General features: G+C 38.5%; 1 long non-coding RNA gene across 1 annotated transcript; it reads right to left on the bottom strand.

Moving 5' to 3' along the window:
• Positions 1-59,521: 59,521 nt before the first annotated feature.
• Positions 59,522-130,638, bottom strand: LOC132346724 (uncharacterized). The gene is made up of 4 exons (XR_009496640.1): positions 130,392-130,638; positions 117,501-117,562; positions 112,432-112,477; positions 59,522-59,695 (listed from the first exon to the last, which is right to left on the bottom strand). It is a non-coding gene; the product is annotated as an uncharacterized lncRNA (long non-coding RNA).
• Between the last annotated feature and the right edge of the window lie 13,541 nt (positions 130,639-144,179).

The following is a 144,179-nucleotide window of genomic DNA, read 5'->3' as shown; positions in this document are numbered from 1 at the left end:
TGATTTCTGGGTTGCAAACAGTACACATGAAAACTGTAATTTTCACAATAATATTCATTAAATATTAGAAAAATGGGGGCATCAATTGGAGATTTTTAATATGATACTAAAAGTACGTATTGATTTCTTAGCTTCAGGTTTTATTCCTTCACCATCTTCAGCAAAGAATTGCTGAAGTCAATTGTTAAAGTGTAGTTTGTTTGACTACATGTGAAAATTAGATAAGATTTAGTTCAATTTGGTCAAGAAAAGCTCATGAAATAGTTAATTCATAATAAAATGAATTTGTCTTCAGATCCTCATTGAACATTTCACTAGAGGCACTGTAGGCATAGACATATAATGAGTAGAAATCCAAATTACCATAGGGAAATGTTCCAGTAAGGCTAGGGCTTTTAAAAGGAAAATTTTGAGCAATATATATTGAACTTGATTTCAATAACTGCTTGAACTTAGAATATAAAAGGCAAATCACTGGGCACTTTTCCTTATTTTGTGACCTCAAAAATTTTCCTATAATCATAACAATGTTTTAATTAAGAGGAACATAATTTATGTGATGATATTGGGTGCAGTTGCTCTCAAAAATGTATTTCTAAAAAGTTAAAAAGTGTATTAAATAAACATTTTTATTGTTTTAATTGTCCCGTTTTCTCACAGTCAAGAGGATTTCTTTCATCTGGATCATTATCTCACAGCATAGAAGGGCACAGGCAAGAATCCATTACCCGGAGCATTCTAGTAACTGAAGACCATCAAGAACCATCACCATATTTGAGGAGAATTAGACAATAAAATGGAAATTCTAGAAAGGATATATGTTTAGGCTTCAATATTAACACTGCTGTTACATGGTAATTTGAGTAAGCATGGATTATATCGGTTATGTTTATTGACTTAAAGAGATGAGGCTCTTTTATTTCTTGTACAAATCATTGGTTCCTCGATAGTAGAGAAATGTAATGTTATTAAGTAATGGCCATGTCTATAATACTGTCATTTCCTAGTATTGACAATTTGTGTCAAAATTATCATTTTTGTCTTTTCTAATCTCCTATGCTAATATGTTTTATTTTTAAAGTGAGTCAAGTACTATTCCTAAATTCTTTCAAACATTTATTAATTCACTGATTCACTTACTTATTTCAAGAAAGCTTTATTCTATTCTGTGCAATTATTATTTGGTAGTGCCAAATGAATTTCCAGCTTTTCTAAAAGTAGGTGTTTAAGGTAGAATACATGGTCGCTGCTAGGAAATCAAAACTGAAAAACCTACTTATTGAAAATACATAATTCTAGTTCCCCTAGCTTGAAACCTACCATTAATAGTCTCAAAAAGGGTTCTATAGTGCAAGATTTAAAAAAATAAAACCGTCAAATGAAAACTCATCACCGTCTATAAATCACGCTACATACAGCCTACTGATGACTAATCTAAGTCCTCACACTCCTTCTTTAAGCTCCAGTTAACACACAGTCATTTCTAGAGTGTGATTCTAGGATTAATCACCAATGCCATCACACTTGTAGACCAGGGAAGTACTAGCTAGGATGATAAGTGACATATCTGTCCTTATCCTATTCACTTCATTCATTTTTGAAGTCTTCTTTTTACTTGTGTAATCCTTCAATGGTCTGTACCCCTGTGCCTTGCTCAGAAGATTCTTTTTTATTTATTCAAAACTCAGCCCGTATGGAACAGGCTTTCTGCCTTTGATATATAATGTATATATTATATATACCTGTTTTTCTTATTTCTACTTCTATCCTAACTGCTGTTAAACAACTCACATAATACACAGGAAGTCAAGTCTCAAGAGGGACTTTCTTCAAGGGTCCTAGAATGCCTGCAAATATCTCTGAAAGCTTGTGCAGTTCCCTTGGAGCATTTTTTTTTTTTTTTTTAAGAACACCCTACTGTTAGACAGGAAAAAGCAGTTATCTTCCAGGCTAAGTAACTCTTCCACTACTCGAATGCTTTTTCTTTCTTTTATGGCTGTTCCCTGACTGTCTGCAGTTGTAATGGATGGGGAGAAAATTCAAAGTTAAGCTTATGGCTTGAGGGCTGATGTTTAACTCTTTTATATCCACTAGGATTAGGTTACAAGAGGAAGTAATTCTATTCTATAAGAGCAGAGAGGAAATCAAGAAAAAAAAATGATCTGAACTAACAAATTCATCCAGTTTAACATCCAAGTTATATTTTTTAGTGAACATTTGGCACATAGCATTTATAGTATCTTCTGAATGCATACATGAATGATATAATTATTCACCCAGTTCTGTGTTCTCTGACCTGTTACCATTTGGAGTAGGTCTGATCTAAAGACATATTTTTATAATAGTTTCAGGTCATTGGAGAGAAATGTCACGGATTACCTCTATTAGCAGCACTAGTACAACTACCATCCCCACCGCCACTACTGATTTTAATCATTACTATCTTAAAACTTTTACATATGTTCTTGTTTATTTTCACAACAACTCTTAACAGAATAGGGAGACAATATTATTATCTTACTTTTACAGATGAAGAAAGAGAAATTTGGACAATGTCAGGCAATGGTAGTAAAAGAAACAGTTTTCTAACTGAGAAAGTCTGGCTTCCAAAGTCTGTGCTCTACCACTCCACTATACATTTTTTCTGAATTCACTCAACATTCTGTAAAAGCACGTGTATTAACCATCAACACAGATACACAGACACTCAATTATAAAAATGAGTAAGGGATATCTCCAAGGCACCTTGAAGAATGATGGGTACAAAAGACAGTAAATGCAGCAAAATTAGTTTGATAACGTATCCACAGTATACCATGAGAACATAAAGAGCAGATAACCTATTTAGCTTTCACATTAGAGTATAGACCAGAAAAACCTTCATAGAGGGCATGGGTTTGTGAACTGTTTTAAATGTAGGTTAGTGTTCGTCAGGAAGGCAGGAGAGAGGAATGATACAAATGGAGCTGCCACTTGAAATGAAGCCCAAATAAACCACAAGAGGTTTCTTACGGCTGTAGAGTTGAGGATAAGTGCGAAGGGCAGAAAGAAATGACTCCATGGAGTGATTAAGGAGCTGGTCTTGGAGGACTATGCACAGCCATAGGAAACAGTTTGATTCTTTTTTTTGTGAAAATTGGATGTTCAGCAGGGGGTTTAAGTCAAAAAAGATCTGGGTTTGAACGCTGGACCCAATAACATGTGTGATTATGTTCAAGACCTTGCATTTAAGTCTCTGTTCTCTCACTTGAGAAGTGCACATTGTTAATAGTCAACCTTATAACCTGTTGTGAGCAGTGAGACAATTATATAACATACATCTGATCCCTTATCCCCCAGTCAAGAGAGAAAGAAGATGCAGAAAGAGTGTGTGTGTGTCTGTCATGTAGAGTGTGGAGTGCTGGTGGCTGTACTGGTTGTGGGGGTTCTTGGGTCTGGCAGTTAATAGGGCTGTCCACAAAGTTTGAACTTTCCTCCTCATTATGGGTTATGACAAAAAGATTACACTGCCTCTCAAAAACTAGGACTCAGCCATTGGCAGGCTTGTCTACTGAGATGTTTACAGAAGCAATGTGTGTAGTTATAAAAGGGAGTATTTTAATTATCAGTTTAAGACCTGCAGCACTCTCTCCCTGTGCTCTGCTGTTTATGGAAGCTTCTATGGAGGTAGAATTTCCATATCCTGCTGGGTTCTGCATGGTTATCAGCCCCACTGTCAACTCCTGCTGGGCCTGTACTGTGCCAGAGAAAACAACTCTTGTTGAGAGAAACCACTGAGACTTTGAAAGCTGTTACTAAAGCATAATCTATCCAACTCAACTGATGATTGAGTCAAACAGGATGTAGGCTGTTGATGGGTTTTCATGGAATTGGGGTTGGGTAGAAAGTTTTTCTTGTGGGGTTACAGGAAAGGTGGGCTAGATGTCACTGAAAGGTGAGTGACAACTTGACATTCAATAGCCCCCAAACTCACTGGACACAGAACCAGGAATTCTTATTCCAAAAGAAAAGTCACGACAACATGAGGCTGGCCTAAACCTGGGCCAGAAACACTGGAAATCTGTATGGCCCCCCAGGTATGACTGATGCATGCATCTGAGGACCATTGGGTATAATTATCTCATTTTAAGATTCAGGGATGGGATTAGCAAGTGTCTGGGATATAACGTAGGCTCGACAATTGTTACCTGCCTTGTGTGTATGTTAGTCACTCAGTTGTGTCTGACTCTTTGTGACCCCATGAACTGTAGCCCATCAGGCTTCTCTGTCCATGGAAATCTCCAAGCAAGGGTACTCGAGTGGATTGCCATTCCCTTCTCCAGAGGATCTTCCCGACCCAGGGATTTAACTCTGGTCTTCTGCATCCCAGGCAGATTCTATGCCATTTGAGCTATAGGGAAGTCCTGTTACCTGCCTTCAGATCAGATCAGATCAGTCACTCAGTCGTGTCCGACTCTTTGCGACTTCATGAATCGCAGCACGCCAGGCCTCCCTGTCTGTCACCAACTCCCGGAGTTCACTGAGAGTCATGTCCATGGAGTCAGTGATGCCATCCAGCCATCTCATCCTCTGTCGTCCCCTTCTCTCTTGCCCCCAATCCCTCCCAGCATCAGGGTCTTTTCCAATGAGTCAACTCTTCACATGAGGTGGCCAAAGTACTGGAGTTTCAGCTTCAGCATCATTACTTCCAAAGAAATCCCAGGGCTGATCTCCTTCAGAATGGACTGGTTGGATCTCCTTGCAGTCCAAGGGACTCTCAAGAGTCTTCTCCAACACCACACTTCAAAAGCATCAATTCTTCAGCACTCAGCCTTCTTCACAGTCCAACTCTCACATCCATACATGACCACGGGAAAAACCATAGCCTTGATTAGACTAACCTTTGTTGGCAAAGTAATGTCTCCGCTTTTGAATATGCTATCTAGGTTGGCCATAACTTTCCTTCCAAGGAGTAAGTGTCTTTTAATTTCATGGCTGCAGTCACCATCTGTAGTGATTTTGGAGCCCAGAAAAATAAAGTCTGACACTGTTTCCACTGTTTCCCCATCTATTTCCCATGAAGTGATGGGACCGGATGCCACGATCTTCGTTTTCTGAATGTTGAGCTTTAAGCCAACTTTTTCACTCTCCACTTTCATTTTCATCAAGAGGCTTTTGAGTTCCTCTTCACTTTCTGCCATAAGGGTGATGTCATCTGCATATCTGAGGTTATTGGTATTTCTCCCAACAATCTTGATTCCAGCTTGTGTTTCTTCCAGCCCAGCGTTTCTCATGATGTACTCTGCATAGAAGTTAAATAAGCAGGGTGACAATATACAGCCTTGACGAACTCGTTTTCCTATTTGGAACCAGTCTGTTGTTCCATGTCCAGTTCTAACTGTTGCTTCCTGACCTGCATACACATTTCTCAAGAGGCAGATCAGGTGGTCTGGTATTCCCATCTCTTTCAGAATTTTCCACAGTTTATTGTGATCCACACAGTCAAAGGCTTTGGCATAGTCAATAAAGCAGAAATAGATGTTTTTCTGGAACTCTCTTGCTTTTTCCATGATCCAGCGGATGTTGGCAATTTGATCTCTGGTTCCTCTGCCTTTTCTAAAACCAGCTTGAACATCAGGAAGTTCACGGTTCACATATTGCTGAAGCCTGGCTTGGAGAATTTTGAGCATTACTTTACTAGCGTGTGAGATGAGTGCAATTGTGCGGTAGTTTGAGCATTCTTTGGCATTGCCTCTCTTTGGAATTGGAATGAAAACTGACCTTTTCCAGTCCTGTGGCCACTGCTGAGTTTTCCAATTTGCTGGCATATTGAGTGCAGCACTTTCACGACATCATCTTTCAGGATTTGGAATAGCTCAACTGGAATTCCATCACCTCCACTAGCTTTGTTTGTAGTAATGCTTTCTAAGGCCCACTTGACTTCACATTCCAGGATGTCTAGCTCTAGGTCAGTGATCACACCATCGTGATTATCTGGGTCATGAAGATCTTTTTTGTACAGTTCTTCTGTGTATTCTTGTCAACTCTTCTTAATATCTTCTGCTTCTGTTATGTCCATACCATTTCTGTCCTTTATCGAGCCCATCTTTGCATGAAATGTTCCTTTGGTATCTCTGATTTTCTTGAAGAGATCCCTAGTCTTTCCCATTCTGTTGTTTTCCTCTATTTCTTTGCATTGATTGCTGAAGAAGGCTTTCTTATCTCTTCTTGCTATTCTGTGAAACTCTGCATTCAGATGTTTATATCTTTCCTTTTCTCCTTTGCTTTTCACTTCTCTTCTTTTCACAGCTTTTTGTAAGGCCTCCCCAGACAGTCATTTTGCTTTTTTGCATTTCTTTTCCATGGGAATGGTCTTGATCCCTGTCTCCTGTACAATGTCATGAACCTCATTCCATAGTTCATCAGGCACTCTGTCTATCAGATCTAGGCCCTTAAATCTATTTCTCACTTCCACTGTATAATCATAAGGGATTTGATTTAGGTCATACCTGAATGGTCCAGTGGTTTTCTCTACTTTCTTCCATTTAAGTCTGAATTTGGCAATAAGGAGTTCATGGTCTGAGCCATAGTCAGCTCCTGGTCTTGTTTTTGCTGACTGTATAGAGCTTCTCCATCTTTGGCTGCAAAGAATATAATCAGTCTGATTTTGGTGTTGACCATCTGGTGATGTCCATGTGTAGAGACTTCTCTTGTGTTGTTGGAAGAGGGTGTTTGTTATGACCAGTGCATTTTCTTGGCAAAACTCTATTAGTCTTTGTCCTGCTTCATTCTGTATTCCAAGGCCAAATTTGTCTGTTACTCCAGATGTTTCTTGACTTCCTACTTTTGCATTCCAGTCCCCCATAATGAAAAGGACATCTTTTTTGGGTGTTAGTTCTAAAACGTCTTGTAGGTGTTCATAGAACCGTTCAACTTCAGCTTCTTCAGCATTACTGGTTGGGGCATAGACTTGGATTACTGTGATATTGAATGGTTTGCCTTGGAAACGAACAGAGGCAATTTATTAACCTAAAGAAAATTTCCTCTTCTATTTAGCAATCTTCTTTCTGATACAAAGAAGGTTTTAGATACCTGATTTACATTATTTGAAGTCACACTAAAAAGAAATATTTGTTAATATTAATAAGCTGAATTCATTTAATGTTTACATGTAAAAATGACAAATAAGAGCTAAAGTCAAAATTGAATTAGATATTTCACTACCCGCCCCCTGCCCCCCCAGAAATTAATTTGACAGAAGTACAGGATAAGAAGACCAATGTATGACTAAAGGCTTTTTGTAACAGTAGTAGATTTGTATAGACTTTATGCTTAGAGTATAAAGTTAGAGCATTAGTATTGTAAGCCTGTTCTAAACTTGTACTTGGAAGTCTAGATGTCCTAGATATCAACCATGAAGCTTTTTAACACAATACATTGGAAAATAAAGTCTTGGTTGTCTGACTTGTTTATGTGCAGATTTGGGGACTTTCAGTCCAATGCTGATTCTAACATACATGAGCTGATCAAAGAGAAAAGCCATAATTTACTCTATTTTACTTTTAACCATTAAGCATAATTTGTTGGTATCTCAGTATACAACATGCAATCTCTGCATCTTAGTGTTTTTGAAAAAAAATAATTATCTCTTAGATTGACCACTAATTGTTCTCAGTTCAGTTCAGTCAGTCAGTCATGTACGACTCTGCGACTCCATGAATTGCAGCTGGCCAGGCCTTCCTGTCCATCACCAACTCCCGGAATTCACTCAAACTCATGTCCATCGAATAGGTGATGCCATCCAGCCATCTCATCCTCTGTCGTCCCCTTCTCCTCTTGCCCCCAATACCTCCCAGCATCAGGGTCTTTCCCAATGAGTCAACTCTTCGCATGAGGTGGCCAAAGTACTGGAGTTTCAGCTTTAGCATCATTCCTTCCAATGAACACCCAGGGCTGATCTCCTCTAGAATGGACTGGTTGGATCTTCTTGCAGTCCAAGGGACTGTCAGGAGTCTTCTCCAACACCACAGTTCAAAAGCATCAATTCTTCAGCTCTCAGCTTTCTTCACAGTCCACTCTCATATCCATACATGACCACTAGAAAAACCATAGCCTTGACTAGACAGACCTTTGTTGGCAAAGTAATATCTCTGCTTTTTAATATGCTCTCTAGGTTGGTCATAACTTTCCTTCCAAGGAGTAAGCGTTTTAATTTCATGGCTGCAATCACCATCTGCAGTGATTTTGGAGCCCTGAAAAATAAAGTCTGACACCGTTTCCACCGTTTCCCCATCTATTTCCCATGAAGTGATGGGACCAGATGCCATGATCTTCGTTTTCTGAATGTTGAGCTTTAAGCCAACTTTTTCACTCTCCTCTTTCACTTTCATCAAGAGGCTTTTTAGTTCCTCTTCACTTTCTGCCATAAGGGTGGTGTCATCTGCATATCTGAGGTTATTGATATTTCTCCCGGCAATCTTGATTCCAACTTGTGCTTCTTCCAGCCCAGCATTTCTCATGATGTACTCTGCATATAAGTTAAATAAACAGGATGACCATGTACAGCCTTGATGTACTCCTTTTCCTATTTGGAAGTAGTCTGTTGTTCCATGTCCAGTTCTAATTATTGCTTCTTGACCTGCATACAGGTTTCTCAAGAGGCAGGTCATGTGGTCTGGTATTCCCATCTCTTTCAGAATTTTCCACAGTATATTGTGATCCACACAGTCAAAGGCTTTGGCATAGTCAATAAAGCAGAAATAGATGTTTTTCTGGAACTCTCTTGCTTTTTCAATGATCCAGCAGATGTTGGCAATTCGATCTCTGGTTCCTCTGCCTTTTCTAAAACCAGCTTGAACATCTGGAAGTTCACAGTTCACGTATTGCTGAAGCCTGGCTTGGAGAATTTGAGTATTACTTTACTAGCGTGTGAGATGAGTGCAATTGTGCGGTAGTTTGAACATTCTTTGGCATTGCCTCTCTTTGGAATTGGAATGAAAACTGACCTTTTCCAGTCCTGTGGCCACTGCTGAGTTTTCCAATTTGCTGGCATATTGAGTGCAGCACTTTCACAGCATCATTTTCAGGATTTGAAATAGCTCAACTGAAATTCTATCACCTCCACTAGCTTTGTTCGTGTGATGCTTCCTAAGGCCCACTTGACTTCACATTCCAGAATGTCTGGCTCTAGGTCAGTAATCACACCATCGTAATTATCTGGGTCATGAAGATCTTTTTTGTAGAGTTCTTCTGTGTATTCTTGTCAACTCTTCTTAATATCTTCTGATTCTGTTAGGTCCATACCATTTCTGTTTTATCGAGCCCATCTTTGCATGAAATGTTCCTTTGGTATCTCTAATTTTCTTGAAGAGATCCCTAGTCTTCCCCATTCTGTTGTTTTCCTCTATTTCTTTCCATAGATAGTTGAGGAAGGCTTTCTTATCGCTCCTTGCTATTCTTGGGACCTCTGCATTCAGATGTTTATATCTTTCCTTTTCTCCTTTGCTTTTCACTTCTCTTCTTTTCACAGCTTTTTTTAAGGCCTCCCCAGACAGTCATTTTGCTTTTTTGCATTTCTTTTCCATGGGGGTGGTCCTGATCCCTGTCTCCTGTACAGTGTCATGAACCTCCATCCATAGTTCAGCAGACACTCTATGTATCAGATCTAGTCCCTTAAATCTATTTCTCACTTCCACCGTATAATCATAAGGGATTTGATTTAGGTCATACCTGAATGGTCTAGTGGTTTTCCCTACTTTCTTCCATTTAAGTCTGAATTTGGCAATAAGGAGTTCATGATCTGAGCCACAGTCAGCTCCCGGTTGTGTTTTTACTGACTGTATACAGCGTCTCCATCTTTGGCTGCAAATAATACAATCAATCTGATTGTGGTGTTGACCATCTGGTGATGTCCATGTGTAGAGTCTTCTCTTGTGTTGTTGGAAGAGGGTGTTTGCTATGACCAGTGCGTTCTCTTGGCAAAACTCTATTAGCCTTTGCCCTGCTACATTCCTATGGGCTGCGCAGAAGCATGGCCGAGAGGAGCTACCCTTCGCCCAAGGTCAGGGGCTGCAGCCGAGAGGAGCCACCACACGTTCGAGGTCAGGGGCAGCGGCTGAGAGGAGTAACCCCCACATCCAAGGAGTGGCCCCTGTGTGGGCGCAGGAGGGCCAAGAGTAGCTGCTCCACATTCTAGGTCAGGAGGGGCGGCCATGAGGAGATACCCCTCATCCAAGGTAAGGGGCATTGGCTGTGCTTTGCTGGAGCAGCCATGAAGAGATACCCCACGTCCAAGGTAAGAGTAACCCAAGTAAGATGGTAGGTGTTGTGAGAGGGCATCAGAGGGAAGACACAGTGAAATCATAATCATAGAAAACTAGTCGATCTGATCACATGGACCACAGCCTTGTCTAACTCAATGAAACTAAGCCATGCCAGGTGGGGCCACCCAAGACGGATGGGTCACGATGGAGAGGTCTGACAGAATGTGGTCCACTGGAGAAGGGAATGGCAAACCACTTCAGTATTCTTGCCTTGAGATCCCCATGAACAGTTTGAAAAGGCAAAATGACAGGATACTGAAAGATGAACTCCCCAGGTCAGTAGGTGCCCAATATGCTAGTGGAGATCAGTGGAGAAATAACTCCAGAAAAAATGAAGGGATGGAGCCAAAGCAAAAACAATACCCAGTTGTGGATGTGACTGATGATTGAAGCAAGGTCCAATGTTGTAAAGAGCAATATTGCATAGGAACCTGGAATGCTAGGTCCATGAATCAAGGCAAATTGGAAGTGTTCAAACAGGAGATTGCAAGAGTGAACATTGACATTCTAGGAATCAGCAAACTAAAATGGACTGGAATGGGTGAATTTAACTCAGATGACCATTATATCTACTACTGTGGGCAAGAATCCCTTAGAAGAAATGGAGTTGCCATCATGGTCAACAAAAGAGTCCAAAATGCAGTACTTGGATGCAGTCTCAAAAATGACAGAATGATCTCTATTCGTTTCCATTCAATATCACAGTAATCCAAGCCTATGCCCCAACCAGTAATGCTGAAGAAGCTGAAGTTGAACGGTTTTATGAAGACCTACAAGACCTTTTATTATAGGGGACTAGAATGCCAAAGTAGGAAGTCAAGAAACACCTGGGGTAACAGGAAAATTTGGCCTTGGAATTGTACTAGAAATGCAATTAAATTACAGCCATGGAAACAATTTAAGGACAAAATAAGGAAGATTGCCAAGAGCTGTTAACTACTGGGACAGGTGACATATACCTGTCTATACCTCGAAGTCTTTTTGATAAGACAGACAAGTGACAATTCAGATTATTCAGTAGTGCACAAGCAGTGAAGTGGAATCCTTCCTCAGTTTACGTGAGGGATTGGTTCCAGGACCCTTCCTCACACACACCAAAAGCTATGTATGCTTAAGTCCCTTATATAAAATGATGCAGTATTTGCATATGACTTATGCATATCCTCTCAAATACTCTAAATCATCTTTAGATGACTTGTAATACTTAATACAATGTAAATGCTATGTAAATAGTTTTAAATACAATGTAAATGACATGTAAATAGCTGCTGGAGCATAGCAAATTCAAGTTTTGCTTGTCGAAAGCTGGATTTTTTTTTCAAATATCTTTCATTTGCGGTTGGTTGAACCTAAGGGTGCAGAACCCAAAGATGGGGAGGGTTGGCTGTTATGTCTAAAAATGTGAGGGTGTTTATGAATTTTAATGAAACTTGAAAATGGGTTCTGCATTTACAGTGAGTCACTAATCTCAATAAGACAGTTGACAGGTTTGTATAAAGGCACAATGTGTCAGAAGGCACAATGATTTGTGTAGATTCAGTAATGCTACTTAAAGATCAGGTTATTTAACATAGGAATGTATAAAGTTTGATTGTATTCCTATAAATAATATAATAAACTTACCCAGTAAAATGTTTTCCAAAGAAGTCACTTTTTGAAGATGATTAAAATGTAGATTTTTACTTTTAATTTCAAACTTTTAACTTCAAAATTGCCATCACAGTCAGTTTAAAATATATTTGAGGGAAAATAAGTATCAATACTGGATAGTTACATCTTGTTGACATCTGAGCTCTTTCTAAAGAAACACATTTATTGTCAAAGGATAAAGCTTTGCCACCACTGACGTTATTAAAAAGAAAATGCTGCTGGTTCAGAGGGAAGATGAAAGAGAACCTAATAAAATGCTTTGAGCAATGACAGCATCGGTGAAAAAAACGGACATCTTTCCAAGGAAATTCTGTGTAGCTGACAATGTTCATTTGTTCAGGGAAGCAGTGTCTGGTGGGTGCAAAAAGAAAAAAAAAAAAAAAAGCTTCCATACATTTCATTCTCTTTCACAGCAGCTTTCTTCTCTTGCCAGATTCTTAAATATGGGTGTTATCTAAGGTTTTGCTATTTGCTCTCTTTTTTTTTCTCATTTGAAGTCTCTTGTATCATTTCAGTTCTGTTGCTGGCTACAATTATCACTGTTATAACTACCTAATGCATGCTGCCATGGTACATTTTTCTTACTGATTTTGCAATAAGTACATCCAGCTTCTTGTTGGACTTCTCCAACAAATACCTCAAGTTCAACATGACTGGAATGAAACTCATCATTTACCTTCCTACAAGACCCTCAATCTGTTTCTGTCCCAGTTCAGTGAAGAGAATCACCATCTGGCCGTTCATCCAAGCCAAATGCATATGCTTACCCTAGATTCTTCTTTCTATCTCATTCTCTGCATCAACGGGCCATCAAATCCTTTCTTAAAATATCTCATTATTCCCTCCTCTCCATTCCTGCTACCACTTCTTTTTTAAAATTAATTAATTCATGAATTTGGCAGCACCGGGTCTTTGTTGCAGTATGCAGATCTTCATCATCTTCACTGTGACATGGGGGACTTGGTTGTGGCCTGTAGGATCTACTTCCCCAACCAAGAATTAAACCTGGCACTTCTCTGCATTGGGAGCATGGAGGCTTAGCCACTGGACCACCGGGGAAGTCCCTCACTATCATTTCTTTATTCAGGTTCTTAGTTCTGCTTAGAATGGAAGGGGTGTGGAATAGGTTTCATTGGCTTCTGTTTCTTTCTTACAACCCATTTTCAATTGTTGCGCAGGTAACTCTGCTAAGATGAAAATAATATCATGCCACTCAGCCCATTACTCTAGAACAAAATGCTAATGCATTTCTTCGCGCTTCGGAAGAAAATTTGTGTTTCTTTTCCTCTGTCTGAAACACTCTTCCTACACAGCCATCGTGTGCTAGTGTAGGAGTGAGGAGCCAGGGAGCACGCTGTGAGGAGCAATGCGAACAGCAGTGAGGAGCCAGAGAGACACTGGGTCAACTTTTCTCTGATTTTGTTTCCAGCTTTGTTGATACTCAAGTTAAAACCACCTCAAGAGTAACGAGGATGAGTCCGAGTTAGGTGACCTTCTGTGCATGGGACTTACTTCATTTCTCTAGCAAACTGGGTTTTTCTTGGGGACAAAGTTGTTGTTGGTTTCCTTTTTGAAATCTCTCTGTAGCAGACAGACTTAGGGTGTTCATTGACTAAATGAATCAAAAAGGCTGTCGCATATTCTAGGAAGTATACAACCGAAAAGATGAAAGACAAGCCCTTTAGAAAAAGATTATTCACACCCTGCTGTGAGTGGTCTAATTACACATTTATTTCAACTGGAGAAGATAGAGTAGAAATTAAAATTCTGTTGTGGTGAAATAGTCTATTATTTTAAATACAGAGGGGATTAAATAGCTTAATTCATTTAAATAATCTACTAGGTAGAATTTAACTGTCAGGGTATTTAAAAATTGTGGATGGATTTAGGGAGCCTATTAAATTTAAAAATACAGTATTTGACCAAAGCATGGAGAAAATCTACATTTTATTATTTTTAAAGTTTAAAAGGATAAACAGGGCTTATATGTGAACAATAGCATAGCTCAGTATTATTATCTGCCACTGACTATTGCCTATAATAAAACATATTTTAAGAGAATATTTTATTAGCACAGATCATAGAGACTTATGAAAATGAAAATATAATGGAAACTGATAAATAGTAGGAAAGGAAAATTCCAGATTCACACTCCCCTGTTCCTTCTCAAGTGTTTTCATAATAGCATCAAGGTTAACTCAACTCTGAAAACCTGAAGAAAAAAGTTAACTTTTCTTTTAAAGATACATGGATTTCAGACATGCCTGTATGTTACATTTGTAAATGTATTTACATAGGTATTTTAATAATTTTTCTCCAAAGTTTAGACAATGAAAAAAAATGATTTCAATCGAGTAATTCAGTTTATAAACCCATACAAACCAAACATCTTAATCAACAGAGTAGTCCTAAAATTTTACCAAAAGAAAAAAAGATCTTTAGGAGTATTTTGTTTTGGAAAGAAACATGTTTACACTGTAACCTTTACATTTTTACATTAAATTATGAAATCCATAGTGAACTAATAAAACTGGAAACCTTAAAACTGTCAGAGAATTTAAAAATTAATGGATTTTTAAATAGAAATTGGATGGATGGATGGATGGATTTAGGGAGCTTATTAACATTTAAAATACAATGTTTCAGGATGTCTGAAAGTAAATATTAAGATAATATCTCTCACCTATAGATACTTCATTTTTATGGAGTATCAATAGTGAAACTGGGGAAGATGAAAGCTTTAATGTATATTTTAAAATTGTTTTACATTAAATATTTTTTATTTATCTAAATACAGAATGGTATGAAATTTTAGATAAATTTTAAGACTTCACAGAAATATTCTGCTTCCTGGGTCTCTTGGGGTTCCATTTACTAAGTCTTATATGAATAAATAAGTGCCCAGCCTCCTCTGCCAATAAAGGTACTTATATGTAGTAGTCAGCTTAAGCTGAATTGCACATTGCAAATATATCCAAGGCTATTTCGCTATTATTCATGAGAACAAGGAAGCAGGTGCACAAATTCTCTATTCTTCCTTTCCAAGGTGATTTTACATGGAAGTGATTGGTGGCAACTCTGCTTACTTTTTGACACAGAGATTCTTACTATGTTTCTCCAGCTTCAAGTACCTTGTCTAAGACGAGCAACATAATAAGATTCATTAACAGCATGTGTTCCCTGAGTGACAATCACCTGCTTATAGATGATTATCGCTGACTCTTTGAGGCCCCATAGACTGTAGCCCTCCAGCTCCATCTGTCCTTGTGATTTCCTAGGCAAGAATACTGGAGTGGGCTTTCATTTCCTTCTCCAGGGATCACAATAGTAGTGTATCAGTAATATACTTTATAGCTTCTTCTTCCTGAGATTTCAAAATCTTAACGTTCACGTTAAGTTTCTATTTTTTCCTTGCATGCGTGCTAGGTCTCTTCAGTCGTGTCCGACTCTGTGCAACTCTATAGCTATAGCCTGCTAGGCGCCTCTGTTCATGGGATTCTCCAGGCAAGAATACTGGAGTGGGTTGCCATGCCCTCCTCCAGGGGATCTTCCCAACCCAGGGATCAAATCACATCTGCTGCATTGGCAAGCAGGTTCTTTACCACTAGCGCCACCTGGAAAAATTACCACTGATATTGCTGATGATACCAAATCTAGATTTGATTTTACAGCATGACAATATCTTCAACTAAATCAATATTATACCCTGTTCATAGTATATCGAACAACAATTAATAAATTCGACCATTTAAAAATACATATGCAATTTCTGCACATATTAGGAAGGATGTGTTGAAGTTTAGAACTAAATACCCAATAGGTTTTTATAATTCCTAAAATTTATATTAATTATATATCTGCAGATATGTGTAGATACACATATGTAATGTTATTTATGTTGTATTTATAATGCCTTTTTAAGACATTCAAATTATATTTTATTGTATACATTTTCTTTTTTTTTAATTTTATTTTACTTAACTTTACAATATTGTATTGGTTTTGCCATATATCAAAATGAATCTGCCACAGGTATACATGTGTTCCCCATCCTGAGCCCTCCTCCCTCCTCCCTCCCCATACCATCCCTCTGGGTCATTCCAGTGCATCAGCCCCAAGCATCCAGTAAGAAAATATTAATAATTCACTATTTCATAGAAAATCTTAGGGCCAATTGAGTTATTTTATAATGTAAATATTCTCCTAAAAATACATAGTAAGCATTAAATAATATTTACATTAATTTTACTTATTATTCTATATTAATACTTCCAGTATATTAAAAAGTGATATGATTAGAAATAGCAATACATTTCTTTCAGTCGGTTCCTATGAAAGGTAGAAGTTACTTTTGTAAAACACATAACAAAATCTTTGTGATGTGGATCTTCAGCTCAGCTATAGACCTATATGAACTATTATACCTACACTCAGACAGTAAAGAATCTGTCTGCAATGCAGGAGACCCGGGTTCAATCCAGGGGTTGGGAAGACCCCCTGGAGAAGGAAATGGCAACTCACTCCAGTATTCTTGCCTGGAGAATTCCATGGACAGAGGAGCCTGGTGGGCTACAGTCCATGAGGTCTCAAAAAGTTGGACATAACTGAGTGACTAGCACTTTCACTTTATCTATCTGAGTACACATGCCCACATCTATTTGTAGAAGGAACCTAAGACCATGCCCATAATTTTAAAGCTAAGACAAATGGATATAACCAGTAAAAAGATGCATGATGAAAGAAGCTGGGTTTGAATATAGAAAATTTCACATTCTAATTTCGCCCTGTGGCACTTATTCATTAGGGTGTTTTGAGGGTGTCCACATAAGCCATCCAAGTCTCATTCTGCTCATTTATAAACTAGGGCTATTATGTGGACTCAATGAAATCAATGGAATTAAAGCTTGTCCTGAGATCACAGTTGCAGTAACTCAGCAAATTATTATAATTGTTATAATAATCATGAAGTGCTTAAAATTTTTAAATAACTTTCTATTCATGATTTTTTTCCATCTGTGGAAGAGGCAACAATTATTTTCATCTAACTGTCTCAACTGTAGAAAATTTTACAACCTGACATTTTTATCTTTTTGTGATGATTCTAAAACTACTTCAAGCTGAAACAAAGACAGTAACAAAAATTATTAGATGAAATATATATGAAAATGTCTTCATATTGTGCCTTACATGATCTCAGTGTTTCCTGGAAATTACGTCTTGTATCAAACAGGCTAGCTTTAAAGAGGAAGATCAAAATTTAGCAATTTGTAAGAGGAAATTAATTTTAAAGACTCCAAAGTGCCATTTGATAACTGCAATCAAATTTTGTGAGTTTTATATTCCCTTTGGTCTTGTTTTAAATTTGTTTTTGCGTTTTGAGCTACAAATATTAATTACATTTTTTAGGATGCTCTCCCAAGGACACAAGAATGTTTAGTTTAGGTTCACTTTGGGAGTGGGCAATTTTTGTAAATGCTGTGAATCTGGACAACAACAAATTACTGAAAGCTTGTTTTACCAAGGCTAATGGAACTAATCATTGAGCAGCTGGCTCTAATGACTTTAGAAGTTGAGGAGGTGGGGGTTCCGTTGGGGGGCAGAAAGAAAAAAAAAACAAAAAGCAAAGACATTATGGAATTCTGTTCAGGAGAAAGGCAGTAGAAAATGTGTTTTACATTACTGATATTTGTTTTCACATGTTTGTGGTTTAAATTGTCCTTGTGAAAATTGATGATGCTGCCTTCAGATATAAAAGCTGGTGGAAAAGAATACACTTTAAATTTTACTCACTGATGTTACAAGTTATTGGATGCTATTAGGAGCTCTTTTAGAAAGATTTATGGTAATAAGTATTCATCACAAAGCACATCATTCTGAAGAACAAAAAGTGATGCTGCATTCATTTTGTATGATTAACGATTCAGGCGTAATGAGGAAGAAACGCTCAGGACTAATCTACAATTGTAAATGAAAATGAACTTTATAAAGAGATTTTTCTTGTGAATGTCAACAAAAGAAAGAAATCCTGCATATGTACGATATTTGCAAGTATTTACATCAGCTAACAACAAACATTATATCAAGTAATAAGACAATCTGTTAATTTGTATCCTAATTAAAAATTCACATTCTGTAGTATCTCAGGACTCAAAGCATGTTTAATAAAATTAAGGTGGTGTATTTATTTTGCTACCTCAGATATGATATTAATGAACTGGTGGATTCAAGCCTAATTTGCATAGTAAGTGAATATAATTAAAATCCATTTTTCATTAAAAGCTCACAAGAAATATTTAGTTTGTAGCATATTTGCAGGATGGCATGTAGCAGAGATAATTTTCAGTTCTAGAACATTCCACAAGATCAGCTGTACAAGGAGACAAATTAGGCATATTGTTTGACTGTTTCCTTGCCACTGTGCTTTGGCATCAGAATCATGTATTTTAGGGGGGAGTGTGATTTAAACTTTATTATCGCTTAAAAACCCTGTAAAACATAAAATGGGAGATGATTGCTTTTACTGCTCCTGTAGACATTTCTTTTCCTTTTCGACCTCTGTGAATGAATTTGCTTGTTTGAATGGCACACTTGAGATGGGAAAGCATAGCTTACTACTAAATACAGAGCATACCTAAAATATTAGATTCTCATTGAGAAAATCAACCTGTCTATTGAAAGATTATAGTACACTTATTTTTGTTATATAGAACAAAATAATAATAATTATTTTATTTGAAATAATAGATGGCACAAATTCATCAGAAAATACAAAAAAAGCTATACGTTTTTCCCAATAAAATCATTTTATTTTTCTGACTTCTTTCTGATAATGGATCAACTCTGGTTGCTTTAACCTTCTCTGAATATAGCTGGATGATTTTCAGTATGCTGTTTAACTGGGCTGGGTTAAAACAGGGTCATTGATCATCATCTTTCTCTGATTAATGTTTAAAAGTTGTCTTGCTTTGGGTCTCAGGATGAAATCCATATCCTTCATTTATCCAATGTCAAAATATCATCTTTGCTTTATTTTTTTCCTTTCCCCCCTATTTCTACCTTTTGTGGCTCTGTTCTCCAAGGTTTTGCTTTCTTTCCCTTGAAAACCCCTTTCGTCTTGTTTCATATTGACTTCTAGTAGACTTGCAACCCTATATAGATTAAATACCTTGGAGTACTCAATAGCTTCATTGATTGTCTGACTCCAAATGCTTCTCCAGTTACATTTTAACCCTTGATTTCTCTTGATCCAGTCTCTGAAACACGTATTCAATATCTAATTCTTTGCAACCTGAAGGTTCAAGTTCAGGACATGGCATTTCCGCTGGTGTGGTAAGAAGTGCTGTAACATGTATGTGTGTGCGCAGTTGTTCAGTCGTGTCCAACTCTTTGTGACCCAGTGGACTGCCCCACTGGGCTCCTCTATCCATGGAACATTCCAGGCAAGAATATTGGAGTGGGTTGCCACTTCCCACTCCAGGGGATCTTCTCGACCCAGGGATTGAACCTGTATCTTTTGCGTCCCCTGTACCAGCAGGCAGATTCTTCACTAGCGCCACCAGATTAGAACAAAACCAAAAAAAAACAAAGGTTTTTGTTTTTTGATTACATCCCACTTATCTCTTACACTCTTCACATTATAAGCAAGGGGGTGAGTTTTCTTCCCCATTTACTTTATCACGTGGGTATTCATTCCAATTTCCTGATACGAACTCAAAGATGCTGTGCAGACTAATGCCTAAGATGGTAAGCTATAAAGCCACACTCCAAGTTCAAATTCTAGTTCTTCTATCTACGAGATGTGTGTTATCCAGAAAGGGAGAACGCTTGAAAAACTTCAGGCATCTTGATCTGCAAGGACCTACCCTATAAAGATTGTGGCATAGAGAAAGAATGTTTGCTGCCTGGGGGATGCAGCTTCCCCTATAGTAGGAAGTGGATCTGCAGGTCTAGTTTTCCAAATTCAACACTCAGATCAGTCACACCTACCCCAGAAAGGCACAAGTGTGGGGATGTGCAAGAGGCCTCCAGCATTACTCTAGAAGAGATCCTTGCAGAAGGAAACACAGAACCAGGTGAAAGAGGACTCACACACAAATTAAATGCAATGGATACACAAACTATTTTTTCTTTAACTAATCCAACCAAACTATTGGGGGCTTCCCAGGTGGCACTGTGGTAAAGAGCCCACCTGCCAATGAAGGGGACACTCGGGGTGTGGGTTTGATTCCTGGGTCGGAAAGATCCCCTGGAGGAAGGCATGGCAACCCACTCCAGTATTGTTGCCTGGAGAATCCCATGGACAGAGGAGCCTGGAGGGTTACAGTCCATGGGGTCACACAGAATTGGACATGACTGAAGCGACAGAGTTGAGCACATAAACAGGCACACATCAAACTATTAGTGATATTTTAACCAACTCCCAAAACCTTTTATCAGTCTTCTTAGCATCCTAAATAATTTTACTATTAAAATCTTATAATGATAAAAAGATCTGTCATAACTCAAAGTGTAGAAATAGCCATTTTACATAGACTCTATAAATGTGAATTGATAAACTTTTACAACTTGCCACATCTGGAAGTCACCAAACATTGCCACATGAGGAAACCAGGAGGACATATTAGAGGAAATGTTGCTAAATTAAATTTTAATGATTGTTGGGCTTGGGGGCATACTTCCTTTTTCATTTCCCTGTTCTGTTTTACCATCATCCCGTTTCTTCAACTTTCTTCCTCTTCCTCACCCTCCCTTCCACTTTCCCTTTTTAATTTTTTGGGGTAACAGTTTATTGAAATATAATTCACATACCATATAATTAATTAATCAAAGTATAAAATTCAGTGGGTTTAAATATATTCATAGACTGTGCTCACTTCCTTCTTTAGCAGTTTTCATTCTGAGGTCAATAAAGGTCACCTCTTTCTTGCATATCCCACAATTTCTAGGTTCCTCTCTCACTCTGTCATACTCTTTTGGCTAAATTACAACCTGGGTTAAATCCAACTTCACCTCTTCAGTCTCTATCCTTGTGTACCTGAATGTGGCTGCAGGAAAACCCGCACCAATTTGTCAGCCTCATTTTAAATTCATAATCACTAGCCTCTAATGAGTCCTTAATGCTGACAGGCAAGGATAACTTTCCAGAATACTCATAAGCTCTGAGATCATTATTTTGTATTCATTCCTCTCTATTCAAGTCTCTAATACCTCTCTTCCATTTCTACTCTCCATTGGTAGTCTTATTCCTATTCCTTTGAGTAAAATGGAGCCATCAGAGAATTTCAGGGTATTCTCACAGTGTACCCTCACTTCCCTCCTGTTCTAATGGCTGATATCTTTGCTTCTAATACTAACCCATGTGTACCATATTCTGTTCTGTTCATGTGCTCATTGCTCTAGCCATTTTCTTCTGTGCCTTGCATATTGTCATATTTCCTGTACAACTTCATCATTACTGTCCACATACAAACAAGCTATTTCTTCAATTATTTAAATAAAGCAAAAGTAGAAACAAAGCACATATACTCATGGAGTCAGATTTTTTTTTTTTTTTTAAATTTTTCAGGTATAATTTTTATTTCATATAAAATTTCTTTAAATTTAAATTTAAATAATCTAGGGTTATTTTAAATCGAATACTGAATGCTTTCAATTAAAAAATCTTCACAGTATTTATCTCCATTTGTTTAATCTTATTTTATTGCTTTCATGAGTTTTGGGTAGTTTTTAGCATACAAGTACTGTACATGTTTTGTTTGATTTACGTCTAAGTACTTCATTTATTTTAGTGATGATAAATAGTATTTCTCCTAGTTTTACTGAGGTATAATTGACAAATAAAATTGTATATATTTAAAGCATACAACATGATTGATATATGTATACAATGTAAAATGATTACCATAGTTAATTAACATCCATTACCTCACATAGATACATTTTGTGTGAGTGTGGTGAGAAAACTTAAAATCTATCCTCAGCAAGTCTTAAGAATACAGAACAGTATTCTTGACTATAGTCACCATGATGTGCGTTAGATCCCCAGGACTTCATCTTATAACTGAAGGTTTGTGCCCTTTGACCAACATATCCCCACTTCCTCCACCCACCATGGCGACCATGATTCTGCTCTCTGCTTCTTTTTTTTTTTTTTTTTTTAATGTAGAAATAGTATTTTATTTATTTATTTTTTTTGTGTGTACTTTTTTTTTTAATGTTTTTTTATTTTTAAAATTAAAAAAAATTTCATGGAGTCAGATTTTTAAATTTTTGAGGGGAAACAGACATTTAATGGTGGAGAAGGCAATGGCACCCCACTTCAGTACTCTTGCCTGGAAAATCCCATGGATGGAGGAGCATGGTAGGCTGCAGTCCATGGGGTCACTAGGAGTCAGACACGACTGAAACGACTTAGCAGCAGCAGCAGCAGACATTTAGTGGAAAGCTAGATGAAATACTTTTTTTTTTTTCCTTCTTGAACTTGTATGAAGTGAATCAAACAGCTGCCATGAAATATCAGACAGAACAATGTTTCCTTTCTTCTCAGTTGGTTATAGTTTTAGAAGACGGAAAAAGGAAGGCCACATTCCATATTATATGAGGAAACAGGAATTTCACAAGAGATCATTGACCTGCTTTCTTTTGCTGGCAGAGTAGTGTATTAAGCAAAAATCTGTAGATCTGGCACTTAAGCATTGTTTGTTATTTCACTTGAAATTTCCTAATACATATGCCTTTCTCTTTTGAAAAGAAAAAGAGCTCTACCAAAGTTAATTGCAACCCTTCAGAACAATGAAGTACTCTCTGTTCCCTTCTCATACCCTAAAATTTCTAAAATCTGCACTTTTATTTGTACTGTTGCCTTCTTCTGAATTTCCATTACTCCATTACATGCTTTATGTGCAAAATAAATGTTCACCATTATAGCCTCTCTCAAGTGCCCTACTGTTCTTGTAGTCTCCTCTGGTTTTTTAGATATAAGTCAGAACGAGTGAGGGAGAGAGAAACAGAGAGTAAGAGAGACAGACAAAGACACTAATTCAGTACTTTAAATGCAGACCAGGAGAAACTGAGCTACAAAATACAGCTTTATTTGTGTAGCTTTGAAACAAAACCCAACTATATCCTCATGGATAACTGTTTGTTTGTACTAAACTAGTCTGATTTTACCATTTTACTGACTTCACCATGTCACTGACTTCATCAGCATGCTTTTATTTTTAGAAATCTCTATCTTGGGAAGATAAATGTTCCAAGTAACTTTAAAGTTATGGAGAAAATCATTTAGATGAATATCAAGCTATTGAACTCTTAAAAAGATAACTTTGACAGATTTTCACTTCCCCAACTCTTTGAAGCCTCTTGACCTCAAAACCCAAGTCTTGCCATGTTCTCCAACCCCAAACTAGTATTATATGACCATTACCATTACTTTGCCAACAAAGGTCTGTCTAGTCAAGGCTATGGTTTTTCCTGTGGTCATGTATGGATGTGAGAGTTGGACTGTGAAGAAGGCTGAGAGCTGAAGAATTGATGCTTTTGAACTGTGGTGTTGGAGAAGACTCTTGAGAGTCCCTTGGACTGCAAGGAGATCCAACCAGTCCATTCTGAAGGAGATCAGCCCTGGGATTTCTTTAGAAGGAATGATGCTAAAGCTGAAATTCCAGTACTTTGGCCACCTCATGTGAAGAGTTGACTCATTGGAAAAGACCCTGATGCTGGGAGGGATTGGGGGCAGGAGGAGAAGGGGACGACAGAGGATGAGATGGTTGGATGGCATCACTGACTCGATGGACATGAGTTTGAGTGATCTTTGGGAGTTGGTGATGGACAGGGAGGCCTGGTGTGCTGTGGTTCATGGGGTCACAGAGTCGGAAATAACTGAGTGACTGAACTGAACTGAACTACCTAATTCTAATCAATCCTCATCTCATCCCCTGTCTATGACACATACTGAAAGATGAGCCTTAAGCTGGATTCCAAAACCTTATGAATATTATGACTTCACCTTTCTTTTTGAGAGGCTCAGACTCTGACATAGTAGTGCCTCTCCTTGCTGAGATAATGCACACCTAGCTTTGTCTATCAGGCTGCTTGAATGATATTTTGGGAGAGCCAACATTCAACAAGTAATCAACAAAAATCATTTACCTGATTTTCCACTTTGGACACTAGAATATTGAATTTATAAAGAGAACATTAAAAATATTTGAGAATGAATGAACCACACTATAATTCTAATAACTATAACAACAATAATAATAAATACATAAGAGCTTATGTATAAATACATATAGGTATGTACATAGAAATACATATACACACATTTATATACATATATACTTACATATGGAAGTGAAAGTGAAGTCGCTCAGCCGTATCCGACTCTTTGCCACCCCATGGACTATAGCCTGCAAGGCTCCTCCGTCCATGGGATTCTCCAGGTAAGAATACTGGAGTGGGGTGCCATTTCCTTCTCCAGGGGATCTTCCCGACCCAGGGATTGAATCCAGGTCTTCTGCATTGCAGGCAGACACTTTAACCTCTGAGCCACCAGGGAAGCCTTATACTTGCATATAAGCCTTGCTGCTGCTGCTGCTGCTAAGTCATTTCAGTTGTGTCCGACTCTGTGCAACCCCATAGAAATTACATATAAATACTTAAATAATGTATAAATGTATAAATGTATAAATACGTATGCTGCTGTTGCTGCTGCTGCTAAGTCGCATCAGTCGTGTCCGACTCCGTGCGACCCCATAGACGGCAGCACACCAGGCTCCCCCGTCCCTGGGATTCTCCAGACAAGAACACTGGAGTGGGTTGCCATTTCCTTCTCCAATGCATGAGAGTGAAAAGTGAAAGTGAAGTCGCTCAGTCGTGTCCTATCCTCAGCGACCCCATGGACTGCAGCCTATCAGACTCTTCCATCCATGGGATTTTCCAGGCAAGAGTACTGGAGTTGTGTGTATAAATACATATACAATAAATACACAGAGAAGCTTAAGCACATTTAACACTACTGTTGCTGCTAAGTCGCTTCAGTTGTGTCCAACTCTGTGACCCCATAGACGGCAGCCCACAAGGCTCCTCTGTCCCTGGGATTCTCCAGGCAAGAATACTGGAGTAGGTTGCCATTTCCTTCTTCAATGCATGCATGCATGCTAAGTTGCTTTAGTCATGTCCAGCATTTAACACTATTGCTAAGTCACTTTAGCCGTGTCCGACTCTTTGCGACCCCAGAGACAGCAGCCCACCAGGCTCCCCCGTCCCTGGGATTCTCCAGGCAAGAACACTGGAGTGGGCTGCCATTTCCTTCTCCAATGCATCAGAGTGAAAAGTGAAAGGGAAATCACTCAGTCATGTCCGACTCTTCGGGGATCCCATGGACTTGTAGCCCACCAGGCTCCTCCGTCCATGGTATTCTCCAGGCAAGAGGACTGGAGTGGGGTGCCATTGCCTTCTCCAATTTAACACTATAGATGTGCTATTATCTCTCAATTCTTCCTCACTAAGGAAAATGAAAATCTTGGCCAAGCGTGTCTAAGGAAAAATTTCTTATTTACTTATTTATTATTATTTGTACTTTATAATATTGTGCTGGTTTTGCCATACATCAACATGTTGATCAGTGTCTGTCTAAATCTTAATTAGCAGTGCTGATTTTACCCCATTCTTTTGTGGATTTCCTTTCCTTTTCTGTTCATATGCAACACCATGCATGTAAATGATTGCTTTCTTGTTTTAGTTTTTATTTCTGATACCAGTGTATTCCTCAATAAATTTGCTCCAAGTTTTCCTCAGAGTTCAAAGTCTTTATCAACAGTATTTCCAAGAAGATTTGCTTTTGTCTGATATACAATGTCTCCTTGCATTTCTCTGCTTTGTTTGCCATCTATATTTTCTTTTTACTTCATCTCTTATCTCTAGGTTATAATTGCAGAGTTGGTAAAGTGTAGGAGAGAGGAATCTATCTTTAAAAGCCAATTTCTTTTTAGGACAGGGAAGCTTTCAGATTAAATCTATCCCCAAAATGCAATACCCTTTGGGGAAAAAGGTATTTTATTAAGACATCTGTGTGTAGTATTTATGCACATTCTTCTGGCTTTTCTGGTGGCTCAGATGGTAGGGAATCCTCCCGCAATCCAGGAGACCTGGATTCAATCCCTGGGTCAAAAAGATTCCCTGGAGAAGAGAATGTCTACCCTCTCCAATAATCTTGCCTGGAGAATTCCATGGACAGAGGAGCCTGACAGGCTATAGTCCCTGGGATCCCAGAGAATTGGAGATAACTGAACAACTAAGGCTTTCACTTTTCTTTGATAAAAAGTTAAAGCCCTCCAGGCTCCATTGGTGAAGTTTTATTTTCTAGTTAGTCTCTATTTGTAGCAGGGAATCCAAGATGAGGAAGAAGAAGTTTCTTTCAACCTTCTTCATGCAAATAAACCATTGTTTTTCCCAGTGGGTATTACTAAGGTGCTTAAGAAATTGTGTTGCCAGTTAATCATTAGAGACAATCAGATCTTAACCATACTGTGTGAGCTTCACATTCTAGAAATGTACTTTGTAAAGTTTTCCATCAAATGTTATTAGAAGTGATTACAAAATGATTACATGGGATTAGTTAAAGGTAGGGAACTACATGGGAAGGTGCAGAATTGACAAAGCACCTAAACTGTATTAGGCACATGCTGATGAATTAAATAGTCTCCAATAGAGCTCCTAATAGAAGCCCAAATTAGCTAAAAGTGATACAAATGTAATTGGTTACTTGGCAAGGATCTTTAGAATGCAGGCTTCCCAGAAAAAAAGGAAGTATAAATGGCAATATAAGTGAAAGTGTGATTCTTTACACAAAAATGGCTGATAATTTCTGAAGTATATTTGTATTTTTGGTACATTTAAAACACAGTCCAAGAAACATTTGGATTAAAAATATATACAAAATCAGGAACCATATATAAATAGTCACATAATTAAGTTTTTAAAATAATTTTTAACAATTTAACTGTGAAGTAATTACTATAAAGTCAATAAATAAAATTGAGTAATGACATTGATTTATTTATCTGTATGTTCTTCTTAACATATTTTTTGAATGCCAATTCTGTTCCCATCTTATGGCTTAGGGGAGACTGAAGAATATGTAGGACTGACATGTACATGCTGCTATACTTAAAACAGATAACTAACAAGGACATGCTGTAGAAATAATTTTCTTAATGCAAAACAAACAACAAACAAATGACCCAAAATGTACATAAAAAAATGATTGCTGTCTTGGGAGACTAAGTGGATATGTATGTCCCTGCAAAGTAGGAAACAGAGAATACAGTTGAGGAAAAAATAATGAATTCAATTTTGGACATTAGAGATGGTCCTAATTTCTAGGTCAAGATTACATATTAGTATTTAAGAGTGAATTTAGGGATGGAGATATTTTGGGGGAGTATGACCAGCCTATGGCTTATGGAGTACTCTGGGATGGAGCTGGTCTTCTTGGGATAATGTGCAGAGTAAGAATAGATGAGGGCTAAAGTAGAGCAAGGAAAGAGTGACATGATGGATCAGGGAGAAGAGAAAAAGACTTTATACTTCTGAAAGGAAGGGAATATGTTGTTAATCTGTAATGTATACTATACAAATTAACAAATTGTATTTAGAAGTCATTCTGGTGAAAATTAATGATGTAGAGAGTTTGGTTCTCCTTTTTATTTACTTCAAAAGTTTCAATTTGCTTCAACTTCTAGGGAATGTATACTATCATGTGTGAAGGAGAAAAGATTTGACCTCTGCCCTGACCCTAACACTAACCCTAACAGTTACTTCTGATAAACTTGAAGGGGCCAGATTCATAAAAGAGGGCCTTGAAGCTTTGGAGAGTTGTATATTGAAGATGTATCTGTGAATCCAGCTTGACTGCCAACCTAGTTCTGATAATATAAGAATAATTTCTCTAAATTAAATGAATCAACTTGGAGTCACATTTCGCTGTCTGTTTTCTATCTGTGCCTTTATCAAGTACTATTTTCCTGTGCAGATGAGAGAAGGAGGTGGTAGCATAGATCATTTAATATCCAGGGTTTTGTTAATGAAATATTGTTATTATAATAAAATTTCCTCAACTCATAGCATTCTTAGGAATGCTCAAAGATTTGGATAATTATAAGATTTCCCAAAGTCCTTAGAATTAGTGTTTTATAGAACAAGGAGAGCATGAGAATTTCCAACTCAACAGTTCAACTCTTTGTGACTCGAGCCCACCAGGCTCCTTTGGAAAAATACTGGAGTGGGTAACCATGCCCTCTTCCAGGGTATCTTCCCGACCCAGGGACTGAACCTGGATCTCCTCAATTGCAAGCAGATTCTTTACTGTCTGAGGCCCCAGGGAAGCCCATTTCAACTGACTGTCAAGTCCTAATATTTAATTTTTTTAATGTTAACATGACTGATATTTAATTCTATGCCTCTGTACTTCATGCTCTGTTAAGTGTCTCACCTTCATGATTTGCCACAATCCACTATGCTGTGCAAACTCTTTAAAGGATCTTGCAGTTTGTGATGTGAAAGTTTTTCAGTTTTGCGTTTGCTTCCTACATAAGTTTTGTGACTTTTACATGTTACCTGTAGTTTCTAAATTGGAAGCAATAAATTTACAGCCAAATTTTCCATGCATTAATGAGATCCCATGAAGCCTTAGAAACTTTAGAGTACCTAACTCGATTTTGAATTAATAAATATTTTATAGTTCCTCTGGGTTTATTTTTCAAGCATTATGTTACCAGACCTCAGCTTAGATTGCTTCTTATTTCCTAATGTATATAATTGTTATTTTGTAATCTGACCCCAAAATGAGTATTCAATAAATATTTAATAACTATTTTTAAATGAATAACAAACTTTAAAGTGTATTCAAACACCGTATTTTGACTGTGTATAATTGATACTCATACTAACAGCAAAGTACAATGTTTCATTTTGCTTTGCCCCTGGCTTTTTTGCTTTTATAGGTATTTCAAACTAAAAGTGATGACAGTTTGAAAAGTCCTAGCAAAGAGATTGGAAAAAAAACAAAGATGCAGCGACTTCTTTGGGGAGCAGGTTTTTGAATACCATTTGTCTAGATTCTATAGTAATGTCAATATATATTTAATCAAATCCACTCGAGCCTTCCTATTAATTTAAGCTTTGAAAGAGATACAAAAGGAATCTACATAAGGAGCTCTCTTATTAACATAAAGATAGATCTAGGGTGTGGCACATGAGATGCTGGTGATTCTGCAACTTCTGATGCAAGAGTTTGTGGACTATACTTTAAAATCATTTTTAAAAAATACGTATTCCTAGGTTTCACCCCAAAGATGCTGGGTCAGTACTTAGTCAACAGATAATTGTAAGGTAGCTGCTTTAGGGGATTCCCAGGTGGTGCTAGTGGTAAAGAATCCACTTGTCAATGCAGGAGACATAAGAGATGTGAGTTCGATCCCTGGGTTGGGAAAATCCTCTGGAGGAGGGCATGGCAAAAAGTCCAGTATTCTTGCCTGGAGAATCCAATGGACAGAAGAGCCTGGTGGGCTATAGTCCCTTGGGTCGCAATGAGTTGGATACAACTGAGGTGACTCAGCATCTGCCTCAGTTGCTAAACTGGGGGAACCAAAAAAACCTTTAGAAATCAAGGTAAGCAATATTATAATGTAATATTTAAAAAATAACTACAAAATGCAGAACATGATGAACACATTATAAAATTTTTAAATTAAGGTGTGATTAGTATTATTGATTTTTCCTTTTGCCTCAGGCTAGGACATGGCTCAACAGGGCACTGTGTCTTAAAACTAAAGGAAAACAAACATGTGAAATATGACCAGGAATAAGCCAAGCCCTAGGACAAATGTTTCCCTCAGTGGCCTGTTAACTGATTCAGTTTCCTTCTTACAGGGAGTTTCTGCAGTTAGGAGCTGCTTATTTGCTATAGCTCCCGAGACCTGTGCTTTCAGACTAGCACTCAAGATCATCTGAGAGGTAGAAAGGGGTTGGTTGCAAGACTATAACTGTTGGAATTATGACTTCTGGAATTAAGCCCCCATCTCATCAGGGCTTGCTTACAAATATCTCATTCTTGACATATGCTTACATTTAAATTCATCATTGCTGTAGAAGAACTGCAAATCTAACAAATGCCTCTAATGTACATGTAACAGAAACAACAAAAGTGCAATAAATATACTTATTTCCTCCAAGATTTTTGGTTCCTTCGAATAACTGAAGGTATTTTAAATATGTATTGAGCAATAATACATCATTTAAATATACTTGCCAAACATTTTGGTAGGAACAAAATAGTTTGCATGCTTTCAATAATCACAATAAATATTTTCAGGAGAATAAAAAACTTTAAAATGTGTGCTGTTTACTATGCACATTTCATTTTATCAAAAATTTAAAATCATAAATATTTATTATTACTTACCATATACCAGGCATGTATATATAAAAGGGGAAGAGAATGAGGGCAAATTGTTATAACTTAAATATTTAGCTGTCTAAAATAAAATATACTCTATCATAATATAAACAATATATTACAGGAATCACCTTGTGGACCAATAGAGAGACCTTAAATATTACTAACTCCCATTTTGAGAAATACTAATAGAACATAAGCTAAAATGGAGATTTTCCTGTTAGCAGCATTTCCACAATTTGATCAAAAGGATTGGGGTAATACGTATATTTCATTCATTTCTATGATAGTCAAAAGAATACATGGAGTTCTGTGTTGAGAAAGATGGAGAAAAATCAATTCATCTGGAGTGGAAAAGATAATCTGTCCTATGTTGTCCTCTGTAATCCTTAATTCTATTAACAGTTATATTTCCCAAACTGTGCATGATATAGTATAATAGTAATGCCTTGTAGATGCAATTAACCATGAATAGGAATTGTATAAAGCCATGTCTCTTGACAGCTCATGAACTTTACCTTCAATTCTTCAGGAGAAAAAGATCTAAATACATGAAATTAAGTTAACTGATTTATCAAGTTTAGTTATCTGGATTTCCCTTGGTTAACAGCAAAATAAGCTATTAGCAGGGCTTCCCAGGTGGCTCAGTGGGAAAGAATTTTTCTGCCAATGCAGGTGACATAGGGGTCGCAGTTTTGATCCCTGGGTGGGGAAGATCCCCTGGAGTAGGAAATGGCAACCCAGTCCAGTATTCTTGCTTAGAAAATTCCATGAATAGAGGAGCTGGCAGGCTACAGTCCATGGGGTCTCAATGAGTTGGACACCACTGAGCAACTGAGCACCACCACCACCACAGCAAATAATCATTGGAACCATGTTTCTGGTTCATCGTACGAAGGACAGAAAGTGAAAGTGAAGTGAAGTCGCTCAGTCAGTCCGACTCTTTGTGACCCCATGGACAGAGGAGCCTGATAGGCTCCAGTCCATTGGATTTTTCAGGCAAGAGTGCTGGAGTGGATTGCCATTTCCTTCTCCAGGGGATCTTCCCGACCCAGGAATCAACGCTTTGCAGGCAGACGCTTTACCGTCTGAGCCACCAGGGAAGAAGGACAGAGTGTCTCAATAATTCTGTTGAAGAATGTTAAGTATCTATGTTTTTAAATCCTGTATCAAAACTGTATACGGATGTATTTATGTGTGTATATGTATACATACATTAATTTATTTTTAATTAAGTCAAACAGTTACCTTGAAAATTAATTTGTGCTGCCTTTTTCCTGCATTATGATACCATACAATGTTGTTTCTCTATCTTGAGTGGTCTTCTTAACAAAATATTAAGAATATGAGTGTCTCCTGGAGGCAATAAAAAATAGTTTCTTTGCCTCTGTCTGTCCAAAAAGCCAGAGTGGTTATGAACAAAACAGGCTAGATTTGATATGAAAATATCTTGGTGTGAAACCCAGCTCCATAATTTACTTACTCTGTGATTATGAATAGAAGTCACTTAAACTTTCAGACTTACACCTATTGAGAAAATGATGTGTCATGAATAAGGTTGGATAATAAGCTTGTCAAAATTTGTAAATATATAGAGTAATATGCTCCACTTAAAATATATATTGCTTTAAAAAGCCTGAACATGAAAAAAAAAAAAAGGTAATTCACAGTGAAAGCTATCTGCATCTTATTGGGTCATTAGTATAAATTTTCAACAACAAGCTTTATGACTTTGTTTTGAAGACATGGTTTTTATAACTGTGTTCTCAGCATGAGTGAGTTTAAACAATGAATCTGTCCAAATTCACTGAGACTTTGATAAGGAAGCTATAGGGTAATTTTTTTCAGTACTATCCTAAAAAGAAGATTTTAGAAAGATAAATTTTAATATTGTCATGGAAAAGACACTATAAACCCAAATTTGAAGGGGTATTATGCTTATCTAAAATAATGCTGACTGTTCTTAGCAAGTGTATATCTTATAATCCAGGTTTCAGTGGGAATATACTTTTGTAAAAAGCACAATCGAGAATATTTTGAAATATTTGAACTATCATCCTAAGAAAAACTTTGTATATGAATATTCATAATTACTTTTCATATAATTTAGGGGATTTATTGCCATTTTGAAGTCAATCCATGAATCCTAAATTGAGGACACTGGTATATTTCTTTCCAGGTAGAATGTCTGACAGAGTTAAATAAGGAGTTTTTTGATTCAAAATCTGACTTTTTCCCTGAATTTTCAGCCTGGCATGCTGCAGACCATGGGGTCACAGAGTCGGACAACTGTTAGATAAGTGTCATTAACAGAAAGAAAGAGGAGGAAATGTGTAGCAGCTGGAGTAAAAGATAATAACATAGCTAAGGGATGTGAGAGTTGGACTGTGAAGAAAGCTGAGCGCTGAAGAATTGAACTGTGGTGTTGGATAAGACTCTTGAGAATCCCTTGGACTGCAAGGAGATCCAACCTATCCATACTAAAGGAGATCAGTCCTGGGTGTTCATTGGAAGGACTGATGCTGAAGCTGAAACTCCAATACTTTGGCCACCTGATGCAAAAAGCTGACTCATTTGAGAAAACCCTGATGCTGGGAAAGATTGAGAGCAGGGGGAGAAGGGGATGACAGAGGATAAGATGGTTGGATGGCATCACCGACACGATGGACATGGGTTTGGGTGAACTCCGGGAGTTGGTGATGGACAGGGAGGCCTGGTGTGCTGCGGTTCATGGGGTCACAAAGAGTTGGACATGACTGAGCGACAGAACTGAACTGAACTGAAGGTGAAAGAGGGGGAAAATTAATGGAGCCAACATAAAAGTGGCTGTATATAATTGGTTGTCATGTTTCACTGTATGCTAAGAATAAAGACTCAAGCAGTATGTCACAATTCATTTAAAAATAACCTCTGTTCTGAAGGAAAAAAAAAAGTCTATTTTAGATTGAAGATTTTTAGATGATTTGGTACTTCCAAGATGTTTATGAGCATTCGTCTTCAGTTTTTCCTTTGGTGTGGCTGTCCGGCAGAGGAGTGGAACTGTGGGATTTATGACTGCATGGGTGAAATCATGGGTGAGTGTGAATGAAGACCCTGGATCAGCACTGAGGCTGTTTGTAGAGACTGGGTGGCTGAGATTTCCTAGACTCAGGAAATCCTTCACCCTCACTTCTATCTTAAGGTTCAGTTCAGTTCAGTTCAGTCGCTCAGTTGTGTTCGAGACCCCATGAATCGCAGCATGCCAGGCCTCCCTGTCCATCACCAACTCCCAAAGTTTACCCAAATTCATGCCCATCAAGTGGGTGATGCCATCCAGCCATCTCATCCTCTGTTGTCCCCTTCTCCTCCTGCCCCCAATCCCTCCCAGCATCAGGGTCTTTCCCAATGAGTCAACTTTTTGCATGAGGTAGTCAAAGTATTGGAGTTTCAGCTTCAGCATCAGTCCTTCCAATGAACACCCAGGACTGATCTTTAGGATGGACTGGTTGGATCTCCTTGCAGTCCAAGGGACTCTCAAGAGTCTTCTCCAACACCACAGTTCAAAAGCATCAATTCTTCAGCACTCAGCTTTCTTCACAGTCCAAATCTCACATCCATACATGACCACTGGAAAAACCATAGCCTTGATTAGATGGACTTTTGTTGGCAAAGTAATGTCTCTGCTTTTGAATATGCTATCTAGGGTGGTCATAACTTTCCTTCCAAGGAGTAAGCATCTTTTAATTTCATGGCTGCAATCACCATCTGCAGTGATTTAGGAGCCCCCCAAAATAAAGTCTGCCACAGTTTCCACTGTTTCCCCGTCTATTTCCCATGAAGTGACGGGACCAGATGTCAGAATCAAGATTGCCAGGAGAAATATCAATAACCTCAGATATGCAGATGACACCACCCTTATGACAGAGGGTGAAGAGGAATTAAAAAGCCTCTTGATGAAAGTGAAAGAGGAGAGTGAAAAAGTTGGCTTAAGGCTCAGCATTCAGAAAACTAAGATCTTAAGGTTGGATGACTTATTTAAATGTACATATAGTTTGGGACAACCAGGTATTCATTCTTTCCTGTCATCTGTTCTCCATGCTACTCCTATTGCAAGGCTGACACTCAGGCTTGTTTAGGTCATAAGCTTAACTCCTGTGGTATCTCACTGTGATGGAGTGTGGACAAGGGGTGAAGGGGCGGTGAGCTCCATCTCACCGTGGTGGAGAGTGCCTTGACATAAAGCTGAGTGACAAACTTCAGCTGCTCATAAAGAGTGAGATCTAGAATTGATCCTATCCCTTTCCCAAAGGTGAAGAAACAGCAAGAAGGCCAATCGGGTATTCAAAACTCAACTCTTTTGCGCATGACCTTGCATAACCTTGATGAGACTGGTCTGTAACACAGAACTCAGTGAGGAAGCCCTGAGGTGGAAATACAAACCTTCCTGAAAGTGAGAGTGTTAGTCACTCAGTCGTGTCTGACTCTTTGTGACCCCTGGACTGTAGCCAGCCAGGCTCCTTTGTCCATGGGATTCTCCAGGCAAGAATACTGGAGTGGGTTGCCATTCCCTTCTTCAGGGGATCTTCCCAACCCAGGGATCGGAACTTGGTCTCCTGCATTGCAGGCAGATTCTTTACAATCTGAGCCACCAGGGAAGTCCACAAGCCTTCCTAGGATTCCACATCATTCACATTGCTGGACCACGGTCATTTTTGGTGGCATTCTTTTTCACAATAAGAATCCATCTGTCCAGGCAAATTTAAATGCTGTTTGTGAGTTGACATCTTGCATTGCATCACCTTTATCCATCCAGCTTTGAAACTGAGTCACTCTTCAAAATAACTCTTTGGAAAATGAGTCAGAGTTGGAATAAAAAGATTCATTGTGTTTTTTTCCTATGTGTCTTCAAAGACTTTTAAGCAGGAAAGTTGTATGATCAGATTTTCATTTTGACAATGTATTACATACAGTGAATAATGGAAAGAGAGAAGCCTAAGTAAGATTTACAAGGTTCTGAGCAGAGTGAATAGTTACATTACAGTTTTGTTAACAAAGATAATATTTGAAGGAAAGGTAATAGGTTTTTAAAACATTTTTTAAATTTGGGGTTTGAAGTGCATGAGAGTCCAGTTGGAGACAGCTTCCTTTGAGCCCGCTAGGAGAACTTTTACAGAGAAATAAATGTGGAATTCCACAAATCATTGTCTGTCTTTTGGTGAGATATTTAGAACAGTGGGAATATCTAGGGGACACTATGAGGACAGACTATTAGAATCATCTGGAAGGTAGAAGTTTCAAACTGTGAATGCACCTTTCTTCTTAAAATTTATGATGTCACCCTAAGTAGAATGCACCCTATCAATTTCTAAGATTTTTGCTGTAGTGAATTGCTATTTATGATAGAAGTGTGAAGCACATACCAAGCAAGTAGCTGGAGGTATAAAATAAAAGATTAGCAAGTACCAAAACCAAGGATTCTGAAAAAATCAACTCAGCAAATGTGTTTTGAATGATTTCTAAAAATCCTCCATAGTTACTCATAATGATAAAATGTTGAATGACATGGACTACACGATTGAGTAGTTAAGGTCTCTTAGGAAAGTCACATAAGTGGTTAACAATTTTAATGAGAAAGCAATGATAAAGGTATCCCTGTGATGTTATGGGAGAAGAGAATACAAATATAATATGTGTGTGTGTGTGTGTGTGTGTGGTGTATGTGTGTGTAGGGTAACAATTGTGATGGTATAGACTTCACAGGAAGAGAGGATTCTAGGCTGAGTTTTGAAGGATGGGACTACTTTATTGGGTTCAGTTCAGTTCAGTTCAGTCGCTCAGTTGTGTCTGATTTGTGACCCCATTAATTGCAGCACGCCAGGCCTCCCTGTCCATCACCAACTCCCAGAGTTCACTGAGACTCACGTCCGTTGAGTCGGTGATGCCATTGAGTCAACAAAGGAAACTATAAGCAAGGTGAAAAGACAGCCTTCAGAATGGGAGAAAATAATAGCAAACAAAGCAACTGACAAAGAATTAATCTCAAAAATATACAAGCAACTCCTGCAGCTCAATTCCAGAAAAATAAGTGATCCAATCAAAAAATGAGCCAAAGAACTAAACAGACATTTCTCCAAAGAAGACATCAGATCAGTCGCTCAGTCATGTCCAACTCTTTGTGACCCCATGAATCGCAGCATGCTAGGCCTCCCTGTCCATCACCAACTCCCAGAGTTCACTGAGACTCACGTCCATTGAGTCGGTGATGCCATCCAGCCATCTCATCCTCTGTCGTCCCCTTCTCCTCCTGCCCCCAATCCCTCCCAGCATCAGGGTCTTTTCCAATGAGTCAACTCTTTGCATCAGGTGGCCAAGGTATAGGAGTTTCAGCTTCAGCATCAGTCCTTCCAAAGAACACCCAGGACTGATCTCCTTTAGAATGGACTGGTTGGATCTCCTTGCAGTCCAAGGGACTCTCAAGAGTCTTCTCCAACACCACAGTTCAAAAGCATCAATTCTTCGGCACTCAGCTTTCTTCACAGTCCAACTCTCATATCCATAAATGACCACTGGAAAAACCATAGCCCCTTTGCTGCTGCTTCTAAGTCGCTTCAGTTGTGTCCGACTCTGTGCCACTGCATAGACGGCAGCCCAACAGGCTCCCCCGTCCCTGGGATTCTCCAGGCAACAACACTGGAGTGGGTTGCCATTTCCTTCTCCAATGCATGAAAGTGAGAAGTGAAAGTGAAGTCAATCAGTCGTGTCCAACTCTTATCGACCCCGTGGACTGCAGCCTACCAGGCTCTTCCATCCATGGGATTTTCCAGGCAAGAGTACTGGAGTGGGGTGCCATTGACTTCTCCACATAGCCCCTTTAGGTTGATGCAATTTCTCAAATAAGTGTTATCATGTATCATTTAGGGATTCTCTGATGGCTCAGATGGTAAAAAATCCACCTGCAACGTGGAGACGAGGGTTTGATCCCTGGGTTGGGAAGATCCCTGGAGGACAGCATGGTAATCTGCTCCAGTATTCTTGCCTGGAGTATCCCATGGACAGGGGAGCCTGGTGGGCTATAATCCATGGGGTCACAAAGAGTCAAACATGACTGAGTGACTAAACACACATATATATTATTTAAGATTGCTTTTGACTGCAAGTAGCAATAATCTCAGGTATCAATGGTGCTAGCAATAGAACCATTTAATTTTATTCTATAACATGGGGGGAGATATGAGGTATAAATAATTTTGAACAGTAATACATGAAAAAGATTAAAAATCCCAGACATAGCTGTATAAGCATATTTTATGGAAATATGAAAGTAAATAATAAGAGTAGCTAAAAACTAGGAAATGACTGAGAGTAAGGAATAGAATTTGGGGATGTTGAGTAGTAATATAAGGGAGTCATACTTTTCTATATACCTTTCAATGCTATTTTTAAAACTAGGTATAGATAGAATATCATAAAAATTAAATTTTAATTTAAATATTTTGAGTATGACTCCTACTATATTCATTATCAATTCAGTTCAGTCTCTCAGTGGTGCCTGACTCTTTGCAACCTCATGGACTGTAGCACATCAGGCCTCCATGGAGTTTACTCAAACTCATGTCCACTGAGTCGGTGATGCCATCCAACCATCTCATGCTCTATTGTCCCCTTCTCCTCGTGCCTTCAATCTTTCCCAGCATCAGGGTCTTTTAAAATGAGTCAAATATTCATTAGAGCCCTGATTTATTAATTTTGAAGTTGCAGCTGTATATCTTAATGGTAATACACACATAATTTTGAAAATCAGGACTTGAGATGTGGTGTTTGAAAATGAGAAGCCCTCCAAGAAGAACAAGAGAAGAAATGCCCAGAGAAAGTAAAATTAGTAGACACAAGAATTACATGTATGAGGAAGTGATCAATAGCCCAAACAAGGGCTTAATATATTATGTATCTTTCAAATGTTTAATAATTGGTGAATTTGATAAGAGAAATAGTTTATAATTTAATGAGCAATAAGCTCACTGCTCAAGAATGTTGTAAATGCGCTTTACTAATGAAATGAAGATAATATTTTTAAAATACATGAATCATCTCTCTTTCTTTCTCCCTCTCTCTTCCATTTTTTTTTGTTTTGCAATTTTTTTTTCCTCCAAGGCTATGAAGACATATTTTACTAACTTGAAGAGGCTTGAGGTTGATAAAAAAGAATATGAAGAGAAAAAACAAGGTCTTTTTTTGCTGGGTTTTTTTTTTTTTGGTCCTTATAAAGATGATAACCTAACCATCCTCTCCTAAATGAAATATGTATAAAAAGAAAGCTTAGAAATTTATAAATTTTAGTTTGCATTTAAGCAGAGAGTTGAGAAGATTGAGGATATGATGCAGAGGAATTCTCCCGTCACTACCTCTTATTTCTCAACAAATCAAAGAAAGGTCCCTTTACTAGGTTTTGAGAGGACGAAGGAATGGAAACCTCAACAAGACAGGGTATGAGAAATGTATGTGTTGACTCTTGTCACCAACTTGTGGTTGAAAGCCACAGTTTCTGACTGCAGGGTACATGATGACTCTGGGAAAGACTGGTGATCCAATGGAAAAACCAGTAGTAACAACCCTACTTTCCTGTGGACATTCAACAACATACACTAGACGTATAAGTTCTTAGTGACACCTTCAAAGGATCAAAAAGTAGCTGAGATGAGAGATTTCATGTCTCTCATGAAGCTGCCATCCTGAGGGGTGAGGAGACTCTGAAGCTGAAAAATTGACATTTTAACTGAGGCAACATATGGACCTTACACCCGTGAATCAGAGGTGCATAGTGCCTGAAAATTTAAGGATGGGGTCAATGGACCAGAAAAATAGCTTTGATCCTGGGAACTACAATCACATACTGTCAGTGCTAACACTCCACCTCTTTTCCCAGCCTCTGAATTCACCATTAGGAGACCAGGTGGTGTATACAAGACAGGCATACAGCAGAAACGATCAGAAAGCCTGTGAATGGTGTCGTGTTTTACTCTTGAATCAAAATGCCTTGTTAAGTAGGGAAAGACTGGGAGAAATAACTTTGATAGGGGTTTGAACTTCGAATGGTTGCAGAAGAGGAAGAAGACAATGGCACCCCACTCCAGTACTTTTGCCTGGAAAATCCCATGGACGGAGGAGCCTGGTAGGCTGCAGTCCATGGGGTCGCTAAGTCGGACACGACTGAGCAACTTCACTTTGACTTTTCACTTTCATGCATTGGAGAAGGAAATGGCAACCCACTCCAGTGTTCTTGCCTGGAGATTCCCAGGGACGGGGAAGCCTGGTGGGCTGCCGTCTATGAGGTCGCACAGAATCGGACACGACTGAAGTGACTTAGCAGCAGCAGCAGTAGCAGCATGCAGAAGAGATTAATTTGAAATATCATTTTAAACAATGATAGTTACCTAGGTCTTATCATTCTTGCAGGATGGTGGCCTACCATGAAGTTAGCTTAAATGCAGACAATTTTTTAAGCTCTTTTTTTTCCTGTTAGTAGTTTTAGTTGTAGTTCATATACTTTGATTCTGCTACAAGTAGGAGCTCAGCAAATGTAGAAATAAAAGGAGGAACAACTTGTGTCCTTGATTATATATTATCCCCATGCTTTTTTGTGCACATCTTTCAGGATTCAATTTACTTTTTTACATTTTAAGGTATTCTCTAGGTCCAAGCCTCCTAAGGCAGATCAGCTGGATAAAAGTGAAGTGATAGTATTAACTACACAGGCCTATGAACAGCTGAAGAAATGAGGTCAGTGAGTTCTCAGTATCAACTTGATGAAGGTTAAGTAGTTACTCAAGAATGAGGAATTTTCTGGATAATTCTTTCATCATTTTAGGATCAACCAGTATCTCAGTTCTCAATTTCCTGGCCCTCTATTGAAGACATGCTGGTGTTCTAGGGGATAGGACCAAGCCTGACTTTAGTTAAGAGGGATTTAAAATGCCCAAATAATCCAGTGACTCAAGAGGAAGTCATTTTTTTTCCTACAAGAATGACTCCTACCCCATCTAAACCTGCCCTCTGTTTAACACAGCTTGTGCCTTTGTTCACATCAGGTCTTCCTCCCTCCCTGTCTCTCTCCCTCCTCCTGTCATTAGTAGCGTAGTGTTGGTTGCTCAGTTGTGTCTGACTCTTTGTGCCCATACAGACTGTCACCCACAAGGCTCCTCCATCCATAGGATTCTCCAGGCAAGAATACTGGAGTAGGTTGCCATTCCCTTCTCCAGGGAATCTTTCCAACCAGGGATTAAACCCAGGTCTCCTGCATTGCAGGCAGATTCTTCACTGTCTGAACGACAGGCAAACCCCTCTGTCATTAACAGGGTCCAAGTCCTGTTTTTGTCATCCAACTAGTAGCAGGACGTGTCTAAGGCTAGCTTTTTGCTTTGCCCTTATCTATCCCCCCTTCTAAGAAAGGAATAACTCTTCCTCAACACTGACTCTGGAGCTGGGACAGAATATGGTGACAGATTTATCACTTGCTCTGCTGAGTTTCAGAGTGCTGCCTGTAGAGGCCCCTTCATGACACTGTGTTGAACGGTCAGGAGGCCAAATGTTTACTTGCGTTACCATCTGCTGACTGTATCCTCCCTACTGAGTTGGACTTCAACTCATCAGGTATAGTCGACTCCTTCTACCTGGAGCCAGTTTACAGTTCCAAGTGCTTACCTCTTCCCCTCTAGCCAGCACCACATGCTTTTGGAAGTGATGATTATTCTTTTGGGAAAATCTGTGGATCAGTTTGAATGTGTTTGGCTTTAGATAATGGGAAATCTGGCTCAATTGGCACAATGTAGAAATGTGTTCCTTTCTAAAACCTGAGTACAGAGATAAAAGTGACTTTAGGGTTGGGATCAACTAATGGCTTCATATCCATATGTATAACTATAGAGATGTGGGTATGATACAGTGAGAAGATACCATGACAATTGTAAGATGTCTTTCATTCTGAGGATAGGTCATTAAGGTGAACAGTACCCTGAAGAAATATATTATGAAGTCTAATGTAACTTAAAAACCAGATTTAGATTATAGTAAGTAAATCCATCTCAAAGTTTCAACTCTTTCCATTTGGATAATTAGAAAAAATTCATGTTGGTACTTGTAAAGATAAACATACAGTTCAGTTGCATTTCAGGAATGAAACATACAAGGTTTAGGCTGGGGGTGCTCATGTTTAAGACATTATGTCTTTAATCTTATGTTTGTACTTTTATTTCAATATACTGTCTCTTCAAAAGTGGTGGAGGGAAACTGAAATACATGATTTAACTAATACTCTGAGGAGAGTAAAGAAATTTGAAAGGTAATATGCATCCACTTATAGGATCAGAGATTGCCCTAGGGAGCAGCACCAAATCTTTACCTGTGATTTGTGACTCAGAATCAGAGGTCCATGCTCCCTCTTATTTATTTTCACAATATATATTGTGTATATATAATATGCATGTATATAATAAATGTGTGCTCTGCTTAGTCGCTCAGTCTTGTCTGACATTGTAACTCCATGGACTAACTGCCAGGCTCCTCTGTCCATGGGGATTCTCCAGGCAAGAATATTGGAGTGAATTGCCATGCCTTCCTCTGGGGCATCTTCCCAACCTAGGGATCAAATGTAGGACTCCTGCATTGCAGACGGATTCTCTACCAGCTGAGCCGCCAGGGAAGCCCAAGAATACTGGAGTGGGTAGTCTATCCCTTCTCCAGGGGAACTTCCCAACCCAGGAATTGAACTCGGGTCTCCTGAATTGCAGGCAGATTCTTTCCAGCTGAGCTGCCAGGAAAACCAGGGAAATTATGTATATAATATAATTATATATATATATAATTTATTTATATAAACATATAAATTTATATAAACATATAGATATAAATAAACGCATATATATTTTATACATTTATAAAGATATATTGTATAATATATATACATAAATATATAAATTTATATAAACATAGATATAAATAAATGCATGTATATTTTATACATTTATAAAGATATATTGAATAATATATATATATATATATATATATATATACACAAATATATATTATATAAGTGGGTGGGTATGTATTTTTTCACAAATTATTGAATTTTAAGTTATATACTTGTGTTTAAGTTGAATGGTGGTTAAGATAAACTTGCATTATGACACATACAATGCTAAACAGTCACCTGGGTAAATGATACAGTTATTTATGTTTTTAAATCTTCTAATATCAACACCTTAAGGGCTTTCTCCATCTCCCCGACTTTCCCATGCTTAACATAAAGGCTCACACAGGGTGCTTATGTGCTGATGGAGTAAAACTTTAAGAATATAAAGAAGCCAACATTGATAGCAAAATAAGCACACTTTGTATTCATTATCTTAATTTGACTTGTGAAAGAGTATTTTAAAAGGTAACCAATGGATAAGCAGATTCTTAAATAAGTTTTCTTGGAAAATATTCAGGAAACTCTTTAAAAGAAGAGATTACTTTTGCCTTAGAACTTAATCTGTAAAATTCTGTATCCAGGTATATGGCTTTTGATTCAGCATTATTAGATTAATCTGTATCAATTGACTCTTTTGAAACAGGGCTTTCCAGCATGAGTTTATTTTTGGTGTAATTTTATCCTTGCCTTATTCAATTTTCCCTGTAAAAGCACAGGTCTTAAGCCAATATTAATACTTATGGTATCATCATTATCTGATTTCCTGTTTTTCACAATGGTGTGTTTTCCTTTAATACATCCATCCTTCATGTTCCACCTCATCAGTTTTTAGGTTGTATTTAATGTCACTGTCATATTTTAGTTTACATACTTTCAAAACAACAAAATAGAAATAATGTAAAGTTGTTTCAGTTTTTAAATTTTCATCACAAGCTATTGTATTTAGGGATCAGAGGTGAAGGCAAGGGGAAGGTCTACAAACCTCAAATAGTTTTATGTGGAAAAAAACCCCAAACATTTTGACATGTATCACTGCTCTTGATCTTTCCAACAATGCTGTAGACTCAATTTAGAAGTTATGTTCTCTATACAGACAATGGGGTTAGTGGAAAGTGTGCTGGACTTGAATCCTTAAACCTTCCCTTTCATCCCAGATCTGCCTTTTACCTATATTAAGATCTCAAGTAATTAAAAAAAATCAATCTATGATAGAGTTTCCCCAATGTAAAATCAGAATAGAAATACACATATTCAATTTGTAGGAATTGTTGTGTTGAAATAATTAGAGACATGAACATCTACTAATGTAAATTAGAGATTTAGACAAAAGGAGACTGACACAGATGATCTAAGTAAATCAAGTATGTTTGCTCATAAAAAGATACAGATGGTAGCAGCTAAGTGAGTGTACACAGCAGGGAAATCCACACTATTTTTAATGATAAGACAGAAGTTTAAATTTCCAGATACCTACAAGGCTTTAAAAGTGGACACATGATTGCAAGTCATTAAGTCTGAGTAAGGAGGGTTACATAGACTCTTCCTGAGGCCTCCTTTTCTGTCCTGATTTATATACACTTGGCTGAAGACGTCTCTGCATCCCCTGGGGGCAGCCTCATTTTAGGTAGGTGCACCTCATCAATCACAGTGTAATACAACATACACTATGAATAGGGAACGCAGCTGAGCACAGTGCCCTGCACTCAGGAACAAGTGGTCATCATTTATCACCTCGCATCACTAGCATTGGCTTAAACTCAGAATTCAAGAATTGGAAACAGAGTTAGTTACCAAGGTGGCCCTCTTTAGATAAGCTACAGATTATACTTTGCAGATCAATATGTTTAGTTTCTGCTTTCTATGTAAGGGTTCATAATTCATTTAAAAAATTTGACATACAAATTTTTTTCTAAACATTGTGTTCTCCATGTCATGGAGCCAAATATCCAAATCAGGCAAAACCAGTCTTGAGAAGTTAAAAAAAAAAAAAAGGTAAGGTATAACCATGTTTAGTATCCTATTACCTAACTTGTCACTTCAGGGCAAATAGATGGGGAAACAGTGGAAACAGTGTCAGACTTTATTTTTTGGGGCTCCAAAATCACTGCAGATGATGATTGCAGCCATGAAACTAAAAGACGCTTACTCCTTGGAAGGAAAGTTATGACCAACCTAGATAGCATATTCAAAAGCAGAGACATTACTTTGCCAACAAAGGTCCGTCTAGTCAAGGATATGGTTTTTCCAGTGGTCATGTATGGATGTGAGAGTTGGACTGTGAAGAAGGCTGAGCGCCAAAGAATTGATACTTTTGAACTGTGGTGTTGGAGAAGACTCTTGAGAGTCCCTTGGACTGCAAGGAGATCCAACCAGTCCATTCTGAAGGAGATCAGTCCTGGGTGTTCTTTGGAAGGAATGATGCTTAAGCTGAAACTCCAATACTTTGGCTACCTCATGCGAAGAGTTGACTCATTGGGGGCAGGAGGAGAAGGGGACGACAGAGGATGAGATGGCTGGGTGGTATCACTGACTTGATGGACGTGAGTTTGAGTGAACTCTGGGAGTTGGTGATAGACAGGGAGGCCTGGCATGCTGCAATTCATGGGGTCGCAAAGAGTCGGACATGACTAAGCAACTGAATTGAACTGAACTGAACTTGTAAAAGAGTTTCTAACTTTTAGTAGAATAGGAGAAACAGGTCATTTAGAACTTCCATAGTTAGATAGCCTCATTAGATAGCTTAGTTTATACTCATATCCTGTCAACTGGGTCAAAAATGATTGGAAGATCAAAGACAATGCAAAGGGTTGTATGGTACAGCTATGGCTGAAAGATAAAAGATGTGGGGATGATGTTGCAGTGATTAACAGTAACTGAACAAGTCCACCTGAAATGCCTGCTTCATGTGGAAAATAATGAACTTGAAAGCCCGGATGGACACCTGGGCTACAGGTCAAGTAGCCAATAACTAACACAAGGTTATTTGGGAAAGAAGGAGAATTGTCCTTTTGAAAACTGTGATGAACAATTATGTGTACTGATTTAACCTCCATTCATAGTTTTTCTGTGTGTGTGTGCAGAACTCCAACTGAAATAAAATTATGAAGCAAGAAAAAATGTATTTATCCCATTCAGATGAAGTCATTTCCCCTCCTTCATTCCTCACAATATAAAGGTTTAACATCTCTCAACAAAATGTTTTCACTGACTGATTTAAATAACAATTTGTATGTGTGTGTGTTAGTCACTCCATCATGTCTAACTCTTTGCGACTGTAGCCTGCCAGGCTCCTCTGTCCATGGGATTCTCCAGGTAATACTGGAGTGGGTTGCCATTCCCTTCTCCAGGGGGCCTTTCCAACACAGGGACTGAACTTAGGTCTCCTGCATTGCAGGCAGATTCTTTACCATCAGAGCCACCAGGGAAGCTTAAAATAACACTTTGACCCAGATGTGATTTGAACACTGCAAATTTCTGATCTGGAGTCAGATGCACTACCCTTGCCAGGAGGCCTTCAGAGCAAATTTTAGGTCTAATCAACTAAAATTAAGAAGTAATATTTTAGCTCTAGACCTAAGAAGCAACCAGGGTCTAAAAAATTTCTTTATTGTTGATAGGATTAGCCTGCTATGTATAAGTTGGGATCTAAACTTTTCCTCCAAGCCCTTTTGTTGAATAACCATGCTCTTGAATCATCATTTTCTCACACATCTGCATTTTTCATGCATCTGATCATTTTTGGTACTACTAATCATGGTCAGGCCCTTGAACAAATATTTTTTCTTGGGTTATGATTCTTGAGACAAAAACCTTTTACATAAAAAAATCTAATAAATTACTATATTGCTTCCTGTTTATTTTCTCTACAATAATCAAAGCAAGGATTTAAAATGTTTCTTTTTTTTCCCCCTCATAGTCTTAGTTAAAGTAGAACCTTGCTAAATGAAGCACATGTGTACACCAACCTGAGATGGTCAGTTCACTAATAAGCAAGAGTTAGAAGATAAAAAGGGAAGCTAGGCTATGGGATATTATAAGAATTTTTAGAACCTCATATTTCATTTCAAACACTTGTCCAGTACCTAACAGCAACAGTGATATTTATTATTTATTCCTACTATGTGCCGGGTACTGTAAATGATTATTTTAAAAAAATTCTCATAAAACCCTGTACTATGTGTTATTTTTATTCCTGCCTTTCTTTTTTCCTTCCTTCCTTCCCTGTGATCTTTTTCTTTCTTCCTCCCTGTCTCCCTTCCATTCATCCATCCTTCCATCCCTTCTTTATGTCCTTATTTTTCCTTCCTTTTCTTATTCCCTTCCCTTCCCTCTCTCTCTTGCTTCTTTCATTTTGGATAAGAAAACTTTGCCAATCCACACATAGCTTATAAGTAGAACTGAGCTCTCTGTACAATTGTTGGATGGAAACTGAGGGACTTAGAAATGACTATGAGGGATTATTATGAAAGGAAGGGAAATGCCATTGGAAAGTTCCAAGATCTCCTTCCTGAGGGTGGCTTTAGGAGCTGAAATAATGATAGATACATGAATGAATGAGGTTGACATACAGTTATGAAGGAATAATTCAGAAAAACATATTCATATGGCTTTTAGATTTTTTACTTTCAAGGAAATATATTTTCGTTAAACTGAAATGGAACAATCATTGTCATTTTCCTATTACAATTATATCACGTAGATTATTGCATTAATTTTAACAAAGTGATTGTTTTGGTTCATCACTAACTTTCAGTTCAGTTCAATCGCTCAGTCGTGTCCGACTCTTTGCGACCCCATGAATTGCAGCACGCCAAGCCTCCCTGTTCATCACCAACTCCCAGAGTTCACCCAGACTCACGTCCATTGAGTCAGTGATGCCATCCAGCCATCTCATCCTCTGTCGTCCCCTTCTCCTCCTGCCCCCAATCCCTCCCAGCATCAGGGTCTTTTCCAATGAGTTAATTCTTCGCATGAGGTGGCCAAAGTACTGGAGTTTCAGCTTTAGCATCATTCCTTCCGAAGAAATCATTAACTTTAAGGGTCCTCTAATGGTTAACAAAGCCAGAAATAACATTGTTCTTTTCTCTTTGAATAATCAAATAAGTGGTGTTAACTAAATTACAATCATGAAAATGGGTAATGCAGTAATAATAAAAAATAATAATAATATAAAAATAATAAAGTAATATCTCTATTGAAAAAACATTTTTTCAATAGAGATATCAAAGTATTTTTCAACAGAGATATCTTACTGCAATATTATAGGGAAATGAATTCAGTAAATAGAATAGAATTGCCTCCTGATAACTAGATCCTTTATCTTGTTGAATGCTCAAAACATTGCCACAGAATTTTAATGTCCACAGTTTTTACTACTTCCAAATTCTAAAAAAATTACTGATCAAACCCTGCAGTCAGCCATCTGTAGCTTGAGCCCTTAACAATCTCTTCAACTGGCAAGAGACCCACATTAATCAATTTATGATTTATACTGGACTTATAATTGATTTTCATTTGAAATCATAAATACAAAATAGTTTCCATTAAAATAGACTCACGCTGCTAGCACTGAAATAATGCTCTATTCTTCTGACAATATAGAGTTGAAGTTCAAGTTCATAAATGGAAGCGCTGGGTTCAAGTAGCTGACAACATGCAGAATTAGATTTGTAACCTGCTCTCAAGAGTAAGACCAAAGATGAATAGAGACAAATGAAAGTACTTTTGCATCCTGAATAAATCATCTTAAGTACAGATCTAAAGCAGAGTTTCTTGAATGATGATTTGTATTATTTAAGCACTATTTGTAATGTAATCCTGCTCTGTTAATAAACTTGTCACTCCCCAGATATCTGAGGCTCGCATGGAGATAGCAAATTCGAAATAACATTTTTCTGTTCTAAATAATAACATTTCCCCTCTGCTTTCTCTGTCTTAAATATCATTTGTAAGCATCCTCAATGCACATATAATAGCTGAACAAGTAATGATATTAAATAATCAAATGAAATTTGATGGCATTGTAGCAAAAAGAGCTTGACATCAGATGCAAATAACAGTCAACTTAAAATATTATCAAAATGATGTGATTGGACCATTTTAAAAAGAAAGCAGGAAAGGCTTGTTAGTAAATACTACAAGCAAGGATATTTTGTTAAAAGGAAATGGTCAGTCTAACAAAGGAATCAGTTATCAAATTTCATTTCTATTCACCTTTGACAGAATAAAAGAAAAAGATGTATTGAATACAGATATGATAATAGGGTCTCAGTATTTCAGAAGAATCCTATATCTTTGGAAAAGTTAGTAAAGGAAATATTGTAGCCCTTATTTCTATGTGAGATCCGGTAGATGCTTGCAGTTGGCTCTGAGGTTTTGAGAGCCCAGTTTCCCTCCCTCGATGGGAACATGTTCTGTTCTGAAAGTCATGGGAGTGGAAGGCTCTCCCTGAGTCATCTCCTGCAAACCTTATCCCTTCCTTCTGAAGCCCACTGGTAGCACGTATGAGTAGGCACTTGTCTCCCTTCTCTTCAGACTGAACCCCTGATGCTCTCCTTTATTTTTTTAAGATTATTTTGATGTGGGTCATTTCTTAAAGTCTTTACTGAATTTGTTACAATATTGTGTCTGTTTTTTTTTTTTTTTTCTTGGCTGAAAGGCATGTGGGATCTTAGTTCTCCAATCAAGGATCAAACATGCACCCCCTGCATTGAAAGGCAAAGTCCTAACCACTCCACCACCAGGGAAGTCCTGTCCTCTCTTATTTCCTACACCAGTCCATGCCTGGCTGCCCCTCATGTCCTGGGAACCAGGTTTGAATCTAACATAAGAAAACATCTTTGATGCCTCCTTTTACTGACCTCACTTGAAAGAGTTCATCCAATGTTAAAGAGAATGAGGGGATATTTATTCCATAGGTGCTTTTTCATGTGTGTATCTGCATGAGAGAAATTTCCCTAGAATGTCTGTATCCTGGAGAAAAGACAATCTCTTTAACAAGTGGTGCTTGTTAAAAACTGGTCAACCACTTATAAAAGAATGAAACTAGAACACTTTCTAACACCATACACAAAAATAAACTCAAAATGGATTAAAGATCTAAATGTAAGGCCAGAAGCTATAAAACTCCTAGAGGGAACTGTTTACAATAGCCAGGACGTGGAAGCAACCTAGATGTCCATCAGCAGATGAATGGATAAGAAAGCTGTGGTACATGTACATAATGGAATATTACTCAGCTATTAAAAAGAATGCATTTGAATTAGTTCTAATAAGGTGGATGAAACTGGAGCCTATTATACAGAGGGAAGTAAGTCAGAAAGAAAAACACCAATATAGTATATTAATGCATATATACGGAATTTAGAAAGATGGTAATGATGACCCTATATGCGAGACAGCAAAAGAGACACAGATGTAAAGAACAGACTGTTGGACTCTGTGGGAGAAGGCGAGGGTGGGATGATTTGAGAGAATAGCATTGAAACATGTATATAATCATATGTGAAATAGATCGCCAGTCCAGGTTTGACGAATGAGGCAGGGTGCTCAGGGCTGGTGCACTGGGATGACCCTGAGGGATGGGATGGGGAGAGATGTGGGAGGGGGTTCAGGATGGGGAACACATGTATACCCATGGCTGATTCATGTGAATGTATGGCAAAAACCACCACAATATTGTAAAGTGATTAGCCTCCAATTAAAAGAAAAAAAAAAAAAGAATATCTGTATCCCCAAGTAAATATGTGGCTTAATAGCTTTTTCAGTGCTCTAGAATCAGTTATAACTACAACTTAAACATTTCTCTAGGGACATGGACATTGAATCCCAAGAAAATAAAAAGTATACAAGTCAAATTCTGATGTTTTGCTACACTTCCACATCAATTTATATACACCACAAATAGATTACCAAATACAAAATAATCAGAACATATTAAATATACAGATGTTACATAAATTTATATATTATTAATGATCTTCAAGGTTATCATTAAAATTGTATTCTTCAGCATTATAAATGCAAAGAGAATAGGAGATTTCTTCAAAAATTTTACTAATTTTCTGATAGCTACTGGAAATTGCATGGGTGTTTAACTTTATACTTTACCTTGTTTTATTCTTATATCTCTGTTCCAAAATAGATCAGAGTTGTCTGAGTAGTTCATACATTTCAATTTTAGGTAAACATGCTTTGAGATATTTCATTAAAGAAAAGAAAACAAAAAAGTTATGCAAACAAAACATGCGGTTTCTATTGGACATAAAATGCATCTCAAAGCTCTGTGTCAGCCCGGGAAAAGAAGGAAATGTTCTGTTAAAATGTGATGAAGCTCTCATCAGAATACAAAGAGCAATATTGTGGGAGATAATATTTTTGCTGGTATTCAAGCTGCAGAGAAAACTCTTGTGGACAGTGCAAGAGGCCAAGCCCAGACTGGCTATGATCATTTCCATCAAAGCCTCCACATAGAGGCATGTGACCACATGAGGCCACGGGCTGGTTCTCCTTGTGAAGCTGCAATGTGACTGAACACGCCTGATTCCTAGCCATTGTCACATAATTTGTAGTCCAGGAAACCAGAGGCCAAGTTAGCAGTTGTACCTGACATCTAAATCTTTGACGCAGGTCACAGAGCTTGATAAAGATTGGAGTTCCAGGTGACATGGCTGGAAGTACGAAAGTTTGGTAAGCTTCTTTTTGGGAAAGCAATATGACCATTCTTCTCCCAGAACAGGCAGAACCCCAGTGTTGCCAACAGAGCATGTCTGCTGTGGGGAAAAGGGAGTCCAAAGGAGTCCGCTTTGCTGAGAATTCATTATTTCAGCTCATTCCAATAAGCTGTAACATTTATGAGATTTGTATGTGAGAATGCTCATTTCCTCCAGGCCTCCATCTGGCTTCTCTTTGAGCCTAGTTTAGACATTACACTGGATGGAATAAATGGCATAACACATAATATTAGAGACAATGGTTTTATGTTAACTGAAGCAAGAATACACATGTAATATTTCTTGTAAGGATATTAATAGGTGTTAGAAGACAATAATAAATTTATGCATAAATCCTTTTAAAACTCCTTGAACTTGCAAGCTGAAACAGATTTTTTGTTACTGAAACCCAGGACTTTTGATGTGTGTGATGATAAACTCAAACTTTTTTGAAACTTCCCTCACCTCACCTTCTGTCTTCATACTTCTATACCAGTGGATTTACTAGGCTTGATATTATATAGTTTATCACTTTGGAAAATGCTATTTTCAAACAAGCATATTTTATATTTTTTGTGTAATTTGTGTAAAAAAATATTTACATTTTTTTGTGTACTGTGTCACAGCTGGTTCAAAGTAGCCCCGTGTGAGATAAGGTGTATTATATGGAGAGAAACATGGAGAAGGTGGGTAACTAGACCTGTGAGAGGCAGACTTATGTGAGTACCCATTGAGAAATTTAGGCTACCAGGGCCTAAGGAAACACTTGTGTGTCTCTGATAGAATCAAGAACAGCAGAGAAGGAGGCAGGAGATAAGGAGAGACCTTTCCTGGAGTCAAAGAAGAGAAGACATTAAAAATAGATGTCTCAGTTTTGCCAGTTTCACCCCGAGCACCACTATTCAACTTAACGAAATAAGACAAGAAAGTCTGAGAAAGTGCTGGGCAATGGATTGACCTTCATCAATGACACTGTAGGAAGGATAAAGCATGAACTTAAAGTGGTCAGTGTGAACTGACTACAAATGGAGAAGACAACCACTAAGATACATTTTCTGTGGCGAAGTAAGGTAACAAATACATGCCTTTCAAAAGCAATCTTTGACAGATGTTATTTCCAAGGTAAATATGAATTCCTAAGCTAATGCCCTTCATTTGAAAATGTTGTTAGACGGAGCTTGGTTGCATGCAAAATGCAAAAGCACTATGTTAGAACTAAACACCTCCAACAGACACACATACATATTTATATTTGTATTTATACATATATATGCATTGTTTTTCTTTTTCAGTTCAGTTCAGTTCAGTCTCTCAGTCGTGAAGGGACCCACCTTATCTAAGTGCAGACCTCCTTCCTGGTGCAGCCAGCACTCCAGCTCTGATCAACAGAGGGCTATAATCAGTTCAGTTCAGTCGCTCAGCTGTGTCTGACTCTTTGCAACCCCATGAACCGCAGCACGCCAGGCCTCCCTGTCCATCACCAACTCCCGGAGTCCACCCAAACCCATGTCCATTGAGTTGGTGATGCCATCCAACCATCTCATCCTCTGTCGTCCCCTTCTCCTCCTGCCCTCAATCTTTCCCAGCATCAGGGTCTTTTCAAATGAGTCAGCTCTTTGCATCAGGTGGCCAAAGTATTGGAGTATCAGCTTCAACATCAGTCCTTCCAATGAACACCCAGGACTGATCTCCTTTTGCTTTTTAGAATAACATATAACTTTTTCCATTAAAATGCAAAATTAAATGGAAAGTAAACCTACAAATTGATTTCATTGAGTAAACTATGAATACTTTATATATCAGAGTCTGCACATTATATATACAGACAACTTAATAAAATTCAAATTTATTAAAATATTTAGTTTCCCAGAAAAATGAAGTATGGATTATACACATTGCCTTGTTTAGTAATATATTCTTAATCACACTTATGAAAGAAAAGGAAGAGAAATTAAAGAGCCTCTTGATGAAGTTGAAAGAGTAGAGTGAAAAAGCTGGCTTAAAACTCAACATTCAAAAAATGAAAATCATGGCATCCGGTCCCATGACTTCATGGCAAATAGTTGGGGAAAAATGGAGACAGTGACAGACTTTATTTTCCTGGGCTCCAAAATTATTGTGGATGGTGACTGCAGCCATGAAATTAAAAGACACTTGCTCCTTGAAAGAAAAGCAATGGCAAACCTAGACAGTATATTAAAAAGCAAAGATATTACTTTGCCTACAAAGGTCCATATAGTCAAAGCTATGGTTTTTCTGGTAGTCATGTACAGATGTGAGAGCTGGACAATAAAAAAAGGCTGAGAACTGAAGATCTGATGCCTTCAAACTGTGGTGCTGGATAAGACTCTCGAGAGTCCCTCACACAGCAAGGAGATCAAAACAGTCAATCCTAAAGGAAAGCAATCCTGAATATCCATTGAAAGGACTGATGCTGAAAATGAAGCTCCAATACTTTGGTCACCTAATGTAAAGAGCTGAATCATTGGAAAAGACCCTGATGCTGGGAAAGATAGAAGGCAGGATCAGAAGGGGACGACAGAGGAAGAGCTGGTTGGATGGCATCACTGACTCAATGGACATGAGTTTGAGCAAGCTCTGGAAGATGGTGAAGGACAGGGAAGTCTGGAGTACTAGCAGTCTATGGGATCGCAAAGAGTTGGACACGACTGAGTGACTGAACAATAAAATATGGTTTACATGTTTAACTAAAACATAAGTAAAAGACTAGATATAAACATAAAATACATAATCTGAATAAAGAGAATAGTTTAAGAAAACTTTGAGGCTAACATCCCCCAAAATTATTAAAAGTGAAGTGTTGATTTATTGTTTCAAATCAACATAACCTATAGGCATATTCAACTTTTTATAATACTTCTGGTTAATTTGACAGTATGTCTTTCTAGTTATAGCATCATTGTTTATTTGATGATTTGGCAAAAAAAAGTTTTTGGGAGATAGCAGTTTAAAGATATCAATATACATTCATATGTTTTTAAGAAATTAAAATATACCCTGTTTTGATTGATAAATAGATCAATATATAGGTATTACTGGAAATGAATTTGAGCAAACTCTGGAAGATAGTGGAGGAAAGAGGAGTCTGGTGTGCTACAGTCCATGGAGTCACAGAGTCAGAGATGACTTAGTGACTGAACAACAACAACGATAGGTATTAGAGATAGATTGTATTCCCCTATTCAAATATTTTTACATTTTAAGGGGAAAACTTTAAAATCCGTTGCTATAAATAATATGCAATTTTGACATAGTATACAGATTAATCTTTTTGTTTTGGCTGAAATCCCATTTACAGTTGACTTATACTTACTTAAAGGATATGGATTATATCTATGTTAAGTAGTGTGACATCCTATTTAGCAAGCTTGCAAAGTATTTTTCTCTGAAAACTTTGACCTTATCAAATGGTCTGTGAAGATAACCACTGACGGAACTACTTTCTTCTTGTAGGCTCTGAACCAGATGATGGATTAAGAATGGGATCCCTGCGGAAGTGTAAATAGACTAGATATCATTTTTCTGATTTGTGGCCAAATATTTCCTCACACATTTCCCCAAGTCTAGATCTTGGGGTGACCCAGCCAAGCATTATTGGGATCTGCAGACAGACAACTGCTGATTCAATCATTCCCCACGTGGTGTTGCTAAGAGAAGAATCATCTGAGGACTCGCACATGCAAAGTGCAGAGAGAGACTCATGCGTGTTGGGGAAAGAGTTAAATTTATACATCCTTCTTCCTACATCTACCTAGGCTATGGTTCTCAACCACCGCTCAACTAATTAAATAAGGATACCTGAGAGTGGGTATTTTTTAAACACCTCTTTGATCATATGGGCTTCCCTCATAGCTCAGTTGGTAAAGAATCCACTTGCAATGCGGGAGACCTAGGTTTGCTTCCTGGGTCGGGAAGATCTGCTGGTGAAGATAAAGGCTACCCTCTCCACTATTCTGGCCTGGAGAATTCCATGGACTGTATAGTCCATGGGGTCCCAAAGAGTTGGACACGACTGAGTGACTTTCACTTGGTCATAGCATTTATGTGCAGCCAGAGGGGAGAAGGCACTGGCAACCCACTCCAGTACTCTTGCCTGGAAAATCCCATGGAAGGAGGAGCATGGTAGGCTACCGTCCATGAGGTCGCAAAGAGTCGGACACAACTGAGCGCCTTCACTTTTACTTTTCACTTTCATGCATTGGAGAAGGAAATGGCAACCCATTCCAGTGTTCTTGCCTGGAGAATCCCAGGGATGGGGGAGCTGGGTGGGCTGCCGTCTATGGGGTCGCATAGAGTCGGACACGACTGAAGCGACTTAGCAGCCGCAGCAGCAGTAGAGGTAAGAAATTCTGAAAACAGAAACTCTCCTACCAGCACCTTAAAATTTTTAACTGGTAAATTCCCCCTTTAGGGACAAAGATGGAAATCTTGGAAGAAAAGATAGTTTTTCCTATTTCATAGACTAGATCATCACTCTGTTACTATGTTTAGGCTTCACTTGATGCTGCAGTAGAGAAATCTTGAGCATATTTTCTGCAATAATTCTATGCATTATAACCAGTATTCATCTAAAACAAGCCCAAAGGAGTGTATATGTGTATTTATATATTTCAAGAAAGAATATTTGATATACTTGAATGGTTGCTACACATAGTTGAAAATACCTTTGAACTCAGAAGGAGAAGCCTTGAAGTTCAAGACCATTGCTGAATCTGAGTTCTTGTATTACATAGATGATCACTAAGATTCTTTCTAGCTCTACAACTTCACACCTGTTGTTGTGTTCAGGACCCTCCTAATTCGGTTTCAGTTTCCCTTTCTCTTCCAGCTTCACCTTTTTTTTTCCTTTCAAGATATTCTCTGATCTCCTCCATCTAGGTTTAACTTTTACTGTTATTTTTATTATCTAGATTTCTATCCTTAACCTTTCCCATTATGCCTTTAAATCACCTTTTAAATGTGTCATCCAGAAAGTGATCTACTCTCAGATAACATTAGTAGCTGATACAGTCCCTTTCTTGATCTTTGATTCAATTAAAATTGGAACAGATTTTATCCAAATTTTATTCCTTTATCCAAATGAATGAGATTTATGTTCTCAGTGCAAGATTAGGAGAGACGAAAATTTTAGAAAAGATGTTCTTCTCCAAACATTAATAAACATGTGCTTAACATACGTGTAAAATCACCTAGAGCTTTAAATGGGGGTTACCCTCCCATAATTAATCTAGTTCTAGGACTCTCTCCATAAATATTCATATCCCTTTCAGTACTGTAATTCAGTAACATAGATATCTTAATGTTGCCTCTAATCAGTATCTTTATTGCTACCTGTGATTTTTAATTTATTTCCCATGGTTAGTTAATAAACACAAAGACAGTTTCAAAAACAATTTTATACATTATACAGCAATCTAAATTATATAACATTTAACCTATATATAACATCTAAGGTTCATTAGGAAATGAAGATCTAAATCCAGGAACTAAAATTCCCTATATCTCAGAGTGTGTTGGGACCTTAGAAGCCACATAATTCAAAACAAATAAATTGTCTTCTGTGATGTGTGAGCAATTCAATTTATCCAGTCAATAAAGAATAATCCAGAGATGGAGTCAGAAGTATATTTCCTCTCAATTAACTGTTTTCTGGTTATTGGTTTCAGATTGTTTTCTAACAATTTGATGTTTCTAATAAATTGCATGTTACTGTGTTCAATTGTGCCCCTTCTACTCCACACTGCTGACAGATCTTTCTAAAAGGCAGAGCACATCATGTTACTCAGCTAATTGAAATCTTTATGCTATTTCTCATCATCTAAAACATTGATTTTCAACATTGGCTACACATCAGACCTGGAAAAAATTGGAAAGATATTGATACCCGGTCCCTTCCCTGCTTAAACCTATTAAATATGAATCTTTAAGGTTAGGGGCAGACATAGTCATTTAAAATTTAGGATCCCAGGATGATTCTAAATAGATTGACCCTGTGTACCCATGACTTTCACATCTGTGGTTGGTTAGATACCAGAATGTGGAATCCACAGTTATGCAGAGTTGAATGTGCTATGCCATTTTATATATGGAACTTGAGCCTCCAAGGATTTTGGTATCTGTGGGGATGGGGAGAGTGATGAGGGTCTTGAAACCAATCCCCCTGATAATGATGCATGACTGACTATACAGTCATTCTTGAGAACAGTAGGCTAAATCCTCAAGTCCAGTTTCTCTAGACTGGGATATATATAGAATGCTCTCATGAGATATTCTCTAATCTCCTAATTCTCTTCCCAGTGGCACCATGTTCCCCCAAAGCACATAGACACATATATACACATGCAGATGCTGTGATACACACACTTGCCTCGGACAGTTTTTTTTTTTTTTTTTTTTTTTACAATTCGATGCAGTTTCTCAAGATTTTAAGATCACAGTAATAGTAGTAGAATCTTATAAATATTTGCAGCTATCATTATGTTTTTCACACACGAAATGTAGTTGAACCAAACATTTTTGGAATTCATGAATGCTTTGGGCATTGAAGTCTTTTCTCTGTGAATTATTATGTGAACCTACTTGATTTAATAAAAATTTTTGTTTTAAGAATAGTTTAGGGTTCATAGCAAAATTGAGGGGAAAGTACAGAGATTTCCAATATACCACCTCCTGCACACATGTATAGATTCTCACGTTATCAAAATCCACCACGAGTGGTACATTTGTTACAATTGATGAACCTACATGACATATCATTAGTAACCAAAGTTTGTAGTTTATGTTATAGTTTACTCTCAGTATTGTACATTCTGTGCATTGCGATAAATATATAATGACATGTATCCATCATTATGGGTTTCCCTGGTGGCTCAGATGGTAAAGAATATGCCTGCAATGTGGAGACATGGGTTTGATCCCTGGATCTGGGTGGGGAAGATTCCCTGGAGGAAGGCATGGCAACCCACTCCAGTATTCTTGCCTGGAAAATCCCATGGACAGAGGAGCTGGTGGGCTACCCATGGGGTCGCAAAGAGTTGGACACGACTGAGCAACTAAGCACAACACATCCATCATTATGGTATCACAGAGTATTTTAATTGCCCCCCAAACTCCTCCATGTTCTGCTGTTCAACCCTCTGCTCCCCGTCAGACTCTGGCAATCACTGATCCTTTTTCCGTGTCTATTGTTTTCCTTTCCCGTAATGTCATATAGTGGGAACTGTATAGTAAATTGCCTTTTCAATTAGCTTCTTTCACCCTCAGCTGCTTTGTAGTTGTTGTTCAGTTGCTAAGTCGACTCTTGGTGATTCTGTGGACTATAGCATGTCAGGCTTCTCTGTCCTCCATGGGATCTTCCAGACCCCAGGGATCGAACCCATGTTTCCTGCGGCTCCCACATTGCAGGCGGATTCTTTACTGCTGAGACACCAAGGAAGCTGCTTTAAAACCCCTTCAGTTCAGTTCAGTTCAGTTCAGTCGCTCAGTCGTGTCCGACTCTTTGTGACCCCATGAATTGCAGCACGCCAGGCCTCCCTGTCCATCACCAACTCCCAGAGTTCACTCAGACTCACCTCCATCAAGTCAGTGATACCATCCAGCCATCTCATCCTCTGTCGTCCCCTTCTCCTCCTGCCCCCAATCCCTTCAAGCATCAGAGTCTTTTCCAATGAATCAACTCTTCGAATGAGGTGGCCAAAGTACTGGAGTTTCAGCTTTAGCATCAGTCCTTCCAAAGAAATCCCAGGGCTGATCTCCTTCAGAATGGACTGGTTGGATCTCCTTGCAGTCCAAGGGACTCTCAAGAGTCTTCTCCAACACCACAGTTCAAAAGCATTAATTCTTTGGCGCTCAGCCTTCTTCACAGTCCAACTCTCACATCCATACATGACCACAGGAAAAACCATAGCCTTGACTAGACGAAACTTTGTTGGCAAAGTAATGTCTCTGCTTTTGAATATGCTATCTAGGTTGGTCATAACTTTCCTTCCAAGGACTAAGCGTTTTAAATGAGCCTCAGATGATAATTAAAGTCCAGGTGAATGTGGTCAACTTAAGTTCTGGATCATCGAGTTATTCAGGGAATCCTCAAAAGGACTCTGGTTTGTGCAGTTACCTCAGTTTTAGGGAGAAAAGCTGTGCCCCACCTACCGCTCCTCCTGCTGCATAGGGTCCCACCTGGATCTCACAGGAATAGGTATATGCTAAAAAGACCACTGGAGAAGGCAATGGCGCCCCCCTCCAGTACTCTTGCCTGGAGAATCCCATGGACGGAGGAGCCTGGTGGGCTGCAGTCCATGGGGTCGCTAAGAGTCGGACACGACTGAGCGACTTCACTTTCTCTTTTCATTTTCATGTATTGGAGAAGGAAATGGCAACCCACTCCAGTGTTCTTGCCCGGAGAATCCCAGGGACGGCGGAGCCTGGTGAGCTGCCGTCTATGGGGTCGCACAAAGTTGGACACAACTCAAGCGACTTAGCAGCAGCAGCAGCAACCAGATCACACACATGTATACTCAAGAAGGACAGCTCACCTGACTCCTGGAGGAAATGATGCCTGCATGGACGAGGAAAGGACCACATCATGTTTCCTTGCTCCGCCTGCAAATATCTGAGAACCACAAAGGAAGGAAAGACTAGCGTTAGTTTCTGGCATTCAACATGCCAGTAGAGTTCTGCTAGTCCTGGTTGTCTGCTGTGCTCCACAGATCAGTGGGGATGAAATCCTCCAAGACTCACATCCCACTCTGATCTCAAATTAGCAAAGTGCTTTGTTAATAACATGTGCTCAGTTGCTAAGTCGTGTCCGGCTCTTTGAGACCTCATGGACTGCAGCTGGCCAGGTTCCCCTGTCCATATGATTTTCCAGGCAAGACTACTGAAGTGGATTGTCATTTCCTCCTCTAGGGGATCTTCCTGACCTAGGTATTGAGCCCTCGTCTCCTACATTAGCAGGAAGATTCTTTACCACTGTACCATCTGGGAAGCCTTGTTAATAATAGGCATCCAGTACACTTTGTTTAAAGATGGATGATCATAATCATAATAGCTACCATATATCAAGTGCTTCCAATGGACCAGAAACTAAACTCCATTTTTATATGCCACTTTTATATTTTAATTCTTAGAAAAAACATAATTGAGTAGTATTATCTGCATTATACTGATGAGAAAGTTGGAAAGTAAGGAAGCTATGTACCTTGACCATGAAGATCATCATTATCATTGTAACTAATATTTATTGATTCTCCTTCTGCCAATCTTGCATATACAAACTCATTTAATTCGTACTACTACCAATACAACTAGTACCAATACTACTACCAATAATACTACTAGTACCAATACTACTACCATAATACTACGAGTTATGTACTAGTATCATCCAAATTTTGCAAATGACGAAATTGGGACAGAGAGACATCAACTTGCCCAAGGTCACTCAGCTACTAAGTATCAGGGTCTGGATTTTAATGGAGGTACCTTGACTTCAGAGCAGTGGTCTTTATGATGTATTGGGTTGGCCAAATAAGGTCATTTGGGTTTTCTGTAAGATGTTATGGAAAAACTTGAATTAATGTTTTGGCCACCCAATACTACACTGTTATTTAAGCACAGGCCTTGAGACTTTAACTCTCTTATTATCAGCTAATATTTAATGAAAATAATAATTACATGACTTCAAAAATTACTCCTTTTATAAACATTGGAAACAATATTTGTAGCTTGTCTTGTGATACACAAAGTCTTGATAGCAAATATTTATCAAATGGATATACAGAGAAAGAAGCATATCAAGGATATCACCTATTAAAAAAATAAACAATTAAACATGAATTTTACTATGACCTGAGAAATAAAAAGAAATTTCATTAATTAAAACATTTGTAAACACTACATTATATTAGTCCTTTAGAGAATGTTATTCATTTGTACATTGGTTCAAGCCTGTCAGCCTATACTGGGGGGATATTTTAAGAAACTATCTCTGTGAATAATGGTGCTTTTCTTACTCATGGTTGCTGATGAGGTGGTTGTTTATAATATTTCACAATGTTTTCTTAATTGGAACCATTGGGGAAACATCTCTTTCATCTCATTTTCTTTAAAAGTTGTGCTTCCCCTGAGAAAATGATTTGCTTTAATCTTATGAACTTTGTAACATATTTTGATTACTCCTTTATACTGGCTGCTAAAAATCACAAAGACAAATTTGTAGCAAACATCAAGCAAATACATAGGAAATCATAACACACATTTGGTATTGGTCAGCTTGATTACAAACTATATTTTGCAGTCCTACATTTATTTCATTATGAATGTTAAGCTATTTTTACAAGCTAAGACTGTGTTAACATAATGATTATTGTCCATATCAGCAGAGAAATTTGCCCCACTCTTGTTTGCCCTGGTTCGATAACTATTTTTGGAGACTGAGAGCACAGAGGTCCTAAAATAGACATAACCAAAATGTGAAGGTTCTTGAATTGGCAGAATATAGGAAAAGGAAATGCTCTTCTGCTTAGAGGGACTAGGTATGAAAGGACAACACAACTCTATTTTAAATCGCAAAAGCTGTGATCCTCACCTAGATGTTGATTGTTAAGTTCACAGACTCTGGTGACAGAACTTATGGATTCAAACCCTATCTCTCCTTCTTATTAAAGGATCCAAGTGAGTAACTTGACATCTTGTGTTTCAATTTCCATATCCATGGAGATAATGATAGTTATCATTGGAGTTATCAATGGAGATAATGATAGTTTCTACTATATAAATTACTGCAATGATTAAATGACTTTATTAACAGACTTCTTAACTGTGCCCATCATATTGTAAGCATTATTAAAGTGTTAGATTTAATTGTTTGGTGGATTTACCATATTTATTCCTATTATCAAGAATGATGTTAAGAGCAGGGATAGAGAGTAAAAAGAACAAATGCTAAAGTCTTCAGCAAATGAACAGGAATTACTGGGAAATAAGTTTATGATCACCCAGGGAGAAGTAACCAAGGAAAGTCCTTTAAGACAATGGTGTGCCTAGGGACTTCCTTGAAGGTCCAGTGGTTAAGGCTTTGCCTTCCAATGCACAGGGTGAGGGTTTGCCCCCTGGCTGGGGAGTTAAGATCCCACATGTTTCTCACAGCCAAGAAATCAAAACATAAAACAGAAGCAATATTGTAGCAAATTCATAATGACTTTAAAAATGGTCCTCATCAAGAAACCAAAAATCTTAAAAAAAAAGAAAGGAAAGGACAACATGTGCCTTGAAAGACACAGGAAAAAAAAAAACAAATAGATTGAAAGTCGCAATGGGACCAAGCAGGACAATACTCCCACCTCCACGTTCTGCTCTACATAGATGTGATGAGAGTAAAGATTCTACCTCAGAAGGCAGTATTCTTTCAGAGTCCAGTTTTCCATTAAGGGAAGAATATAATGAAAACAGTTAAGTAAATTTGAGGGTTACTGGTATTTGCTGTTGCCTAACTATCAACCAAAAGTTATAGTTTCCAACTTTCTTGTAGTCCATTCTCTGTGCTAAGAGTTTGTATAGATGTTTCTTAATTATTTCAGTTCTTCCTAAATAATATCTTTTCCATTTTCACAAGATTTCAAGCCTCTTCTGAATAATGGCTGGACCCTCAAATTCTCCAGGTGCTTAAATCTTATGCTCTGTTGTTACTGTTGTGTTGTTGTTCTGGTTCAGTTGCCCCAACTCTTTGCAATCCCATTAACTACAGCACACCAAGCTTCCCTGTCCTTCACCATCTACTGGAGTTTGCTCAAATTTATGTCCAATGAATCAGTGATGCCATCCAACCATCTCATCCTCTGTTGTCCCCTTCTCCTCCTGCCCTCAATATTTCCCAGCATCAGGGTATTTTCCAATCAGTCAGCTCTTCACATCAGATGGTCAAACTATTGGAGCTTCAGCTTCAGTATCAGTCCTTCCAGTGAATATTCAGTGTTGATTGACTGTTTTGATCTCCTTGCAGTCCAAAGGCCTCTCAAGAGTCTTCTACATCATCACAATTCAAAGGCATCAATTCTTCGGTGCTCAGCTTTCTTTATGGTCCAACTTTCATGTATCATCACACATGACTACTGGAAAAACCATAGCTTTGACTAGATGGACCTTTGATGGCAAAGTAATGTCTCTGCCTTTTAGTAAGCTTTCTAGCTTTGTTATAGCTTTTCTTCAAGGAGCAAGCATCTTTTAGTTTCACGGCTGCAGTCACGGTCTGCAGTGACTTTGGAGCCCAAGAAAATAAAGTCTGTCACTGTTTCCATTTTTCCCCATCTATTTGCCATGAAGTGATGGGACCAGATGTCATGATCTTAGTTTTTTGAATAGAGGCTCCGTATACTTTACTTTCTATACTTGAAGTGGAAACCACAGCTTATTTTATACAGTCAGTGTCAATGTGGAAAAAACAATCCCTTCCACAGCCTACACTGGAATACTAGCAAGAGAATTATTGACATTAGCTGCTGAGTTTCACCCACTGGACAAGAAAGGCATTACTATGAACATGTGTCATCATCTAGAATGCCAGACATTATCAATAATACCACTTAATTTAGAAATCATCTTGGAGAAGAAGAGGAAGTAGACTATTTTATTATTGACTGGTTGGCATTCAACACATATATTCTTTTTTTCCCCTTCATATAAAAGTAAGTTGAGGGAGAAAACAAATGGGTTCATGTGAATTTTAATTGGTGTTTGGGGAAAAAAATAAAAAATGTTGGAAATATCTCAGATACTTAGAGGCAGTCACTACTCAGTATCTTCCATTTCACTGTTCAGTTCAGTTCAGTTCAGTCACTCAGTCGTGTCTGACTCTTTGCGATCCCATGAATCGCAGCACGCCAGGCCTCCCTGTCTATCACCACCTCCAGGAGTTCACTCAAACTCATGTCCATCGAGTCAGTGGTGCCATCCAGCCATCTCATCCTCTGTCGTCCCCTTCTCCTCCTGCCCCCAATCCCTCCCACCATCAGAGTCTTTTCCAATGAGTCACCTCTTCACATGAGGTGGCCAAAGTATTGGAGTTTCAGCTTTAGCATCATTCCTTCCAAAGAACACCCAGGACTGATCTCCTTTAGAATGGACTGGTTGGATCTCCTTACAGTCCAAGGAACTCTCAAGACTCTTCTCCAACACCACAGTTCATTGTAATGAACACCATTTCATTGTAATGATCATTAAATGGACCGTAAGGTCTTGCAATAAAGGAAATTCTATAACTCCATCTTAAGTATGGAGTTAAAACAAAGCCCCACCTCAGAGGCTTTCAGGAACCAGCATTCTCAAGAAAGCTAGGTTTTACTTGACACAAGAAGGTACATAAAAGCTAAACAAATTTGAAGATAACAGAGGTCTTTGGGTTATTTCATAGGAATTTCAGAGAGTTCAGTGGAAAGGATTTTTAGAGCTCTGAGCAGAGGGTATTCACAGAAAAGTAAAAATCTGGGTGCTCTGAGGGCTTGGGCCTTCTGGAAATTGGATATGAATGGCCATAAGTCATAATGAGATTGGTCTTGAAAACTAAAGGCAGGTAGTATATCAGTTCAAGCTAGATGAGTAATTACTTAGCTTCATGAAATGGGGCTTCTAAAGAACTACTCCCTCCAAGGACCTGGATTGGTTTTGGACAAGCGAGAAGGACAGTCTAATGGAACATGTGGTAAGATAAAGACCTCTGATACTGTTTCACAGGCAGCCATAGATAGCTCGGCAGAAAGATGAGAAAGATGCTATAAGTGATAATCCTCCAGAAAGCTGTTTTTCTCTTCTGTTCATGTTGTTAAAATGAGGGGTGTAAGTGAAGTGGATTTTTCCAGTGATGGATTAGAGGATATGGCATAAATGGATATGTTACTGAAAAGTTGCCCAATGATGCAGCAGATGCCTTGCTTTTAATAAGTTTGCTGTCAGCTGGAAAGAAAGCAAGAATGTCATGAAAAGCCTTCTAGAAGTCAAGTAACAAAGGGTGCTAATACTCTAGGAATAGCATGGTGTGGGTCTGAAATGGAGTTCACATGTTTAAAAAGTTGAGCGGTCAAAGTGGCTGGAGTCCAAAGACAAAGTTGTGAAGATAAATGTGAAAGAGTTAGAGGTGATATGCAGAGGCTTTGTCTCAAGAGTGGTTTTAAGCCATGAAAACATCTTCAACACTGGGTTAAAATAATGTTTGTTTTATAGGGGATCAGAGGTTTAGGTAGAACAATTATAGGGCTGTGACAATAGTCTAGATTAGAGGAGCTTGCAATAATAGTGGAATTAGGTTGTCCCCTGTGATGACCGTGCCCAATGACCCATGTCCTGCAGGATGTCTATATAGCCCTCATAATTTCTTTAAATTCTTGAAGACTTAGATTTTGACAGTCGTTTTTGGACTTGGGCCCTGATGCTGTAGGACCTTCCCAGGTGGCACTAGTGGTAAAGAACTTGCCTGCCAGTGCAGGAGACATAAGAGACTCATGTTTGATCTCTCAGTCAGGAAAGTCCCCTGGAGGAGGGCATGGCAACCCACTCCTGTATTCTTGCTCAGAGAATCCCATGGGCAGAGGAGCCTCGTGGGCTACAGTCGATTGGGTTGCAAAGAGTTGGGCACGATAAGTGACTTAGCACACACACACTACTGCTGTGGGATGTTTAAGTTGTTACACTGCACACCACTGATCCCTCCTCTGCCCCAAGCTTCCATAGCCATGTAGTACAGTTCATTTTCTATGCTTTCTTCAAAACAACAGGCACACAAGGCAGTTTTCAGTTGGTAATCTCTACGGAGGCTTTTTGGTAATGCAAAGAGCAGTTCACCATATAGTAAAAAACTTAAATAGAATTAGGCATCATTGTGCTTGAAAGCAGTTGACCACTCAGCCCAGTAGCTAGAAATTGTATACTGAGTGGCATTTCCCTGTTAGTTTCAGACTATACCCAGCCTCAGCCCCTCAGTATCTCATGTATCTCCCAGCCCTTTAGATTGCTTCCAAATCCCTGAATTGGATGAATTTCATATGCAGAACATTTTAGTTGTCCCTTGGTTACTATTTTACTATCTTTTCCCTTCATAGATATATTTAACTTAGATATATTTAACTTAACAAAGCAATCTATATCAGAGAAAAAATTATGACCTTTTGCGCAGAAGGGATTGTGATCATTTGTGTGATTTTTAAACAGCGTGCTTTTTGTACCTTAAAAAAAAACAGAGTAGAACAAGACGGCAGAGGAGTAGGTGGATGTGGAGTAGATCTCTCTCCACGGATACATCAGGAATATACCCTCAGACATAGAAGTGCATGCAGAACACCAGATGAGAGCAGACAGGAGTACCTTACCAGAGGAAAAGAATATATACAACCATGAAAAACTCGGTAGGGCAAAGAAACAAGGGGAGAAAACAAGAATGTTAGTAGGACTGGACCTGCCTTCAGTGGGTAGGGGAACTGAAGCAGGAGTCCGATCCCCACATCGGGGCAATTGTCTGAGTCAGAGGGGAAACATTTAAGGCTGAAACAGCAGATGTGTGGCAGCTTAAGTGGAATAAGAATCAGACAGTCTTTGCCGCAGCCATTCATACTTTGCACAGGGACACAGGTGCCCTGGAAGACATGCAGGCTTGGAGTAGGAGTTTAGGGATTGTGGAGCAATCCCAGTGTGAGGGCTGCTGTTGACTGTGGAGAGACAGATCCAGGGGATGTGAGGGAGGAGATTGTGATGGGAAATGCCTGTGGAGGAATGCTGGGCAGCCACACAAGCGAGGCGATACTGCTGAGTCACGCTGAGGGGGTGGAGTCATCACCATAGCCTCTTTCTCTCCTCATACCAGCTTCAGGCAGCTGAACAATTGAGAGGCTGGCCCATCAAATGCCTGACACGCTAAACTACAGAGCAGGACAGCATCCAAGGTGACCCTTTAAGTGCCTGATGCACCAATCTACAGGGTAGGACTCCAGTCAGGGAGAGCCCCTCTATGTGGCTGATGCTCAGAACAACAGAGAAGGACCCCAGGCAAGGGAGCCCTATAAGTGCCTGAACAGGCAGAGTTACTGAGAAAGACTGGCCAAAGAGGCCTTCTGATCACCAGCTACAAGAGTCTTGAAAAAAGACTGATAGAGCCATAACTCCCGCAGCAGAGGCAGTCCGTGTCCCTGCACACTTGGAGCGGCCAGGGTCTCTGCAAGCCAAGCAGCTGCATCACCTTCATGCTCAACTATCACTGGGGGAGAGCTGCCACAGGCAAAAAAATAAGTCTTGCTTCTATGCTTGCAGGGTTGCCTCAGTAATGTCCGACTCTTTGAGACCCTGTAGACTATGGCCTGCCAGGCTTCTCTGTCAGGGAGGGGGGTTCTCCAGGCAAGAATGCTGGAGTGTATTGCCAATACTGGTTGCCATACCCTTCTAGAGCCCTAAATTTCCTGCTGTCCTAGCTGCCAACTCCCCTGAGTACCTGGTGCTGACAGAACCCCTGAGACCCAAAGCAGCTGCAACACTTCCACACCTGGCCCTCACAGGGTCAAACCCAAGTTCTCCAGGGTGGCCTCAGGAGGAAACCCTAGTGGATGACCCACATGTAGAGGTGGAAATAAAACCACAATTGAAACCCAGTGGGTAGTGTGGCTAAGGAAGAAGACCCAAAACCTTCCCACCAGCTATACAAGCTGCAGATTAAATCCACATGATCAACTAGGCAGATTCTGTGTCTATGAAATGTATAAAAGATCATTGAGAGCTCCCCCAAAAAGAAAATACACTAGTTCTGATAGCTGTGGACATTGGAGGCAAAAATACACAGGAGCAGGACCAGATCAGAATCTGAGCTGTCCCCACAGTAGGTCCAAAGATCAGCACGGTCTTGGAAAGCATCCTAGGGAGGTGAGGGGGACTGTGACTCCCAGTGAGGGAAAGGACTCTGACAGCAGTGACTCAAGAAAAACTATTATACTTATATTTTGACTTGTTCTGTAGATTCTTTTGGATTTTTTTTTTTTTCTTCCCCTACCCCACTCAATTGTAGTTGTTCATTTTACTGGTAATATGAAATCTAATTAAGTTTTGAGCTTTTTTCTTTTTTCCCTCAGTCACATTTTTTTATTGTTGTTATAAACCTCTGCCTCTATGTTGTGCTTTTGCAATTCTGTGGAGTGTTCCTTTTTTTTAAACTTTTCTCTTTTTTTAATTTTAAGGTTTCTAAACCTATTATTATTTTTTCTACATTTATTCATTTGTTTGCTTTTCCTACTGTTCTTTTCCCCTTGCAGTTAATTTTTAATGTATATAAATCTTTATCTACCTCGATTTAACTTTGCATGCCTATTCTTTGTTTTCTTTCTTTCCTTTCCTCTCAACATTGTTGCTAATTTCATTTTCATTGCTTTATACCCCAAATGGCACCTTGCTTTAGTTTGGTTTTCCAGTTTGTGCTTTAGTTAGTTCTGTTCTGGTAGATAAAATTTTTGGTTTCCTTTGTTTGCCAGGTCAATCTATTGTACTTTATTTTTGTTGCACTGTTTGATTTTGCTTATGGGTGTATATGTGTATATTCAGGCACACTTTTTCTTGTTGTTATAAACCTCTGCCTCTATGTTGGGCTTTTGCATTTCTGTGGAGTTTTCCTTTTTTTCCCTTTTTTCTTTCTTCTTTTCTCTTTTTTTATTATTTTAATTTTTACTTTTTTAAACCTATTATATTTTTTCTACATTTATTCCTTTATTTGCCTTTTGTACTATTCTTTTCCCCTTGCAGTTAATCTTTATTGTATAGAAATCTTCTTCATCTACCTCTACTTAAATTTGCATATCTATTATTTCTTTCTTTTCCTTCTTTCCTTTCCTCTCAACATATCTGTTAGTTTTGTTTTCATTGCTTTATTCCCCCCTTGGCACCTTGCTTTAGCTTTGTTTTCCAGTTTGTGCTTTAGTTTTGTTCTTAACTGGTAAATATAATTTTTGATTTCTTTTGTTTGCCAGGTCAATCTACTGTATTTTCAATGGACTGTTTTGACTTTGCTCATGGGTGTATATATATGTGTGTATATTCCATTATTTTAATTATTATTTGCCTGATTTTGTAACTGCCATTTGTCTAGGGTTCATCTTTGGTTTCTCGCTTTTGGATATTTGTTTTAATCTCACTTAATATCATAGCAAACCACTTGTGGAATCTTCATTTCTGACCAGAGATCAAGCACTGAGCCTTTGGAGTGAGAGCACTGACTCCAAGACCCTAGACCAGAGAACTAACCCTAGGGAGTATCAAATAGAACTCACACAAAGTAAACCACTTGAATACAAGACCCAGCATTATCCAGCCACCAGTAGCAGATGGGATTACCATCTCCCTCAGCATTGCCCATCAGAGGGAAAACAAACAAACAAACAAAAGCTCAATATAAATCTCACCTTATATGAAGCTTACACAAACCACTGGACCAACCTCAGTTCAGTTTAGTTCAGTCACGCTCAGTCGTGTCTGACTCTTTGTGACCCCATGAATCGCAGCACGCCAGGCCTCCCTGTCCATCACCAACTCCTGGAGTTCACTCAGACTCACGTCCATCGAGTCAGTGATGACATCCAGCCATCTCATCTTCTGTTGTCCCCCTCTCCTCCTGCCCCCAATCCCTCCCAGCATCAGAGTCTTTTCCAATGAGTCAACTCTTCACATGAGGTGGCCAAAGTACTGGAGGTTCAGCTTTAGCATCATTCCTTCCAAAGAAATCCTAGGGCTGATCTCCTTTAGAATGGACTGGTTGGATCTCCTTGCAGTCCCAGGGACTGTCAAGAGTCTTCTCCAACACCACAGTTCAAAAGCATCAATTCTTTGGCGCTCAGCCTTCTTCACAGTCCAACTCTCACATCCATACATGACCACAGGAAAAACCATAGCCTTGACTAGATGAACCTTTGTTGGCAGAGTAATGTCTCTGCTTTTGAATATGCTATCTAGGTTGGTCAGAACTTTCCTTCCAAGGAGTAAGTGTCTTTTAATTTCATGGCTGTAGTCACCATCACAGTGATTTTGGAGCCCAACCTTAGGAGGGAAGAAACCAAAAGGAAGAAAGAATTCAATCTTGAAGCCTGGGAAAAGGAGACTAAACACAATAAGTTAAAAAAAAAACAATGAGGGCAGAGAAATACTACACAATTGGAGGAACAAACTAGAAACACAGAATTCCAAATAAATGAAGAGGAAATAGGCAAACTCCTTGAAAAAGAATTCAGAATAATGATAGTAAAGATGATCAAAAACCTTGACAACAAAATGGAGAAAATGCAAGAATCAATTAACAAAGACCTAGAAGAATTAAAGAATAAGCATACAGAGACAAAACAATTACTGAAATTAAAAATACTCTAGAAGGAACCGATAGCAGAATATCTTGAAGCAGAAGAATGAATCAGTGAGCTGGAAGATAAAATAGTGGAAATAACTTCTGAAGAGTGGAATAAAGTAAAAAGAATGAAAAGAAAAAAGGATAGTCTCAGTGACTTCTGGGAAAATATCAAATGCACCAACATCCGAATTATAGAGGTCCCAGAAGAAGAAGAGAAAAAGAAAGGGTATGAGAAAGTTTTTGAAGAGATTATAGCTGAAAATTTCCCCAACACGGAAAAGGAAATAGCTGATCAAGTCCAAGAGGCACAAAGAGTCCCATATAGTATAAACCCAAAAAGAAACATGCCAAGACACATACTAATAAAACTAACAAAGACTAAACACAAATAAATAATATTAAAAGCAGCAAGGGAGAAGCAACAAGTAACATACAAGGAAAGCCCTATATGCTTAATAGCTGATCTTTCAGCAGAAACTCGGCAGGCCAGAAGGGAACTGCAGGATATATTTAAAGTACTGAAAGGCAAAAATCTATAACCAAGACTACTGCACCCATGAAGGATATCATTCAAAATTGATGGAGAAATAACAAGCTTTTCAAAAAGCAAAAGTTAAGAGAATTCAGTACCACCAAACCAGCTTTACAACAAATGTTAAAGAGACTTATATAGTCAAGAAGTAAAAGAGAAGAAAAAGGATCTACAAATTCAACCCAAAACAATTAAGAAAATGGCAATAGGAACACATCAATAATTACTTTAAATGTAAATGGATTAAATGCTCCAACCAAAAGACACAGACTGGCTCAATGGAAACAAAAACAAGACCCATAGATGTGCTGTCTACAAGAAACCCACTTCAGACTTAAAGACACATATAGATTGAAAGTGAGTGGATGGAAAAATATATTCCATACAAATGGGAAGCAAAATAAAGCTGGAGTAGCAATCCTTATATCAGACAAAATAGACCTTAAAATAAAGAATATTACAAGAGATAAGGAAGGACACTACATAATGATCAAGGGAGCAATCCAAGAGGAAGCCATAACAATTATCAATATCTATGCACCCAACATAGGAGCACTTCAATAAATGAAACAAACACTAACAAACATAAAAGGAGAAATTGATAGTAACACAATAATAGTAGGAGACTTTAACACCCCACTCACACCAATGGGCATATAATCAAAGCAGAAAATTAATAGGGAAACACAAGTCTTAAAAAATACACTAGACAAGATGGATCTAATTGATATCTTCTGGACATTCCATCCAAATGCAGAAGAATACACCTTTTCCTCAAGTGCATGTAGAACATTCTCCAGGATAGACCACATCTTGGTTCAAAAATCAAACCTCAGTAAATTTCAGAAAACTGAAATCGTATCAAGCATCTTCTCTGACCATAATGCTATGAGACTAAATATCAACTACAAGAAAAAAAAAAAAAAAAAAACCTGTAAGAAACACAAACACATGGAGATTAAACAACACATTACTAAATAACCAACAAGTTCCTGAAGATATCAGAAGGGAAATCAAAAACATTCTAGAAACAAATGACAATGAAAACACAACAACTCAAACCCTATGGGATGAAGCAAAAGCAGTTCAAAGAGGGAAGTTTATAGAAATACAATCCTACCTCAAGAAACAAGAAAAACATCGAATAGACAACCTACCACTACACCTAAAACAACTGGAAAAAGAAGAATAAAAAAAAACCCAAATTAGTAGAAGGAAATAAATCATAAAGATCCGAGCAGAAATAATTGAAAGCAAAATGAAAGAAACAATAGTAAAGATTAATAAAACTAAAAGCTGGTGCTTTGAGAAGATAAAATTGACAAGTCTTCAGCCAGACTCATCAAAAAAAAAAAAAAAAGAGGGAAGAATCAAATCAACAAAGTTCAAAATGAAAAAGGAGAGGTTACAACAGACAATGCATAAATACAAAGGGTTATAAGAGACTATTATGAACAACTATATGGAAATAAAATGGATAACCTGGAAGAAATGGACAGAGTCTTAGAAAAGTCTAATCTTCCAAGACTGAAACAAGAAGAAATAGACATTATGAAAAACCAAATTACAAGAACTGAAATTGAAGCTGTGATCAAAAATCTCCCAAAATCCAAGAACCCAGGACCAGATGGCTTCACAGGAGAATTCTATATAACACTTAGAGAAGAGCTAATGCCTATTCTTATAAATCTCTTTCAAAAAATTGCAGAGGAAGGAACACTTCCAAACTCATTCTATGCTACCGTCACCCTGATACCAAAACCAAAGACAACACAGAAAAAGAAAACTACAGGCCAGTATCACTGATTAACATAGATGTAAAAATCCTCAACAAAATTTTAGCAAACAGAATTCAGCAACACATCAAAAAACTCATACACCATGAAGTTGGGTTTATTTCAGGAATGCGAGGATTCTTCAATATATGCAAATCAATCAATGTGATACACCATATTAACAAATTAAAGATAAAAACCATATGATCATCTCAATAGATGCAGAAGAAGCCTTTGACAAAATTCAGCACCAATTTATGATTAAAACTCTTCTAAATATGGGCATAGAAGGAATCTACCTCAACATAGTAAAAGCCATATATGATAAGCCTATGGCAAACATTATTCTCAATGGTGAAAGGTTGAAAACATTCCCCCTAAGATCAGGAGCAAGACAACGGTGTCTACTTTTACCACAGTTATTCAACATAGTTCTGGAAGTCCTAACTACAGCAAGCAGAGAAGAAAAAGAAATAAAAGGAATCCAGATTGGAAAAGAAGAAGTAAAGCTCTCACTGCTTGCAGATGATATGATACTGTACACAGAAAATCCTAAAGATAGTATCAGAAAATTACTAGAGCTAACCAGTTGATTTAGCAAAGTTGCAGGATACAAAAATCAACACACAGAAATTACTTGCATTTCTATATACTAACAACGAAATATCAGAAAGAGAAGTTAAGGAATCAATTCTATTCACCATTGCAACAACAAAAAAATTAAATATCTAGGAACAAACTTACCTAAGGAGACAAAAAACTGTACACAGAAAGTTATAAGATACTAATGAAAGAAATCAAAGATGACATAAACGGAGAGATATTCCATGTTCCTGGGTAGGAAGAATCAATATCATGAAAATGACTATAATACCAAATGTGATCTACAGATTCAATGCGATCCCTATCAAATTACCAATGGCATTTTTCACAGAACCAGAAAAAAAATTTAACAATTCATATGGAGACACAAAAGACCCCAAATAGCCAAAGCAGTCTTGAGAAAGAAGAATGGAGCTTGCGGAATCAACCTTCCTGACTTCAGATTATACTACAAAGCTACAGTCATCAAGACAGCATGGTACTGGCACAAAAACAGAAATATGGACCAATGGAACAAGATAGAAAGCCCAGAAATAAACCCATGCACCTATGGGGTATCTTATTTTTGACAAAGGAGGCAAGAATATACAATGGGGCAAAGACAGCCTCTTCAATAAATGGTGCTGGGAAAACTGGACAGCTACATGTAAAAGAATGAAATTAGAATACTTTCTAACACCATATGCAAAGTTAAACTCAAAATGGGTTAGAGACCTAAATGTAAGACCAGAAAATATAAAACTCTTAGAGGAATACATAGGCAGAACACTCAATGACATAAATCAAAGCAAGATCCTCTATGAGCCAACTTCTGGAGTAATGGAAAAAACAAAAGTAAACAAGTGGGACCTGATTAAACTTAAAAGCTTTTGCACAGCAAAGGAAACTATAGGCAAGGTGAAAAGACAACACTTGGAATGGGAGAAAATAATAGTAAATGAAACAACGGACAAAGGATTAATTTCCAAGATATACAAGCAGTTTATACAACTCAATACCAAAAAAACAAACAACCCAATCAAAAAGTGGGGAAAAGACCTAAGCAGATATTTCTCCAAAGAAGACATACAGATGGCTAACAAATACATGAAAAGATCGCTCAACATCGCTCATTATTAGAGAAATGCAAATCAAAACTACAATGGGATATCACCTCACACAAGTCAAAATGGCCATCATCAAAAGTTTACAAACAATAAATGTTGGAGAGGGTATGGAGAAAGGGGAATTCTCTTGCATTGTTGGTGGGTATGCAAATTGATACAGTCACTATGGAAGACAGTATGGAGATTCCTTAAAAAACTAGGAATAAAACCACCATATGACCCAGCAATCCCATTCCTAGGCATATACCCTGAGGAAACCAAAATTGAAAAAGACACATGTATCTCATTGTTCATTGAAGTGGTATTTACAATATCTAGAACATGGAAGCAACCTAGATGCCCATCAACAGATGAATGGATAAAGAAGTTGTGGTTCATAAACACAATGGAATATTACTCAGCCATAAAAAAACATTTGAGTTACTTCTGATGAGGTGGAGAACCTAAAATCTATTATACCGAGTAAAGTGAGTCAGAAGAGAAAGATGAATATCATATTCTAACGCATATATATGGAATCTAGAAAAATGGTACTGAAGAATCTATTTACAGAGCAGCAATGGAGAAACAGACATAAAGAATAGACTTACGGACACGGTAAAAGGGGAGGAGAGGGTGAGATATATGGAAAGAATAACATGAAAGCTTACATTACCATATGTAAGATAGATAGCCAATGGGAATTTGCTGTATGGCTCAGGAAACTCAAACAGGTGCTCGGTATCAATCTGGAGGGGTGGGATGGAGTGGGAGGTGGGAGGGAGGTTCAAAATGGAGGGGATTATGTATACCTATGGCTGATTTATGTTGAGGTTTAACAGAAAACAACAAAATTTTGTTTTTGTTCAGATATCCTGAATAAAAAAAATTTATTTTTGAGTGCTGAAGAATTGATGTTTTGAAGTGTGGTGCTAGAGAAGACTCTTGATAGTCCCTTGGACATCAAGGATATCAAACCAGTCAATCCTAAAGGAAATCAACACTGAATACTCATTGGAAGGACTGATGCTGAAGCTGAAGCCCCAATACTTTGGCTACCTGATGCAAAGGGCTGGATCATTTGAAAAGACCCTGACGCTGGGAAAGATTGAAGGCAGGATGAGAAGGGAATGAGAGAGGATGAGATTGTTGGATGGCATCACCAATTCAATGGACATGAGTTGGAGCAAACCCCAGGAGATGGTAAAGGACAGGAAAGCCTAGTGTGCAGCACTCCATGAGGTTGCAAGGAGTTAGACACAGCTTATCAACTCAACAAAAACAATAAAATATCACTCATGAAGAAAATAAAACATCAGAGAAGTTTTCCAATAGAGATTAGTTGTATTCAAGTGGTATAAATCAAATCGAGTTTATCCCTACATGCTAATGTCTGGGCAATTTTCCAATGCTATAAAAATTCAATAAATTTATAAACTATTACCAGAATCACTGCAGATCGTGACTGCAGCCATGAAATTAAAAGACGCTTACTCCTTGGAAGGAAATTATGACCAACCTAGATAGCATATTCAAAAGCAGAGACACTACTTTGCCAACAAAGGTCCGTCTAGTCAAGGCTATGGTTTTTCCTGTGGTCATGTATGGATGTGAGAGTTGGACTGTGAAGAAGGCTGAGCGCCAAAGAATTGATGCTTTTGAACTGTGGTGTTGGAGAAGACTCTTGACAGTCCCTGGGACTGCAAGGAGATCCAACCAGTCCATTCTGAAGGAGATCAGCCCTGGGATTTCTTTGGAAGGAATGATGCTGAAGCTGAAACTCCAGTACTTTGGCCACCTCATGGGAAGAGTTGACTCATTGGAAAAGACTCTGATGTTGGGAGGGATTGGGGGCAGGAGAAGAAGGGGACAACAGAGGATGTGATGGCTGGATGGCATCACTGACTCGATGGACGTGAGTCTGAGTGAACCCCAGGAGTTGGTGATGGACAGGGAGGCCTGGCGTGCTGCGATTCATGGGGTCACAAAGAGTTGGACACGACTGAGCGACTGAACTGACTGACTGACTGATTAGAACATGCAGCTTTCTTTTTTAAAGTGTGCATGAAATTTTTTAAACGTGAAAAATTAATGACTGTGATTGCTATTTTTTATAATTACTTACTTTGACTGATTTTTATTCTTTTGTCAAAATATAGTGCCATGGGAGAAATAAGGATAGATGGGAAAAAATAAAACTAGACTTTTTAAAGAAAAGTTTGCTTTAAGATCTGGTGCTGAGATGAGAGATGGAGCTTAGCCTAAAGGAAGTGAATTTGTTTCTGTCACTGCTCATAAATCTAGTTATACTTTACTTCATTCTGAACTTTCAAGACTAAAAAAGTCTCACTAAGATAACAGGGTATATTTTGTGCATCTTTTAAAGCAGCTTTCTTTTTCTTTTATTTTTTAACTTTACAATATTGTATTGGTTTTGCCATATATCAAAATGAATCCACCACATGTATGCATGTGTTTCCCATCCTGAACCCTCCTCCCTCCCCTAGGTAGAAATATTAACAAGTATATTTTTAAATAACAGGGACCCCTTTGTTAAACAAACTGGATTCACCAACAAATTAATTTACCTTTGTTTAAATTCACTGTCTTCTGGAGAACCATTTGTTTTCCAGCACCAATTATGCTTTTGAGGGCTTGAATGGGCCATTCATTCTGGAATAAATCTTTTGGGTGCCTTTGTTGGAGAAACCACTTAGGAACAGAGCAGTTTGTTTTGGGCAAATTCAGGATTCATTCAAGCAGTACTGGTTTTAGGAATTGCTATGCATTTTTGAGTAGGTATCTATCAAAATATATGATAAAATAGGTTGTAATCCATTTTTGATAGGATCCACCTGAACATAAATTGTTTCTATTCAATCTACTGAATTTATCTCATAAATACTGGTGAAATCATTGATTTAACCTATAATTTATTGTACATGGCATTAGAATCAGTCCACAAGGGGGCTCCCTTGCTTTAATTTTCAGAATTTCCTTTAAAATGGATTATGATACTTTTGAAGTTTTTTTTTTTTTTTTTAATCTTTGCAGAGGAATTTAATCAACCAATTTTGAATGCACCAGAAACTCTGAAATGTATTAATGGGTCACATTAACCTGAAAGAAAGAAGTACAGCCTCCACACTCTCTGGGGCATCTCATTTTCCTTAGTAAAAACTTTCTTTACCAAATGTCATCTTGTTAGTCAACGATGACAAAACGGTGCTTCTCTGAGTTGTGCAGAGCCAACTGTATCAATGATTACAAAACACTATGAGACAAATAACATAATTTCAGTTGCTTAAATTCTATGAGACTTTCATGGTTTCCCTATGTCAGACTGCTGTTTCAAATGGGCAGATAGGTACTCTAGATGTATTGTTTTTGTAACATGAGTCTGTAAAAAAGTATCCCTCTTTGTTTCTTCCATAAAATAAGACTGTAGGATCTTTGAAAATAAGTACTCACGTGCATTTGTTAGGTTCTTTCTCACAAATCCCACTGTTAATTCAATTTAATTCAAAAGAAATTTCTTGAGTGCTGGCTTCATCAAAAATACTGTTTTAAAAGTCAAATGGGTCATATAGATGAAGAAGAAATTATATCCCCAGGCAGCTTAGAGTTTCCTAGTTAAGAATGAAATAGAACCATTGTATGGCAAAATGATGGAGGTGAATAATACAAGGAGGTCTGCATCTTGATAAGGTAGCAACAAACAGCATGCATTTTTAGGTTTAAATATATCTAATATCACATTATTTGATATTTCTTAATCAAATATTTGTTGCTTATTTGCCTTATGCCACTCACAATGATGAATATCTTGTGCATCCTCTCAAATAATTATACTAAACCACGTGGTGATTATGATCATTAGCCTACATTTTAGGCTCCAGTGGGGCACTGAATGACCCAGTGGTGCCCAGCTTGGCCTCTAGGTGGTGAGCAAGTCTCTTTTTGGTTATGAAGCAAAAGCCACTGTTTTGTTCCATTCCCTGCTTTTCTGTTGTTGTTGTTTAGTCACTCAGTTGTATCCGACTCTTGTGACCCCATGGACTGTAGCCTCCCAGGCTCCTCTGTCCATGGGATTTCCCAGGCAAGAATACTGGAGTGGGTACCCATCCCTTCTCCAGGGGATCTTCCTGACCCAGGGATTGAACCTGGGTTTCTGGCAATGCAGTTGGACTCTTAACAGTCTGAGTCCACTAAAAATGTATCTGAAAAACAGTTGGTCAATCCATGGGCTGTAGTTGGTCAGCTCTTAGTGTAGGTTCTTTGACCTCTGTTATGTATCTTCTTTCTTGTTTCTTACCTATTCCAGTATTTAGGAAGTGACACTTCGTGGTTCATAACAAACCAGATACTCTGGGAGTATAGAATCAGGTCTTAATATTTACATTAGGATCTTTTTTGCTTATGTAAGATATTGACAAAGGGGATGAGTTCATTATCTGTTCTTCAGCTTGTTTCTTTTGAAGGCAGTGGTTCTTTCATGAGCACCACTCACTGTATGGGAAGAGTTTCTCCAGTCTCACACTCCAAGTTGATAATAGATCTTGAAATGAGTGATAGTTGCCTCTCATGTAGAAAAGATTAAAGCAGAGGTTTTCAGTTTAAATATTTGTTTGTCCTAGAATACTTTCATTACCAGAACCATTTAAAAATACGACAATAAAAAAAATCTGCTTCAAACTCTTATTAATTTATATAGCTTAGCAAGAAATAGTATTAGCCCAAGTATACACCGTTCTTGAAGAGCTAAGGTTTAGTCATCAGAATTGTGCAAATGCTGTTACTTTCATTCTCTACTTCCTGATTCCTGCATCCCTTCCATCAGGTCTTCACTGTGCTAAGTGTCCATGCAGCAAAGACAGAATCACAACAACCCTGAAGAAGAGAGAGATCCTTGAAGAGATATCCCTGTTGTCTAACTAGGTTTTCTAACACCTAGCTCCTCTATTTCCTATTTTATTAATGTTTGGTCTATCGTGATGATTATTTTCATGTATCAACTTGACCAAGCCATGAGGTGGCCAGAAATTGGGTCAGACATAATTCTGGTTGCTTCTGTGAAGGTGGTTTTGGATGAGTGTAACATTTAAGTCAGTAGACCATGTGAAGCAGATTGCTTTCCTCAGTGTGACTGGGCCTCATTCAATCAGTTAAAAGCTTGAACAGAATAAAAAGGCCATCCCTCCACCAAGCAATAGAGAATATTTCCTGTCTCATGGCCTATAAACTGAGACATTGGCTTTTTTCTTGCCTTTGGACTAGAACTAAAACTTCCTGGATCTTGAGCCTGTCAGAACTTCAGACTGAAATTACTCCATCCACTCTCTTGATTTTTAGGCCTTTAGACCTGGACTGGAACTAAACCACTGACTCTCTTGGGTTTCCAACTTGTCAACTCACCTTGTAGATGCTGAGACTGGAAAACATCCACAATTGCATGTGCCAATTCCTTATAATAAATCTCTTTATATATAAGTGCACAGCATATACCTACACACACATTCTATAAGCAGTCTATTGATTCTCTGCATGTATGCATGCTAAATCACTTCAGTCATGTCCAATTATGGACTGTCACCCACCAGGCTCCTCTGTCCATGAGATTTTCCAGGCAAGAATACTGGAGTAGGTTGCCATTTCCTACTCCAGGGGATCTTCCCGACTCAGGGATTGAACCTGTGTCTCTTTTGTTTCCTGAATTGGTAGGCAGGTTCTTTACCACTAGCGCCACCTGGGAAGCTCACTTGGTTCTCTGAAGAAGCCCGACTAATACACACAGACATATATATGGTATATATGTGTGATATCAGTGAATACCCAGCTACCTGAATTAGCAGTCCAGAAACTTTCCGTTACTCTCTGTGGCTGGCCTATGAATACTGACAATAGGGGCCTCCTTCTGCTTTAACTTTGAATTCAATGAACTATACTCATCTTTGGCTGTCTGCTGCAACCGAAGCCTTGAGATTCTTGTTCTAGTATAGGAGTATAGGGAGATTTCTGAGTGTAGGGAGGGAACATACTTCTTCCACAGCTGAGTTTACAACAGGGGAGGGAGATGTGGCTGACATTTCAAACTGGAACATCATTGAGTTTTCCAAATACATTCTGATAAGCCTAAATGATGAAAATGTTTTATGTAATATTTATGTTTTCATAGAAAACAAACATTATGAAAAACATTTTTCAAAATACAGAGACATTCAATCTTCCACACAATTCACTAATGACTCTTGGAATATGATATCAGTGCACTTTAAAACTAAAGAGTTGCTGTGCTTCCTTTTGGCTTGTTACCCAATTTCTTTAGGTTTGGATTGATTTTTTTTTTTTTAAGTTTCTGGCTTTTACACATATGCTAATTTCTTTAATTTCTTTAATGGATGAAAAAGAAGACATTAAAATGTGTTGACATTAATGATGAGGCTGAAGAAACCAAGGCATCTGGTTTACATAAAGGTCTATTGAAATGTCTGGGACGAAATAAGCAGATTGTATTGCAAGGCTTTTTGGAAAACAAGACATAAATCTTTACTTGATAAGAGGAACAAATCAATAGAAAACAAAACACATTTATATGTTTCTGATAACACTACAAATGGGGAATAGAACAATAGGTTAACCTATTGTTCAAGAAGAGCCATTCAACCTTGTGCACAGCAAATATAATTCAGGAACTTTGATAATTTTGAAAGTGCTTCTATTTTTTAAGTACCTCTAAGCAACCCCTCTTTTATCAGTTGAAAATATGGTACATTTTCTTATTTTTAACACCGTTAAATTTCCCTGCAAAGTGCTGAAACAAACAGAAAAAGAACACAGTGTCTCTACTTAAAACTGAGGGAAATCTACTCTGACATTTATAGTTGCTAGACAAAGTCATCTTTTTTTAGTGTAAGAAAACACTAGAAAATATTGAATGGTTACAATGAGGAAAGAAAAAACAGTTACTGTGATCCAATATACTGAATATTAAATCAACAGGTCAGGATGAAGAGTTATGGCCCCACAGATTTTATATACAATGAAGCAAATTTCTATCCAATCTTGAACTTGACTTATGTCTTTATTTGTAATGAAAGCTTCTCTTTGTGTTATATTCCCTTTCCCATGTTTAGTGAAGGATTCCTTCCTCACTTTTTTCCTTTCTTTTTACGGATCTACTAAAAATCCCAGTGACTTGCTGCTTGAAACAGAATCTGGCATCATGAAGGTATGAATTCCTCACTGCAACTCTTTCAGTTCTGTGCTATCAGTAGAAATAGTAAGTCTCTGGTTTAGCAAGTAATCACACATAAAAGCCGAGAAAGGCATGGATGGATCCTATATTCCTCCTCTCAGACTCAGTAGCATTTAGCCTTGCTAAATCAGGCTCTATCACCAGATTTTAAAGTGAAACTTGGACATCCCATTTGGAGATAGATTTGGGGAATACTGTGTGGAGAAGGCAACGGCACCCCACTCCAATACTCTTGCCTGGAAAATCTCATGGACAGAGGAGCCTGGTAGGCTGCAGTCCATGGGGTCACTAAGAGTCAGACATGACTGAGCGACTTGACTTTCACTTTTCACTTTCATGCATTGGAGAAGGAAACGGCAACCCACACCAATGTTCTTGCCTGGAAAATCCCAGGGACGGTGGAGCCTGGTGGGCTGCCGTCTATGGGGTCACACAGAGTCAGACACAACTGAAGCGACTTAGCAGCAGCTGCAGCAGCAGCATGTGTCCTTTGCTGGAGAAGGCAATGGCACCCCACTCCAGTACTCTTGCCTGGAAAATCCCATGGATGGAGGAGCCTGGTAGGCTGCAGTCCATGGGGTGGCTAAGAGTTGGACACAACTGAGTGACTTCACTTTCACTTTTCACTTTCATGCATTGGAGAAGGAAATGGCAACCCACTCCAGTGTTCTTGCCTGGAGAATCCCAGGGATGGGGGAGCTTGGTAGGCTGCCATCTATGGGGTCGCACAGAGTCGGACACGACTGAAGCGACTTAGCAGCAGCAGCAGCAGCAGCAGCATGTGTCCTTTGCATATTATAATAAGACATAGAAGTATTCCTGGTCACATAGCATATGCTTATTTCCTCTAGTCTGACATTGTTGGATATCTCACTGAAAGGTATTTAGAAAATGTTCAAAAATGATATGTGATTTCATTGTGATGTTGAAAGACTTTTCCTTTGTGCAGCCTGGGGCAGCAAGTATGATTAGACTATAAAGTAAGATTTTTAGTGATTCTAATCCAGTGACTTCAAAGAATGAAAGAAAGACAACTTCTTTATTCAGATTTTGCTAAATTTGAAAACTTTAATTGCCACTTTTGTCTTGGATCCCTTCACCTTCCTCTGTTTACATTGATATTTAAATTGGTTCTAATCAAATAATTTTATTGGTGTGCAAACCCTAATTTCCTTGAACAAGGATAAAGAAGTGTCTCTTTGATAATACGGTGAGGGTGTATTGTACTGGTACATGGAGATCGACTTTCATGAGAAACTCACTTTTCCTAAGTGAAACAAAATTTTAAAAGATAATCAAAATCATAGCTATGACCTTCATCCAGTTCAAGATGTTCTCTCCAGAAATCTGAAAGGTGACTGAGAGATAGACTATATGAAGCAGATTGAAGACACTAGAGGGATACCTGAATTATCTCTAACATGCTAACTAATATCTAACATATTATGCTAACATAATATCTCTAATATTGCTAACTAACTTGGCAATATTATTCTCAGAAAGAATATACTTATGTAATTTTTTTCCCCAAGAGGATCAAATATTTTTGTGTTCAAATTTTCAATATTGGCACACAAAAATATTGCTAATGTTTGTTTTAATATTAATCATTAAATTCCCCATTTAATAGATTAAATTTGTAAGATTAGAACACATAGGCTCACAATTCACCATTAGTTGGAACAGATAGATATCCATGAGTTCTTTGCCATATATTTAACTGCTACATTATTATATCATAGTGTATGCAGATACATGCCCAGGGTTATCAAAACCATACCACAATTTAAGTTTCTTTGTCCTCAGTCTAATTCTCTTTCCCACAGCATACAATAGGTATCTACCAACAGTTATTCACATAGAGTCAATATAGAAAGTTGGTGATGGATACTGGGTCACAGAGAACTTTGGGCATTTTCCTAAGTCTTTACTGTTGACAAATGTTCATTATGCAATGGTTTTTATGCAGTATTTGATAATATGGTTTATCTTATTATTATGGCTTCCTTTCTTTATGAAATGTGCCCCTTCCTCACCTTCTTATTCTTGACAATTTTTCAGGATTAATTATCTGCATTTCTGTTCATTTTAGAATGCTATATACTCTCACAATCTCACAATAATCACATTTCTGTTACTGAATTTATCATAGTATTTTAACTTTATATGGAATTTATCTCTCCAAATTGCACTTATACTTCTTAAAAGAAATGATCATGTCTTAGATATTTGTGTACTCTCTTTAAATGCAATAGTGCTTCAATGAAAGAACAAGCAACATGTGACCAGATGTCATGGCTATTTAAAATCCTAAAACCTGTTACCTGCACCAATTCCACTTGCTTATTCCTCAGTTCAGAGCAAGTGTAAATGATAGGAGTTGCTTTATTTTTTCAGTTTGAATTCATGAATTCTATCTATAATGTTGGCACTGATGGATGCCAGAATATTCAATAAAATAATAACTTTTTGCCCATTCTGATGCCCATTAAACTTTTTATTAATGATTTTAATAAAATTGAAATCAACAACCAGTAAATAATTGGTGAGTTGAGAAATTCCTAACTTCACATTTCTCCAAAGTTTAAGTTATTGATCTTATTTGCTATGGTGCTGGCAATTTGACCAAGTGTCCTGCCAAGTCAGTAATTAAAATATAAATCGGTTTTTATGAATCAAAGGGTTTCCCTTCTGTATAAATAAATCCTCGGGGACACCAGCAATTGATATCATACACATTTGCAAAGTCAAACAAGAAAAGGTTATTTGCAGTTGGAGAGAGAAAAACCATTAGAGGTGTTCTGATTTGTAGGATAGAATTACTCTAAACAGAGATTCTCAGTTTAAACACTATCCATTGTGATAAAATTTACCAGATAATCTGCACTGTGAAGCATTTAGTTCATACTAATCCCCATGACAGTGCAGATAATCCTGTCTCCTAGTGCCTGTGTTTATTTGTAAATCTCCAATGTCAAACTCTGAAAAATAGACATCTCTCATGATGGTTATGTTTCCTTTCTATCTTCGACAGGCCTATTTCAAACACAAACAATTCTTGGGGAATATATTATATTAAAAGCATTTAAAGCCCTAATGTCATGTGTAGGATGATATTATAACTTTCACTTTACACACACAATATGCAGATTTCATTTGAAATCTGGGAACTGGGTGTTTTCCTCCCTCCAAGTTGCAGCCTGGCCGAGTAGAGACCAGAACCTGCCCCATGACTCGAGGGTTCAGCAAACTGCGCCCTAGTGATTGTCCTAGTAAGCATGCCCATTGGACTTCTTTGAGCAGGACGTGCTCTCTGCTCGTTTCACTGCCTGCTCCTGCGACCCTCCCCATGGAAACAAAACAAGATGTTCCTGATCAACAGCAGAGCCTTAACTTTAATCCCTCTTTATTGTGAGCTGATCAAACTCTGCAGTAGAGGTATTTCCTAATGATCTCATGTGACACCTGCCAGTTAAAGTGCAGGCTGAATGGAGCCGTTTCGTCTTCCTGCCATGGACAGCATGAGAGCCCCCTGACTCCCCGCTTGCCAAATTATATGTGTCTGTCTTTTCATTGAGCGCTCGCCCCAGTTTCAGGTCTCTCTCACCCGCTGTGCTGGACTCAGCACCTCCAACCTGTTAAGACAATGAGTGGGACGGGACCATCCTGAGGCATGAGTGACTTTGAGGGAGAAACCAGGGATGGGCCGGGGCACGTTGCTAGAGAGAGAAACTTTTCAAAGGAGCTTGGAGTGGGTATTCTGAGACAGACTCTGGCGAATGGAGGAAAGAGTGAAAAGCTGTACCTGAGAACTGATGTGGTACAACAGCGCGCGGATATTGCTGCTTCCTTTTTCCTTACGTTTCCCCACTCTTAACTGAGAACGGAATGATAGGAAAGGCAACATGAGTGGGGCTCTTTCCCTCCTTTTCTTTTTTTCCTTTTTTTTAATTGGAGCATAGTGGTTTTACAATGCTGTGTTAGTTTCTACTGCATAACAAAGTGAATCAGCTATAGGTATACATATATCATCTCTTTTTTGGATTTCCTTCCGTCTAGGTTACCACAGAGCACTGAGCAGAGTTCCCTGCACTACACAGTAGGTTCTCATTAGTTATCTATTTCATTTGTTGTTGTTTTTGCTGTTTAGTTGCTAAGTCGTGTCTGAATCTTTTGCAACCCCATGAACTATAGCCCTCCATGCTCCTCTGTCCATGGCATTTCCCAGGCAGGGATACTGCAGTGAGTTGCCATTTCTTTCTCCAGGGGCTCTTCCTAACCTGGGGACTGAACTTGCATCTCCTGCATTGGCAGGTGGATTCTTTTCCACTGAGCCACCAGGGAAGCCAATCTATTTCAACCCCAATCTCCCAATTCATCCCAGCCCCGCTTTCTCTCTTGGTAATCATACTTTTTTTTTACATCTGTGTCTCTCTTTCTGCTTTGCATTAATAAATAAGATAGTTTATACCATTTTTTTCAGACTCCACATATATTCGTTAATACATAATATTTGTTTATCTCTTTCTGACTTAACTTTACTTTGTTTGACAGTCTCTAGGTCCATCCACGGCTCTACAGATGACCCAATACCCTCCTTTTCAAGTGTATCCCAGTTGAGGCTGATGTGATTGAGTGTGACTGGAGAGACAAGTACCAGGGCTCCTTATCTGGCCACTTTCCTCCTCAACATGCCACTTAGCTCTTACTTTTTCATTGTGGATTTTCTGAAAATGAAGGGACATTTCAATCTCCTCTCTGCTTAAATAAAGAAACTGAAACCCCTCCTTCTGGCCGTAATTTCCTCTTATTTCAGTCTGAAGAGGAAGTGAGGAAGCAGAAGCTCTGATGGCAAAGAGGTGGGCAGCTGGAGTCCCTGCCCCAGAAGATCTCTTTTCCTCTCCTATTGTTTAATCTTTTATAGTTGAGGTAGGACTCTGTGTGCTCAGGCACTCAATCATGTCTGACTCTTTGCAACCCAATGGACTATAGACCGCCAGGCTCCTCTTTCCACGGAGTTTTCCAAGCAAGAATACTAGAGTGGGTTACCATTTCCTACTCCAGAGGATCTTCCTGACCCAGGGATCGAACCTGTGTCTCTTGCACTTGCTGCTTTGGCAGACAGATTCTTTACCACTAACACCACTTGGGAAGCCCCCTTAGGTAGGACTGCTGCTCCTGCTGCTAAGTCGCTTCAGTCGTATCCGACTCTGTGCGATCCCATAGACAGCAGCCTACCAGGCTCCTCCATCCATGGGATTTTCCAGGCAAGAGTACTGGAGTGGGTTGCTGTTGCCTTGTCCATTAGGTAGGACTAGGAGTCTCTAATTCAAAGTAACTACTATACATAATTCATTTGGTCCACATATGTTTTAAAAATGCTTCCTGAATTGTGCAATAAAGGAGACGGTGATGAGGTTAGGTATTAAGTCCAGAAAAACAAGGAGGGAGGCTCCTAGATGGACTACTTTCATGGTCTCATACCTTGGCATCGGAAATGAACACAGATGGTGAGACATGAACAGTAAAGGATTAATCTAATAAAAATGTGTCAATTAAAAAAATCCATTTCTACTATGCTATATTTACATCTTGGTGCAAGACTATCCATCTTTTTCCTGTTTACACAGACTAAGGCATCAAGATGGGCTTTTCTGATGGCTCAGTAAAGAGTCTGCCTGCAATGTGGGAGACCTGGATTCAATCTCTGGGTCAGGAAGGTTCCCTAGAGAATGGAATGGTAACCCACTACAGTATTCTTGCCTGGAGAATTCCATAGACAGAGGAACCTGGCTGGCTATAGCCCACGGGGACACAAAGAGTCAGACATGACTGAGGGACTAACAGTTTCAATTTCTCGAGGCACCAAGATAAAGACGTGTGTGGCTAGGTCACTCCAAGCGTTTAAAATGCATGTGCCATTTTTTTGTGTGTAGGGTTGCATGTGCACACAGGAGCAAACACGTGATAACATTTTAAGTAGACTTTGTGCTATTATAGGAAGAGAGAGAAACAGCTGACAGAGGCCAATGCAGGGATCATAGCCAGGTGATAAACAGATCCAAATATTGCTGAGAGGGAGACAAATGATAGGAGTGTGAAGAATGCTTTTCTATCTTTTTTCCTCTGCCAGTTTAAATTTATCCTTCTAGCTACATGGATGCTATCATTCAATACTGGAGCTTGGTTAAGGAAGAAAAACACAAAGCAGAAGAGAGATGGGGCCTGGGGTGTAGCAATGATAGCTAGTGATTTGAACTGCAGGGTTGGTAGACAGCAGGTTAGATATTTCATTTTGAACCCAGAAAGCAACTATGCGTCATGAAGCTCCCAGGTAGGAGATGTCATTCTTAGGTAACACATACAGAGAAGAATGGAGGAGACAACTTGTATTATGTAAATCAGAAATAGTTTTCAATAGGCACTAATGGTAAAGAACCCACCTGCCAATGTAGGCAACACAAGAGATTTGGGTTTAATTCCTGGATCAGGAAGATCCCCTGGAGGAGGGCATTGTAACCCCATCCAGTATTCTTGCCTGGAGAATCCCATGGACAGAGGAGCCCAGTGGGCTACAGTCCACTGGGTTGCAAAGAGTTGGATACAACTGGAGCAACTTAGCACACACTATCTAAGGGTGAACAATCTTATTTTCCCCCAATTTTGCATGTAAACTGTATTACTTAAAGAAAAATCATTATTTTTAATAATAACAAATTGAAGTGAAGAAATTAGTATTCTTCAGGAATCCTGTCAAGGACACTATTATACTTGTTCAAAAGAAATTTCTTAGCAAATTCACATAAGGTAAGCTGAAACCTCTAAAACTTTATTTTCTTGGGTTCCAAAATCACTGCAGATGGTGACTGCAGCCATGAAATTAAAAGATGCTTGCTCCTTTCAAGAAAAGCTATGACCAACCTAGACAGCATATTGAAAAGCAGAGGTATTACTTTGCCGACAAGGGTCTGTCTAGTCAAAGCTATGGTTTTTCCAATAGTCATGTATGGGTGTGAGATTTGGACCATGAAGAAGGCTAAACACTTAAGAATTAATGCTTTTGAACTATGGTGTGGGAGAAGACTCTTGAGAGTCCCTTAGACTGCAAAGAGATCAAACCAATCAATCCTAAGGGAAATCAGTTTTGAATATTCATTGGAAGGACTGATACCGAAGCTGAAACTCCAGTACTTTGGTCACCTGATGCGAAGAACTGACTCACTGGAAAAGACCCTGATGCTCAGAAATATTGAAGGCAGGAGGAGAAGGGGATAGACAGAGCAGGAGATAGATGCCATCACTTACTCAATGGACATGAGTATGAGCAAGCTCCAGGAATTGGTGATGGACAGGGAAGCCTGGCGTGCTGCAGTCCATGGGGTCACAAAGAGTCAGACAAGATTGAGCAACTGAACTGAACTGAAGCGGAAACCTCTGGGTGTCTCAAAGCAGTAGAACCACCAAGTATAAGAAGGGGAAGTTTTTACTAGTTCTTTCAGAAAGGAGGCTAGGGAAGAGGTAGGGATATAGGTAGTGAAAAGGTAAAAAAAAATTCTTGCAAAATATGAGATGACCCTACCCTCAGTTCCTTCAAAATTTTAGTAAAATTAATACTCACAAATGTTACAGGCAAGCAATTCTGTTAGAGGAGGGGGCCATGAAAGAGTTGAGCTTCAAATTTAACTCAGTGTAGCAGAAGCTGTCAAATTTGGAAGAGGAGTCCGCAGAAAGATAGTGCAAGAGAAGAAATTGTACAGAATTTGACAAATTTCCAGAAGTTGTTTGGAGGGGTAATTTGGACTAGTGTATGACATGACATTGTGAGTTAAATTCACATTTAATTTATCTCAGAGATCTCTCAGCTGACAGGTGGTTTAAAGTATATTTAGAGTCTTTTTTTTTTTTTTTGTCCATATATGTATGTGGATATATACACATAGACAGAGATCTTACTATGGATAAAATGTCTCCTCATTTTTATGAGGCTATAATTTGTTCCAAAAAACCATAAAGATTTGTAAGTAAACACAATTTTAATTTATAATATTTCATATAATGAATAGGCCACATTTTACTTTTCAGTTTCTGTATTTGAATCTTTTCAGATTGATTTTTAATTATATTTGACACTGTAATAAGCAACAATACACTTAAATAGTTTTAAATATGATTATCTCCATTACAGAAATTTCTGGAAGTATAGCAATATGTAATATCTTTAAAGCTGTTAATACTTATAGACAAATTGCTCTTCAGAAATTTACCACTCTCTAATCTCCCCAGAAATTGGAAAATCTCCTTTTCATTATCTCTCATTAGAATGGAGCACTATCAAATTCTGCTATTTGCTAATTTGGTAGCTGAAAGTGACTTCAGAATTTAAATCTGAATATTAGAAACAGTATGAGTTTATTCATTTTTTAGAGGGAGCTTGTGTCTTTCTAATAGATTTGCATAATTTTGTATAAAATGTTAATGAGGCTCAGGAAGATCCTCTGGAGAAGGGAATGGTAACCTCTCCAGTATTCTTGCCTGGAGAATTCCATGGACAGAGGGACCTGGCAGTCTACAGTCCATGGGGTCGTGAAGACTCTGATATAACTGAGTGACTAACACTTTCATTAATGAGTATTAAGAATTAATAGAGTTAGTAGACTTAATAAAGTTTCAGATCTATTACCTGGAGGTATATTAATATAATGTTTTTTAAAATATTTCTTATTATATCTAAGTGATTGAACTTCACAGCCCTCAGAAGAGTTCCTTTTGTTTAGAAAGTGCTATATATATTAGCTTTTTATTACTATTAGTACTTAACTTGTAAATTCATCAAATAGGAAATAACTTACAAATTTTTAGAGCTAAGAGATCTTAGCAATTATGGAAAAATTGATAACAGATATTTTTTACTAGCAGATCACTTATTCTAATTATAGAATATACCTTCTAAAAAACAAGCATAATTACTCTGACTAAAAGAAGCAGGGGACCTGAGTTGCCCCCAACTCAACTTTTCCTTTGTTTCCAGAGTGACTCATCTTTAAGCCACCTCTGAGGAACTTTCAGTGCCACAGAACATTAAAGATAAGCCTCATTACCAAAGACCAATTTCTTATTTACAAAGGAAGACTCTACCATATCTGAGAGTCAAATCAGGCCTTGATCAGACAACAAGTTAAAGGAAGAGACATCTCTTATATCTTTGCTTCCCAACTGATACAGAGTGAAAGAAAATCAATCTAGTATATACTCTAGGGTTATGAAGTGAAACAGTCCTTATTTCAAAACACTTTAGAGGAAAGAAAACTGGAATGATTTGCATGGTCATTGTTTTGTAGAACCAATGATGAAACCCATGTGTATTATCTGGAAGCATCTTTATATAAGTTACTCTAAAATTTTCACTGGGCTTCCCTGGTAGCTCAGATGGTAAAGAATCTGTGTGCAATGCAGGAGACCTGGGATGGATCCCTGGGTTGGGAAGATCTGCTGGAGGAGGACATGACAACTCACCCCAGTATTCTTGCCTAGAGAATCCCCATGGACAGAGAAGCCTTGTGGGCTACAGTCCATGGGATTGCAAAGAGTTGGACACAACTGAGTGACTAAGCACACACAAACACACAAAAATTTCACTATAATTACACATTGAATTCTAACTGCATAAATATAATTAAAATACTATCTGAACTACAATTAACATTTAAAACTCCAGACATATTTCAAAGAAGCAAATATTCTAAGAATTTACCTGGCATGCTTTCAAACAAGAGAGTTAGATAGAAGAAATCTCAAAAAGTCACATGGATGAGAAGCGTTTTCTTTTCCTAAGGGACTAATGAGCATGTATTTTATACCTGGGCTTCCAGGATGGCGCTGGTGGTAAAGAACCCTCCTGCCAATGCAGGAGATACCAGAGACTGTGGTTCGGTCCCTGGGTTGGGAAGATTCCTTAGAGGAAGGCCTGGTAGCCCACTGCAGTATTCTTGCCACAGACAGAGGAGCCCAGTGGGCTATAGTTCATAGAGTCACAGAGTCATACATGATTGAAGTGACTTAAACATGCACGCATATTTTATACCTTATTATTTTATTGCTTAACTTCGTCTTTTATTTTCATTGCCAACTTGAAGAATTAGTTGATAAATTACAATACTTTTACTTATTCTTTTCTTACCAAACCCAGTGTGTCCATAACATTTCCACATTTCTTGCATTAAAAAGATATTTTAGGTGACAAGTGTTTGTTTTAGTGTTGCATGCAAATCAGCTAAATGCTAATATTCAGCAAGTTTTACCTGCTTTCTTTTTCCTTCCTCTGTTAAAGTTGTTTTGTGGGGTTATTGCATAGGTTATGCTTTCTGAGCCCTGGGAAATCCAAATAGGACTTTATCCTTTCCTTTGAATTTGGGAGTTTAACTACATGCACATAACAATGCACAGTCCATCTTTATGCAAATAGTTTAAAAAGGCAATGTGCCTGAAGAGCTGTTTTATGGCATTATTTGGTTTTATATCTTTGCAATCAACACTATACAGCTAACGTGGCCATGTAAATTCATGAGAGATTTTTCTATTGAAACCCAAACAAGGTCACTTGAGTTTGAAGATCAGAGTGAGATAAAAGTGACACTATTTCTACAATGCAGTAAAAATAATGTATGCAGCCTCTTTTTTTTTTTTAACTTGATTTCATCTTTGAAAATATATCATTGATTTTTTTTGTCTTGGAAATTTGGATTTCTAATACGAAATCTATTGAAGGAATTTTGGACAAGCTCTGCTACCAGCTATTCATAGCTTGTTTCCTTTTACAGAATGTTTTCTAAAGCATTAAGAAAGGTTTCAAAACTTGGTCTGCTTTCAATGACTACACTTAACTTTCTCAGTCACCACATTTATGCACAGAGGTGAATGGGCATCTTTATGTCTGCTTGTGTCCTTAGGATGTATACCACAGGATAGACTTGGAATGTTTTTAAAAGTCACTGGCCAATATATTTAGTGATACTTCATTTTTTCTCTTTTGGGGGCCTCTATCTCCCTTCTTCTCTCTTTCCATAGTTTCATTTTATAATCAAATATAAAATGAAGTTCCTATTCACTTTTTTTTTTTCTTTGCAGTGCAATGGGTTTGTGCTAATCTATGTTTAGTCTGAGACTCTTTATTTGGATGGCTATTTAACATTGAACATAAACTAACTCACTCAGAGATTAATCCTAAGACTTTCTCCTTACCAGCCTGGACATTTTATTTTCTTTATTACTCTATGTGACAACAGTTCTAATTGGACCTATCCTAATACTGTTATGAGTTACAGTCACAGCTCATTTCATGGTGCTTCCCAGATGTTGCATTTCTCACAAATTGAAGGTTTGTGGCAACCCTGCCTCCAGAAAATCTATCAGCACATTTTTTCCAACAGCATTTGGTAGATGCCTGTCTCCATGTAACATTTTGGTCATTCTCACACATATGTAAAACTTTTTTCACTGTCACATTTGTTATGGTGACCTCTGATCAATATTCTTGATGTTACTCTTATGACTTGCTCACCCAATGAAATGCTCACCCGATGGTTAGCATTTCTTAATAAGAAAACATTTTTAAATTAAAATAGGTATGATTTCTTTAAAGATATAATGTTATTGCACACTTAATAGTGTACAGTTTAGTGTAAACATAACTTTTATATGCACTGCGAAACCAGAGGATTCATGTAACTTAATCTTACTGCAATATTCACTTTATTGCAGAGATTGAGAACTGAATCCACAGTATCTCTAAAGGTACATCTGGATTCATTTAATTGTCAACAACCTCACGCCTGGGTTCTCTGGTTTTCCCCATGTCCATGCATGCATGCTAAGTCACTTCAGTAGTGTCTGCCTCCATGCGACCCTATGGACTGTAGCCTGCCAGGCTCCTCTGTCCGTGGGATTCTCCAGGCAAGAGTACTGGAGTGGGTTGCCATCCTCCTCCAGGGGATCTTCCTGACCCAGGGATTGAACCCAAATCTCTTATGTCTCCTGCATTGGCAGGCAGGTTCTTTACTAGTAATGCCACCTGGGAAGCTCTTTCCCCATGATACTGGCAAGGAAATTGAGGCAGAGAATAATTAAGTAGCTTCACAAAGCCCACAAAGCTAGCATATGACAGCTGAAGTTTTTCAAACACAGACAGGGTCCCCATCTATTCCCCCATCACCTAAATTCACGAGTACCAACCTCTCAAGTTTCTTAATAAGACAAAACAGGGAGAACAGAAGGGAAACACTGACATTTCTTAAAATGTCTTTGCCACTGAGTTCAGTGGATATTCTCGTAATGCTGACAGAGGGACTGCAATAGAGAGTAAGGGGACTTGCTCTCTGGTGTCAGAAAAGTTGGGACTGAACCATCTCACCTCTGAGTAATTAAAAGGAAAAATGGGGGTGAGGCACTTCACCTCTTTGAGCCTTGGTTGATGAAATAAGAATAAAGTTACTTTAACCCATCTACATCATAAGGGAGGTTATGAGACAGTAAATCTGGGAATACAGGCAAAATATAAAGAATAATGGCAACCCACTCCAGGACTCTTGCCTGGAAAATTCCATGGACAGAGAAGCCTGGTGGGCTACAGCCCATGGAGCCGCAAAGAGTTGGACATGACTGAGTGACTTCACTTCACTTCAGAAAGAATAATATAAGGATTATGTAAGAAAAATAAATGTCCTCTTAAAAAATAATTCTGAAAAATTTAAGCACTCACAGAAAAGTACAGAGTGAAAAAGTGTATACTCATTGCCAATAACTAACAATGCTTATATTTCGCTATTTTTTTAAAGAGTTGAGAAAGAAAAACACTAGTCTCTTCTTTTTCTTCATCTCTTAAAGTTCACTCCCCACTTTCACTCTCAGAGACAGCCATCATGATGAACTTGGTTGGTAGCGTATGAGATCTTGTTAGTATACTTTACTGAAAATCTTCATGTCCATTATTTCATGGCTTTATGTTTTCACCAGTTTATATAAATGCTGTCAATCCTTATGAAGCAACATAAATTTTAACTCCAGTTATGTTTCTGAGCTCTTTCCTGTACATTTCTAAATGTCTGATTTCCGTATATGAACATCTCACACATATTTACCCATTCTCCTAGCGATAGATACTTTGAGTCCAAATTTGGCTTTGCTTTAATAAGCATCTTTGCACACATCTTCTGATTTGCCCATGGAAAAACTCCTCTCCACGTGTATCCTAGATGAAAGGCACACCAAGATTCAAGACACAATGTCCTAATGTAATAAGTACACCTCATTTAAAAAACATTTCATGTTTATTCTTATTCCCTGTACTGATTCATTTGCCAGCATCACATTTCTAAAGGGCACAATGAAACAAATGTCTTGGATTATAGTACCTTAGTTTAATGGTGTTTTGAAAGATCTTCTCTGAGGATTAAAGAAGAAAGCACTTAAAATAGTCAGTCAGCAAACTAGTATAGCCACTATGGAGAACAGTGTGGAGATTCCTTAAAAAACTGGAAATAGAACTGCCTTATGATCCAGCAATCCCACTGCTGGGCATACACACTGCGGAAACCAGAAGGGAAAGAGACACGTGTACCCCAGTGTTCATCGCAGCACTGTTTATAATAGCCAGGACATGGAAGCAACCTAGATGTCCATCAGCAGATGAATGGATAAGAAAGCTATGGTACATATACACAATGGAGTATTACTCAGCCATTAAAAAGAATACATTTGAATCAGTTCTAATGAGGTGGATGAAACTGGAGCCTATTATACAGAGTGAAGTAAGCCAGAAGGAAAAACATAAATACAGTATACTAACACATATATATAGAATTTAGAAAGATGGTAACAATAACCCGGTGTATGAGACAGCAAAAGAGACACTGATGTATAGAACAGTCTTATGGACTCTGTGGGAGAGGGAGAGGGTGGGAAGATGTGGGAGAATGACATTGAAACATGTAAAATATCATGTAAGAAACGAGTTGCCAGTCCAGGTTCGATACACGATACTGGATGCTTGGGGCTAGTGCACTGGGACGACCCAGAGGGATGGTATGGGGAGGGAGGAGGGAGGAGGGTTCAGGATGGGGAACACATGTATACCTGTGGTGGATTCATTTTGATATTTGGCAAAACTAATACAATTATGTAAAGTTTAAAAATAAAATAAAATTAAAAAAAAATAGTCAGTCATCTGGCCATTGGAATTCATTTCCAAAAATGCAAATTTGATTATCAAATTCTTCAGCTTAAAGTCTTTCAATTAAATTGACATGCCGTGACTACCAAATATGAATGGAATTCTTAGCCTGCTTTTAAGAACCCTTAGTGATCTCGGCCCCTGTTTTTCTCTCTCATCTCTTGAACTGTGCCCTTCCTCTTTGCTTTATCTGTTCTGAATCCCTTGTGGGTCCCCACTTCTACCATATGCTTGACATAATTGAATACCTTTGTGCTTTGTTAATACTGTTTCCTTGGTCATCCTTGAGAAGACAGGCTTTTTGTGCTTGGTGCACAAGCTCAATACCTGTTTGTTGAAACTCTTCGTGACCATTTGCTTTTCCCTTTGTGTATTCTAGTGAAGTTGCTCAGTTGTGACCGACTCTTTGGGATCCCATGGACTGCAGCCTACCAGGCTCCTCCATCCACGGAATTTTCCAGGCAAGAGTACCAGAGTGGGTTGCCATTTCCTTCTCTAGGGAATCTTCCCAACCCAGAGATCAAACCTGGGTCTCCTGCATTACAGGCATTATTGACCAGGAGATTTTTGCAGAAAATAAGGCCTGTGGTTGGTGATTTTTATTTTGGCTGGCCCCAAATTGTTATTTCACTAACACTTTGTGAATTATTACATTCAATGGCTACACCTGACACCTGTAAAGTCTAATTTTCATGAAATTCTGTCTTCAATCTACTCTTCTGTAGAAGCAAAGGAGCATTCTCCAGTAGCATGAGTTTCACTTATCGATTGGTTTTGTGATCAGAATTGAAAAAATGACCCAAAAAGGCTTACTGTGTTCCCCATCAGTGATTCCACTTGGTGTTGAAAGACTCAAAGCAGGCAGCATTAACACATACAACCAAACAGCAGCTACTCCCAGAGGTCTGATCTTCTGGTCTCTGACCCCAGAGGCAATTTATCAGGCCAGCTCTTAGGCCCACTCCATGCAAGGGGTGTGACGGCTGCAAGAGTTGCAACTGAAGTGGGCAGGGACTGGAAGGGAAGCTTCTCAGCTTTACCTTCACCAAGGCTTACTTTATGCTTACCGGGGAGCCTCATCGGGCATGTGTGCCAAACCACACCCCTCCTGGAACAGCTGCAACTTCAAGAGTTCAAATACATAATTCTGAAAACCAGGTGCTATCGGTGAATTCAGTATAGCAGGGACTAGTTACTTGATGTGTCATAACTCATTATGGTTCAGAGAATGGTGCTGAGAGGAGATAAAACCATGATTTTAATCCCCAGATGTCTCTCTCCAACTCTAAGGAAAAAGTTATGGGGTGAATTATGTCTCCTCAAATTCATAGAGTTTTAACCCCCAGCACAGCAGAATGTGACTATATTAGGAAATAGGGGTTTTTAAAGTTAAAATGAGGCCTTTAAGGTGGGCCCTCATCCACTCTTACTGATGTCCTTCTAAGAAGGGGAAATAAAGACATACACATACACATCAGGGCTGTGTGAGCCAGCAGGAAGGCCATGTGAGGACATAGTAAGAAAGTGGGCGTCTACAAGCCAAGGAGAGAGGCCTTGGAAGAAACTAATCTACTAACTCCTTGATCTTGAGCTTCTAGCCTCCAAACCTGGTGAGAAAATAATTCTATTGTTTAAATCAGTGAGTCTGAGATACTTAATAATGGCAGCCCTGGCAAAGTAATCCAAGAGAACTGATACGTCATCCTGCAGCTTGGCCAATGTAGTGCACAAGCTCCTTTCAAAGTCTGATCCTTTAATCAGTTGGTGAGCCTCAGTGATGCGTCTCTGACCAGTCACTATAACATTGCTCATATCTTCCCAGAGTTTCCTGTCACTTATCAACTTCTCATAATCGGTTAGTTTTTCATGTATTTGGTTAATATCAGGGACCCCTATTCTCCCTCCTTCACCCTGTATCCAATCACTTCAGTAGAATTTGAGCTGCTGGAGGGCAGACATTTGTGTCTGTTGGCTCTGCACACCCCAGAATGACCAATACCCAGAATAGTGCTTGGCAGAGAGTGGCTGTTCAATAACTATTTGTTGTATGAAAGGCACATCAGTTTCACGATTTGGCCATCTTCATATTTCTACACAGAACAAAAGTATGGTATGGCATAAAACCTATGTTTTGCAGACATCTAGGGGCTTCCCTGGTGGCTCAGCCAATAAAGAATCTGCCTGCATTACAGGAGACTTGGTTTCGATCCCTGGGTCAGGAAGATCCCCTGGAAAAGGGAATGGCAACCCACTACAGTATTCTTGCCTGGAAAGTCCCATGGACAGAGGAGCCTGGTGGGCTACAGTCCATGGGGTCGCAAAGAGTTGGACATGACTGAGATTAAGCATGCAGTGTTTGTTGAGTGAATACAGGGAGATTTCAAATATCACCAGAAACCTAATTGCAGAATTTCTATTCTCTATTTAAATTCAGCATTTCTTTAAAAAATAATTTTGTTTTCTTAAAATTTACCATTAAATTAAAAGCAATTAAAAATTAATTTAGTAATGCTTTAGTTATTGTTCTCAAAGTTTTATAACATTGATATATTTAGCTCTCATGACAATCCTTTGTTAGATTTTTAAAATCAGATTGCTGTCTCCTAAAAAGTGATGTTACTGGGTGAATATCGGAAAGAGAGGAACCTGTTTCAAGCTTTGACCTCCTCAGCAATAATCCAGGATAGATTTGGAGATCAATGTAGTCTTCAAAATCCAGATTTCCATCAGACAATAGAAGACTTGGGAGTCCTCAGTGATGATCTGATTCAGTGCAAGGAGAATATATGGCCCAGGGATATATTTAATAAAACAATTCCATCAGATCCATTTTTAGTGGTTAATTCCACTGGATTCAACTGCATGGGTCCCCCTCCCTTTTGCCCCAATATCAGTTTATACTACAATGGTGCCAAGAACTGTGAAGGTTTGAAAATTTACACAGTTTGCAGGCTAAGAAATTAGCCTACACAGCCTTGTATATGCTGACAGAAAACAAAACTCTGTGTCACAGACAATGGATTTTGTTACTCACGGCCCTGCAGGCAGCATGAACCTCTGGTTTGCCTCAGTTCCTCTTTCCCTACAAGTCCATAGGGAGAAGGTGGAAGATGCTGCATACCCAGCGGGCCTGTGTCACAACCCTGAGGTTAGGCAACTTTTCCCAATCTTATAAAGAGCTCTTCTAGCAAACCTTCCCAACTTTTGACTTGCTGGGAGACATTATCTTTATTATCCTCGATAGAAAACAAACCTGCCCTTTGTTCCAAAGAGTAGTAGTTTATCTTCAAGGCTGTTCTTATACAAAAAGACTTGAAAAGATCATCCAGGAAACACACACACACACACACACGAAGTGTACTTGCCACAACAAGTACAGAAAGGCAAACAACATGTGATGCATTGTCTACCAAGATGTTGACATTTTCATTATCTTTATGCATTTTCATGAGATGCTGAGAGGCTCCAACCCTGCACCTGAAAACTTCATTCTACTTTTTAAAAACTGTTCTCTATATGCTTTTAAAAAATTTATATAAACATGTGTACAGTGTCTCCTAAACCTCACTATGAATTCCACTTTGAAATGCTATGCTAAATGATTCATTAATTCAACCAATATTTACTGTGTATTTGGTATGTGTCATACACCGTATGGCAACAAGGGATACAACAGTGAACAAGACAGACAAAATGCTTCCTCATCCGGAACTGGGGGTTCAGGTAATTAACAAATAATGAAATTAACAAATAGCACACCAGGCTCCTCTGTCCATGGAATTCTCCAGGCAAGAATACTGGAGTGGCCAGCCCTTCCATTTTCCAGGTGATCTCCCTGACCCAGGAATCGAACCCAGGCCTCCCACATAGCAGACAGATTCTTCACTGTCAGAGCCACCAAGGGACCCCCAGTAAAATTTTAGAGACTGTTAAAAACTATTTTAAAAAATTACAAAGATTTAAGTCATAGAGAAGGATTTGACAACTGACATCATTAGGTGAGAGGCACTGGCAATGCCCCCTCTGAGAAGATGATTTTGGAACTGACATTTAACAGATGAAAAGAGGTTGGTGGATGTTATAGGTGAAGAACATTGCAAGAAGAGAGAAAAGCTGGTATAAAGATCCTGGAATGGAAGAAGTGTGCTGGCTCATAAACAGGAAGAAGGCACGTGTACCTAAAATATAGTAGTGTTAGGAAATGAGATCAGAGGGAGACAGAGGCCAAAATATGTAGGATTCTTATAAAACATGGTGAATAATTTTGATTTTTATACTAAATGCTATGGCAACAATTTTTATAAAAGTATAGTCAAAGCTATGGTTTTTCCAGAAGTCATGTATGGATGTGAGAGTTGGACCATAAAGAAACCTGAGTGCCAAAGAATTGATGCTTTTGAACTGTGGTGTCAGAGAAGACTCTTGAGAGTCCCTTGGACAGCAAGAAGATCCAACCAGTCCATCCTAAAGGAAATCGGTCCTGAACATTCATTGGAGGGATTGATGCTGAAGCTGAAACTCCAATACTTTGGTCACCTGTTGCGAAGAGCCAACTCTTTGGAAAAGACCCTGATGCTGTGAAAAATGGAGGGCAAGAAGGGAAGAGGGCAACAGAGGATCAGATGGTTGCATGGTATCACTGTCTCAACTGACATGAATTTGAGCAAACTCTGGGAGATAATGAAGGACAGGGAAGACTGGCATGCTGCAGTTCATGGGGTTGCAGAGTCAGACATGACTTAGTGACTGAACAGCAGACATTCCAAAGCGGGCAGGCTCAGTCTAGGTTGGTAGCTCTGAAAATGGTGGAAAATAGACTACTTTGGGAGTTCCAAAACTAGAGATGGTGAAATGATTCATTTGCTCAAGTATAATTTTATACTAAAGCTTATCCTATTCTCAGTTTTAAGCCTGATGCCTGTTAAGGCCAAAATCTTTCTAAATTATAACTCAAAAAATTCAATTTTTATTTCTTGTATTTTATGTAACTGGTAGTATCATCCCTAATAATCATAATGAGGACATAAACTAGGAATAGTGAAATCGTTTTGCTAAGAAAATACTATTTTATAGAATAAAATAATTATCAAATAATAATTAACAGTTTCTCACAGGAATGAAAGCATAAATAATTTGGCTCTTTCTGCTTAGTAGCACTATTTTGGTTTCACAGCAGACAAAATGACTAAATTCTGTACACATTTCAGTTCAGTTCAGTGGCTCAGTCATGTCCGACTCTTTGCGACCCCATGAATTGCAGCACACCAGGCCTCCATGTCCATCACCATCTCCCGGAGTTCACTCAAACTCATGTCCATTGAGTCGGTGATGCCATCCAGCCATCTCATCCTCTGTCATCCCCTTCTCCTCCTGCCCCCAATCCCTCCAAGCACCAGAGTCTTTTCCAATGAATCAACTCTTCCCATGAGGTGGCCAAAGTATTGGAGTTTCAGCTTTAGCATCAGTCCTTCCAAAGAACACCCAGGACTGATCTCCTTTAGAATGGACTGGTTGGATCTCCTTGCAGTCCAAGGGACTCTCAAGAGTCTTCTTCAACACCACAGTTCAAAAGCATCAATTCTTCGGTGCTCAGCTTTCTTCACAGTCCAACTCTCACATCCATACATGACCACTAGAAAAACCACAGCCTTGACTAGACGGACCTTTGTTGTCAAAGTAGTATCTCTGCTTTTGAATATGCTATCTACGTTGGTCATAACTTTTCTTCCAAGGAGTAAGCGTCTTTTAATTTCATGGCTGCAATCACCATCTCCAGTGATTTTGGAGCCCCCCAAAATAAAGTCTGACACTGTTTCCACATCAATTTCCCATGAAGGTATGGGACCGGATGCCATGATCTTCATTTTCTGAATGTTGAGTTTTAAGCCAACTTTTTCACTCTCCTCTTTCACTTTCATCAAGAGGCTTTATAGTTCCTCTTCACTTTCTGCCATAAGGGTGCTGTCATCTGCATATCTGAGGTTATTGATATTTCTCCCAGCAATCTTGATTCCAGCTTGTGCGTCTTACAGCCCAGCATTTCTCATGATGTACTCTGCATACATGTTAAATAAGCAGGTTGACAATATACAGCCTTGACGTACTCCTTTTCCTATTTGGAACCAGTCTGTTGTTCCATGTCCCATTCTAATTATTGCTTCCTGACAGCACACAGGATTCCCAAGAAGCAGGTCAGGGGGTCTGGTATTCCCATCTCTTTTAGAATTTTCCAAATTTATTTTGATCCACACAGTCAAAGGCTTTGGCATAGTCAATAAAGCAGAAATCAATGTTTTTCTGGAACTCTCTTGCTTTTTCAATGATCCAGCAGATGTTGGCAATTTGATCTCTGGTTCCTCTGCCTTTTCTAAAACCAGCTTGAACATCAGGAAGTTCATGGTTCACATATTGCTGAAGTCTGGCTTGGAGAATTTTGAGCATTATTTTACTAGTGTGTGAGATGTGTGCAATTGTGTGGTAATTTGAGCATTCTTTGGCATTGCCTTTCTTTGGGATTGGAATGAAAACTGACCTTTTCCAGTCCTGTGGCCACTGCTGAGTTTTCCTAATTTGCTGGCATATTGAGTGAAGCACTTTCACAGCTTCATCTATCAAGATTTGAAATAGCTCAACTGGAATTTCGTCACTTCCACTAGTTTTGTTCATAGTCATGCTTTCTAAGGCCCACTTGACTTCACATTCCAGGATGTCTGGCTCTAGGTCAGTGATCACACCATCGTGATTATCTGGGTTGTGAAGATCTTTTTTGTACAGTTCTTCTGTGTATTCTTGTCACCTCTTCTTAATATCTTCTGCTTCTGTTAGGTCCATACCATTTCTGTCCTTTATTGAGCCCATCTTTGCATGAAATGTTCCCTTGATATCTCTAATTTTCTTGCAGAGATCTCTCATCTTTCCCATTCTGTTGTTTTCCTCTATTTCTTTGCATTGATCACCGAGGAAGGCTTTCTTTTCTCTCCTTGCTATTCTTTGGAACTCTGCATTCACATGCTTATATCTTTCCTTTTGTCTTCTGCTTTTCACTTCTCTTCTTTTCACAGCTCTTTGTAAGGCCTCCCCAGGCAGTCATTTTGCTTTTTTGCACTTCTTTTCCATGGGAATCATCTTGATCCCTGTCTCCTGTACAATGTCACGAACCTCATCCCATAGTTCATCAGGCACTCTATCAGATCTAGTCCCTTAAATCTATTTCTCACTTCCACTGTATAATCATAAGGGATTTGATTTAAGTCATACCTGAATGGTCTAGTGGTTTTCCCTACTTTCTTCAATTTAAGTCTTAGTTTGGCAATAAGGAGTTCATGATCTGAGCCACAGTCAGCTCCTGGTCTTGTTTTTGCTGACTGTATAGAGCTTCTCTATCTTTGGCTGCAAAGAATATAATCAATCTGATTTTGGTGTTGACCATCTGGTGATGTCCATGTGTAGAGTCTACTCTTCTGTTGTTGGAAGAGAGTGTTTGTTATGACCAGTGGATTCTCTTGGAAAAACTCTTTTAGTCTTTGCCCTGCTTCATTCTGTACTCCAAGGCCAAATTTGCCTGTTACTCCAGGTGTTTCTTGACTTCCTACTTTTGCTTTCCAGTCCCCTATAATGAAAAGGACATCTTTTTTGGGTATTAGTTCTAAAAGGTCTTGTAGGTTTTCATAGAACCGTTCAACTTCAGCTTCTTCAGCATTACTGGTTGGGGCATAGACTTGGATTACTGCGATATTGAATGATTTGCCTTAGAAATGAACAGAGATCATTCTGTCATTTTTGAGATTGCATCCAAGCCCTGCATTTTGGACTCTTTTGTTGACCATGATGGCCACTCTATTTCTTCTAAGGGATTCCTGCCCACAGTAGTAGATATAATGGTTATTTGAGTTAAATTACCCATTCCAGTCCATTTTCGGAGAAGGCAATGGTGACCCACTCCAGTATTCTTGCCTGGAAAATCTCATGGATGGAGGACCCTGGTAGGCTGCAGTCCATGGGGTCACTAAGAGTCAGACACGAGTTAGCGACTTCACTTTCACTCTTCACTTTCATGCATTGGAGAAGGACCTGGCAACCCACTCCAGTGTTCTTGCCTGGAGAATCCCAGGGACGGAGGAGCCTGGTGGGCTGCCGTCTATGGGGTCACACAGAGTTGGATACAACTGAAGCGACTTAGCAGCAACAGCAGCAGTCCATTTTAGTTAGGTGATTCCTAGAATGTCAACGTTCACTCTTGCCATCTCCTGTTTGACCACTTCCAATTTGCCTTGATTCATGGACCAACCATTCCAGGTTCCTATGCAATATTGCTCTTTACACCATCGGACCTTGCTTCTATCACCAGTCACATCCACAACTGGGTATTGTTTTTGCTTTGGCTACATCCCTTTATTCTTTCTGGAGTTATTTCTCCACTGATCTCCAGTAACATATTGGGCACCTACCGACCTGGGGCGTTCATCTTTCAGTGTCCTATCTTTTTGCTTTTTCATACTGTTCATGGGGTTCTCAAGGCAAGAATACTGAAGTGGTTTGCCATTCCCTTCTCCAGTGGACCACATTCTGTCAGACGTCTCCACCATGACCCACCCATTTTGGGTGGCCCCACTTGGCATGGCTTAGTTTCATTGAGCTAGACAAGGCTGTGGTCCATGTGATTAGACCGACTAGTTTTCTGTGATTATGGTTTCAGTGTGTCTGTCCTCTGATGCCTTCTCACAACACCTACTATCTTATTTGGGTTACTCTTACCTTGGACATGGGGTATCTCTTCACAGCTGCTCCAGCAAAGCGCAACCACTGTTCCTTAACATTTAGGATAAAGCAAAGATTCTTTGTAATATATTAAGTGACCAAACGTGTGGAATTTTAAGTATATCTTAAATCTTTTCCATGGGTAGTCAGGTCCCAACTGAAGGAATAAATCTTGTTTTGTAAAACTGATGCAATATTCTCAGGCCAAAATGTGAGAACCAGATTAATAGGAATAAGGAAGCAAAGAAATCATACAAAGATATCTTCAATGCAAACATGAAACTGACAAGAAAATTCCAGGTTCTTATTAAATATTACTTTAATTTATTTAATATTGAATTTATTCTGTAACAATTTATTTTATCCCCATCTTGATTTAGAAACAGATTTATGTTCAGAGAAATAGAAAGCAAAAACATTTTAGCAAAAATGACTTATTCATTATCTAATTTGGTCAGCTTCTAAAAGTGTGACTTTTACCAGATCCAAGGTGGTTGCTTGAACTTTAAGGATTAATCATTCTAATGAATCAATTTGATCCTAAGTGACAGAAACATGCAATATGGACATTTGGAGTCATCATTATGATATTCTATCCAAAAGATTTTATCTTGACACACTGATAACTTGTTTAGGATTTATATACATTTTCTTAAAGTAGTTATAATTTTGATTTACACTAGCCATTTTTTTCAGTTTAGATTATTCTTTTTAAAATGTGACCAGTATGTGCCTAGATGTAGAATTAGCAGACATTTATTAAAGCTGCTGTCTTGAAGAGTTTGCAGATGCTTGATACAGACTTTTAAAAGGCAAGAGTTCATTTGGCTAATTGAATTCACTGCTGCTGCTGCTGCTGATAAGTCGCTTCAGTCATGTCCGACTCTGTGAGACCCCACAGACGGCAGCGCACCAGGCTCCCCTGTCCCTTCAGCTTCAGTATCTGTCCTTCCAATGAATATTCAGGGTTGATTTCCTTTAGGATTGACTGGTTTGATCTCCTAGCTGTCCAAGGGACTCTCAAGAGTCTTCTCCAGCGCCACAGTTAAGCATCAGTTCTTTGGCACTCAGCTTTCTTTATGGTCCAACTCTCACATCCATACATGATTTGTAGAAAAACTATAGCTTTGACTATATGGACCTTCATTGGGAAAGTAATGTCTCTGTCTAGATTGTCATAGCTTTTCTTCCACGGAGCAAGTGTGTTATAATATCACGGCTGCAGTCAACATCTGCAGTGATTTTGGAGCCCAAGAAAATAAAATCTGTCACTTTTTCCAATTTTTCACCATCTATTTGCCATGAAGCAATGGAACTGGATGCCATGATCTTGGTTTTCTGAATGTTGAGTTTTAAGCCAGCTTTTTCACCCTCCTCTTTCTCATCTTTCATTTAGTTACTTTAATGTTCAATAAAAAAGCAAAAAGGAAGGAAGGAACAAAGAAAGAAGGGGAGGAAGGAAGAAAGGAAAGCTATTTGTTTGTAGCTTGAGACTTTCCTGAGCAGAACATTAGAGAATATGATGGTACAATTAGTAAAAAGTATTTCAACTGTGTCTGATATAAGGGCTTCTCAAATGGTGCTAGTGGTAAACAACCTGCTTGCCAATACAGGAGACACAAGAGACACAGGTTCAATCCCTAGGTTAGGAAGATCCCCTGGTGAGGGGAACGGCAACCCACTCCAGTATTCTTGCCTAGGAAATCCCATAGACAGAGGAGCCTGGCGGCCTACTGTCCATGGGATCTCAGAGTCTGACATGACAGAGCACACACAGTATATAGACAAATAACAACAAATCTAGTTCTATACATCTACACTTTATTGAAATGTAGGGCCAAAGCAGATCCTCTTCTCTGGGAGCATTAGAGAGGAGGGTCTGTGTGCTTCATTTTGGCTTGTTCCTTTTGCTTTTTTTTTGTTTGTTTTTGTTTTTTAAGAAAGTAGATATTTCATAGCAAGAATTCCTCTAAATGTAATTTACTAGTTGATTTCAAAAAAGCTACAGTGATATCATTTTTATAGATATTAAAATGACTGAGAAACCTGGTAAACCAACTGTCCATTCCACATTGAACAGGTGCAAAGCCAGATTCTTGGTATGTTTGAATTTACTGTCCACTGGCTCTTTGTCTTGTGGCCCCCTTTGCCTAATACACAATATCTTGTGTATTATCTGTGCATCTGTTGGATGTCTATTTTCTTGGTGCTCTCTTCATTATTTTAAGATGTTTATTAGGCTTCCTAGGTAAAGAATTCACCTGCTAATGCAGGAGATATAAGAGATATGAGTTTGATCCCTGGGCCTGGAAGATCCCCTGCAGTAGGAAATGGCAACCTGCCCCAGTATTCTTGTCTGGAAAATTCTATGAACAGAGGAACCTGGCAGGCTATTGTCCATGGGATCACAAAGGGTCAGACACAACTGAACAACTAAGCACACACTCACACAAGATGTTTATTATTATATCCACAAGGTTTTTCTTGAGCATTCAGCTTGCAGCTCATTGTCCCAAGTGGTGTATGACATACAATTACTATCAGCCTCCATGTACACTCTGTCCCACAGACTTACATTGGATTAATCATCATACTTCGCTTGCAGATAGGCTGAGTTTTAGTAGCTTGTTTTCAATGCTTCTGTTTCCCTCTTAGTGTGAAGCATGACTCATGAGTGATATTATTGAACCTACTTATAAAGACTTTTTATTGTAATGTGTTCTGAGGAACACACTATGAATACTACAGAAACTGCCTTGTTTGCATCTTTAAACCTTGTCCCTTTTATTGCCCTATCCTGTTTTATTTGTTAGTATCATAATCTTTTCACCACCCACGTAGTTTTTCTTGTCAAAGAATATCACCCATCTCTTTCAAAATTTTCCACCTCTGAATCACCATTGTTTGTTTTGACCTACAACAGCTTCTGACAAATTCCATTCGTTCTATTCCCTCTTTTATCTAAAATGAACTTTATTTTGCACCAAATTCAACTGAATTGTATTTTTCTGGCTTAGTCTACAGAACTCCAACTTGCTAATTGTTTTATATATCTTTCTAAAAAGCAATTTTGGGGAACAGATGGCTATAACTGCCCAGAATCCACAGCCAAAACCACTAGTCAACTACCAACAATCTTTGGCTCTTAGACTAGTTCCTTGTTATTAGATCCCTGAGAACAGGCTGATAGAATTAGGATAATTCTTTCTTGCAGTCTCTTGACTCCGATGTTTTCTAAAATAAAGCATAACTACACTGTCCATAGTATCAGCTTTAATTTTAACACCACTATGACCATTCCCACTGGGAGAGCTGTCAGCATGAATCCTTGATAAGAACATGGGGATTTTTATTGTTATTTTCCTAATCAGAGATAATTACTGTAGCAAATGTTCACAGGGAATTGCAACCTAGGTTACATCAGACTTCCTTTGGTTTACTGTGATATACTTCCAGCAGAATAAATTACTTTCCACAGTAGTTGATAAGTAGCAGAATTTCCACAGATGTACCTCCATCCATACTGTTATCAGATTCTATCTTTTAATTGCTTTGTCTATATTGACAGCCAAACTGAATAAATTCCCCCTTATAATCAAACATTTACTGACTATCTGTCTTAAGAAGTGTAATGGCTCTTTATCTACTATTAAAAAAAAAGTCCATTGTGATGTTAAAACATTTCTCTTGGGATTAGTTCCTTTATATTGATATAAGATATCACTATGTGGCATATTTTAACTCTAACTAGGATGTTCTTTAGATTCAATGTTCTCCAATTTGGGGGAATATTATTCATGGGACTTTTCATCTACAGGGTGAAAATGTGATTATGATCAAATTTATCAGAAATGTTGAAACAGTATGGTAATACCTACATGAAATGGTACATACATTTCATGAGAATGAAGCAAACATAATTGACAAATGACCAAATTCTAAAGTCTTAGATGACTTTTCCTAGGTATTTCATTGCCCTGCCTTAACACCATTACCATTGCTATGCCCTCCGCTCCATCACCACATCCTCTCAGAAATCACTGTATTTGAATTGTAAGCCAAAATCAGTTCAACAATGATCATGTTGTCTCTGCTTGGAGAAATTATGCACCCTGCATGAACAGTAGTGAGAACAAACAGGCTCTCACCACCTTTTTCCTGAAGTTGATGTTATTCTCTTCATTCCAGTTTGTTCTTTGTTCTAGAAAGTAGATGTATTAGACATGTATTATTTTTGCCTAAATAGAATCCCCTCTCCTTTTTCCTTTTTTTTTTTTTTTGATTAAAAGCACCCATCCCCTATATTACATGGTTCTGGAAGGACTGAAAATAACACAACTCTGCACTCTGATTAGACCTCAACAGTCAGATTATCCCATTACCCAACAAAGAGTAAGCCAAGTGGGTACCTGTGTTCTTCTTTGGTGTTGGCAGATTATTTTGCCAAAAGTTTGCACTTTCATCTCAAAGGTTCAAAGGCTTTGTTAACAAAATAAGCTACTTATTATATACAAATAAATAATACCAATATTTACTAGAGAATTATCTAGCTTGCTTTCAATATACAAACATGAAAAGAAAAGAGAAATAGAAACAGCAGAGGATACATCACCAAATTGGGTTTTGACTAACAACCAGACTTAAATGGTATTGGGAAATCCTGTGTCACAGCACATCTGGAGTCCCAACTGAGAAAAGGTCCCAGGCAGCATGTCTGCTCTCTGTGGGTGAGACTTCAAAAATTGCAGTTCCGTTTCCTCTGTATAATCCCAGGACTCAAACTGATATCCTCAGCAATCTGTGACGGAACTGCAAGCCTGGATTCATGTTAATGCTGTTTGTTTTGTCTTGTAAAATTTGGAATGTCGGTAAGCCGAGGGCTTTGTTGGCCAGGCTCCCTTCAGGGGTTCAACAATCTCAAAGTTCTTTCCTCATCTTTTCTATGATGCCACTAGGCTTGCACTCACGGCAGGTAGTCACTTACAGTCCGGACCCTGTCCAGGCAGGTTAGAAGTAAGGTCAGAGGCCTGCTTGGTTTTGTCTCTGAAGCCTAAACAAGGCTATTTAATTGCCCTAACAAACATGGACACTGAGAGGACAAAAACTTAATTTTTACTTCTCTGGTGCAGTAAAGTATGGCTGCCTATGATATATTCTATGATACTGGACAAAAAATATATCCACAATAGCTAAAAATAAGAGGAAGATATAAAACTGGCTAAAAAAAGTAAAGCAGATGAAAGGTAATACATATTGTACCCTGGTAGCATTGAGTATCAGGAGTCTTCCTAGTTTTAGAAATCTCCCCCCTTTAAAAATTTTCATTCAGTTATTCTTCTATAAGATTGTACGTAGACAGTGTTAACAGATTGTTGTCAATAAGATGCTCCTATTTTAAAGCAAATAAGAATAAAATAATAGCTAATACACATCTCAAATTTACTGTATATCAGAGACTGTTCAAAGTGCTTTATATAGTTTAGTTTCCTTGATGCTGACAGTAATCCTATAAACAATTTAAAGCACAGAAAGGTTAAATAAATTGCACAAAGATTCAGGAGCAGAATTATGATCTATGTCCAGGTAGTCTGACTTCAAAATTGGCCTAATATATATTTATACACTGAAAAGCAGAAATAAAATCTGTAGAGGCTCTAAAGGCATTACTTTTGGCGTAATAAGATCGAAAATGTGTTGTACACCTGCTTACTTGCTGTCAATGCTGAAGTTGGGACTTCAGTTTTTTCCCAAGCTACTGAAGTATGATTGGCAAATAAAAATTGTATGTATTTAAGGTGTACAACTTTTTCTATAACCCTATGGTGCAGATATGATTTACAAAGGAGGAAACTGGTGCTGGAGAAGACTGTTTAGAGTCCCATGGACTGCAAGGAGATCAAACCAGTCAGTCCTAAAGGAAATCAATCCTGAATATTCCCTGGAAGGATTGATGCTGAAACTGAATCTCTAATACTTTGGCCACCTGATGCGAAGAGCTGACTCTTTTGAAAAGACCCTGATGCTGGAAAAGATTGAAGGCAGGAGGAGAAGAGGGCAACAGAGAATGAGATGGTTGGATGACATCACTGACTCAAGGGACATGAGTTTGAGCAAACTCTGGGAGATAATGAAGGACAGAGAAGCCTGGCATGCTACAATTTGTGGGGGCAGAAAGAGTTGGACACGAGTGAGAGGCTGAACAACAACAACTACCTCTCAAATATTATGTTACATATGCAAGTCACAGTTAGTGAGAAAAGGGGAGGGGATCTAAATAATCATTTGAATCTGAGACTTATGCTCTTCACTCTGTTTGACTGAACAAGACATGAAAATGTTAAGTTATTTGTACTTTAGGCCATAAGTCTTTTTCAATAAAAAACCTAGTTTATATGAGAAAAGTGGCCTCTTTCTGCACATATGCTGCTCATAGTAAATCAGATATAACTCTAAATCTATTTGATGTTATAAAATAGAGATAAATATAAAGTTATATGTAAGGAAGTAGAAAAAGAAATGTTTGGGACATGTTATAGAAAAAAAGAGGACAACTGAGTTGGGAACTGAAGTATGGATGGAGTCAGCCAGCCAAAGGAATAGGAAAAGAGACATTTATGACAGATTAGAACAGCTTGAGCAAAGCAAAGTGAGAAAGTTCAAGACAATTGAGTTGTTCACTGTCAATGGATTTTAGAAAGTGTGAAGTGGAGTGACTGTGAAGTTTGAAAAGCTGTCTGGGGCCAGGGTGTTAAGGGCTCTCTTTGCTTTGGTAAGTCAAATGTGGTTGGCAATGCAGAGTCATCCCAGGCTTCTGTACAAAGGAGTGATGAGATGGGTTCACTTCCCAGTGATTTCTAGAACATCCATCATGTACAAATATTGCACAAATACTGTAGGAACCAGTGGAATAAAGGCATAACCTGACATTGTCATGAGGGCAGAAAACAATCATGTAAAAACACAAGCCATAGTGAAATGGGTTCTGTGATAGGTGTACAAATAAAGTTGAATAGCACTGTGTTTTGTGCTCATGATATGAGCCCCAGAATACATTGGAATATAGAGGGAACTGACATAGGGTATTGAGATGGATTTTAAAGGAAATAAAAAAGTATGAGACCAGTAACACCTAAGACACAGTCGGCAGTAAGCTACCTCCTACTGGCTTTTAACATTGTTTTCATGATTACCCCCGTTTTTGAGTATCAGATCAGATCAGATCAGTCGCTCAGTCGTGTCCAACTCTTTGTGACCCCATGAATTGCAGCATGCCAGGCCTCCCTGTCCATCACCAACTCCTGGAGTTCACTCAGACTCATGTCCATCGAGTCAGTGATGCCATCCAGCCATCTCATCCTCTGTCGTCCCCTTCTCCTCCTGCCCCCAATCCCTCCCAGCATCAAAGTCTTTCCAATGAGTCAACTCTTTGCATGAAGTGGCCCAAGTACTGGAGTTTCAGCTTTAGCATCATTCCTTCCAAAGAAATCCCAGGGCTGATCTCCTTCAGAATGGACTTGTTAGATCTCCTTGCAGTCCAAGGGACTCTCAAGAGTCTTCTGCAACACCACAGTTCAAAAGCATCAATTCTTCGGTGCTCAGCCTTCTTCACAGTCCAACTCTCACATCCATACATGACCATAGGAAAAACCATAGCCTTGACTAGACGAACCTTTGTTGGCAAACTAATGTCTCAGCTTTTGAATATGCTATCTAGGTGCAACATATAAAAAATAATAGGTAGAAATTTGGAGGAATCACTTACATATTGGCAGTTTTCATTCTCTGAATTAATGCATCTTTTGAAAAACCTGATAAAATAAGATAAAGTACATTGGATATTATTCAATACTTTGTCCACATGTTTTATTATGTAATTTTCATTGGAACCATGCAACATGCTTGGGTAGGCACTTGGAAACTTCTCAATAAATATTTGTGCGGTGAATGGATTTTATACACCTTTTCTTTTCTAAACAAAAATGTGTTCAGAATCATTAATGCACATGCCATCATAAATGTTTACTATAAATATTTAAATTTATTTTTCTTGATCTTATTCTGTGCCGAGAGTTGATTGCTTTCCAGCTCATAAGTGAAAGGTCACCACGTATAAGTAGGGGAAAATGAAACTGGCGACTCATAAACACACTCATTTAAATGGAATTGGGGCAGCAAAATCTAATTCCATATATAGTATTGTGAATTATTCATGCTTTTTATAGAAGTGGGCCACAAGCATTTGATGACATTTTATAAATTCTAACATTTGTATTAGGCTGAGTTCAATTGTGCCACAGATTATACAGGTGTTCTAAAACCATAAATACTGAGACATTACCCCCTCAGTACTCATTGTTTTAATTACAATTGTATTTTCAAATAGCCTAATTAGTTGACACATCTTTGAGTTACTCAAAACCAAGTAGCTGAATTATTTTTGGTTATTGGCCTAGTAGGAACAAGCAATGATTATAAAGGCTAAAATGCTAAGAGAAAATGAAACGGAGCTGACTTATTTACGATGCCTGATTTATATTCAGACTGAGCTGGAATAGTTAGCATCACTGAAAGCAGTATCAAGGTCCTACACTGCTAAGAGATTCTTAATTGTTTAATTGACCTTATTCTCCTAATATACAGAGAGGTGCTTGTTCCCATGTACACCTATGAAATTTAAATGTAGAGCAGAGTACAATCAAAGGATAAAGAAAGTTGTAGTCGTGTCCGACTCTTCGTGACCCCATGAATCGCAGAACGCCAGGCCTCCCTGTCCATCACCAACTCCCATGCTGCTACTGCTGCTGCTGCTAAGTCGCTTCTGTCGTGGCCGACTCTGTGCGACCCCATAGACGGCAGCCCACCAGGCTCCCCCGTCCCTGGGATTCTCCAGGCAAGAACACTGGAGTAGGTTGCCATTTCCTTCTCCAATGCATGAAAGTGAAAAGTGAAAGTGAAGTCACTTAGTCGTGTCTGACTCTTCGAGACCCCATGGTCTGCAGCCTACCAGGCTCCTCCATCAATGGGATTTTCCAGGCAAGAGTACTGGAATGGGGTGCCATTGCCTTCTCCGACCAACTCCCATAGATCACGCAAACTCATGTGCATCAAATCGGTGATGCCATCCAGCCATCCCATCCTCTGTCGTCCCCTTCTCCTCCTGCCTCCAATCCCTCCCAGCATCACAGTTTTTTCCAATGAGTCAACTCTTCACATGAGGTGGCCAAAGTACTGGAGTTTCAGCTTTAGCATCATTCCTTCCAATGAACACCCAGGACTGGTCTCCTTTAGGATGGACTGGTTGGATCTCCTTGCCATCCAAGGGACTCTCAAGAGTCTTCCCCAATACCACAGTTCAAAAGCATCAATTCTTTGGCACTCAGCTTTCTTCACAGTCCAACTCTCACATCCATACATGACCACTGGAAAAACCATAGTCTTGACTAGATGGACCTTTGCTGGCAAAGTAGTATCTCTGCTTTTGAATATGCTATGTAGGTTGGTCATAACTTTCCTTCCAAGGAGTAAGCGTCTTTTCATTTCATGGCTGCAATCACCATCTGCAGTGATTTTGGAGCCCAGAAAAATAAAGTCTGACAGTTTCCAATGTTTCCCCGTCTATTTCCCATGAAGTGATGGGACCGGATGCCATGATCTTAGTTTTCTGAATGTTGAGCTTTAAGCAAACTTTTCCACTTTCCTCTTTCACTTTCATCAAGAGGCTTTTTAGTTCTTCTTCACTTTGTGCCATAAGGGTGGTGTCATCTGCATATCTGAGGTTATTGATATTTCTCCCAGCAATCTTGATTTCAGCTTGTGCTTCTTCCAGTTCAGCGTTTCTCATGATGAACTTTGCGTATAAGTTAAATAAGCAGGGTGACAATATATAAACTTGATACTCCTTTTCCTATTTGGAACCAGTCTATTGTTCCATGTCCAGTTCTAACTGTTGCTTCCTGACCTGCATACAGGTTTCTCAAGAGGCAGGTCAGGTGATCTGGTATTCCCATCTCTTTCAGAATTTTCCAGAGTTTATTGTGATCCACACAGTCAAAGGCTTTGGCATAGTCAATAAAGCAGAAATCGATGTTTTTCTGGAACTATCTTGCTTTTATAATGATCCAGCAGATGTTGGCAATTTGATCTCTGGTTCCTCTGCCTTTTCTAAAATCAGCTTGAGCATCTGGAAGTTCACAGTTCACCTATTGCTGAAGCCTGCCTTGGAGAATTTTGAGCATTACTTTACTAGCGTGTAAGATGAGTGCAATTGTGCAGTAGTTTGAGCATTCTTTGGCATTGCCTTTCTTTGGTATTGGAATGAAAACTGACCTTTTCCAGTCCTCTGGCCACTGCTGAGTTTTCCAAATTTGCTGGCATATTGAGTGCAGCACTTTCACAGCATCATCTTTCAGGATTTGAAATAGCTCAACTGGAATTCTGTCACCTCCACTATCTTTGTTTATAGTGATGCTTTCTAAGGCCCACTTGACCTCACCTTCCAGGATGTCTGGATCTAGGTGAGTGATCACACCATCGTGATTATCTGGGTTATGAAGATCTCTTTTGTACAGTTCTGTGTATTCTTGCCACCTCTTCTTAATATCTTCTGCTTCTGTTAGTTATGAATTAGTTATATATATAAGACTAGGGATCTCTTCAAGAAAATCAGAGATATCAAAGGAACATTTCATGCAAAGATGAGCTTGATAAAGGACAGAAATGGTATGGACCTAACAGAAGCAGAAGATATTAAGAAGAGATGGAAGGAATACACAGAACTGTACAAAAAAGATCTTCATGACCCAGATAATCACAATGGTGTGATCACTGACCTAGAGCCAGACATCCTGGAAGGTGAGGTCAAGTGGGCATTAGAAAGCATCACTACGAACAAAGCTAGTGGAGGTGATGGAATTCCAGTTGAGCTATTCCAAATCCTGAAAGATGATGCTGTGAAAGTGCTTCACTCAATATGCCAGCAAATTTGGAAAACTCAGCAGTGGCCACAGGACTGGAAAAGGTCAGTTTTCATTCCAATCCCAAAGAAAGGCAATGCCAAAGAATGCTCAAACTACTGCACAATTGCACTCATCTCACATGCTAGTAAAGTAATGCTCAAAATTCTCCAAGGCAGGCTTCAGCAATAGGTGAACTGTGAACTTCCTGATGTTCAAGCTGGTTTTAGAAAAGGCAGAGGAAGCAGAGATCAAATTGCCAACATCTACTGGATCATTATAAAAGCAAGAGAGTTCCAGAAAAACATCTATTTCTGCTTTATTGACTATGCCAAAGCCTTTGACTGTGTAGATCACAATATACTGTGGAAAATTCTAAAAGAGATGGGAATACCAGACCACCTGATCTGCCTCTTGAGAAATTTGTATGCAGGTCAGGAAGCAACAGTTAGAACTGGACATGGAACAACAGACTGGTTCCAAATAGGAAGAGGAGTTCGTCAAGGCTGTATATTGTCACCCTGTTTATTTAACTTATATGCAGAGTACATCATGAGAAATGCTGGACTCGAAGAAACACAAACTGGAATCAAGATTGCTGGGAGAAATATCAATAACCTCAGATATGCAGATGACACCCCCCTTATGGCAGAAAGTGAAGAGGAACTCAAAAGCCTCTTGATGAAAGTGAAAGTGGAGAGTGAAAAAGTTGGCTTAAAGCTCAACATTCAGAAAACGAAGATCATGGCATCCGGTCCCACCACTTCATGGGAAATAGATGGGGAAACAGTGGAAACAGTGTCAGACTTTATTTTTCTGGGCTCCAAAATCACTGCAGATGGTGACTGCAGCCATGAAATTAAAAGATGCTTAGTCTTTGGAAGGAAAGTTATGTCCAACCTGGATAGCATATTCAAGAGCAGAGATATTACTTTGCCAACAAAGGTCCGTCTAGTCAAGGCTATGGTTTTTCCAGTGGTCATGTATGGGTGTGAGAGTTGGACTGTGAAGAAGGCTGAGTGCCGAAGAATTGATGCTTTTGAACTGTGGTGTTGGAAAAGAGTCTAGAGAGCCTCTTGGACTGCAAGGAGATCCAACCAGTCCATTCTGAAGGAGATCAGCCCTGGGATTTCTTTAGAAGGAATGATGCTAAAGCTGAAACTCCAGTACTTTGGCCACCTCATGGGAAGAGTTAACTCATTGGAAAGACTCTGATGCTGGGAGGGATTGGGGGCAGGAGGAGAAGGGGATGACAGAGGATGAGAGGGCTGGATGGCATCACAGACTCGATGGACGTGAGTCTGAGTGAACTCCGGGAGTTGGTGATGGACAGGGAGGCCTGGCGTGCTGCAATTCATGGGGTTGCAAAGAGTCGGACACGACTGAGCGACTGATCTGATCTGATCTGATCTGATATATATAACTTTTAGATTAGATTCTTTTAGAATCTTTTAGATTCTTTTCCCATATAGGTCATTACAGAGTACAAAGAAGAGTTCTCTGTGCTATATGGTAAGTCTTTATTAGTTCTCTATTTTACATATAATATATAATATGGTGTATAAGACAATTCCAGTTTCCCCATTTATCCATCCCCTCCCCATTTCCTCCCTGGTAACCATAAAATTGGTTTCTGCATCTGTGACTCTATTTCTGTAATTAACTTGGAAACTTTAAATTCAATGTTTTCTTTTTCAAGAAGGCTAACTTTTCTTTGTATATTGGTTGGACCCATGATTCATAAATATAGTTTGTTTCCTAATCATTATAAATGGCCATAGTATTCAACACGTGAGCAGTCTTTTGTATACAAAACTAGAGGTATTTTATAAAGAGATTTTAATTCATCAAGTCAGGCTTATCTCTATCACAAACTTACCTTCTTTGAAGCTCAAATTTGTGATCCATAAAAGCAGCATAATTGCCATGTTCACCGTGTGGCTGTGAATTAATATAGGTGAAAACATTTTAAAACATTTTAATAAGATATGCAAATACAAGGTGTTAAGAGATTGTTGTATAAAAATGAAAGACTGGCTTACTAAACTACAGAAATAATAAATTTTAATGTAAATTTTATGTAAATTACCTTTAGATGCCTAGCAGGCAAAGGTATAATCTGTCTGACCCATATAATGCCTTTCTTCATGCTAGCCTAAAATAAACTTAATAAGGCTTATGCAGTTTTTAAAAAAAGTAACTTTGACCTTGCCTTAGCTTATTTACTCGAACTTTAACAGTCACACTACATACCTTTGAAGACAGAGCCAACTGATGCTATTTTGAAATAACCAGGATATAGGTCACATTTTCTAATACATGGCAATATTAGCAGCTCTCATACCAATAGTTGTGCACGCATGCCAGTTGTGTCTGATTCTGCTACCCCATGGACTGTGGCGTGCCAGGCTCCTCTATCGTGGGATTTTTCAGTCAAGAATACTGGAGCGGGCTGCCAAATCTACTTGCTAAAGAAGAAAATAGCCTTATGAATCTTGAGCTGATAGAAAAAAAGAAGACATCAAGCAGCAAGTACAGTGAATAAAGTGTTATCTCATTAAAAACAAGAGGAAAAGAAAAAATAGAGAATGGACAACAGTCTTAGTTAGGAGCTAGTTGAGAATGGGTTACTTGTATATATATGCCTGAGTCCCTTCACTGTTCACCTGAAAATATCTCAACATTGTTAATTGGCTATACCCAAACACAAAATAAGAATTATGATATACCTATATATAGTTGCTGCTGCTGCTGCTGCTAAGTCGCTTCAGTTGTCTGACTCTGTGCGACCCCATAGACCGCAGCCCACCAGGCTCCCCCGTCCCTGGGATTCTCCAGGCAAGAACACTGGAGTGGGTTGCCATTTCCTTCTCCAATGCATGAAAGTGAAAAGTGAAAGTGAAGTTACTCAGTCGTGTCCGACTCTTAGCGACCCCATGGACTGCAGCCCACCAGGCTCCTCCATCCATGGGATTCTCCAGGCAAGAGTACTGGAGTGGGGTGCCATTGCCTTCTCCATATATATAGTTAATATAATATAATTATAGCTTTAATCAAAAACAGTATTTTTAAGATATGTTTTTTTAATGAATTTGAAGATATAGAAGAAATTTTAAATTTAGATTTAGATTTAAAAGTTGGCAAAATTAGAGCTGCTAATGAGTTTTCTTACAGGTTTAATGAGTAATCTTAAAATGTAAATATTGACAAATAAACTTTCAAAGGTGGAAAATGGCTCCCTGCTTCATGGATCACAGTCTTGTCTTGGTGAAAGGGCTTGTGTAGCTCAGTGAAGCTATAAGCCGTGCCCTGCAGGGCCGCCCAAGATGGACAGATCATAGTGAGGAATTCTGACAAAACATGATTCACTAAAGAAGGAAATGGCAACCCACTCCAGTATTCTTGCCTGGAGAAGCCCATGGATAATATGAAAAGGCAAAGGATATGATGCCAGAAGATGAGCCCCTAGGTCAAAAAGTGTCCAATATGCTTCTGGGAGAGAGCTGAGAATAATTACTAATAGCTCCAGAAAGAGTGAAGAGGCTGGGCCAAAGAAGATATGACACTTATGAATGTGTCTGGTGGTGAATGTAAAGTCCGATGCTATAAACAACAGTATTTCATAGGAAACTGGAGTGTTAGGTTCATGAATCAAGGTAAATTGGACATGGTCAAGCAGGAGATGGCAAGGGTGAACATCAACCTCTTAGGAATCAGTGAGCTAAAATGGACAGGAATGGGAGAATTTGATTCAGATGACCATTCTTAGGAAGCATGACTACAAACAAAACTAATGGTGGTGATGGAATTCCAGCTGAGCTATTTAAAATCCTCAAAGATGATGCTGTTAAAGTGCTGCACTCATTATGTCAGCAAATTTGGAAAACTCAGCAGTGGCCAAGTAAAGAATCTACCTGCAATGCAGGAGACCTGGGTTTGATCCCTGGGTTAGGAAGATACCCTGGAGGGGGATATGACAACCCACTCCAGTATTCTTGCCTGGAGAATCCCATGGACAGAGGAGCCTGGCAAGTTTCAGTCCATAGGGTCACAAAGAGTTGGGCATGACTGAAGCAACTTAGCACACACATAGGCATGCCATTCAAGGACAACACACACATACTCATATACACACACTATGGATTTTATTTGAAAGAAACAAACCTCTGTCTTATTTAATTTTCCAGGTGATTCACCAGTGATTTGGATGTTTCTGTTACATACCACTGAACATAATTTTGACTAACAAGGGGCATATGAATAAGTTCACTTCACAGTCTTCAATTAATATAGTTGTGATTGTTTGGCATAACATTTCTAGGCAATTTCTTAGGTGTATGCTGTCAGTATTGACTTGTTGGGGGCCAATTCCATAAGTGTGTTAAAAGACTGCCATTCATCTCAGGATGGTGATGGAAACCAGGCTCAGAGTCAGTGTGAGCAGTGGAGCCCTAATACTGTGTGCTGATGGTATGTCACCATATGAGTGATAGCCTATGGGTTTTGATAACACATCTTGTAATAAGTTTGACCAAGAATGTAACTGATGTCTTGACTCTCTATGTTATTTGTTTCCCCCTTGATCTTTGCAATCACTTCTGCCCATCTTTATGGAACTCTGCAAGGTCTCAGATCAATACCACAAAGAATAGTCTGGGGTATCACAGTTTTCACTTTTATTCAGGAACTGGGGAAAATGGCCAACTGAGCTATCACAACACCTAGAAAGTACCTTCCCTACTTTACCATTGCTTTCTCTGGTTAGTTTAATTTATCCACATCCTTCCCTTGTACTATGCTTTACTTAGTAAACACAGAAAACAAGAGTTGTGCATGAATTATCTTAGAGAAAAGGGGACTTTGAGGTTAACCAAGACTGTTGCCATTTCTCTTGAATCTACCTTTCCCTTAGATAGGGCAGCATGGTACAGTCTCAAGGAGTCCAGAGTAGCAATCACTATAATAGAACAACTAGAATTAGGGGCAGTTAGGATAACGATATCCAAAAAAATTTTCATGCCCTTTCCAGTCATTATAGTGGCCACCACTAAGTCCCAGTGAAATTTGGATCCTCTTCCTTGTTGGTTTTTTTCAACTGTTAACTGAGATGAAGTTTCTAACATTAAAAAAAAAAAATTAAAATCTTTGTGTAATTGTTCCTTTAAAAGTTCATCAAACACTCAATTATCTCCTCTGTCTAAAAGTAAAGAGGTGAAGCTCTAGTCTTAAAGGTGTGGTCTTAACATCAATGGTGATGAAGTGGGTTTCTTAATCAATAGCAATAGGAACATGGATTCAGGGGTGCGGTGTTAAAGAAACCACCTGCCAATGCAAGAGACATAAGAGATGTGGGTACAATCCCTGGGTGAGGAAGATCCCATGGAGGAGGGCATGGCAATTCACTATGGTGTTCTTGCATGGATAATCCTATGGACAGAGGAGTCTGGCGGGCTACAGTCCATACGGTGGAAAAGAGTCAGACATGACTGAAGAGACTTAGCATGCAAATGCCAAGAACAGATGGTTAATGAGTAATCCAGCAACTGACACATAAGAGATTTCTTTTCTTGGCAATACATCACTGTTTCAGTCCCACTGAAATATCCAGGAATTGATAAAAATTCATTATTTTCCTATAAAACTGTCCATCAGCAGCACCTGTCCTTACTAGGCTAGAATACTGTTTTCCCATATATCTCCCATTCTCCTAGAACTTTCTTCTATGTAGTCTGCATTTACTTACTAGTAGTTATAATGCAAGAAGAGTCTGTATTCTGCAAGCAAAGTCTATGGAAGTCTGGGGATGACCTAAGAGAATTATCAGGAGTATTCCTAACATTCCTTTTAAACCAAAATCTCATTAACTTCAGACATATTCTTTACCCTTAGAAGCCCATTCCCCATCTATCCTAGTGGCTTTAATAAAGAACCATTCAGCACCCAGAATAAGAAAGGAGGAGATAGCCACAGCCAAAATCTGAGCCACAGTTCAAACTCTCATTTAGACTCACAGGCCATCAGATGTTAAAAATTCTTACAGGCAATTCCAGTACCAGAAGCTTCCACTCTTAATCACTGTCTCCACTCATGCTTATGTGAAATCACACTGTCATGACAAATCCTTAGAAATATGCCAAATGATATAGTCCAGGCATAAAGTGTTGATCCAGGCTTAGGACTAACTAAGGAATCCTTGGATCCTGCTGAGGTTCCTTCTATTTAGTTGTACTGCTCAACCAGGGAAGAGGCCGTATATATACTGTACGTATGACCAAGGCTATCCAGTACCTTCCTACCCTTCCCCTGTTCCTTACCGTAGCACACCTCAAGTTTGGAGGTTTTGAGAGTCTCAGTGGAGAGTGAGGAGTCAGCCTGATAAAAGAAGCCCAGACACTTGGGACCGTTGTCTTTTTTCCTGGGGCATAACTGGCATTCTAGAGTACATCTTATTATTGGGTTGGCCAAAATGTTCATTCAGGTTGTAAGACAGTATGGAAAAATCCAAACGAAATTTTTGGCCAACCCAATACAAGAGTAACTATTACTTGCTGTGTTATAGGAGCATATGTGCTTCATTTCTTGCTTTTCTATCAGAATCACACAGATCAACTGGGTAAGCCTAGCCATGTCTTACCTGAGACTACCTATAATTATATATGAAATTATCTGTATAGCATTACATCTTTATTTTTCTGAAAAGAAATGTCATCCTTGTCATCAGATTCTCAAAGTGGTCTATGATCCAAAATTTAAATAAGAAAACAAACAAACCCCCAAAATAAAACTCTACTATTACAGAAGATGTCATTCAAATCAGGAGATAGGTGATATAATAGCCACAACATTTAATAGAAGAGAATTGAAATAAAATACCAAATTATTTATGTTCAGAAAATATTCTAATGTGATTCTAATTTATGAGAACATAAATTTACTGCAGGGCTTCACAGGTGGCCCAGTGGTAAATAATCTACCTGTCATGCAGGAGATGTGGGTGTGTTCCCTGGGTTTGGAAAGATCCTCTAGAGGAAGGCATGGCAACTCACTCCAGTATTTCTGCCTAGGAAATCCCATGGAGAGGAAATCCCAGAGGAGATTGGCAGGCTGCATGGGTCTCAAAGAGTTGTACACAACTGAGCTACTAAACCACCAGCACCACCACTGAAGTGATCACATGAGTAAATCTGAAAGACAATTAGATTTTACTTATGTATCCAACTCAACTTTCAACAAGTATTTTTGAGAAACTTTCTGTGTGTTTGTTTGTAAATGAAGTATCTGATGTAGATCAGATAATTTTTTATCCTAAAGAATGTGATTTTTAATGTACTCATTATCATAACCAAGTGCTATAGTTTTTGGCTTAAGTTTTGGGCTTCCCTCATAGCTCAGTCGGTAAAAGAATCTGCCTGCAATGCAGGATACCCAGGTTCAATTCCTGGGTCAGGAAGATTCCCTGGAAAGGGAAATGGCAACCCACTCTGGTCTTCTTGCCTGGAGAATCCCATAGACACAGGAGCCTGGCAGGCTACCATATATGGGGTAGCAAGAGTCAAATAAGATTTTTTGGCTAAAACCGGTCTATAGTTTTATAATCATTAATTCCGTAATAATAAAATTAATTCCTAAGTTTACTGAGGACCTAGTAGTTGTTTATTAAATAAGTATTTATTGAGTACCTACTGAAGGCCAGTTATGCTTCCTTATCTATGAAATTCAGTGGTAAACAAGGAACTTCTCTGCTCTCCTTGAAAAACAGATAAGGGAGCAGGAGATATCAGAGACATGAAATTTTCAGAGATAAACAAACAAGTGAAAAAGGTAATTTTAAGCTACTCAGAAAACATAGCATGGAAATGTGGGTAAAAAATACTATGGGTGAGAAGTTTTTCTTTAGATTAGGTAATCAGAAAACTGCATCCTACGTCAATATATCTAGACATAAAATGGTAGCTGGTCTAGATTTAAAAGATATTTCCTTTTTTCTTAAGAAATCTACCATCTGGAGATAGACACACATGAAAATAGAATAATAAAGTTTGGTAAATGCTATGATTGAAATTTGAGCTGTGGATATATAGAAGAGGAAATGAATTCTGCCAGTGCATGAAGCCCATTTATGTGTTTGTCTACCTATATGTATTAACTTCTTGAAATGACTTTTGAGAATAAATAGTAAGATAAAATGTTAAAATGTGCAATATAATCTTTTAGAATACTGTTGTAATATAATTAGATTATTTGTCATCATTTCAACTTGTTTATAATTAATTCATTCCATAAATTAGCCTCTTGTGAATATACTTACCTAAATTTAGTTGCAGATAGAAGATTTCTACATATCAGAAAGATTAAAAGTCATGAAGAAAATTATAATTATTCAGAAACAGGAAGCAAGATTAGTCTAATGGCATCATATAATTAGATACATTTTGGGTTTGGAGAACATGATAAGTGCTGGGAAAATCAAGAGATAGTGATTTGGTTTCAAATAGCTATTGATGGTCATAACTTGAGGAGCACATAAGCCATTCAAATTCAAGCCATATGTGTAGTTCAAAATTATTTAAAAAGACTTCTTAAACATTAAATAAATATTGAGGAATTATTTCATACTTAGAAGTGATCATGCCACTTTATGCTTACTCTTAAGCATTCAGCATAATGTTGATAGCACAGGCTCTGGGATCAGGCTACCTACCTTGGTTAGAACCCAAATTCTATTATGTACAAGTGCTCTGTGTCTCAGTGTCTTTATCTTTAAATCTTTGTTTTTACAGTAATTTTTAAAGGTTACTGGAGATAAAGAAAAATGAACAAAGCACCATGTGTGGAAACTAATAAACAATAATTATGGCTAGCTTTGCTATAAATAAGCATAATATTACCTCTTAGGAGAGATACTGAATTCTACAGAATTAAGAAAATGGGGAGATTGCTTTTGATAAAATGGATGAGGAAAGGCTCTTGATGAGGTGGGATCTGAAATATGACTGGAAAATAAGTAGCATTTTAACATGTGGGCAGAAGGCAAGATCAAAGAGACAGAGATGGAAAAGCAAGTTTTTAAAAAACAATCAGGTAGACTCATTTTTCTGGAGTAATGTTACCTGGCTTGAAGAAGTACAAATTTTATTTATTCACTCTTGAATTGGTACATTTATTCATTTATAAAATTTATTTGCCAACTCTGTGTGAGCTATGAGAAAACTTAGAATGAGAAACAAAAGTAATTCAGGATTAAAACCTTTATACACAGGTTGCAGATTGTCTTCAGCACCTGAGATGTCATATTATTTACTCTCTAGACGAAGGGGGACTCTCATCTACATGACAGTGAGGTTGAGAATATTAAGCAGTGATAGAACCAGGAAAAGTTGGCTAAGAGATGTTTAATCCGCAGAAAGTACCATCCCAGGTCTTTTTACTTTGTGTCCAAAAAGATTTTCGAGCCAAAGAGCATCAGGCATATTCTCATCCTCGTAGCATATGAAACATACTAGAATGGCTACATTAAAGAAATAGATGATTGATTAACTATTTAATAGATTTCAGTATAAAACTCACTATCAGCAACCAAGATGTGTGTTTGCTATACATGTTTATACAAAAGATTTTATAGAAAGAGTTTATGGGGGTTAAAGCATTTCCTGATAAGAATCTAAAAGTGAATTTACTACAAAAGCTTTCAAAGATATGATTCTAAGGAATACAGGTTATCTAAACATTGGAAGGATTTCCATCACAATATTCAGTTCAGTTCAGTCACTCAGTCCGGTCCGACTCTTTGCGACCCCATGAATTGCAGCACGCCAGGCCTCCCTGGCCTGGAGTTCACTCAGACTCACGTCCATTGAGTCAGTGATGCCATTCAGCCATCTCATCCTCTGTCGTCCCCTTCTCCTCCTGCCCCCAATCCCTCCCAACATCAGAGTCTTTTCCAATGAGTCAACTCTTCCCATGAGGTGGCCAAAGTACTGGAGTTTCAGCTTTAGCATCATTCCTTCCAAAGAAATCCCAGGGCTGATCTCCTTCGGAATGGACTGGTTGGAGTTCCTTGCAGTCCAAGGGACTTGCAAGAATCTTCTCCAACACCACAGTTCAAAAGCATCAATTCTTCGGCACTCAGCCTTCTTCACAGTCCAACTCTCACATCCATACATGACCACAGGAAAAACCATAGCCTTGACTAGATGGACCTTTGTTGGCAAAGTAATGTCCCTGCTTTTCAATATGCTATCTAGGTTGGACATAACTTTCCTTCCAAGAAGTAAGCGTCTTTTAATTTCATGGCTCAGTCACCATCTGCAGTGATTTTGGAGCCCAGAAAAATAAAGTCTGACACTGTTTCCACTGCTTCCCCATCTATTTCCCATGAAGTGATGGGACCAGATGCCATGATCTTCATTTTCTGAATGTTGAGCTTTAAGCCAACCTTTTCACTCCCCACTTTCACTTTCATCAAGAGGCTTTTGAGTTCCTCTTCACTTTCTGCCATAAAGGTGGTGTCATCTGCATATCTGAGGTTATTGATATTTCTCCCGGCAATCTTGATTCCAGTTTGTGTTTCTTCGAGTCCAGCGTTTCTCATGATGTACTCTGCATATAAGTTAAATAAGCAGGGTGACAATATACAGCCTTGATGTACTCCTTTTCCTATTTGGAACCAGTCTGTTGTACCATGTCCAGTTCTAACTGTTGCTTCCCTACCTTCATACAGATTTCTCAAGAGGCAGGTCAGGTGGTCTGGTATTCCCATCTCTTTCAGAATTTCCCACAGTATATTGTGATCCACACAGTCAAAGGCTTTGGCATAGTCAATAAAGCAGAAATAGATGTTTCTGGAACTCTCTTGCTTTTTCCATGATCCAGCGGATGTTAAAATGTCAACAAAGCATTATATGGTATGCTCTAGGCACTACTAATAAAAATCAATGCCTTTCTTATTTCAGAAGAAACCACAGCTATTTTCAAATGTTCAGGAGCATAGAAGAATAGTTGCACATTATTTTATAAGGATTTGTTTTGGAATATTGTAAAAGAACAGATGAGTGACAGAGAAATAAAAATCCAGTTTTTATGTGCACCAAAATAAAATGGCTGGAAATACTTTCACAAACTATGGATATTTAAACATGATTGTTTCCAAATAAGATGTCTTCAAGAGATTTCTTTAAAGCACTGTGTTTACATTAAGAATCACTTATAAGGCCTCCAATTCACCCCCAGAGAGCTAATGCACTAAAAGGACAACTGAAGCCGATTTAGTTCCACAGGGACATAAAAAGTACTTCTCTAAAAAAGGTGGGTGTTTCTAATAAAAAATAAAGGATTTGCTAAGGGGAAAGATTAGTGAGACAATAAAAATAAGAGGCGACAAGGTACAAATATAAAATGGCAAAAACAGATAGAAATGTCAACATATTAAAAAATACTCTCCCTCAAGCAACAATGTAGTTTCAGATATATTCAAGGAAGCACCACATATACTCATTTTTTCCTTATAAATGACAGTGAAGCAGGGAGAGTGGTTTAGGAAGTCATAGATTTGACAGGTATCTGGCAGCCATGTATAAAAACACCCTGGATTTTGATAGGAAAACTTGTTTGGGCTTTTGATTCACAGTTTATGGGAATATGAAAATTTTAGCTTGGTTAACAATAGGGGGAAAAATGAGATAACCTTTGTCCTACACTCAGCTCTTGCAAGAATCCAGCTCTTACCAAGGAGATAAAAATCAATGTGTGTGTGTGTGTGTGTGTATATATATATATATATATATGTATATGTATGTATATGTGGGCTTCCCAGGTAGCTCAGCTGGTAAAGAATCCACCTGCAATACAGGAGACCCTGGTTTGATTCCTTGGCCCAGAAGATCCCCTGGAGAAGGGATAGGCTACCCCCTCCAGTATTTTTGGGCTTCCCTGGTGGCTCAGATGGTAAAGAAAGCATCTGTCTGCAATGTGGTAGACCTGGGTTTGATCCCTGGGTTGGAAGATCCCCTGGAGGAGGGCATGGCAACCCACTCCAGTATTTTTACCTGGAGAATCCCCATGGACAGAGGAGTCTGGTGGGCTACAGTCCATAGGGTTGCAAAGAGTTGGACACAACTGAGTGATTAAGTACAGGACAGACACATGTACATAAAAAGCAGGAAATCTCCAAAAACAAACATTTAAAGTATTTAGGCACAGAGGGCCTATATTTCTTATTCATTGTGGCCTTACAAAATTTACCTTAAAACTAATTTATACAAGGCAGTATAAAACTATATTTAAATATTAAAATTATCAGAGACTCAACTTTTCAAAATGAGAAAAGTAGACATAAATTTTCTATCAAGATGCTATGTATGAGGCATTTGAAATAATGGTTAACATCTTGTCCACGAGAACTCAAGTACTAAGGGAATCATACATCAATTTACATAATATAGTGCTGACAGTGAGACGCTCGCGCACCATACTAGTGGTCCAGTTAGGTAGGTGAGGTAATGTTTGATTACAAATGTAATGCCCTGATTCACTAACCAATTTACAGATCACTGTTTTTTTAAATAGGAGCACATTTTTCAATAAACATAAAGTTGTTAAAGAAAAACACTATTCTGCTGTGCAGCTTTTTGACATGATATTGACCAAGTTTGTGGCACGCTATGTCTTTTATTTCTTCTTTGTCTATTTTTAATAAGGGGGGTTTTATATCTTGCCTCAAAAATGGCACAAAATTGCTTTTTACCACTCCATTCATTTCAGGTCTTTCTTTAAAACTGACAAAGTCAGTGGGTGTGCATATGAATTACAGCTCAATATTGAAAAAACATCTCATGGTGAGGTTGTTTTTCTTAAAGCCCTCAACAAAATGAAATGTAAGGCAGCATATGGAAAGCCAATCTTAAACCACTTGGTGACTCTAGCTATAAATTCTGGGATCTCTGAAATTAGATGATGCAAATTCTATTATTCTTTCATCACCAGTTGAGAACTTTAATAATAAACCAAAACCTATAAAACTTTCTAATATGGCATCACTGAGTGTTAACAAGACAAAGGGACTCATGTGTCTATCCATCTTTCTTTTGCTCTTGGTCATATTCTTCTTGAATTCTTGTGTCATTTCTTCATCAGATATTAAACACTTGTCCATGTAACTGGGCTTCCCAGGTGGCTCAGCAGTAAAGAATCCACCGAGAATGCAAGAGCCACCGGAGGTGCAGGTTTGATCCCTGGGCCAGAAAGATTCTTTGGAGGAAGACGTGGCAACCCACTCCAGTATTCTTCCCTGGAGAATTCCATGGACAGAGGAGCCTGGTAAGCTCCAGTCCATGGAGTCACAGAGTTGAACACAACTGAAGTGACGTAGCACGCACGTTCACGTAATCTCAGCATGTTTTAGTATGAAGTGTGACTTAAGGTCCCTTCTTCATGAGGCCCCATAATTTTATGATAGACTTTATAAATAAGCCCCAACATAGAGCAAGTGTACACATTTAAATTCATATTTTCTGAGTCATTCTTTACATGTAAGGTTGAATATACAACTTGCTTAAAGCAAATGGTGCCTGAATATTTTTTTCTAGTAGTATGCCAAATTTGCCTCTACTTAGGAAAATATAGGTAATGACATTACTTGGGAGACATATGATTTTCATTTTAAAATAGGAATCTAAACTATTTTATAAAGGGAGTATAAAGATGATGTTCATGACTAGGTTATTATTCATTAAGAGCTAACCATGCAGCATTTTGTATAGCTCTTACTGTCTCTTATGTTTCTAAATCCAGCATTGTTAAGCTTGACCTGTGAGGCAGTGTGATTAGTAAAACACTTGTAGTATTTAGGAGCAGTAAACCTGGGTTGAAGTCATGATAAGCAACATTAATTGTGTGCTTATGGGCACTTTAAGCTTCTCTGAGGCTCTTCTTCTTATCTGTAAAATGAGGATAATAAAGTCTATTTTATAGAGCCATTGCTAAAAAGCAAGATGCAATGCAAGCATGCTTTATAATTTATTATACATTACATCAATAGTAGCTTGAATAATTTATTTTATTAATGAGCATAATGAAACTGAATTGGAAAGACAGAGTGGGGAGCTGTGGTTCATTCATTCAACTTGTGTCTAAAAAATATATCTTTTGATTCTTCTCTTTCATTACCCACATATATTCCATTATCAGATCCTACTGGTTGTAGGTACAAGATGCATCTTAATTTTGTTCTTACCTTTTTATCTTTACCGCCTGCCACTCTTCACTTCCCACCTCATTCCAAGCCAAAATCTTCTTTTCAATGGACTACTGCAAAATCTTTTAAATAATCTCTCTGTCTTCATTCTTAGTCCTTCTAAAAATCTATCATTTCTTTAGAAACCAAAGTTATTTCTTTGAAATATAAGTCAGAATAGGCATAGTGCATTTCTTCCTGAAAACCATTCAGTGATTTCTTTCTGTTCTTAGAATAAGACCTAGCCTATAATGCTAGCTCCTACTTTCCCGTCTAATGTTAGTTCCTGTGCTCTTTCCCTCCTTCAATTTATCTCCCTCACTGTATACATTGTATGTATATACAACATGTGTACAGTTTATGTGTGTTGGGAAACCTTCTCCTGACTTTTCAAGTGAATGATTTTAGTGATTTTCTGTGTATAGGAAGAAGCAAGAGTCTAGGCTCACTGAAATTAATCCTTTGATATACATCTTAACTATCCAGGAACAGTATCCTGTTTTTTTCCTCTCCATGCTGAATTCCCTACAGGGTACTTACAGTCAGGAGTGGCTGCAGTGGCTAATGGCTTGATGGCTTGTTTGTGGGCAACATTCACAGTGTGCTGGCATGGCAGGTAACATTCTTTTTTTATTGAAATAGCAGGCAACAATATTTTGTCAACAGAGTGGACTGGCTTAATTGATTACTAACAAGGAAAATGCTGCACAAATGATGGGATACCACTTCTGTAATTAGGATCCAAAAAGACTTGGCTTCTATCATGAGGCTTTCTGGCACAAAGACACACACACACTCCCTCTCATCACCAGCCTCCATATTGTGAGGTCACTCAGAGAACCCATGGAGATGCCTGTGTGATAAGAAGTTGAGGCCTCCCCTGAACCACGTGCACAGGTTTGGAAGACTATTATTTCTGTCTCAGAATAGCCAGAAGTCAGTTACCTGAAGTCTTGCCCAACCCGTTGATAGAAATTGCATGAGAGAACTTGAGCCAGAGGCGGTAACCAGCTAAGTTGTACCTAGATTCCTAACTAACATGTAAAAAAACTATGAGATGATAAGAATTTATTATTTGAAATCTACAAGTTCGGGGGGTTAACTTTGTACATAGCAGTGGATAACTATTAGAGCTGAACAGAAGTGAAAACTAAGACTCAAGAGTATATCATTTTCTTTGCCATTCCAAAAATATTGCTTTTGGAAATTAGTTTTTAGAAAAAGGTCAAAATAAATCTGGATTTCCTTTTAAAGACAATCTTGTGTTTGCTTCCCAAAAGAGTATTCAAATTTCCATAAACCTTAAGGTCACATGAAGTTTCACATGTGTTTTAAATAAAATTACTTGGAAAACTACATTGCCTTTTTACATCTTCCAGTCACCTGGGATAATGGAAGAGAAATTGTTTGCCAGTCCAGCTCCCTCAAAGAAATGCTCCATTGCTAATCAGTGTTCTCACTCTGGAGTTAGAGAGACTGTTAGCAAAGGGTTCTGTTTTACGATGCTACGGGGCAACCATTATTCACCCCTGGTTTAACACCACGTAGAGGTGGCCATAAGAAATCTAATGAAGAAACCACCAAGGCTAGAGTAGTAATTTCAGGGGAAACCATGCATGGTCATTTGAACCGGGCTGACTAATAATTGACAGTTCACGTGACAGACTGTTGTCCAGGTGCTTTTCTCTCATCCTTTGTGCATGTATGCCCGTGTGATTCCTTCTGTTTTAGCAAGCCATAGCGCATATTACAACCAGAGCCCTCTCTTTGTGTCAGGCCCTCCTGCAACTATTCCAGCAATACCCTTTTTTACTAAACAACTCTCAACTGAAGAAAAAAAAGGAAAAAGAAAAAGCACAACCGAGTTATGCTTTATTCGGTGGACAAAACTGAGATCTTAAGCCTGGGACTCAGCATCTCTGTTAACTCTGAGAAACTGCTCTGAAGCCACAAGGGAGGAAGCCAGGGTATATAGGGGTTTTTGCAACAAAGACTGGGTAGTCAGGACATCAAAAGATTACTTATTGCTTCAAGAACACCAGATATGTCAAGCTAAGGAATTTAGTGCTTTTCTATGTATGGGAAGCCGCAAGGACAGGGCTCCCTGAAATCATTCCCTTGATGGGCACCTCAGCTATCTGGGAAGCTGTCTGGGGCCAGTGTCCTGTGTTTTCTCATCCTGCATTTCCTCAGGGTGCCCTGTTGGATGGTAGCTGGATTGTCTGAAGATTTGATGGCAGGCATTCCATTTCCATCCTGAGTTCCCTCAGGGCTCACCGTTGGGGGTGGCTGTAGCAGCTAATGGCTACAACATCCTTTGTTTACTGATATGGCATGTGGCATTTCTAGTTCACACAACAATCTCTACTTTAGGCTCAGGAAGCTTTGCTACTCTTAGGCTGGTTTCTTTTTTTAATTGTTTTTCTACCAAATAGCCTAACTTAGAAAACATGGGTATATTGAAGGTCTTTTTCCCTTCTAAAGTTGCTTGTCTCTCTTTTCTCCTTTAATTGAAATGACTATTCAGACAGTAAAGAATTTGCCTGTAATGCAGGCAACCTTCATTCGATCCCTGGGTTGGGAAGATCCCCTGGAGAAGGGAACGGCTACCCACTCCAGTATATAGGCCTGGAGAATGCTATGGACTGTAACATCCATGGGGTCACAAAGAGTAGGACACGACTGAGTGACTTTCACTTTACTTCAGAGTCTTTTACATGTTTTGTAAGAGTTGTGATGTATCAGTTCAGTTCAGTCACTCAGTAGTGTCCAGCTCTTTGCAACCCCATGAACTGCAACACACCAGGCCTCCCTGTCCATCACCTAAATCTCAGAGTTCACCCAAACTCATGTCCATTGAGTCAGTGATGCCATCCAACCATCGGATCTTCTGTTGTCCCCTTCTCCTCCTGCCCTCAATCTTTCCCAGCATCAGGGTCTTTTCAAATGAGTCAGCCCTTCGCATCAGGTGGCCAAAGTATTGGAGTTTCAGCTTCAACATCAATCCTTCCAATGAAATCCAGGACTGATCTCCTTTAGGATGGACTGGTTGGATCTCCTTGCAGTCCAAGGGACTCTCAAGAGTCTTCTCCAACACTACAGTTCAAAAGCATCAATTCTTTGGTGCTCATCTTTCTTTATAGTCCAACTCTCACATCCATACATCACTACTAGAAAAACCATGGTCTTGACTAGATGGACCTTTGTCGGCAAACTAATGTCTCTGCTTTTTAATATGCTGTTGAGGTGGGTCATAACTTTCCTTCCAAGGAGTAAGTGTCTTTTCATTTCATGGCTGCAATCACCATCTGCGGTGGTTTTGGAGCCCAAAAATATAAAGTCAGCCACTGTTTCCCCATTTATTTGCCATGAAGTGTTGGGACCGGATGCCATGATCTTAGTTTTCTGAATGTTGAGCTTTAAGCCAACTTTTTCCTCTCCTCTTCCACTTTTTTCATCACTTTCTGCTATAAGGGTGGTGTCGTCTGCATAATTGAGGTTATTGATAGTTCTCCTGGCAATCTTGATTCCAGCTTGTGCTTCATCCAGCCCAGCATTTCTCATGATGTACTCTGCATATAAGTTAAATAAGCAGGGTGACAATATACAGCCTTGACGTACTCCTTTTTCTGTTTGGAACCAGTCTGTTGTTCCATGTCCAGTTCTAACTGTTGCTTCCTGACCTGCATATAGGTTTCTCAAGAAGCAGGTCTGGTGGTCTGTTATTCCTATCTCTTTCAGAATTTTCCACAATTTATTGTGATCCACACAGTCAAAGGCTTTGGCATAGTCAATAAAGCAGAAATAGATGTTTTTCTGGAACTCTCTTGCTTTTTCAATGATCTAGCAGTTGTTGACAATTTGATCTCTAGTTCTTCTGCCTTTTCTGAAACCAGCTTGGACATCTGGAAGTTCATGGTTCACGTATTGCTGAAGTCTGGCTTGAAGAATTTTGAGCATTACTTTGTTAGTGTGTGAGATGACTGCAATTGTGCAGTAGTTTGAGCATTCTTTGGCCTTGCCTCTCTTAGGGATTGGAATGAAAACTGACCTTTTCCAGTCCTGTGGCCACTGCTGAGTTTTCCAAATTTGCTGGCATATTGAGTGTAGCACTTTCACAGCATCATCTTTCAGGATTTGAAATAGCTCCACTGGAATTCCATCACCTCCACTAGCTTTGTTCATAGTGATACTTCGTAAGGCCCACTTGACTTCACATTCCAGGATGTCTGGCTCTAGGTGAGTGATCACACCATTGTGATTATCTTGGTAGTGAAGATCTTTTTTGTACAGTTCTTCTGTGTATGTGATACATACATACAACTAAATTCTTCTCTTTTATGAAAGGTAATCTCAGGCTTGCTGACAAGATTGGAGTAATGTTACTATAAGCACATAAAATTTGCACTGTATAATTTATGACATCTGTCCTCTTAAAAAATCTTTATACTTGAACTTCAAAGGTAATCTAAATATAGATTACTTAAACATAAATATTGCCTGTTTTGACCTGCCTTTTAAAACATTTTTGTGTTCACAGAAAGGAAAACTATCACATTTATAAAATAAAATAATTTTTGCACCTTTGCAATCTAATAAAAATGGCAATATTCCTCATTACTTTCATATATCCTTTAAAAGACATATTTACAGATGTTATAAATGTATCCTATTTTATCAAGATAAGGAGGATATTCCTATTTCAGGTGAGTCATTGGCATAATACAGCTGTCTGAATATAAGTGCTTAATCACCAAGTGAAAATTAGCTTTACAATCTTTAAAACTGTGATTCATCATCTTGGTTGAAAAATCTATACCTGAGGTAACTATTATTTATTGTTTTCCTCCTTAATTGAGTATTCCAGTTGAACGCTAACATAGATTAAAAAAAAAAATAAGCAGTATTTTTCTGCAGAGAATTGAATCACAAATCACATACCAATTTAGACAATCGAATCAAAATTCTCAAATATCTAAAAGCAAAATTATTCCAATTCTTTAGGATTTTAAGTACATCTGATGCAGAAGTTCACATTTAAGCTTTAGGCTCTGTTGTCCCCTGGCAAACACTCTCAGGCAGTTCATTCAGCTGATAGGTCTCTAAGAGACCAATCGAAGCTATTCAGCTCAAATGGTATAAAAGAATTCAATCCATGTGCCTTACTGAGTTATAGCCTAGCTTAATCAAAAGGGCTGCAAATTGAGCCTAGTAGCATTTCATGTGGGATATAATTGTTCAGGAAATAGACTCAAGGGTAGAGATTAAAGATGCACTGATAGAACACTCTAATTTCTTTAGTCTCCCATTTAAATAAATAGTTCTCATTGTAGCCTATTTCTATCAATGACTGTAAACTTGTAAGTATTCCCACATTGCTCTTAAGAGTAGTACTAAATTTAGAATATTGTATATAAAGAATTTGTGCCCAAATTTCAGTAGCCTTCTGACTATAGAGATAAACACTTTCATTACCAAGCAGTCTCAGGGGTTTCTACCTTTCAAAAAATAAAGTCTGAATAAAGTCTGTTCTCTTTAACTTTGCATTCTAAAAAATTTCAATGTTACTGAACAATGTTTTCAGGCTCCACGGCCCTGTACAGACGATTGCTGACCTCCTTCAGAACTGCCACTACTAAATTCCCCAGATCTCCCAAATCAACTGCCTATTCTTCTATGGATGTGCATTCCCTCCAAGCCATAGTCAGATTCCTCTCTCAACTTAACTAGATCACACTACCTCCGGCCTGGTCATACATATAATCACAAAAGACGAGGAATGTATGGTAATACATTGTACATGGTACAATTGTACATGAAACAATTGTACACAGTACAAACTAGTCTTAAAAGCAGTTCTTCCAAGTTTCCAAGCTTAATCTGAAGCCTCATTCTTCAGTTCAGTTTAGTCACTCAGTCATGTCTGACTCTTAGCGACCCCATGAATTGCAGCATGCCAGGCCTCTCTGTCCATAACCGATGCCTGGATTTCACCCAAACTCATGACCATCAAGGTGGTGATGCCATCCAGCCATCTCATCCTCTGTCGTCCCCTTCTCTTCCTGCCCCCAATCCATCCCAGCCTCACAGTCTTTTCCAATGAGTCCACTCTTCACATGAGGTGGCCAAAGTATTGAAGTTTCAGCTTCCACATCAGTCCTTTCAAAGAACACCCAGGACTGACCTCCTTTAGAATGGACTGGTTGGATCTCCTTGCAGTCCAAGGGAGTCTCAAGACTCTTCTCCAACACCACAGTTCAAAAGCATCAATTCTTTGGCGCTCAGCTTTCTTCACAGTCCAACGCTCACATCCATACATGACCACAGGAAAAACCACAGCCTTGACTAGACAGACCTTTGTTGGCAAAGTAATATCTCTGCTTTTGAATATGCTGTCTAGGTTGGTCATAACTTTCCTTCCAAGGAGTGTCTTTTCATTTCATGGCTGCAATCACCATCTGCAGTGATTTTGGAGCCCCCCAAAAAATAAAGTCTGACACTGTTTCCACTGTTTCCCCATCTATTTCCCATGAAGTGATGGGGCCAGATGCCATGATCTTCGTTTTCTGAATGTTGAGCTTTAGGCCAACTTTTTCACTCTCCTCTTCCATTTTCATCAAGAGGCTTTTGAGTTCCTCTTCGTTTTCTGCCATAAGGGTGGTGTCATCTGCATATCTGAGGTTCTTGATATTTCTCCCAGCAATCTTGATTCCAGCTTGTGCTTCTTCCAGCCCAGAGTCTCTCATAATGTACTCTGCATATAAGTTCAATAAGCAGGGTGACAATATACAGCCTTGATGTACTCTTTTCCTATTTGGAACCAGTCTGTTGTTCTATGTCCAGCTCTAACTGTTGCTTCCTGATCTGCATATAGGTTTCTCAAGAGGGAATACCAGGTGTTCTGGTATTCCCATCTCTTTCAGAATTTTCCACAGTTTATTGTGATCCACACAGTCAAAGTCTTTGAGATGGCAAGAGTGAAATTTGACATTCTAGGAATCAGCGAACTAAAATGAACTGGAATGGGTGAATTTAACTCAGATGACCATTATATATACTACTATGGGCAGGAATCCCTTGGAAGAAATGGAGTAGCCATCATGGTCAACAAAAGAGTCTGAAACCTCTTTCTTAAATCCTGCTAATTTCCAAGTAGGATAAATAAGTTCCCCTATACTTATTATAAGACTTAGCAGTTTAGGAGGAAGAACGTGGTGGCTCAAACATGGGCTTGTTTCCATAATAGAGAACTGGGATGGTTTGAGATGTATTTGGAGTAAGATAACTGGACTTACTGATTGATTAGGTGTGGAGGTGATGGAGAAGATCAAGTTAGCATAGGATTGTAAGAGAATAGATGTGGGGAATAGAGAAGGAAGAAAAACACTTTTCATGGTTTTGAAAATTGGGAAACCCTTTCTCATCCACAGTCAGTGAAAGGTACTGACCTTCCAGTTTTCACCTAACACTCATGGGCTCATAAAGTGCTGAAAGGAAGTATAACATTCATTAGCCACCTCCTCATGGTAGTACTATTCCTCTAAAAGTCCAAATGGTTACATCATAATAATACTTGTTTACTTGGACAGGTTATAATTTGCTTTCTTAGATTAATAATTTTGCCTAACATAGAGAGTCAGATCAGATCAGATCAGTCGCTCAGTCGTGTCCGACTCTTTGCAACCCCATGAATCACAGCACGCCAGGCCTCCCTGTCCATCACCAACTCCAGGAGTTCACTCAGACTCACGTCCATCGAGTCAGTGATGCCATCCAGCCATCTCATCCTCTGGTGTCCCCTTCTCCTCCTGCCCCCAATCCATCCCAGCATCAGAGTCTTTTGCAATGAGTCAACTCTTCGCATGAGGTGGCCAAAGTACTGGAGTTTCAGCTTTAGCATCATTCCTTCCAAAGAAATCCCAGGGCTGATCCCCTTCAGAGTGGACTGGTTGGATCTCCTTGCAGTCCAAGGGACTCTCAAGAGTCTTCTCCAACACCACAGTTCAAAAGCATCAATTCTTCAGCACTCAGCCTTCTTCACAGTCCAACTCTCACATCCATACATGACCACAGGAAAAATCATAGCCTTGACTACACAGACCTTTGTTGGCAAAGTAATGTCTCTACTTTTGAATATGCTATCTAGGTTGGTCATAACTTTCCTTCCAAGGAGGAAGTGTCTTTTAATTTCATGGCTGCAGTCACCATATGCAGTGATTTTGGAGCTCCCCCAAAATAAAGTCTGACACTGTTTCCACTGTTTCCCCATCTATTTCCTATGAAGTGATGGGACCAGATGCCATGATCTTCGTTTTCTGAATGTTGAGCCTTAAGCCAACTTTTTCACTCTCCACTTTCACTTTCATCAAGAGGCTTTTGAGTTCCTCTTCACTTTCTGCCATAAGGGTGGCATCATCTGCATATTTGAGGTTATTGATATTTCTCCTGGCAATCTTGATTCCAGCTTGTGTTTCTTCCAGTCCAGTGTTTCTCAATCTAATATATAAAAGGTCAATAGCTGGACACATTTAATGGACACTTAAAGTACAGTATAGAAAATAGCGAATGGTCTATGAAACCACATACCCACAGTCTGTTACTACATTTTGTAAAATGCCTGCACAGATTCTCATTGAATTTAGAGAGTAGACATAAAAACTCTTTGAGTGGCCTTTGGGATTTCCCCAAAGTTAGGTAGACATTCTTTAGCAAAGCTAAAGCTATGGAAAGGAGAGACCCAGATGATGGATGGCTGATTAAGAAAAGTGTATCTCTTCTTAATGATGACAACCTTAGGGACCTTCCTGACCATGATTTGGAAAACTGCACCCCTCTCTCTGGCTTTCCAGGTGGCTCAGTGGTAAAAGAATCTGTCTGCCAATGTAGGAGAGGCAGGAGACTCAGGTTCAATCCCTGGATCAGGCTCTAGAGGAGGAAATGGAAACCCACTCAAGTATTCTTGTCTGGAAATCCTATGGACAGAGGAGCCAGGTGAGCTACAATTCATAGGGCTACAAAGAGTCACCTCTCGGCCTTCTTTCCTTTCTCTGCGGTTCTTAACACCATCTGACTAAGTTGCATATTTACTTCTTTGCTTTTTTACTGCCTGCTTCTCCTTTCCCAGATTCAGAATGCAGGATGTGTTTTGCTATATGATTTGTCTGCCACTGTGTCTGTAGCATAGACTAGCACGGTACACACAAGAAGTAAGCACTTAAGATCACTTGTGAAAGGAATAAATGCTCCACATTTGATTCTGGCTGAGGTCACTACAGAATGTGCCATTTAAAATCCATTCCAACTTTAGCCTTTTCAAGACAAAATCAGGAAATGTCAACTTCCTTGTCATTTCTGACATCCCTGCACTAATATGTGATCAATGATTGTGTTAGCACATTGGCTATATCATATTTCATCAGTAACACAACATCTGTCATAGGGACATGGACTGAATAAGAAAGCATTCACTTAAAAACTAAGAATTATAGATGTAACTTGCAGTGGGAGAAAAATCACCTTACTTGGTTTATTGTTTTGAAATTTTATTAGTCAAAGAAAAAAGGCATATTCTGAGCAAAACAGTACATATTTTATGAAGGTTTCAATATTCATTAAATGTAATAATAAAGCAGTTATTAAGACCTCCCAAATATTTTAATAATTACCAAATTAGCTTGACAGTTAATATGTGTGTTCAGTTGTGTCTGACTTTTTGTGGCCCCATGGACTGTAGCCCTCTAGGCTCTTCTGTCTATGGAATTCTCCAGGCAAGAATCCTGGAGTGGGTTTTCACTTTCACTCCAGGGGATCTTCCCAACCCAGGGATCAAACTGGAGTCTCTTGTGTATCCTGCATTGGCAGTGATTCTTTACCACTAGTGCTACCTGGGAAGCCAGGTGGAAAAAGAGAATATGTTAGCTAATGATGTATTTTGAACATAATATACCTTTTATAGAAAATTATGTTTATAAAGAATTTAAGAGATAATTTTTTTATCATATTATGACTCAAAAAATTTAAAAATAACTTTTAAAACTATATTTTATTTATTTCTGCTTAGACCAAGATTGTTGCAAGAAAAAGTTCTATTAAAAATTTTTTATATAAATAGAGCTAAAACAGTAAGCTTGCCACCTCAAAGTTTCCTGAGGAGAAAAATCTCCAGAGTGACTTAGGACATTTACAATAAATCATCTCCCATCCAGTCTAAAGAAGAACATAACAAATACAAAGAAAAATGATGTATAAAAGTAAGTGAGGTACTAACAACATGTTTTGTTTTTATAAACCAAACTTTTAACAACAGGTTTTCAAAAATGCATTAAGTGTAAGATATGCTTTTTAACAAGAGTAAATTTGCTCTAAATAAGGCAATTTCTTAGTGTTGAGTTTATTGAGGCTAAAGATGTAATCAAATTTGCTGAAATGATTGTTCTGGAATATAAAATATTTTAAATAATTGAAAACAAGATGCTTTGAGAGCTACCCAAGGTACAATTGAGAGAAACAACTTGTTTTCTTTAAAAAATGTTACTGAAAAACTTTTTTTCTGAATCATATTCTTCTGTAAAATATGGTTAGTGGTATTTAGTGAGCCTATTGCAAATAAGCATCTATGTGGATGCACAAAAGTAAAAGTCACAGTAGATAGCAAGAGTAAGCTGGCAACTGAAAGTATTAAGAATTAAGCCTTGCCTCACTGATTGCCAAACCTTAAAATTTTTAAATGTTCTTTAATGTCTATATTAAAGAACATATTATTCCATTTTAAGATGAAAACACCTTTCAGTGAAATGTCTGTCTCATAAACTACTGTTGTGTAAAGACGTTTTAGATACAGAACACTAAGTCATTTCATGTTTGAGCGCTTAGCTCTTAACAAGATGGAGATGCTCCAGATCCCGTGTACTGGGTGTTGATGACATAGCCTCCCACCAGGACAGCTCAACTTAATGCATTTCATGCTAAGTAGTGGCACAAGGCGTTATTTATTTGACAGTGCTTTAAAATACTTTACTGCAGCAAAAGGAAGGCCAGCTCAAGAACAATTCTGACTGTCCTCTTAGAAGCATTAGCTTGACCCATGTTATTGCCACAATAAGAAAATTCTTGATATACGACTTGTTTCATATAATTATGACATGAAATGGCCTTTGAAAATGGCATGGGTTCTTTGATAAGAGCACAGGTTTTGAAAAATGCAGTTCTTGTATTATTTTCATACATACCATGATGCATGGTGAACATAAACATTTTAAGAGTAGAAAATTTGTGTGAGAAAACTGTGAAACTAGCAATTTATCAAGTAGATAAACTTTGCCTAGCTTTTTCTTGGCCATGCTTTTCTTCAGCCTGACCAACAAGAATGATCTTAGTCACCAGTTTAACAATTTCTTCATGTCCATTGACTTCCAACAAAAGAAAAAGAAAAGATCTTGGTTAAAATTAGAATTCTTTTTTAAAAGCATTTAGCAAAAATACAATATTTTTGTTGGCTTTTGCTTAATAAGAACTACAAGATATTGATATAATCAATATCACTTATATTTATTATATAAAACATTAGAAAATACCTAGAATTTACATAAATATAAATACTTTAATTTCTGTATTTCCTATGGAGGTATACTAAAAAACATCTGGAAATTATGTAAGTAAATCAAAACAATTTTTATATAAAGTTTTATAGAAATAACATGTATATTGAAACCTAAAAATATTTCAATACAGTGAAAATTTTTTTAAAAGTGTAGTATGGGCTATATCTTTTAACATATCTATACCCCATCAATTTTAGATATTTATGGAAAAGTAGATGGGGAAACAGTGAAAACAGTGTCAGACTTTATTTTGGGGGACTCCAAAATCACTGCAGATGGTGACTGCAGCCATGAAATTAAAAGACGCTTACTCCTTGGAAGGAAAGTTATGACCAACCTAGATAGTATATTCAAAAGCAGAGACGTTACTTTGCCAACAAAGGTTCATCTGGTCAAGGCTATGGTTTTTCCTGTGGTCATGTATGGATGTGAGAGTTGGACTGTGAAGAAGGCTTAGCACCGAAGAATTGATGAAGAGTCTTGAGACTCCCTTGGACTGCAAGGAGATCCAACCAGTCCATTCTGAAGGAGATCAGCCCTGGGATTTCTTTGGAAGGACTGATGCTAAAGCTGAAACTCCAGTACTTTGGCCACCTCATGTGAAGAGTTGACTCATTGGAAAGACTCTGATGCTGGGAGGGATTGGGGACAGGAGGAGAAGGGGACGACAGAGGATGAGATGGCTGGATGGCACCACTGACTTGATGGACGTGAGTCTCAGTGAACCCTGGGAGTTGGTGATGGACAGGGAAGCCTGGCATGCTGCGATTCATGGGGTTGCAAAGAGTCAGACAAGACTGAGCGACTGAACTGAACTGAACTGAAACCAAATATCTAAATAAGATAATTTAAAATTTTGCTCCTTGTTACAAATCAAATGGAGAAGGTAATTGCAACCCACTCCGGTATTCTTTCCAGGAGAATGCCATGGACAGAGGGGCCTAGCGGGCCCCAGTCCATGGCTTCGCAAAGAGTTGGACACGACTAAGCGACTAACACACACACACACACACAAATCAAAAGCGTGTGGAAATCGAAACATACTTTTGAAAATTTCTCATGCTTTTGGTAGAATATGCCCCAGCCATCACTACCACCTACAAACATGAAAGTTTTCTCTACTGCAAAGAATGTTGAACATTACCTCAGTAAACTGTATTAGGCCGGGAGCAAGGAATTTCATGTAGGAATTAGTGTTTCCCCCAGACGACAGGAGAAAAAGCTGAAGTTCTGAGAATCAGGATACTCCACCTGCTGACTTCACTCTAGCAGCATGAAGTTCTGGAAGGAGGAAGAAAGCCCTGCCTCTTGGGGAGGCTCACAAGTGCCAAGCTAGAAGCGCTCTGGTGGCGTGTCCCCTTGGTGGCCCCACTGACATGCTGAAAACTATGGCTTCTGTTTCACTTTATAAATCTCTATGGGTTCCTCTCCTCAGCAAGTCACCAAGATCATTTCAGAAGAGGAATTTGAGAAATGTAGTTGGCAGCTTTGAAATGACTATTGACGGTGCCAAGGTGACAACAACGAATCAAGGGTCAAAAATATATTAACACTGTATTTGTTTAGTTTATTAAAGTGTATCAAAAATTTAAGTAAATATATTAAGTTTCCAACATTACCCAGTCTTTGTACAGAGCATGAAGGGCATGGCTATCTCGAGGGTTCACTGCCAAGGGGCAGAGACTCTTGTGCCAGGTGTTTGGGAGTGAAAGCTTAAACTTAAAGTGGATACAGGTAGTGGGGTTGCAAAGATAGTCAAATGACATCCAAGGCCCTTCAAATACTGGCCTGCTGGGCAAATACTGGACCTTCATTCTTTGCATTTAAATGGTTTTATACCTCCTTTAAAATAAAAATGTCTTACAATGGGTAGCTTCTAAGTAGGACTTGGCTATACCATTATAATCAAGAATCTGAGAGGAGATTTCAATTTTAGGAAAAGAGAATTGAGGGTATAAGAGCCCTAACTCATTGAATGAAGAGCAGAGATAAGATGGACATACACGTGTGCCTGTTTCACTATACACGCAATGCCCTCAGCACTGCAGTGCTGAAGAAGACTCTTGAGAGTCCCCTGAACTGCAAGGAGATCAAACCAGACAATGCTAAAATAAATCAACCATGAATATTCATTGGAAGGACTGATGCTGAAGCTATATCTCTAATACTTTGACCATCTGATGCAAAGAGCTGTCTCATTGGAAAAGCCCCTGATGCTGAGAAAGATTGAGGGCAAAAGAAGAAGGGGTAACAGAGGATAAGATTGTTAGATAGCATCACCGGCTAAATGGACACGAATTTGAGCCAACTCTGGGCAATAGTGAAGAACAGGGGAGCCTGGCATACTGCAGTCCATGAGGTTGCAAAGAGCAAAGAGAAGGACACAGTTTAGCGACTTAACAACAACAATTTCCTCTGCTTGACAATCATGTTTAAACTGAGTCCGAGGGGTTTTTCCAAATGTTCTGACTTTTTGAATCACTTTTCTATTCTTTCTTTTTTTTTGGAGGGGGGATAGAGGTATAAACTATATATTCCCAAAATAGCCTTATGATATTATTATAAGCTTTATTATATTATTATGGTTCTGCCTTATTGTATACATGCATATATATATATACATACATATATATATATATATATATATACAAAAAAGTATCTTGATTAGAAAGTGATAGTACAAACAAAAATATTGTTTGCCAATGGTAAAAAAAAAACACACTTGATT

This window comes from Bos taurus, chromosome 12 (assembly GCF_002263795.3).
Source record: "Bos taurus isolate L1 Dominette 01449 registration number 42190680 breed Hereford chromosome 12, ARS-UCD2.0, whole genome shotgun sequence".
Taxonomy (NCBI): Eukaryota; Metazoa; Chordata; class Mammalia; order Artiodactyla; family Bovidae; genus Bos; species Bos taurus.
The sequence above is the reverse complement of the archived record's forward strand: the minus strand, read 5'-3'. Positions and strand labels throughout refer to the sequence as shown.